Consider the following 135,662-nt stretch of genomic DNA (forward strand, 5'->3'; position numbering starts at 1 on the left):
CTTTAAGCCCAGTCAACCGATGAAACTATAAAAGATAGTGATAAATTTCTGTTTTAAGTCACTAAATGTTGGGATGGTTTGTTAACTGAGCAACAGATAGCTGAAACAGGGAGGAATGAGTGCTCTTACTGTATGCAGAGATAATAAGCTCCACTTACATAGAAGGTTTCCAAGGAAAATTCCAATCATTGCTTTTCCTCTTATATTTTGTATGATGGATCTTTCCCTTGGCTTTATGTCCTCCCTGACAATGTTTTTTTTAATTAAGTGAAACAATTTTCTGTTCATTTTGCATACATCTGTTCTAAAGATGGAAAATTTTTATGACGTTCTATAACAGAATTATTGGCAGAGGGTTAACTGTATGATTAAATAGAACCTACCACAGTTTAAGAAGATGGCATCCATGGTCAAGAGGCCACCGTTATATCATGTACAGTGATTTCAGTGGTAAATTCCACTGTAAACCCACTAACAGTGCAGTGGTTCCCACTGAACTGGAACATTGTCCACTTTCTCCGTCTAAAGCATCTGCCCTGAGTTTGGTTTCTTTTTCCCCTTCCATTTTGACATAAAGCATCACCTTAGGCTGATTCAATGTTCTCTCCTGAGATGAGATTTTTATTTCAGGCATTGATCCTTCAATATTTTAGTCTTTATCTCATTCATTAGAAGTCCAAAATGGGTCTTAAGTCTGAAATTATGGTGTTGGCAGGACTTCCTTCTGGAGGCTCCAGGGAAGAATCCATTTCCTTGCCTTTTCCAGCTTCTAGGGGCTGTCTGCTTTTCTTGGCTCATAGTCCCTTCCTTCATCTTCAAAGACCATCACTCCAGGCTCTACTGCTATCATCGCACCTCTTTTCCTGACTTTAACTCTACTCCCCCCGCTCCTAAGGACCTTTGTGATTACATTGGGCCCATCTGGATGATCCAGGATAATCTTCCCTTTTCAAGATCCTTAACCCAGTCACCTCTGAAAAGGTTCTGATGACTAGTACATGAGCTTCTTTGGGGTTATTATTCAGCATATCACAGATACCCCAGTTAGACTAGGAGTCAGTCATTTAGGCAGATGCATGTGGATACTTAGGAGTGAGCAGGTGAAGAGAGGAGAGGGTGTTCCAGTCCGAGTCTTGTAGGTAGGAAGATCTGCAGGTGAAGAAACCATGGCTTCTTTAGAAGAATGAAGTGTTGAATGTGGTTAAATGGTAGATGCATGAGTCAGATCATAAAGGGTTTTTTTAAACCATATTAAACAATTTGAATTTTAAGGAACAAAGGGAAAACATTGAAAGATCCTAAGCTTGGGAGTAACAATGATCCAATTTGTGTTTTGGAGGAAATCTGATGTAGGAGAACAAGATGGAAGCAGGAAATTGACACAGAAGAGCCCAAGTGGTATCACCTAATCCACAATATGTCTGAAACCAAAATTCATTATTGCCTATCAAAACCAGCACAGCTACCCAACTTCCCTATCATTGGCAATGTCACCTGTATTCTTTTAAGGTCAAATTCTTAAAATTATTTTTGGCTTCTCTCTCTTCCTTCTAACCACACTCAGCCGCCAAACCTTATTGTTTCTTGAAATGTTTTAAAGATATAAAGAATATATGATTACATGGATGTGTCTAAAAATAATAAACAATATGGGGGGTGCCTGGGTGGCTCAATTAAGCATCTGACTTCAGCTCAAGTCATGATCTCAGGGTCCTGGGATCAAGCCCTGCATTGGGCTCCAAGCTTAACTGGAAGTTTGCTTGTCCCTCTGTCACTCCCCCAACTTGTGCTCACCTGTGCTCTCTCTCAAATAAAATGTTAAAGAAAGAAAGAAAGAGAGAAAGAAAAGAAAATAATAAATGATATGGAAATAAATTTCATTTCTTCTGTAACCCCCTAAGCTTTCATTGTTACAGGCAACATGATTAACAGATCAGTATGTATTATTCTATGCCTTTTCCTTTGCATTTGTGTATATTATAAATATCCATATATTGATGGCATTGTGTTAGACACACACACATTTGAAAGTATAAGTATATCCCTTTTTTCAACTAGCAATGTAGTTTAGATATCCCCGTGTTGGTACATATTTTTAAATACCTCACTTTAATATAGAACCTTGGTATTGCTGTAACATGAGGCAATTTCAGAATTTTCACTGGATAATTATGCTACCATGAATATCAATACATAATCTTCACATATACACACAGGTATTTTTCTATCAGATGGATTCTTAAAAGTTGTCAAAAATGCACATCTTAATTTTTAAAACTTCACTGAGGTATGATTAATGCACAAAAAGCTGTACATATTTAATGTATACAACTTAATGAGTTCGGAGATATGCATACAGCCATTCAATTATCACCACAATCAATGCCATAAGCATATTCATCACTTCTGAATGTTTCCTCCCATCCTATGTATGTACACACTTATGGATGGATGGATGGATGGATGGATGGATGGTTGGTTGGTTGGTTGGTAAGGGCACTTAGAAATTTTTTAAGTACAAAAACACAGTGTTCTTAACTAGAATCATGATGCTGTACAGTCGAACTCTGGGAATTACTCATCTAGCATAACTGAAACCTGGTACCCTTTGACCAATTTTCAAAGATTCAACTCATCCTCTAAAAAGGGTGATGAGAATTCTAAAGGCTCTGAGATTTTGCCTTCCTTTCAGGCTAATGAGTATGGGCCTGACATGGTTTTACAGATGATAGTTAAAAACCTGCTACTCTTGGGTCAGATGCAATGGACTTTTATTCAGAACACAGGAAGTCTCAGGGGGTTTCATGTTGGCATTGCTTGCTCTTGTCCTCGAGTGCTCGGGTGAAAATAGTCCACGTAGTGCACTTGTGTAATAGCTGAGGAGCCCTGAACTTAGGGAACCTCAATTTTTTTTTTTTTTTTTACAATGAGCTTCCAGGAAGTCTGCCCTCTGCCCTGGAGAGAGACTTGCTTTGTTCAACAAATCATAAGCAAATCTGTTCCTTAATCCACACGCAGACACCGTGTCTTTCAAGGCTGGTCACTAAACAAAGGTCCTTGGAAGAATTGTCCAGAACAGAAGGCCAGCTAGTGGCTCTGCTCACAAGACATGGTGGATATGGAGAAGACCCACAGAAAATGATCTCACCTAGGGATTGAACTTATCTCTCCTTCTGCCAGTGGGACATAAGCTTACCTATTTCTGCACACCCTCATTAAACACTGGATGGTACAGATTTTTATATTTTACATTTTTATAATTGAATGGGAAAGCTAAAATGTTTTCTCCTTGCAATTTGCCTTCATATAACTAGTGAGCTAAGTGAGCATCTTTTCATGTTTGTGTGATTTATTTGTGAATTGCTAATACTGTAGGATGCTTGTTATTTGCCCCTTATTTTTATTATTTTCTTGTATTTATCTTATTGTGTTTTCTAGATATTAATATTTTTCCTGGTTTATATTAAGGCATCACTTGGTTCTTTTACGTGTGGTGGTTTCCTTCATATAGTTATTTGAAATTTGTATGTGATCCATTCTGTGATGCTTTGGGGGGACATTATAGAATTTTATAGTCTTAGTAGTTAAAAAACATTTAGGGGAGCTACCAAATGAGATTTAAGTATATCTTCTGATTTTTCTTTTGAATTTTTCTCTCTTCAATTTATTTAGATTTTTTCCTAACCATTTTTTAAAGATTTTATTTATTTATTTATTTATTTGAGAGAGAGACAGAGAGAGAGAGCAGGGGAAGGGACAGCGGTTAGAGGGAAAGGAAGGGGGAATGAATCCCAAGCAGACTTGTTGCTGAGTGCAGGGCCCAATGTGGGGCTCTAAATCACAACCCTCATGACCTGAGCTGAAATCAAGAGTCAGATTCTTAACTGACTGAGCCAGCCAAGTGCCCCACCTAACCAGTTTTTTTTTAAGAACATAGTTGTAGTCCTATAAAAGAAATAGGAAGATGTTTTCAATTTAGAAATAACAAAGTAGGGGCACCTAGGTGGCTCAGTGGGTTAAGCCTCTGCCTTCGGCTCAGGTCATGATCTCAGGGTCCTGGGATCAAGTCCCGCATGAGGCTCTCTGCTCAGCAGGAAGCCTGCTTCCTCCTCTTTCTCTGCCTGCCTCTCTGCCTACTTGTGATCTCGCTCTGTCAAATAAATAAATAAAATCTTAACAAAAAGAGAAATACCAAAATACAAGATGCCAAGATAAGAACTGAATAATGTTAGATATCTTTTTTCCAAAGTGAGTGTTCCATGAAACTTCACAGTTAACAATAGAACATCGGACACCCTGAGAAGTTCCATAGGAGAAAAAATATTTAATTTGATTTAACTGTACATATATGAAATTTTGTTGGACTAAAGAACTTTTTAAAAATTCTATAAAATATCTGGGGCGCCTGGGTGGCTCAGTGGGTTAGAGCCTCTGCCTTCGGCTCAGGTCATGATTCCAGGGTCCTGGGATCAAGTCCCGCATCGGGCTCTCTGCTCAGCAGGGAGCCTACTTCCTCCTCTCTCTCTCTCTCTCTCTCTCTGCCTGCCTCTTTGCCTACTTGTGATCTCTGTCAAATAATAAAAAAAAATTCTATAAAATATCTCATGACATCTTGTGGGAGGCTGTTGGTCGATGGAGGGACTGAGAGGCAGTCTTATTAATCATTAGAAGCAGGGTCCCTGAAGCCAAACTGCGCTGAGTTACTTACTACTCGGGCATGTGAATTAACTTCTCTAGGCCTCAGCTTTCTCATCTATAAAATGGGGGTACTAGAACTTATTTAGTGAGGGAGTTCTAAGGGTTAGTTGAGTTATTTAAGTGTTAGTCATTACTGTGAAACATTCCACTCTTGGAGCATTGCTGTAAAGCTACTAATATTGATAATTGGCCTCCCAATTAATGTTCAGAGAATCAATACCATTGTGAAATTAAAAAAAAAATTCAGGGGCGCCCGGGTGGCTCAATTGGTTAAGCGTCTGCCTTCGGCTCAGGTCATGATCCCAGAGTCCTGGGATTGAGCCCCACATGAGGCTCCCAGCTCAGTGGTGAGCCTGCTTCTCTCTCTGACACCCCACCACCCCGCTCATGTTCTCTCACTTGCTTGCTCACTTTCTGTCTCAAATAAATAATAAAATCTTTTAAAAAAAATTCAACTACCGCACTGCCATTGAATGTGCCACACGGTTGTCCATGTAGGAAGAAATTGCACTACTGAAAATAAATGCGTGTCATTCCATACCACCGGCCCTTGAGTCTTTCGTCGTGAAAAGAACTATTTATTTCACTCCCCACGGCATCTTTATCTCTGTGGTCGGTCTCAGTCTTTGACAGACACGTGGATTCTTGCCAGCTCATCCATTTGAAAGGCACTCCCAGGTGCATTTTGCATGTGCTGTTTCACGTGTATCCTGAGCATCTCTAAGTGTGCCAGAAATCTCCCACACTGTTGTGTTGTCACACAGTGACAAACAAGAAGCTGATTTTATTTTTTATTAATTTCATCCTAAGAGCCCTTCCAGAAATAGTTCACTTTTAGAGCTGCATTTTAAGTACTCCTTGATAGGCTGTGTTCAACTCTTTCCTTTGACTAAAATATCAATCTGTATTATATTTCAGTGTGTGCTGCTCAAAAACATATGCTTTTTAAAAAGTTATGCCTTTTGGTGATGCTGTGAGAATTTTTTGAAGATTTTGTTTTTTAGAGAGAGAGTGGGGGAGGGGGAGGGGTCAAGGGAGAGGGAGAGGATCTCAAGCAGGCTCTGCACTGAGCACAGAGCCCAATGCAGGGCCTGATCCCAATACCCTGAGATCATGACCTGTGCCAAAATCGGGAGTCAGATGCTTAATGACTGAGCACAGAGGCGCCCCGAGAATTTTTTGTTCTTGTGTCTTTTCTGGTGCTCAGTAGTTAATGATCTGTCCAAAGCTGCCTTTGCTGAAAGGCAGAAGAATGACTTAGAAACTTTTTTGTCATCTTTTTAAATAGTTTAGCTCAGTTTGGCAAGGCTACTGGCCAGAGAGGGGGAAATTCACATCTGAAATGTTCAAGGAAAGATATCTGTTTAAGTGAAAGGATTGAAAAATAAAATAAAAGTGGATTTCTTCTGATCAGACTAGCATTTTACCAGGCATGTTTAACTAAAATAATAATAATAAGGAGAAGAAGAAGAAGAATCCGGTATTAAAAGGCACTGGTGATTGTTTCACTCTTTTTTCTTACCTGATGAAAGTGTGTAGGGGGCAAAGGATTCTCCAGAAGGATCTTTGAACTAGCTGAAAAGAGGCATTTAACAATTATAGAGATTTAGGTGAATTCATCCCAGCCCAGATGCTGTCCTCCAAAGGCTCAGAAATTTCCTTTTGTTGGTGTACAGAGAACGGATTAGACATAGGTTCAAATGCAACCAAACACAGAGTGTTCCATTAGCAGGGCCCAGGCATCCACTCCCCAGAAAGAGAGAGCTCTGTGGCAAGCTAATTTACAATCAGAGGTGTCCAGGAGGAAGTGAAATTCAATGAAGAGGAAATGGAAATGGTTATATGATTTGCGTGATTAATGTCATGAAATTTGCTAGACGGAGGCCCCATCACTCAACATGGACCATGCGCGACAGGGAATAAATGGGTTACCTTCATTTTGAGGCCCAAGTGCTTTCCTTTTGGTCAGCGCCTGGATGGACATCATGGGCATCTAGCTCCTTAGATCTCCTTTGTCTGTGCTCAGGCTCACCGTCTCTTCTTCCTCACCCCATCTTTCTCCGGAAGGACTATTATCAGTTAGATTCCCTGCTACTAAATTAAAATCACAATTCAGTCCTACCTCCTGGAGGAAACACCCTCATTTTCTAGATAAAGTTTTGGCTCCTTCTAATCTCCTTGGCCACTCGTGTATAAATCCATTCTGTTCAGTCTTGGTACAGATAAGCAAAAATCTGTTAGGGCTAGTTTTGTTAATGAAACTCTCCCAGGGCCATTTCCTTTCCTTTATATCCTTGTATGATTTCCCATCTTCTCTGTCACTTTCAGAGGCTACCTTGCGGTGTTACTGCCCTCCCTCCTTTTATTCTCCAGCGATTTGCATTTACGATCCATGGCAAGGATAGCCATAAGCTTCGACTCAAACATTTGGTGGCTCCTATCCCCTTGAATAACTTCTAATTACAATTCTACAGAATATTCACACAGGGCATTCAAAATCTGACATTTCAAATATAAAATACATTCTAGGGGTGCCTGGGTGGCTCAGTGGGTTAAAGCCTCTGCCTTCAGCTCAGGTCATGATCTCAGGGTCCTGGGATTGAGCCCCACATCGGGCTCTCTGCTCAGCGGGGAGCCTGCTCCCCTCCCACTCCCTGTCCCCTGCCTGCCTCTCTACTTGTGATGTCTGTCTGTCAAATAAATAAATAAAATCTTTTAAAAAATGCATTCTAAGTGAACCTGTCTGTAATGGTAGCATTTTCATCCATGAGTTACCAAGTGACTTTTCCATTTCAGTGAGACCAGATGAACAATGAAAGGGGTGGAAAAACCAGTTGTGTTCTTCATCTGAGGAGACCACAGTTGCCGATGATGTGAAAACCAAACCATTAACCTTTCTGAAGACTCCCTTTTCTCTAACCTTGTTGCTTCCTATTCATGTCAACTTGGGACTCTCTGATCTCTGCTGCTTCTAGGATTTTGAAGATGGAGGAAAGGCCTGGAGTCCATCTGGAAAGTCTGTACTGACCAGGGCGGTTTTCTCAGAGGGGGCTAGCTCTTGACCTATCAGAAGAATTTCAGTTCTGAGTTATTTCAGCCAAGTTATGGTTTGGTGTACAACGTATAGAACAAACACCTAGGGACTTTGGAAAGTTAGGCTTTGGACAAGACCCTGTCCTTTCTGATCTCCTGAGATTTTGATGTCAGCCTAGCCTTGTGGTGACTGGGAGGCCCCAAAGCAGCCTTTGGGTATCTAGTTATGCTTGGAAACCTGGCTATAATCAAGCAAACCAAGTGTAACTTGCACGTAGACTCTAATTCATAGACCTGGGAGGGCGAATGAGGGACACTGTCAGGGGAGGAGGCCATAGGCCTAGAATCTTCATTCTTATGGGGATGTACAGTGAGACTCGATCTACCAAGCTAGTAAAAGAATGTGCTCAAGAGTTAGGGTGAAGGACAAGGCCCAGTGAGCTTCTTATGTTGGTAAGGGGAAGTTTTGGAACAGCTATTTTGTGGTATGGAATAGATACCTTGAATAATTCACATATATGTACATCATGAGATATAAATAGTTATCCTGACAGTAAAACATTATCCAATATGGTTGAAGTTCCTGCGTTCTCTTTGATTGTACCTCCGAATTCCCCTTGAAATCCCTTGTATCGATACTACAAATGTATATATTCCTAAATTAGACATAATGTTGTTACAGTTTTTTTTCTTTCACATATATGCTGTCATTCTGCATGAAGTCTTCTGTAACTTGATTTTTTTTTTCATTCATTGCTATGGTTGTACGAAACATTCCAATGGATACATGTAGCACTGATTCATATTTGTTTTGCCAGCAGTGCTTTTCATGCAGTCATCCCAGCTGTGGGGAGGAAGGGAAGCAATAGGGGGGAGGCAGTTAAGGAACAGTCCAGACTGTGCACTTGGTGTCCCACAGTGGTGACTCAGTTCACCCATGGGTCAGCTGTAAGGGTGGTAGCAGGACCTAGCTAGTAAAGGAAGCTAATTATAAGGGAGAAAAGCTGAATTTGCACAGAGAACCTGGAATCAACTAAATATAAATAATATTTCATGGTAATAAGCCATAAAATCAAATAATAATTTATTAAATAAATTACTTAATAATTGCCTGCTTATGATTAACATTTTTTTGAGTCAAGTATATCACTATTTCAAACAGTAGACACTGTGTACGCTCTTCAGGAAATGGCCTGATTAATTTTCCTACCTAGTTTTTCTCTGCTTTCTCTGTCTTCCCTGGGTTTTCTGGATTCTGCCTCAGTAGATATGATTCCTGCTCTGTGCCATTCTGAAGGATTGGCTTTCGTCACCATCGGTGAAACTTAGCTGCCCCCTGACCCGACACCGCAGCAAAGGCTTTGGTGATCTTTCTCGGTTAGAACAATAAAGACTTTCTTGGAATGTAATCCCAGTGGTGTCTCTTTTCTGTGTAGCCCAGAAGAATACCTGATTACCATCCAGAACTGTGGATATCAATTTTCCTGGAAGATTCAACCACCGCTATTCAGAGCTGCTGTTGGAATACCATGTCTAAGAACTCGGAGTTTATCAATCTGTCATTTCTGTTAGATCATGAGAAGGAAATGATCCTGGGAGTCTTAAAGAGAGATGAATACTTGAAAAAAGTGGAAGACAAGAGAATAAGGTAATATTATTTTTTAAAATTTTTTCTGCTTTTCTTGACTACTGTCTCTTTGAAGCAGGTTAGATCAGAAATTGGGCAACTGTGACCATGCTGGAGACAAATGTTGGTCAGGGACATTATGGGTCCCCAGCAGTAGCCCACATATCAGAGAATGTCTTTGATATTTTATCATTAGCTAGATGGGAGGGTGGAATCGAGCAGAGGATATGGTGCTGATGGGAATGCTGTTTGTTAATAATACCCTAAGCGGTAGTGAAGTGGAAGTCCTGCCTGTGTTTGAATACCAGCTCTGAGATATATTGTGTGACCTTGTCCGAGTGACTCAGTTTCTCCATGCCTTAGTTCTCTCATCCCTAAAACAGGGATAATAAAATTGCCCACCTCATAGTGTTGTTGCGAGGATTAAGGGAGACAATACACATGCAGTGCCTGGTACGTAAGTTCACAATTATTTATTTATAATGCCTTTCTCGGGTCAGTCTTTCTGAGAATTCCTTCCCACCATGGCTGAGAGCAGAAGGGGATCTGGAGAGAGGAAAACTCTCATTTTACCCCATGCATGACCTGAATTTTTTAAAAAAATAAGTCTCTGTGTGAGTAATGTTGAGTAGAATGGGCCCAGTTGAGTTTCCCATCCGTTGTAGGCAAGGTTGATATTTAGCTGGATCCCCGGGCATGACCTCACCTGTGTTTCAGCCCGCAGCCATTCTGATTGGTTGCACCAACTCTTCCTAACGGTCCCAGCATTGTTCTGATTGGTCGTCACACCCATTGGGATGGGTTGCTGCTTGTGCTGGGTTGCTTGTTAAGTATATTTGGCTATTCCATCTCACCCCTGACTAGAGGAGCAGAAAACATAGAGTTCCCTTCTCAGCGACTACCCACAGTGCAGCAGGTAGCTTCTGTGTCTTTCGTGTTTCCCAGAACTGTGATCATTCTGACCACAACGCTGTGAAACTGGAAGTCAACCACAAGGAAAATTCTTGAAAGACCACAAAAAGCCTAAGTTTATTGGATTTCATTTTTTATTGAGGAGAAAACTTGTCATATGGTTATCTTCTTATGTTGCAAAGATATTCAGTGTGCCTAAAGGAACTAGGATCCTAGAATTGGAAATACATTGAAATATTCTCAATTGATGCTTACTTCATAGTTAAGAACCCAGAATTTTTATTTCCATCCTTCATAAGAATTCAAGCAATCTTAAAGGAATAAAGGCTTGGATGAAAATTATTGCAGTTTTTCTATGCCTGGAATTCAGGTTAAGGCAGTTAATGATTTTTAAAGATTTCAGAAATGATGTTTTTTTGGCAGTTGTATTCCAGTCACGAAAAGTGACTAAATTTTCTAATGTGCTGCAAAAAGTTATATTGTTTATGGGAGGTGAGGTACTAGCTGGTAACTGATGACATGCCCGGGGGAATTAAAAATCACTCTACTCAGGAGAACACAATTTAATAGCCGCGGCCTCAGAAACGCCGCAGTACAATGAATAGGAATTTCTTCAGAATGTTTGCTTCTATCATTCCCAAAAACTTTCCCTAATAATCTGTTATACTCTTTTTCCCCTTTTCTGTTTCTTCCCTTGTCCTTTTCCCTTATTCTCCGTAAAGAAATTTAGCGGACTTTGTAACATACAGCAGAGCTATTGCGAATGAAGCTGTTGATTTCCTGGTTCTTCAAACTTATTTGAGGAAAGCAAAAGAAAGGCTCTGATAGACCTAAGTGATACCTTTATAGAAAATAGATTTTTTAAAGCTGCTGTATCTTCTTCTCATCTTTAATAAAAATAGTGGCTAATATTTTATTGAGGTTTTTTTTTTCCCTGCACCAATTGTATTAAATATATTGTCTCTTTTTCTTCTCAGCTATCAACATATGAGCCCAGGCCAGATGACTTGGGTTCTGTCACTCTTAACAGTTTTGTATATTGAGAAGTCACACCGAAGTGAGTGGCGTGGTGTTTTGGGTACATGCTGTTGAATCACAAGCCATGTTTGTTGATTCACATCTCAGTGAAGTCTTTGTGTCAGTTTAGATAGGTTGTTTCCATGGATAAATCTAGTTCCCTCATTTGACAAAACAGAAATGATAGCATTAGGCACCTCATAAGATTGTTGTAGGGATTAAATAAGCTAATATTATCAAGGGCTTAGAAGAATGCTGGCATACAGCAAGTACTTAATAATTGCTGGCTAGAATCATGGCCCCTATTGTTGGTATGTGTTGTAGTGAACACTAGCAGTGCTCTACTGAGCTCCACTCAGGTCTCTTGTGGGTCTGTGCTCTCATCTCCCAGTTTCCACATGTTTACTGCTAAGGATGGTGTCTAGTACCTTCTTTAGAGGACTACCCTTGGGGTCTAGCGTTGGCTGTAGGGCTAGAGAGCCACAAGTACCAGGCAAACTTGAGTTTCTGTCCCTGCTGGGCAGCCCCAAGCCAATGGCTGACAGCCTTTGCCGAGGAGCTTCTGCCTCACAGTTTCCGGTGGAATCATGCTGAGATGGGACTTCCCCTAAAGACCACACCCTCACTTAGCCCCTTCCCCGTTTTCCCTCCTGCCTCCGCCCTTCCCTTCTGTGTTCCTCCTAAGGGTACTCCATAAGTCGCTTGCCCACAAATCTCCATCCCAGAGTTAGCTTTTGGAAAAGCCAACGAAGAAGTTTGCCAGACCAAACAGGGTCTGTTTAATTACTGAACTTAATTACTGTGGTGGTGATTGTTTTTACCGTGTTATAGAAGTGTAGGTCGATATTTTGTCAGTGTCCAGAGGACGTGCAATTAATTATGAATAAGAAACTGAAGGAATGGTTTTCACAGAAGAGCTAACGCTTGAGCTTGGCCTTGAAATGTGAAAAAGATTTGACATTGGCAATTACCTGTCAGCTGTGTTTTAGCTGTTTACCATGAACCACAAAACTGCCTTCAGATTCTGCTAATGAGTTTCAGAAGGAAATGGAAGACCAATAAAAGTTTTAAGAATTAGGATGAGGGCGCCTGGGTGGCTCAGTGGGTGAAAGCCGCTGCCTTCGGCTCAGGTCATGATCCCAGCGTCCTGGGATCGAGCCCCGCATGGGGCTCTCTGCTCAGCAGGGAGCCTGCTTCCTCCCTTCTCTCTCTCTGCCTGCCTCTCTGCCTACTTGTGATCTGTCTGTCAAATAAATAAATAAAATCTTAAAAAAAAAAGAATTAGGATGATTACAGAGAAGTAAGTGATACAGAAAGTAAGTCAACAAGACTTTGGAAAGCAGTGAATTTATTGTTTCTTTGTGTGTTTATTCATTGCAGTAGGTTATTCTTAAAATAGAAACATAGAGGAATGTCAAAATTGTGTTGAATCAGTGCTTTAGGCCCGATGCCCGACTGTGCACTACAGCCCACATAGCCCCAAAGTGTGGCATTAATTAAAATGAGATTGGTCTCTGGGTGTTCCTGAAGGTGCTCTGCACCCAGAAGGCCTATGGCAAACCTGATAATTACCTCCAGGCATGAACTGTAGTCTGGAAAGAGGTGTCTACCTACTAACAGAGCATTTTAGGTTCACCCAAAAGGCTCCAATATATTTATTTTCCTTCAGACCAAGCAGGAAGAAATGGTAGGAGATATCTAGACACAGGTTTCAACTATTACGGAGTAAGAGTATTTTAAATGTTCTCTGTGAAGAAGAAATCACTTTGCTTTAATGATGGCTTTCATGCAGTGAAAAAAGAGGAAGGAAGTGATGCCAATAAAATTGAGCTACCAACAGTGAATGCAAATGGAAAAAAATAGAGTTTGGAAGCACAGAAAGATCTTTGTTGATCATTTTGTACCTTAGATTTTTCTAACTTTGGAAGAGCTCACCCTAACCTAAAAGAAGACATGGTTCATTGTATCTCCTCTTAAAAAAAAATCTTACTAACAAAATATTACTCTGCTTGATCTTCCCCGCCTAAAAACAAACGCTGTTAAATGTCTACTTTGTGGTATTGGCCTGTCTAAGAAATCTTCAGTTTATAATTTTAGCAGTTCATTTGGGCTTTACTCTTACTGAGAAGATGTCATTTCCATTTGGCCACAGTACATGAAAACATATCTGGACTTAATGTTCTCTTTGGCACCTACTCTTGGGCTTGTCTCAGTAATGAACTCTGCTGGTCTCCTGACAGCATACATTTCTCTTTTCTTCCTCCCTACACAAATTTCAATTTTCTTCACCTCCAGCGGTGGATTTTTTTTTAAAGATTCTATTTATTTATTTGACAGAGATCACAAGCAAGCAGAGAGGCAGACAGAGAGAGAGGAACGGAAGCAGGCTCCCCGTTGAGCAGAGAGCCCGACGTGGGGCTCGATCCCAGGATCCCAGGATCATGACCTGAGCCGAAGGCAGAGGCTTTAACCCACTGAGCCACCCAGGCGCCCCCAGCAGTGGATTTTTAAAAATTAATTAATCATCCCTTGACTAATTGTCCTCTAGTAACCATCATTGGTTTAGAGGTAGACATGAGGCCAACGATGACCCACTCAAACATATAGCCCAGGTTTCTGGAAGCTTCTCTTTCCCACTGTACATATTCAGTGAAACATGTTACCGCAGTTGCTGTTGAGGATGAAAGCCAGCACAATGATGAAGCTGAGCCAAAAGAATGGCAGAGAATTGTTGCCAACTTCCTCATGTCCTAGAACCTGCCATACCGCTTGGCTTCTTCTATAAGCACTATACTATATTTCCATGTTACTTATAGCGATGTCAGTCTGATTTTCTGTTACATGCAGCCCAAGGCATCCTATAATCTGTGATTCAGAAGTAATCAACATTTGCTGAGAACTTTCTGTAGGCCAAATGTGTATTTGTTATTGGGGTAATAAAGGTGAGCAGAGGGGCGCCTGGGTGGCTCACTTGGCTAAGGGTCTGCCTTCTGATCTCAGGGTACTGGATGGGTACACGAACCCAGCTAAGGATGTGCCCATGGTTACAGCCACCCCTTCTGAAAGCCCAGCCCAGCAGGTGTAGCTGTCCCCAGCCACTGCCTGAGCCCAAAGCACCTGCTGTTCCTGGGAGCTGAGGTCAACATGGCCTGTGAGGACTCTTCTCCAGTGCCCACCCTCTCCGAGGCTCTGCTGTCTCTCCATTCCTGTCTCTGCGGGGTTGGGCCTCCCAGCTTCACAGAGCATCCCCTAGTTACACATACACACACATGCGTGCACGTACACACTGGCATGGAAACAGGCCTGCCCTTGGTGCCTTGGAAACATCCCCCGCCGTTGCCTGCTTCTCTCTCTCTCCCTGTCCCCCGCTCTTGCACGTGCTCTCTCTCTCTCTTTCTCTCTCCAATAAAAAAATGAAATATTGAAGAAAAATAAAGGTGAGCAGAGACACAATATTAATGTTCGTTGGACCCAGAAACCTAAAGAAGTTCACAGTCTTGAATCAGGCTTTTTCCATGGTATAGACCAGAAGTCAGTAAAATTTTTCTGTAATGGACCAGATAGTAAATACCTTAGGCGCTACTGGGTATATGTTCTATGTGATGATTACTTCAGTCTGCATTTGTAGTCTGAAAGCAGCAATAAACAACGTGTAAACAAATGGGTATGGGCCATGAAACTATATTTACTAAAACAGGTGGTGGGCTGGATTTGGCTCAATGGCATAATTTGTTCACCTTTCGTGTTGAAAACACCGCCTTGTAGATTCCAGCCTTGTGGATAGCATATACACCTGAACGCCCGATAAGGCACCTTCGTTGAGCAACCGGACATTTCTAGTCTAAGAGATAAGATGGAGTTGGACTGGGACCCATCGGCTATCAGAGATGGAACTCTGGCTTCTGTCTGTGAGGTTAGTTGGTCTCACAGGGTCCTGCCATCTATGGGAGGTAGTTATGCCTTACTCAGTCTGTCATGGCTCATGCTGGAACAGCGTAAATGCATTTCATTGCCTCTCTAGAAGAACCGTACAGTGCACCTGGAGGTGGCGAAAATACCAAGAACTAGCAGAAGGTTCTGCAGAATTGTTAGGGACAGTTCACACATTCATTTTCCAGACGAGATAAGAATGATTAATATCCCATTTTACAGATGGATAAACTGAAGTACCAAGTTAAATAACTCATCCCAGTTTGCACAGCTAGTAAGTGGCCCTGCTCTGGTGTGTAGCCCCACCAGCTGGTTGCAGAGCTCACATGCCCCTCTTAGGTCAATTTTAACTTCTGGGGAGGATGTATCTGACCCTTCAGGAGGTCAGGAAAAAAGGGAATGGTAAACTCTTCACTGCCAGCCTCACACCAGAGAAGGGATTACTCATTCTCAAGTGATCCTCATTTAATTCCTGTGTCATCTGTATGATTCTGACAGCTGTAGCAACTGAAACTTCCTAAATAATTTGCCAAGCTGGTAAACATCAACAGTGTGAGTCTCCCGTTCCACGTTGATTCTCTTTCCTCTATGGCGTGACGTTTACGCCGTCAGGACACCTCTTCTGACCCTGTTAGAAGTCCCCCCATAGCCTTCCTCTCGGAGAAATGGCACAAAACAGAAAACCTTCCTTCAACCTGGTGTTTACGGATAGTTCTGACCTATAAGCTGGGTAACATTATCCAGAGTTGCTCTGACATTTACTGAAGCATCGCTTTTACACAGTGAAAACTGACGGGAGTTTCTCATGCTGTTCTAGTCTTTAAGCTGACTGAAATCCAAGTGCAAGTGTATTATGTTTTGTTCCGCACAGCTGGCTCTGCTGAGACCACGAAGCAAGCCAGAGCTTAGTGTCATCAGGAGACCCCCCGATCCCAGCCCGGAAACTGCCATTCACGTTATGGCTTTGTTTTTATGTGGTTGATTCCACCATTTTAGAACAGAATAGGGAAGGAAAGAGAAGGGAGAAACGGAAGGGCAAAGCGTATTCAAATTGGCTATTTGGAGTCCTGCGGATAAGCTAAATATTCAGTTCAAATGGATTTGAAGTGATTTCAAGAGTTACACATTCAGCCTGGAAGTTAGAGTGACCAGTAAGTACCAAGCAATAATATCCCCTTAATACTCTACAAATGTTTGATCTGTGGGGCTGTTTGTTTTTCCGAATCTTATCACTACCAGTAAGAACAAAATTAGTTTGACCTTCTGAAAAGTCTAAAGGCTCACTGTCTCCCTAAAACACCAGGAGAACTATTGGAGTGGACTTCTGGTTTGGTAAACATTTTGTTTCAATCCTAATGGGATTGCCACAAAGCTTCTTAGTGGATTAACAGAAACTCCCAGCATGAACGTACTGGCTCCCTAATAAAACCCAAACTCTTTTCGAGTCACAGAGAAATGAAAAAAGAAAACCCAGCTCTGCTTTAAATGAATTTAAAACCTTGGAGATTTTCTTACTGGAGAACTTAAGAATTTCCGTATATACACCTATATAGGGAAACAAACTTAGATTTTGGTTCTACAGCTCTTTCCTCTAAGTAGTTCTTACTTGAGGGCTCACCCTGGGAAAGGGCCACACATATCTCATATTTGGGGACATGCCCAACATTGGATTATCCAAATAAATAAACATACTTGCCAGACCATATTGTTTTTTTGTTTGAAATAATAGGGTCACCGTAGTCATAAGTCAAGTTGTCACTTATGTAGAATGTGTGTATTCTCTCTGTCGTCTTTGACTCCTCTCCAAATTCCCCTTTCAAGTACCCTTTTCCCTTCCTTGCCTGCTGCTCTAGCCAGGATTGGCATAGAGGACATGCCTCCCAGGCAAGCACGGGTTAATTGACACTCACCTCCAAGAACTACCATTCTTTTTTACTGGAAGTTGAAGAAATCAAGATCCATAAAGCCCATGTTGTTCTTGAGGGAGGATGTTGGGGCCGGGAGGGCGAGTGAGAGCACTTGCCCTCCAAAGGTAGTCAGTTCAGCAGGCAAGTTCTACTTAAGCAAACACCTACTATATTCTTGGGAAAATTGGCGTTTGATTTCTAAGGAAATAAGACAAGTGAAAACTTCACTAACAAAAATATCACCTCTGACATTTTAGATTTTAGGCACATGACCATTTTATATCAATAGTTTATATGAATGTTTATATATTAATAGGAATTAGGGTTTAATTGATTTAAATCTGTAATAGTAGGCTGATAGGCATTGACTAATTTTTCTTTTTTTTTTTGAGATTTATTTATTTATGGGGAGCCTGGGTGTCTCAGTCAGTTGAGTGCTTGCCTTCAGCTCAGGTCTTGATCTCAGGGTCCTGGGATCGAGTCCGACGTTGGGCTACCTACTCAGTGGGGAGCCTGCTTCTCCTTTCCCTCTCCCTGTCACTCCCCTGCTTGTACTCACCTGCGCTCGCTCGCTCTCTCTCTCTCTCTCTCTCTTTCTCTGCGTCAAACAAATAAATAAATAAATAATCTTTAAAAGAAAAGAAAAAAGATTTATTTATTTATTTTAGAGAGTACTTGAGAAGGGGGGAAGGGCAGAGGGAGAGAGAGAAGCAAACTCTCTGCTGAGCGCACGGAGCCCATCGCAGGGCTCAATCCCAGGACCCTGAGATCAGGACCTGAGCCGAAATTGAGTCAGTCCCTTCACCGATTGAGCTACCTAGGCAGCCCACATTTACTAATTTTTCCAATCATTATTTCACTGCAGAGAAATTAAGCATAATTCATAAACATTCCATGTAAATGTCTAAAATTAATGAAACTTCTCTATAGTACAGGATTTTTCAAAAGTGTTTAAACTCACTAGGATCTGTAAAGAGCATCAATGTCTACAATATATTTTATATCATAAATATTCAATTCAATTAAATATTTAATATTTTCTTGTACATTTTCATTATAGAAGTGATTATCTTCATTATAGAAAATAAGCAAATACATGTAATTTAAACTTTAAAAACTCACTCTCTTCCCAGAGCCAATTTCTAGTTGTTGAATTTCTTTTCTGTCACATGACTGTACTTAGCTGCAAGGGAGCTTGGATATGTCACTGGGAAATGTATTCTGGGTGACCATGTGCGCAACTCACATTTCGGGTTATTATTGGTATAAAAGAGTAGAAGGAATATTGGGAAACAACCAGCAATCTGAAAAAAATGGGTATAATTAAGAACTGTTAATTAGATTAGTTTATTGCTTAACACAGATCTCATCTTCCTTTTCATGGAACCTAAAAGCAATTGTCAGAGGTGAATTTCAGTGAAGCAACCATCATGATATCTCTTACTGCAATTAAATGTAATAAAGTCAGCTTTGGTTTAAAAAAAAAAGAAAAAAATAACACATAAAGAAAACAATATTTGTATTCATCCTCGGTGAATTTTGAAGAAATGGTGGCTTGACATCGCTTATTCTATGTACTGCTACTGATAACCAGGAAAATTGTTGGAAGTGGTTTGTCTGTAATCACCTCTAGTTATGAAAATATGAGTTCCCATAAGTACCACCTAAAGAGGTAAAATGGGAAAAATTAAGTACTGACAATTGCCTTTGCTGAGCATGTAAGTCCTTCCTTGCTGCATTTAAAATAATTTAGTTTACCCAAATTCAATTTATAGATATTTTAGAATAAATGTCAATTCTGTGTTCGTAAAAATTAAAACTAGCGTGTGCCCATACTCAGTAGCAGAAGCAGTTTTCAAGAATTTTTCAAGGGCACCATGTTCTCTTTAAGTTATCTTTCTTTGGGAGTGCCTGGGTGGCTCAGTGGGTTAAAGCCTCTGCTTTCAGCTCAGGTCATGATCCCAGGGTCGTAGGATCAAGCCCCACATCGGGCTCTCTGCTCAGTGGGGAGCCTGCTTCCTCCTCTCTCTCTCTGCCTGCCTCTCTGCCTACTTGTGATCTCTGTCTGTCAAATAAATAAATTTTTTTTAATTAAATTTTTTATTTATTTTCAGCGTAACAGTATTCATTGTTTTTTCACCACACCCAGTGCTCCATGCAATCTGTGCCCTCCCTAATACCCACCACCTGGTTCCCCCACCCTCCCACCCCCGCCCCTTCAAAACCCTCATAAATTTTTAAAAAAGTTATCTTTCTTTGCGTATGAATGCCCAATTTCCTCCCATCAAGATAATCCTCGCAATGTTAGAGCAGTAATGCTGAAAAGCCCTGTAATTTGTCCGTGTTTTTTTCTTTTTTGCTATGCCGATTCTGTCTTTACCCCTTCTTTTTCTGTATGATTTACCACATTGATAACAGAACTTCCTGCTCTTTTTGATGCCCAAGAAAGGTATCCTTTGGGTTTCAGATGAACAAAACACATCTTTGTTCCTCATGGGGCCAGGAAATTGAGATAATCATTATTAATAGTTATTCCAAGGTGTTCTCAGACTTGCTCATTAAATATGAGATCCGTTTCTGCTCTGATTTTCAGACTACAGTTAATAAACGGTTGATTGTCTGTTTACATGGCTTTGTGAGATCTCCTGGTGTATTCCTGTGAGCTGAGTGTTTTATTACCAGGAAGTGCTTGGCATCATCTGCAGACATGAAGGTTCCACAACGCCCTCAATCATTGCGACAATTTTCTAAACTCATTAAATTGGCACAATTCCCAAGATTTCTTTGTCTAGACAAGTGCTGTTTCAATCCTGTTCATTACGTTCTCTGAAGCAGCTTTCTATCTAGACTGAACTTGTCCCCATTTCTCAGATGATCTTGATTCTTTTTAATGGTCCTTGATTTGAAAGCTAATCAAAAGCTAGATAAAGTTTATGAGGACCAGAGGGGTGTTTGTTGAAGAACAGCCCCGCTGGGGAATGTTTGACTTTGTGATAAGAGGCTCCTTGGACAGATGGCTTTTGGTGGGAGAAGTCAGACAGAAGCAACCCTTCATGTTTACCGAGGTTTAACTCTGAGTGTGCTTTTTAGCACACTTTGCACAACTAGGAAAGAAATAGCAGTTGTTACATGCACTGTCCTTTCTGAGCAAAAATATGTTAACAGAATAAGAATCAAGAGGAATCTGGGGGAAGAGTATAAATCTTGAAATCTAAAATAGCGGACCTGAATCCTGATGGTGACACTTACATACCCTGCGGCCCACCGCAAGTTTCCTACCTGAGATTCCATTTTCTTATTTCTGAAATGGAAATCATAACATCTTTCTCATAGGATGCTGCCAGTGCTTAATGACATGATGTTAAAACAGAGTGTCTATGGTTATCTTGGCTGTGTTTTGCTGTTTAGGTTTTAAAAATAGGTTCTGCACACAGAAGTGACAATCAAAATGAAAAAAATGTTTTTTGTTTTTTTTTATATCAGAGTACAGAAAGGAGATCTGATCACCCCCGGATTTTCCTTAAGTTATTATGAGCTTGCCCCAGTCCAGCACTGATAGCATTGCCTCTGGATGCAAATGGAAGACGGAAATGCTAGGAGCTCTGTAGCCCTTGGCATCAGGCTGCTATGATGTTATTTTGCCTATTTTACGTATATTACATATATTACTTCAGTAATTTTTGTCTCACGGTTTCTGGTTTGACAATATTTTTCATCAGTCACTGTGGTTTTGCTCTCTTAAAGGGATATCAGACTCTAGTTCTAGAGAAGGAGTAGCGTGCAGGCCTTGCAGCAGAAGCTGAAGCAGAACCCAATAGCAACATTTTTGTAAGTGGACAGTACTGAGAAGAGCTAATATTTACTGAGTTATTATTATATTTGTTGGAAAATAGTTTTGGCAGTGGGTGACAGAGACATGTTATCATAACAGCTTAAGTAAGATGGAAATATATTACTCTTTCTAGGAAAGCCTGGGTTGTTTGGTAGCTTTGTGATACTGTTCTAGTGACTCCATTATAAAACGGGTCTAGGCACCTTGTCTTTTTTTGTTGTTTCACTGCCTTGATGGCTTAGCTCATAAACCAAGATGGCTCACTCCTCTGTTCTCATCCCAGCCTCTGGGAGGGAAGAGGGGTTCAAGGGAAAGGGATAGCCCTTTCCCATAGGGTCCTGACCTAGAGATTACCTATATCATTTCTGATCACATGCTATCCACTAATATTTAGTCTCATGACAAAACTGAACTGCAAGGGATACTGGGAAATGTAGTCTTCATTCTGAGTGGGCACAAGTGTAGCTAGACATGCCACTAATATAAAAGAGGAGAACAGGGGCGCCTGGGTGGCTCAGTGGGTTAAAGCCTCTGTCTTCGGCTCAGGTCATGATCCCAGGATCCTGTGATCAAGCCCCGCATTGGGCTCTCTGTTTAGCAGGGAGCCTGCTTCCCCTCTCTCTCTGCCTGCCTCTCTGCCTACTTGTGATCTCTGTCTGTCAAATAAATAAATAAATAAAATCTTTAAAAAAAGAAGAAGAGAACAGCTATGGAGAGACACCTACCAGAATTGCCTAAAGTGCTAAGCCCATGTCAAGCTGGGCTTAGCACTTTACGTTCACAACATTATCTTCCTTAATGCACACAACAACCTTACAAGATTGCAGCTATTATGATTCTTTTCTACAGGAGTATTTTGAGACACTGAGAGGCTAAGTAATTTTCTTAAAGTCTCAAATAAAAAGCAGCAAGGCCAGGATTTGAACCCAGGCAGTCTGCCTTCAGAGCCCTATGCTCTGGGCCATGATACAGTTCGTACTTGTTTGTTACCTCTCTTGGGCCTTGATGTGCTCTGCTAGATGAGATGGGGGATTGTTGAAGGCATCAAGGAATCAAAGACGCTTTATGAATTGTTATTTATAACTTCCTCTTCCCGGCAGCTAATTGCTTCCATTCCAAAATTCCTATCTTCTTTGGTGCAAAATAATGTGCAGTACAATTGAGTCTAGACAGGGTAACAAAAGAAAAAGAATGCCACGCAAATGTGACAGGAATTATAATGAAAGCAATTCCCGATTTGAGAGGAGTATGTCTATGCAATGATAAAGCAGGCAGTCTTTGTAATGCATTGGACAGTTTTGATGATGGGATGGAAAAAAAATGAATTCAGTGTGTCACCAGAATATAGCAGTGAAAAGACTGTATCATTTGACTACAGCTGACATAGTTCATCTCTTCAGTCTTTAAGATTTCAGTTATGTATGGGTCATCAATTTGCATGTTAATATCAGCACATCTGTGTAGCAACAAGGAAATCTAAGGAATAAACCAATGTTTCAAAACACAAGAGCATCCTGAGTTCATCTCACATAAAGAACTGGTGTTAGCTGGTATTAAATGTCTTCAACTTTTGTGTGTGTGTGTTATGTTAGTCACCATATAGTACATCATTAGTTTTTGCTGTAGTGTTCCATGATTCATTGTGTATAACACCCAGTGCTCCATGCAGTATGTGCCCTCCTTAATACCCATCACCAGGCTCTTATTTTTATTTTTCATCAGTTTTTAACAGTTGATTTGGGGCCGTATTTACCTATACTACCCTTTTCCACCCATCTCCCATACTCTTTGCTTCTCTCCAGACAAGAACAAATAGAGTAATTGGTTAGATTGTTGATATCGGCAAGAATCACAATGGTTTTTCTTTCTGAACAACGGTGTAGGAATGAAGTTAAGGAAGATAGAGGAAGTTCTGGAAGTCCTTAACGAGTAACTGAGAACATTCTGTAGTTTTCTCAGGCTTGGGTTTCTTTTTCAGAGTGTGTCTGATCTCAGTTTTAGCCAATTTTAATTTGACTTTATTCTCAACAGACCCAACATTGTACATTTTTCTCTTCTGACATCTCCTTTTAATAATGACGGCTTCATATTGTAAAACCTTTGTAATTTACAGAACACCCTACCACACTTTATTGCCTCTGACTCCTATAAACACCCTTGGAGGAAGATATAAAAGGAAACATTATCTTTATTTTGAGTTTTCCTTCCTTCCCTTCACTCTTTATTGCTTTATCCCCCCTTCTTCCTTCCCTCCCTCTTCCTCTTCCTTCTGATGCTTGCTAACATCTGCTTCTGCTTTCTTTTATTCATTCAACCAAATGATATCTGTTAAGTTCTGGGCCCTAGGTTACGTGCTATAACGTCGTGCATAGCTAAACACACCCGATACAGGCTTTCCCTCACAGAGATCACAGAGGAATTGGCAAGACAAACACTAAACCAGCAAAAGCAGCCAAATAAATGTACAATGAAAAATTACAGTAAGGGAAAAAAATTATAGTAAGTGCCATAAGGGAAAAAAAACATGGTTCTGTGAGTGAGAGTAAGATGGGTGTCTGCTGTAGGTTTGGTGGTCAGAGAAAGCCTCTCTGGGGAAGCAGCAGTAAAACTAAAACAAAAGGATATATGGAAGTTAGATGCAGAACCAGCCAGATGCAGAACGAGGCTGGACTTACCCATGAGGGAGTGCTCAGTGATGCTACAGGAACAGCCTCAAACTCTTTGCGGCTTAAAACCACGAAGGTTTGGAGTGTCTGGGTGGCTCAGTGGGTTAAGTTTCTGCCTTCAGCTCAAGTCATGATCTCAGGGTCCTGGGATCGAGCCCCGCATCGGGCTCTCTGCTCAGCGGGGAGCCTGCTTCCCCCTCTCTCTCTGCCTGCCTCTCTGCCTACTTGTGATCTCTCTCTATTTCTGTCAAATAAATAAATCTTAAAAAAGAAAAGAAAACATTGAAAAAAAAACCCATGGAGGTTTATTTCTCATTTGTGCTCCCTGTCCATAACAAAATAGCTGAGGACTCTCTTTCACAGCCTCCTCAGACCAGGACTCACGCGGACAGAGAAGACACTATTTGGGACTTTGCCATCTTCCATGAAAAGTAGACGGGATGTGGTAAAGCAAGCACTCGCTCTTAAACATTTTACCTGGAATCCCATCCCACATTTCAGGGTCCAGTGCTAGTCACAGGACCACGTTTAATGTCCAGAGGGCAGGGTTGTGCCATCTTCCTCCTTCCCGTCTCCCAGCCTCCCTTGCAGCTAGCGGTGTCTGATCAGCGGAACCTGAGGAGAAGTCTGATGGGGTGGGGGGAATGCCATGTCAATTTTCATGCTCCTGTTAAGAGACAGGTATCGCTGACACAGCTTGCCCCTTCCTCCAGTCTTAAACACGGATGCTGTCTGGGAGCTGGCTGGCCATTTTGCATAAGAATGATAAGCCACAACTTGAAGATAGGGGACCTTCAGGATGAAAGGATCCTGAGTCCCTTAGTGACCTGATTTGTAGCTGAACTAATGCAAGAACTACCTGATTCTGGGTATCTTGTTATGGGACCCAAAAAATGAAGCTGATTTTTAAGCTTGTTGCTTGGAACCAGAAGCATTTCTAGCCTGTGTGGGTGCGGGAGATGAACAGATATCATGCTTGAAGCCCAGAGAGTCACCTTCCTCAGATACGTTTCTCAGACTGGGTCGGCCAAGGCAGGAACCAAGTCCAAGTAAGGCCTACCCTGCTTTGTTAGTAAGCAGAGGGTTAGTAAAGCAGAAGGAAAAGACATCTCCCATCCTATTCCTCTCTCCAGGTTCCCTATGTTCCCTTTCTCCTTGATACCAATTCTCCACTTGCATACTTTCTTTCCTAGTTCCCGTTGCCCTCCCTTTAACCTTTTTCCCCTTGAGTGTCTGAAAATGGCTATGTCCATTTCATGCACATCATCCTAGGCACGATTAAACTAGGTCAGTTTCTAAGAGCGATCCGAAAAAGCGGGCCATTTAGTATATTGCCAGCCTCTGGGATTCTTCCCATCCTCTCCCACAGTCTCAGAGATGGCTCCCAGAATATGTGTGACAATTAGCACCAATTGCCTTAACAGTGTCCCAACTAGTGTGTTGGGACCTTGAAATTCTTGTTTCGTTGTGGCCTGATTTACATGGGGCCCCAGGTCTTTTCAGACGCAAGAACTGAACTAGGTGAAACCTGATTGCTGAATAGTCTTGTCAGTAGAGCACAGAGAGAGATGCAATGAAAATGTTTCACTTTGGGGGATGCCTGGGTGCCTCAGTTGGTTAAGCCTCTGCCTGTGTTTCAAGTCATGATCACAGGGTCCTGGGATCGAGCCCTGTGTGAACCTCCCTGTTCAATGGTTGGGGGGGGTCTAGTTCTCCCTCTTCTCCCTCTGCCCCCCCCCAAATTGTGTGTGCGCTCTCTCTCTCTCTCTCAAATAAATAAATAAAATCTTAAGAAAATGTTTCAGTGTATGGCCATAATTTCTCCAAGTGATCTCACCCAGTCTAAGGACCTGCTAGGTGATTCGGATACCTGTTCCTGGAATTGTTTTCCAAAAGAGAATTTGGCTCTGGAGTGTCCTGGAATACCCTGTTTTCTCCACTTACTACCCTTTAGCCCAGCAGCTTATTCAAGTAGGACTGCTATTCATGAGTGGTATCTTTTTTTTTTTTTAACAAAGATTTTATTTATTTACTTGACAGAGATCACAAGTAGGCAGAGAGGCAGGAAGGGAAGCAGGCTCCCCGCCGAGCAGAGAGCCCAATGCGGGGCTTTATCCCGGGACCCTGGGATCACGACCTGAGCCAAAGGCAGAGGCTTTAACCCACTGAGCCACCCAGGTGCCCCTCACGAGTGCTATCTTTGTTCCACCCATTTTAATTACCTGGTTTCTTTGACAACGGTTGCATGCATTGTTGTAGATTTCAAATAAGCAGTGTTTTATATCTCTTTTGCCCCGAGGTGTTCAAACATCTGTTGTCATTCTCCAGATAATACAATTGTGGTTTTCAAATGAGAACTCATTCTGTTATTTGAAAGCCTGTAGCTTCTACAGGTTTTCAAAAGTAAATTGTGTGGAGCTTTTCTTACTTTCAATTTCATAAGCCAGTCGTTCATGAATAAAAGGACATAAAGGCACTTTGTAAGCTCTAAACCAGGAATGAGGAAAACTTGTTGTGGGTTCTTGCTTGTGTTCTGGTGGGTAAGAACGAGTTCTTAAGAGCAATCTGTATCTGCTTGTTTTAACCCATGAATCATCTTCCGTGGTTTGTCCCCTTCTTGACTAACATGAGGATAATGGGAATTTCTTAGCAAATACCTGTTTTGACTCATTCTTGTCTCCGAATGCCAGAAGGCCTGACATACAATATACACTCAGAAAATGGTCATTGGATGAATGGAGGAGACAGTTAAAGGTTTTAGAAACCTTTGCATTTAGAAATCTCTCATAAGGCTAGGAATGAAGAGACCTAGTTTCTGGTTTTATGTATACTGCTCACAGTCTTGAACGTGAATGACATTAATACTTCACAAGTTATTTTGAAGACCCCAAAGAGGTAGTAAATAGTTTATAACATTTAAGGACCTTATAGTCTAGCACGGAGTTGGGTCATAAACAGTATATTCAAGAAACTAAAGTCATCATTCCTGCTTTTGGGGACATGCTCGTCTAGTCTGATATAACGAAGTGCAGTATCACAAATGTAAAAGGAAATGGTAGGAGATGTGTGAACTGATTCTGGGATGTTTGTTTTTTCAGGAACATAGAAATGTTGTGTTCAAGAGGAGACTGAAGGGGCACCTGGGTGACCCAGCTGATTAAGTCTCTTGAGTCTTGGTTTTGGCTCAGGTTATGATCTTTCAGAGTCATAAGATCGAGCCCCGCTTCAGGCTCTGCATTCAGCAAGGAGTCTGCTGGAGATTGTCTCTCTCTCCCTCTCTCTGCCCCACCCCCTGCTCATGTGCACGATCTCTCTCTCCCAAATAAACCTTTAAAAAAAAAAAAAAAGAAGGGACTGGAGACGGATAGCATAAAGGAACAACATGTCTCTGAAACTTTAAAGTGGAGACGAACCTATCTTTTAGAGCACTGTCTTCCATATTTGGCAGTATATTAGAATAAATAGTACCACTTTAAAAAAAATGCCATCAGAGTCTGGCAGAGAGAAGGGTGAGACTCGAGAATCACTATTTTTAAAATCTTCCCAGGTGATTCCAGAGTATACCCAAATCTGAGCTCAAATGTTCCAAAGTTTTGCTTCTCAAACTCTGATCACCTGGAGATTTTGTTTGAGGTGGGGCTTGAGATTCTGCATTCCCAATAAATTCCTCAATTGTGCTGTTGCCTCCCTTTAAATAGCTCAATTCTCATGTGTGTATCTAAACAAATTACATGTCAGGTAGTAAAAGAAGGGACATGGAACTAGCATTCACTTCGTAATTGCAGGGCACCATGCTGGTATCTTTATATCTATCATCTTGTTGAATCTTTTTTTTTAATTAAATTTTATTTTTTTCAGTGTTTCAAGATTCATTGTTTATGCACCACACACCCTGTTGAATCTTCAAAACAATTATGTAAGAACCTTATTACCCCCATTTTAAGAAATCAGGAGACCAAGGCGTAGTGGGTGAATTGTTGCCTCCAGCTACACAGCTAATTCATGACGGAACCTAGACCAAACCTAGACATATCTGACAGCAAAACCCAGAAATCGGTGGGAGTTGTTAGAAAGCCTCAGATGTGAAAGCACAGGTATTGAGTTCCGAAATGGTGGGACCTGTCCTTGTAGAAAACTCTCTGTTGGATCACTAAAGAGAAGTTATCAGTGTTGCCAAATTTGATTTCAGACTCTTGCATCCTGTCTGTTGTGCGAGCTGCCAGGTCAGTGGTGTTCTAGTGTTATGGTGTTGAAAGTCTCCTGGAGACGTTCGCATAGAATGGCAATAAGTACTAAGAGCAAAATCGTAGCACTAGTGGAGGATGTCAAAATTCAAATGCAAGACACAAGCACTATGTTTTTCAACTACTGGTATCAAAGGATTGTTGATTTAAGAGAGAGAAGCTGTGTTTTCTGAAAGTGTCTGGCTCTGACTACTTAATTCTTTCAAGTCTTCTTCCAAATGAAAATACCCCTTCAATGAAGAGAGCTCCACTCCTGTCTATTTGTTTGTTTGTTTTTAAGTGATTTTTTCCCCTTCTCTCACCTACTAGGAGGCTGAAAAATGAACTCTTAGAAGCAAAACGTAGAAGTGGGAAGACTCAGCAACAGACCAGCAGAGTCTGCGTTCACTGCCAGAGAAACCTGGGCTTAATATTTGACCGAGGAGATCCGTGCCAGGCCTGCTCCCTGAGAGTGTGCAGCGAGTGTCGGGTCTCGGGCCTCGATGGCAGCTGGAAGTGCACTGTCTGTGCCAAAGTCGCGTGAGTTTCTTGCCTGTGTGTGGAACGCCAGATTTGAGGGTTGAAGGGTTTGGTGTGGGGAGAGAAAGAAGGAAAAGAGTGTTTAAAATTCAGGGGTAGAGAGTAGAATTAAAATCTAGCCCCACCCAGGGTTAGCAATGCCTTCGTGGAATTCTGGGGGAGTGGGGGTGAGCGTGAGCGTGCGTGAGCACACACGAGCGAAATAGAGACAGGGAATGGTATTTTTAATTTTAAAAATGTTTAGTTTTAAAATTGGAAGCTTCACAGAATGAGGTCTCTTCGTACATTTGGAAACCAGCCACAAGCTTTCTTCACTTCTAGCCCCACATGACTCCGCATGTCTTCTCGGAGCCACAGGCAACTCCCCAAGGCCATCCTTAGATGTCTGGGGTCACTAGCAAGATGAGTAGGAAATAACCAGCCTGCTCTCCCTAGCAGCTGGGGGGCAAAGCTTTTTCTGCCTCTATTGAAATGATCATCTGGTTTCTGTCCTTTCTCTTATCTATGTGATATATCATGTTGATTGATTTGTGAATATTGAACCACCCTTGCATCCCGGGAATTAATCCCAGTTGATTATGGTGAGTGATTTCTTTAATAAATTTTTGGATTCAGCTTGCTAGTATTTTGTGGAGGATTTTGGCATCTATGCTCATCGGATATATTGGCCTGTAGTGTTCTCTCTCTCTCTTTTAGTATCTTTATCTTGTTTTGGTATCAGGGTTAAGCTGGCCTCATAGGATGAATTTGGAAGGTTTCCTTCTTCTACTATTTTTGTAGTACTTTGAGAAGACTAGGTATTCACTCTCCGTAATCATCTGTGAAGGCATCTGGTCCTGGACTCTTGCTTATTGGGAGTCTTTCGATTATTCATTCAATTACAATTGCTGATAATCTGTTAAAATATTTTATTTCTTCCTGATTTAGTTTTGGGAAGTTGCATGTTTCTATGAATTTATCCATTTCTTCAAGGTTGTCCAGTTTGTTGGCATTTAATTTTTCATAATATTCTCTTATAATCTTTTTGTATTTCTGTCATGTTGGTTGTTATTGCTCTGTCATTTCTGACTTTATTTGACCTCTCTCTCTCTCTCTCACCCTTTCTCGATGATTCTGGCTAGAGGTGTTTCATATTTATTGATCCTTTCAAATAACCAGCTCCTGGTTTCATTGATCTGTTCCATTGGTTTTTTTTGTTGTTGTTTTTTTTTTGTTTTTTTTTAGTTCCTATTTCATTTATTTCTACTCTAATCTTTGTTATTTCCTTCCTTCTGCTGGTTTGGGGTTTTATTTGTTCTTTTCTAGCTCCTTTAGTTGTAAGGTTAGGTTGTTCATTGGAGAGTTTTCTTGCTTCATGAGGTAGGCCTTTATTGCTATAAACTTCCCTCATCAAACAGCTTTTCCTGCTTTCCAAAGGTTTTGGACCATTGTGTTTTCATTTTCATTTGTCTCCATGTACTTTTTATTTCCTCTTTGATTTCTTGACTGACCCATTCGTGGTTTAGTAGCTTGTCATTTAACTCCATGTATTTGTGGTCTGTCCAGGTTTTTTCTTGTGGTTGATTTCTGGTTGCATATTGTGGTCAGTAAAGATATATGGTATGACTTCAGGCTTTTTGAATTTGTTTTGACTTGTTCTGTGGCCTAATATGTAGTCTGTTCTGGAGAATGTTCCATGTGCACATGAAAAGAGTATGTATTCTGATTTAGAATGGAATTTCTGAATATGTATGTTAAATCTATCTGTCCAATGTGTCATTCAAAGCCACTGTTTCATTGTTGATTTTCTGTTTGGATAATCTGTCCATTGATGTGAGTAGAGTGTTAAAGTTCCCTACTATTATTGTGTTACTACTGATTAGTTCCTAAAGAAACTAATTTTGTTATTAACTGTTTTATGTATCTTGGGTGATGCCATGGTGGGAGCATAAATATTTACAATTGTTACATCTTATTGGATTGTCCTCCTTATTATTATATAGTGTTCTTTGTCTCTTATAACAGTCTTTGTTGTAAAGTCTCTTTTGTCTGATGAAAGTATTGCTACCTTGGCATTTTTTCCACAATCTTTTGTGTGATAAATGCTTTCCTGTCCCTTCACTTTCAATATGCCTGTGTCTTTAGGTCTGAAATCTGTCTCTTGTATGCAGCATATAGATGGGTCTTCCTTTTTTATCAGTTCTGTCCCTCTATATCTTTTGATTGGAGTGTTTAGTCCACTTACATTCGAAGTAATTGTTGATAGGTATGTACTTCTTGCCATTTTGTTATCTGTTTTGTGGTTGTTTTTGTCATTCTTCGTTCCTTTTTTTTTCCTCTATACTCTCACGGTTTGCTGGTTTTCTTTAGTGATGTACTTGGATTCCTTTCTCCTTACTTTTTGCATATGTATTACTGATGTTTGATTTGTGGTTACCATGAGGTTTGTATAGAACATCTTATGCATATAGCCATCTATATTAAGTTGATGGCCACTCAAGGTTGAACCTGTTCTTTGCCCCCCCCCAACAATGTTTTAGGTATGTATTGTCATACTTAACATTCTATTATTTTGTGATTCCCTTGACTGATTTTTATAGATATGCTTAATCTTACTGCTTTTATGCTTCCTACTTTTCTTACTCCTGCTTATGGTCTTTCTTTTCCATTTGGGGTCCCCTTTAACATTTCTTGTAGGGCTGGTTTAGTAGCCAGGAATTCCTTTAATTTTTGTTTGTCTCGGAAACTCTTTATCTCTCCTATTCCAAATGATACAGCCTGGCTGGTTAGAGTGTTGTTGGCTACAGGTTTTTTTTCCTTCCAGCACTTGGACTATATCATGTCACTCCGTTCTGGCCTACAATGTTGCTGTTAAAATGTCAGCTGACAGCCTTATGGGATTTCCCTTTTATGTAACAGTTTTCTTTTCTCATGCTGCTTTTAAAATTCTCTCTCTATCACTACTTTGTGCCATTTTAACTACTACATGTCTTGGGTTGATTTTGTTGTGGATTCTCTGTGCCCCCTGGATCTGGATTTTTGTTTTGTTCCCCAGATTCAGGAAGTTTTCAGCCTCATTTCCTCAAATAAATTTTCTGCCCCGTTTTCTGTCTCTTCTCCTTCTGGGATCTCTAGAATGTGAATGTTATTATGCTTAATGGTGTCATTGAGTTCCCTAAGTCTGTTTTTCCTTTTTTATTATTATTTTTCTCTGTCCTGTTCAGCTTGATTGCTTTCTACTACTCTGTCCTCCAGGTCACTGATCCATTCTTCTGCTTCCTCTAGTTTACTGTTCCCTGTAGTGTATTTTCAACTTCACTTATTGAATTCTTCATCTCTGATTTGTTCTTTTTTTAATGTTTTCTATCTGTTTGTTAAGAATCTCACTATGGTCCTCCACTCTTCTCAAATCCAGTGACTGTCTTTATGACCATTACTTTAAATTCTCTATCAGGTGTATTACTTATCTCCATTTCATTAAGCTCTCTTGCTGTGATTTTGCCCTGTTCTTTCATTTAGGACCATCCTCTGTCTTCTCATTTTGTCTAACTCTTTGTGTCTGTTTCTGTGTTAGGAAATTCGGCTACATCTCCTCTCTCTCTCTCTCTCTTTCTCTCTCTCTCCTCTTTTTTTAAGTAGGCTCCGGGCCCGACATGGGGCTTGAACTCATAACCCCAAAGATCAAGAGTCACATGATCTAAGAACTGAGGCCCCTTTACCTCCTGCTCTTGAAAATAATAGCCTTGCAAAGAAGAAATATTCTAGTGCCCTACAGTGTAACGTTCCGTGTTCACCAGAACCTGGTTCTTCACAGGTGTCTCCTGTGTGTGTGGTGTGCACCCTACGATTGTGACTGAGCTGTTTTTGCCTTCAGTCAAGTTGTTTGCAATGGTGCTCTCTGCCTGTGGGCAGGGTGTGGTCCCTGTGGTGTCAGTTGACCAGTCTGGGGACCCCCCTGGACTTGAGTTGGGTCAGACCAGACATTTGCAAAAAGTGTAGTAGCCCTGAACAGCAGGGCACCTTCCCTGTGTTGTCTCCCTTGCTTTTGTTGGCAGGCAAGCTCTATAGTCAGACGAGGTGTCTGCCCCCAGCCCACTTTGGGGGCTGCCGTGGGACTGGGGTGTGTGGTTATCTCCCCCTCTCCATGGGGCAGGAGTCACTTTGGAGTGGTGCTGGTCCCTGTTGGGGCTGCTTGCACACTGCCAGTCTTACAGAACCACTTTGGATAGGGCCTGGTTAAAGAGCTTATTGGAGGGGGCAGGTTCACAGGAGGATGCAAGGGCATGGCACGCTGTTAGCCAGTTGACTCTCCCAAGTGTCTGGGTGTCTAGGTTGGGTGGGGGGTGATGGAGAAGGAAATGGTGCCTGCCAGCTCTTTTGTTCTTGGAGAAGTCTCCCAGTGATCTGTACCTCTCTAGCACACGCTCTGAGATTAACCAGCTCATCGCCCTTCCCTATAGCCCCAGGCATTTTTCAGACTGCTACTTCTGTGCTTTATCTCAGTGGGGCTCTTTGTTGTGCTATCTCCTTAAGGATGGGGATTCAGGGTCCTTTTGCCCTCCTGGCTGTTCTGGAACCAAGGCCTCTGTGTCTTAAAGTCCCAGGAGTTAAGCCCCACTGATTCTAAGACCTCACAAAATTAGGTCCCTCTGGTTTTCAAAGCCAAATGTTATGGGAATTCATCTTCCTGGTGCAGGTTCTCCATGCCTGGGATGCCAGGGGTGGGGATCTCCTCTGTTCCTCTCCCCTTTCCATGCCTGCAGTATCCCTCTCTCCCAGGGACAGTCCTATAGGTCCATTTAGCTCCCAACTGCATCTCTGCCCTTCTTTCTCTCTTTGATATGTCCTCTTACCTACATTTATCTGTGGAGAGTCTGTCCTGCCAGGCTTTGGGTCATTCTCTTGGTTACATTCACTGATGTGGGTGTAATCTAGTTTTATCTGTGGGATGAGGTGAGCTTAGGGTCCTCCTACTCCACCATCTTCCCCAGAAGTCCAAAATCTGTATTCATTTTCTAAGCGGAATTTAATCATCTGCAAGTTAGGATGCAAAAAGTAATTTGTATGTCTTCTCTTCCCATGAAATCAAATTATTTCCTTTGGCTATTTCTCCATCTACCTGTTTGGAAAAACTACCAATAATGCACTTTGCTTTCTGGTTAAAAGTAGCATGATATATCTGTGAGTCAAGTAAGTAATGTACAAATTGCTGTTTTCAATCTTGGACACTTCTTAGCTTGCCTGAGTGGGTTGTAATAGCTTTCTGCTATTATAAAGATTCTTGTACTTGTCTCTTGGTCCACACGCATATGCATTTCTGTTGGATATGGACGTGGGACTAAAATGGCTGTGTCATAGAATATGTATGTGTTCAGTTTCACTAGATGATGCCAGATGGCTTTCCAAAGTGGTTGTGTCATGTTACCATCTCGCTAGCAATGCACCAGAGTGGTGGTTATTTATATTTTTACTTTTTGGTTTTTTGTTTTTATAATTTCGTTGGGTGTGTAGTAGATTTACATTTCATTACTCATGCAAATATTGTCAGATATTTGTTGACCATTTAAACATCTCTTTTTGTGACGTGCTAGTTCAAGTCTCTTGCTTATGTTTCTATTGTCTGTCTTTTACTAACTCAGTGGAAGAACCTCTTTATATATTCTGCATACAAACGGTGTTGGTTCTTTCTGTTACAGATATGTTTTCTGACTTGTCTTTTCATTCCCTTCATGGTGCTATTTGATGAACAGAAATCTCTAATTCTTAGTAACTTAATTTGTTTATCTTTTCCTATTTGATTAGTGTGGGGGGGGTTCTGTATCCTGTCAAAGAAATCTTCCCCTAACTCCCAAGTCCTGAAAATATTCTCCTATGTGATCTTCTGTATTGTTACTGGGTTAACGTTTACCTTTAGACCTACAGTCTACCTGGAACTGATTTTTGTGTATGCTATGAGCTAGGGATTTATTTTTCTGTTTGAATATATATATGCACATGACTCAGGACCATTAATTAAAACGACCATCACTTTTTCACTGATCCACAGTGTCACTTTCATAAACCAACTATTATTTATGCCTGCTCTAAAAGGTGTCTAACATTGTGCCAGTGCCACAGTATTTTGATTATTGTAGTTTTATATAAAAATTTTATATCCAGTAGACTTGCAACCTGTTCTTTTTGTTCAGGTTGTCCTGGCTGTTATGGGCCCCTGGTATTTTCATATAAATTTTAAGAATCAGCCTAACAATTTCCACAAAATAAACCCTACTGCTATTTCTTATAGGGAATGTATTATATCAATAGATACTTTTGGTGAGTATTGACATCTTTCAAAACTTAGTCTCTCAGTATGGAAACACTATGGCCTTCCATTTATTTGCTTTTAATTTCTTTCAATAATATTTTATAGTCTTGTGGTACAAGTCTAATACATTATTAAATTTATTCCGAGTATTTGGCTTTTATGTTATTACAAATATAATCTTTCTTAAATTTTATTTTCTAATTGTTGGTGTGTGGAAATGCAATCGATTTGGGTAGTCTGACCCTGTCTTTAGAAATGTTGTTGAATTTACTTCTAATTCGTAACCGTTTTTGTGGAGCCTTACAGATTTTATTTATATACCATCCTGTCATCTGTGAAGAATGACAGTTTTATTTCTTGTTGTGTAACATTTGTATCTTTTTGCCATATTGCATATTTGTTTTTAATTTTATTGCTTTCTGCCTTCTTTATTTCCTTCTTTTTACTTTCTTTGGGTTTATTATAGTTTTCATTAATTTCTTGTGTCATGGATATTTAATTTAAAAATTGTGAGTGTAATTGATACGTTTAAGAAAAGTCATTCTAAGCATGGCCAATCTATAAGAGAAGGTTATCTGAGAACACTGTCATTCAGCTTTTCCCTATGGTATTTGATGAATTTTAGGTGAATAAATATTATATCCTCATGTCTCCATAAGGAATCCTCTCTATGACTTTTGCTCTGGACTGAGATTTGGATCCCAGATTCTTCTCCAGTAACTCTAACACTGTGATGACTCAAACTTTTCCAGTTTCTACATTCCCTGATATTTGAACGGATATAGTGTCATCCTTTTGGTATATCCAGGTTCCATATGTTATATCTCATTCTGCTTTTTCTTCCATTAATGATGTTTAGATGTTTGATTTTGTAGCCTTTGTATTCTCTAATATATGCATTTAAGGACATATATTTTCCTGTTGTTACTGCTTTAGCTAAATCCCCTCCATTTTTATATCAATCATTTTTCAGACATTTATTTCATTCTGTTGTCTAATTTCCATCTTTTTCTTTAACTATGAGTTCTTTATAATTGTCTTTTGCTTCCAGTTCTGTGGGATTTTTCTGTATCTCTTTTTGATATTGATTGCTAGCTTAATTCCATTGTGGTCAAGGAACATACTTTATGTGATTTCAATCTTTGAAATTTGGCCCAGTGAATGGTCAGTTTTGTTCAGTGTTTCTTATACCATTGAAAAAAGAATTCTGCAGTTGTTTATTTGAATAACCTAGATATGTTTATTAATGATGTTTGTTAATTGCATTGTCCGAATATCACATATCCTTACTGATCGTTTTTTCTCTGTATTCTATCTGATATTGAGAGAGGCATATACTAAACTCTCTCAATAATGACTGTGGGTTTTCTATTTGATCCTTTTAGTTCTGATAATATTTTCTTTATATATGTTGAAATGATAGTCTTGAGTGCTTAAATATTTTGGATTGTGATATTTTATGGGTGTGCAGAAACCTTTTTCATTATGAAAACTCCATCCTGATGCTTAGTTCTGATTTTTTCCTTAAAGTTTACTTTGTTTGTTGTTATGGCAGCGGCAGCGTTGTGTGTGTGTGTGTGTGTGTGTGTGTGTGTGTGTGTTTCTTTCAGTGTGTGTTTGGTAAATCCTCTTTTATTCTTTTATTTTTGACCATTCTCTTTCCTTATATTTAAGGTGTATCTCTTATAAGTAGCGTGTAATTGTGCATGTATGTGTTAAATCCTGTCCAACAATTGTTGTCATTAAGATATTTATTCCATTTGTACTAACAAAATTACTCATATATTTTACTTAAAATGTGTCACCTACATACTCACTCTCTGTCCCATCTGTTCCATTCTTTTTTATATTTATTTGCCTTCATTTCAGTTGTCTGTATATTTTTCTGTTTCTCTTCTCTACTATTTAAAAAAATTTTTTATCACTTATGTAATGATTACTCTAGAAATTACAACATATACTCTTGACTTATTAAAATCTAATATAAATTAGTACCTTTGGCACTTCTGACACAATACCAGAATCTTAAAATCCTTTAACTCCCTTTACTCCCCTTCTAGTGCTATAGTACATTTTATTTTATTTTTAAGATTTTATTTATTTATTTGACAGACAGAGATCACAAGTAGGCAGAGAGGCAGGCAGAGAGAGAGAGGAGGAAGCAGGCACCCCTCTGAGCAGAGAGCCCGATGTGGGGCTCGATCCCAGGACCCTGGGATCATGACCTGAGCTGAAGGCAGAGGCCCCAACCCACTGAGCCACCCAGGCGCCCCTATAGTACATTTTAAATATCTGTTTATATCTGTACACATGTACATACGTATGTATTTATACTTAAAGATATTTGCACACATACATACTTTCTCTTAGTCCATTCAGACAGCTGTAACAGAATAACATAGACTGGGTGGCTTATAAACAACAGAAATTTATTTCACACAGTCTTTGAGACTGGGAAGACCAAGATCAAGGTTCTGGCAGGTATGTTGTCTTCTGAGGGCCTGCTTCCCGGTTCATAGATAGCTGTGTTCTCATCCTCACATTGCGAAAGGGGCAAGGGAGCTCCCTGTGGTTTCTTTATAAGGGGAGCAGTCACCTGCCAAAGGCTCCACCCTCAAATACCATCACATTAGGATTATGTTTCAACATGAATCATGAGGGGGACACAGACATTCAGACTGATGTATGACTAACGTATAACCTATACTAATGTAATAATACATAATGTAGACTAACAATAATATCCCACAAGATATTATTTTTTTATAGTCAGTATAGTCTGTATAGTCACTTAGATTTCCATTCCGTTATTACTGCATTTCTGTGTTTCCTTCTGGTTAAAGGGTACCCTTCAGTATTTCTTTTAGTGGAGTTCTCCTAGTGATAAATATTCTCAGTTTTTGTTTTTCTTCACAATGCTTTATTTTACTCTTAATTTTCAAGCATGTTTTTGCTTGTTATTGAATTCTAGGTTAGAAGTTATTAAGTTTCACTCATTTGAAGACATTATTCCATTGGCTTTTGGTTTCCAATGTTTCTGTTAAGAAATCCAATGTCAGGGGCTCCTGGGTGGCTCAGTGGGTGAAAGCTTCTGCCTTCGGCTCAGGTCATGATCCCAGGGTCCTGGGATCGAGGTCAACATTGGGCTCTCTGCTCAGCGGGGAGCCTGCTTTCCCCTCTCTCTCTACCTGCCTCTCTGCCTACTTGTGATATCTCTCTCTCTCTCTCTCTCTGTCAAATAAATAAATAATCTTAAAAAAAAAAAAAAGAAATCCGATGTCACTATGCTGTTGCTTTTTTGAAAGTACTGTTGACCCTTGAACAATGTGGGTTAGGGACACTGACCCCCACCCCACATAGTCAAAAATCCATGTATAACTTTTGACTCCCTGAAAACTTAATAGACTTTGTTGACCAGAAGCCTTACCAATAACATGAACAGTTCATTAGCATATACTGTGTATGTTACCGGTATTATATACTGTATTTTGACAATAAAGTGAACTAGAAAAAAAGCTTTATTAAGAAAATCATCGGCAAGAGAAAATACATTTATAGTACTGTATTGTATTTATCAATACTGTAAATTTTCATCATCTGTTTATAGGATGAACCATCTGTCAGTCCCTATACCAGTATTGTCCTCTATGATATAAAATACTGTAGATGTTAGGGGCATATGGGTGGCTCAGTTGGTTAAGCAGCTGACTCTTGATTTCAGCTCGGGTCATGATCTCAGGGTCCTGGGATCAGGCCCTGCATCTGTCCTCACACTCAGCAGGGAGTCTGCTTGAGGATTCTCGCTCTCCCTCTCCCTATGCCTCTCCCTCTGCTCACATGTGCTCTCTCTCTAAAATAAATAAATCGTTAAAAAATACGTTAGACGTTATATATCTTATTAACATTAGACCTCAAAAGATAGTGTGAAAAAGAAATTCACATTTATTTATAGGTATGATGACTCATGCATTGATAATGAGGAAGAAGCAATATGATTGCTTTTTTCTTTTCTTTTTTTAAAGAGAGAGACGAGCTGAGAAAGACTCTTTTTTTTTTAAGATTTTTTATTTATTTATTTGACAGACAGAGATCGCAAGTAGGCAGAGAGGCAGGCAGAGAGAGAGAGAGAGAGGAGGAAGCAGGCTCCCCGCAGAGCAGAGAGCTGGATGCGGGACTCGATCCCAGGACCCTGGGATCATGACCTGAGCTGAAGGCAGAGGCTTTAACCCACTGAGCCACCCAGGCGCCCCAATATGATTGCTTTTTGGTGGCCTAATGTAATTGATACTCTTGCTTTGTGGTAGCCTAGCCTATACATGAATGCATGAATTGTTATACAATTTTTATGGTGTATGGTATTAGAGTCATATTAATAATATAGTTTGGGGAACATTGTTACTTTTTTAAAACCACTTACCTGTAATGATAGGTTGATATACAGTTTCTCCAACTAGGAGAGAGAAGCTTAATGTAAGGTAATATAATAGTAAGAAAACTAATACGTTATTAATCGCATATTAATGACCATTCACCTATAGGCATAACCACTTCCCTACGTGTCTTGCACTCCGTGTTCTACATGGTAAATACTTAGGCAGTGATGATGATGACACAAAAACATATCATACGTTTCTTGTACAGGTAGTAGATTTTCACACAAAGACACACATATGGAACAGATAAGTTTAACTGTATGAACATACAAGTTTATTAACTGTATGGCACAATGATATTAACTATTTGTTAAGTGGAAGTGGATCATCATGAAGGTCTTTATCCTTGTCCTCTTCATGTTGAGTGGGCTGAGGAGGAGGAGGAAGGGGGCGTTGGTCTTGCTGTCTCAGGAGTGGCAGAGGTGGAGGAGGTGGAAGGGAAGGAAGGAGAGGCGGTCACACTCAGTGTAACATTACAGAAATACGTCATAATTTCTGACCTTTTGCTTTTTCATTTCCCTAAAAACATTTCTATATGGCACCAGTCCTTCTTCCACCATTTGCTTTAGCTTCAGTGCCCATGTCATAGAAGGGTCCATGTTGTCAAAGAAGCCAAAAGCCATATTGAAGGATCGAGACTTTTCTGCCCAGTTGTCTAATGTCAGTTTGTTTTCTGGTACCACCTCCTCTATGTCTTCTTATTCATCATCTGGACTGGTTCAGAAATACTCCTCTCCATGAAGTCATCTTCTAATTCCTGTGGTGTGGTATCTTTTAGCTCTTGAACTTCTCCAAGGTTCATACCTTGAAACCCTTTACCCCCCTCCCTTTTTTGCCATAGCCATAGTCTCTTTCATGATTCCCTTGATTGGCTCTGTCTAAATCCTGGGAAGTCAGGCACAACATCTGGATACAGTTTTCTCCTGCAGAAATTTATTGTTTTGGGCTCGATGGTTTTCATGGCTTCTCCTCTAACAGTGATGGCATCTTCAGTGGTGTAGTTCTCCTGTGCTTTCATGTTTTCTCTATCAGGTTTCTCTTCCATAATGTTGACAGTCCATTCCATAGAGTACAATGTATAAATGAGTCTTAAATGTCCTTATGACCCTCTGATCTAGAGGCTGAAGTAGAGACATTGTGTTCAGGGACAAATGGACCACTTCAGTGCCCTTGGTGTTGAACTCATGGGATTCTGGGTAGCCAGGGGCATTGTCCAATATAAAAAGAAATAAAAAAGGCAGTCCCTTACTGGCAGGTTATTTCCTGACTTCAGGGACAAAGCATGGATGAAACCAGTTTAGAAGTAGGGTTCTCATTGTTCAGAACTTCTTCTTCTACAACCAAAACACTAGCAGCTAATGTTTATCTTTTCCCTCCAAGGTTCTGGGGTTGCTTTATAGATAAGGGCAGTCCTGTTCATAAACCCAACTGCACTTTCATAAAACAGTACAGTCAGCCTATTTCTTCCTGCCTTAAATCCTACTGCTTGTTTCTCTTCATTAGTAACAAATGTCCTTCGTGGCATATTTTTTCTTGCAAAATAGGGCACTTTCACCTGCATTAAAAACCTGCTCTAGCAAATATTCTTTCTCCTGAGTGAGTTTGTAAGTAACATCTGGGAACTCATCTGCTGCTGCTTAGTTGACCAAAGCTGATTCTCTTGTTATCTTGACCTTTTTTTTTTTTTTTTTTTTTTTTTAAGGCAAACCTCTTTCTGAAATTATCAAGCCATCCTTTGTGGGCATTAAATTCTCCATCTTTAGTTCATTCACCTTCCTTTTGCTTTAGGTTGTCATATAAGGATTTCATTTTTTCCCCAAATGATTAGAATCTATAGGCTATGCCTTTCTTCTAGCAATCTTGCGCCTACATAAAATCTGCATTTTCATTATGAGCTAGGTATTTTGCAAAAAGCGCCAAGGTTTTTGCACCTGCTGGTTCTAACTGCAGCAAGGGCTTCTTGAGTTTCTTTTCCTTTTTTTTTAATGGTCCTTCCGCTGGATTCATATATCTTGAACTACTGGCTAAGCACAGCTGCAGACCTCAATCTCGGTGCCTATCAAGCAATTCATCCTTTCCTTATGATGCCATGACTTTTCTCTGCTTCTTGGGAGCACTTGCAGCATCACTAGCGGTACTTGGTATGGGTCCAGTGATGTCGTTGGAAGTTTGAGGTATTGCACTAAAACGACAAATAGGAAAACCATGAGTGATCACTTTTTCTTGGAATATGCGGTTTACTGTAGAGATAACCGTTCATGTGGTGATGACTAGTGTCACATGGCATCTTAAGTGGGCACTTGCAACACTGGAGCTCACCACGGTAGCAACAGGAGGGGATTATAAAATTACTACATCAGTACAGTTTATACTACAGGTAATTTCATGCAATCGTGCTTTAATCCTGCATATTTACATTTGCTTACATTTTTCTCAACTGCAAAGAGTACCCTGTATCATCTGTAAGTCTTTGCATAAATTCTGATAAACTGTTGATAATATATTTGTATGTATTTTATGATATTAAATGATAAGACAGACTAGTGTCTGCATATATTTTATGCATTCATGACATACCTAAGTTTTTCTTGATTTTTTAAAAATATTTCTAGGCTGTGCAGTTCATCTGTGAGTTTTTTCAAATTGTCACTAAACTCCAAAAATTTTACCAGTATTTTGGAAAAAATCTACACGTAAGTGAACCCATGCTGTTTAAAGTTGAGTTGTCCAAGAATCAATTGTAACAGTAGTTTCCATTGTCTCCTTTTAATATCTTCCTCTTTTCTGTTGGATTTACACAGTTTCTATAACACATCTAGCCTATGTCTGCTTTTCATTATATTTGTCCATTTTGAGGTATCTAGAATGTCTTAAGTCTGTATCTACTAATATCTTTTGTTATATTTGAATATTGCTCACATAATATTTCTTCACATATTGCTCTTTCCCCTCTCTCTCCTCCAGATACTCCAGATATGTATCTTAGTTTTATTCAATAGCTTTCACGTATCTCTTATACTTATTTTTTTTTTTTAGGATTTTTTTTTAAAGACTTTATTTATTTGACAGAGATCACAAGTAGGCAGGCAGAGAGAGAGGAGGAAGCAGGCTCCCTGCTGAGCAGAGAGCCCGATGCGGGACTCGATTCCAGGACCCTGGGATCATGACCTGAGCCGAAAGCAGAGGCTTTAACCCACTGAGCCACCCAGGTTCCCTCTTATACTTCTTTCCACATTTTATCCCTTTATATCTCTGAATTTATTTTGTATATTTTTTCTGATCTTTCAATTCACTAATCTTATGCTTGACTATGTCTAATTTGCTGCTAAGCACGTTTCTTTAATTCATAAATTCAGTTGTGTTTTTCAGTTTTAGATTTTTCTTTTTTTAAATTTTTAAATTAATTTTTGTTTTTTTTCAGTTTTATATTTTTCATTTTGCTTTTGTTATGTTTCTGACTCTCTGCTGACTTTCATCCTTTTCCTGTTATTTCTTGGAAAAATTATTTAAAAGTCTATGAATGATCATTCTATTATCTGAGTCCCTTATGGGACTGAGCTTCTGTTTGTTTATTTTTCTTGGTTTTGGTCATATCTTGTTTTCTCATAAACCTGATAATTTTTTTTCTCTTTTTTTTTTTTAATTTAGTTTCTTCTTAGACTATGGTATCCCGATTTTTTTCTTTTTGAAGATTTTATTTATTTATTTGACACAGAGAGAGATCACAAGTAGACAGAGAGACAGGCAGAGGGAGAGAGGAAGCAGGCTCCCATCTGAGCAGAGAGCCTGATGCGGGGCTCGATCCCAGGACCCTGAGATCATGACCTGAGCTGAAAGCAGTGGCTTAACCCACTGAACCACCCAGGTGCCCCAAACCTGATAACTTTTGACTGATGGACAAAGTATTTGAAAAATTATAAAATTAGTGAGACTCTCTGTAACAATATGTATCAATTGAGAGTGTGTATTTTACTTCCAGGAGGGGAAGAAAACAGGACCACTGAATATTCAAGATTATATTAATCAAATCAGAGATTGAGCTGATTTCAGAATTGGAACTTCTTTCTCTGTGAGAGCTGATCTGGTTTTGGATCCCATTTACTCCTAAGGAATAGTCCTTCAAGGTCTCAAAGTATACCGATTATGTAAGAGAGGCAATTGATTTTAGATTTTATAAATAGTGGAAATTAGAAAACTAAGAGGTTAGGATGTGTATAAGGAGTTAATAGAGCTGGGATGAGTATCAAAGTTTATTTCTTCACCTAGCTCTTTTTCCATAAAATGCTGTCAAGGTGGGGTTTACTATTTCAGGGCAATGAAGGAGAAAATGGAATTTTAATAAATGACTGACTTTCCAGTTGCAGAGTCTGAAGACTTATAAGGAATTTCTCAATAACTATTTTTCTAATCTTATACAGTATTTTTATTTGATTCCTAGTATTAAATCATTTCTATTTCTTATTCCATTACTGTTCTTCCTCCAACCCTGGACCCTCATTTGCTCAGACAATAGTAACTAGAGACTGTGAGTCATGAGCCCTTCAATCAATCAGGAGTTGCCTCAAGCTTCTATATGGGAAGAGGAACTTTGTTTTTAACCTCTGAATGCCACTTGTAATCACTGAAGCATGCTTCTCAGTGTAAGACCCTGGGGTCTGGTGTATTCACACATTGGTAATTGAAAGTTTTACCATCAGCTGGTCTGCTAGACAGCATAGATGGTAATTGCAGGTCTGATTGACATAAACTTTCCTCTAAATCTTGTCAGATCAACATTCGGTAATAAGAGAGAAGTTTTAAATGTGTTAAGTCAATGGAATTTGGAAGTTGTTTGTTATGGAAGCTACTCTACCCAAACTAATACACCCCTTCCTGTGTTTTTTTTTTTTACCTTACTGCGTGTATGCTATGTATTTTACTTATTAGTCCTGTTGATTACCTTTCTTCACCCATTAGAATATAAGCTTTATAACCATGAGGGCAGGGGTTTTTATCAACAATGTTCACTGATGTAGTTCTAGTACCTAAAAGAAGGCCTGTAGTGAGTACTCAGTGTACATAGTGACTGTTAATGATGGATGGATAAGCAAAGGAATGGATACACGGGTGAGTGAATGAGTGAGTGAGTGAGTAGATGGCAGGTTTCCACTTAAAGCATTTCAGGTTTAAGCAATTTTGGAATAAATGTGGTTTTCTCTTCTGTCAGCAACTTGGGATTGAAAAAAATACAAAAAAATCCATGAGCTATACCAAGTACGTTTATCCTCAGAACAGAGTAAATTCTCAGCTGTCACAGAAAGTTATAATACCAGTTGTTGTCAAAAGTGTGTAAGAATAAATAATAACAAATTGAAAGTGCTGTGTCTTCCTTGGTAGATATAGAACTTCTGAATCACTGTACTGCGTTTATTGATGAAACAATAACTTAACAAACCCATCCATCCACCTGTCCAGTTGATCCATCCATGCATCAACCCATCCATTCTTCTCTTCTATAATATTTATTGATAACCTATTGATATAGAAGGAGATGCAGATACAAAGATGAATAAAATATGGACCACCCTGAATGGTTTCGCAGTCAGAGAAGGAAGATGATTTCATTACAGTATTGTCTTCTCAGTAGCATAAATGCTGTTTTTATGCTTTCAAATGTCTAGAGGCAGAAACAAAGCTTTTAATTAATTCTTATGCTTCTGCAACAACAACTTACATCCTTCTGTGACAGCTGGAAATTTACATGATGAGTGTCTAATTTGACTTCTCCAAGTCCCTCCTTATTTTTAAAGCTGAAAATAGACCATTGCTGCTCTACTATCCCTACTCCTAGTCTGTGTGATCTCTGAGACTTCAACTATTTGTCAGGATTAGAAGTATCTCATTTGCTGTCTATGGAGTGGTTTTCAAAAAGGAAGCATGGATGATATTTTCTTGGCAGTGAACACCCTTTGTTTGTTGTGAGGGAATGCTCCAACAGCCACTGGGTTGTCTCCATGCTTAATAGACCATAAAATTGAAACTCTCGCTCTGACCTCTAAGAGATGAGATTAGTCAGAAAGTGACTCATTCTCTAATCAGTTGGAAGCACAACCTTTATTGTCATTTACCTTGGATTGGGTCAAAGTAAAGAGATTTTTATTGCTGGACCGCTGCAACAATTTATAGCAAGGACTCGTGGGTGGGGGGAGGCTACCTGTTACAAAGGGCTGAGCAGCCCTTGACATTTTCTACAATCACTTCTCATTTTAACAAGTTGGTTGCTATAGGTCTAGTCTCAGATTTAACTCTAGGAACAGAATGAAAGGGACCCTGACACAGCCAGTTCATTCATTTTGCTCTCTGAGTGAGAACTACAAAATTCCACATATTTATACTAGTGGAGGCGGTTGCCATCCAACACAAAAACAGTCATAATGGTCATTTTTCCTCATCAGTATTCCAGTTGAACTCAGACAACATGATGGAACCAAAAAGTGAATTACCTTTATGGTACTGATGACTTGATCTTTTGTTCATGCCATGTTATGACATTTCATGCCATTGCATATTCTTGTGAGAGTCTTTCTCTTTTTAAAGAAGGAGGAAACTGATTTTGTTTTCAACGAATTAGTAATAATTACTGAAGTAGATGAAATATCACCTAAAGAGCTAAAATATGAGTCTCCATCAGTAAACTTGAAAGAAGATAGTACAGAGAGCGCAAAAGGGAATGTATAGCCCTTTGTTATGAGAAAGAGACATTCATCCCCTGACATCTGGAAACTGGCCTGATGTTTTACATGCAGGCTTTGCTGTTAGTAGGAGATGAGCTGACACTCACCAAAAGGCCATGGTGTTTGTCTATTGGACATCATCTCAGAGCACGGGTATCCCACAGGATTATACTGCAACCATGATGAAATGAAACAAAGTAAAGACAATATATAGTCTTGTCCAAGAACAGACAAAAACAAGATGACTGTTCAAGGCACAAAAAGCGAAACATCCCCCCCTTTGCCGACTAATGTGATGACCTGCTGCTTCCTTACCAGTTGTAGCTTCAGCCTTGTTCTCATTTGCCTCCTTCTACAGGAAACTTAAGACCCTGGTTGTAGCATTGTTCCCACTTCCTGACATCACCTAATCTAGACCAAATCCCTGCTCCCTTGAACTCTCTCCAAATCTCCAAAATTACCTAACAAAAACCCAAATCCTATATTAACCTCTTTCAAATGCCCTCTTCCTGAGCTGTCCCGTGGTTCATGGCCTGTCTTGTCCTTCATTGTGATGAAAAATATCTCAACTCGTTCAGCCGTAAGTGGGTTCCTGGTGATCTTTGGTTTGATGGGCATTGACAGTTACCACATAGTGATTTCAAGATCACCCTTACTTTGTCAAATTTCCGTAATCTAGCTGCAAGGAAGACATTCACATCAGAGTGATCCCACACTGACCCAGAGAATTTTGGAGTGGTAAGAAGCTGTTTTGAGTGCCTTGACATGCTATTTTTCAATATATAATTTCAATATATAATTATATATATGAGCACTCCCCAGTTTTTAGAATGCTTTGTTGACTATGGAATGGTCTCTAAACACCTACATAGACTAGGGGCTTTCTTTTAATGTGAAAGTATCCTATATAGCAAGACACTCTGTAATGTGAATGTACAGTTTAAACAATAATAAAAGGAGTGTCTGTGGGGCGCCTGGGTAGCTCAGTGGGTTGGGCCTCTGCCTTCAGCTCAGGTCATGGTCTCAGGGTCCTGGGATCGAGCCCCGCATTGGGCTCTCTGCTCAACTGGGAGCCTGCTCCCCCCCCCCCCCGCCCCCGCCGCCTGCCTCTCTGCCTACTTGTGATCTCTTTCTCTCTTTCTAAATAAATAAAATCTTTTTTAAAAAAGCATTCTAAATAAATAAATAAATAAAAGGAGTGTCTGTATATTCATCACCCAGTTTAAGAATGAGACCATTCTCATTTTGCATTTTTCATTCCCTTGCTTTACTTTATGGTTTTGCTGCACTTGGATATGTCCTTAAATAATGTTTTATAATCTTTCATTTTTGAGTGCTACAGAAATGCAAACACTACTGTATGTATTCTTTGTGACATTTTCATCTCACCATTCTTTTTGAAATCTATCCATGTTTCTGTGAATACCATTACATGCATCTTTATTTTCACTATTGTATCATCATGTAAGGTGTCTATTGTTGATGGGCATTTATACTGTTTCACTTTATAATGTTATAAAAATGCTCCCAGAATATTTTTTTCCAATTTAATTTTTTAAATTTTATTTTCATCATGATTAAGTGTACTCTTTAATCCCCATCCCCTAAATCCCCCATCACCCTACCTACCTCCCTTCTGGTAACCATCAGTTTGTTCTCTTTAGTTAACAGTCCTTCTTGGTTTCTCTCTCTCTCTCTCTCTCTCTCTTTCTCTCTTTCCCTTTGTTTGTTGTTTCCTAAGTTCCACATATGAATGAGATCATATGGTATTTGTCTTTCACTGACTTATTTCACTTAGAATTATACTCCCTAGCTCTACTTATGTTGTTACAAATGGAAAGATTTCACACTTGTGACTAAATGACATTCCATGTGTGTGCGCACTACATCTCTATCCATTCATCTGTTGTTGGACACTTGGGTTGCTTCCATAGTTTGGCTTTTGTAAAGCTGCAATAAACATAGGGGTGCGTGTATGCCTTTGAATTTGTGTTTTTGTGTTTTGGGGATAAATATCCAGTACTGTGATTCATGGATCATGAGTAGTTCTATTTTAATTTTTTTGAGAAACCTCCATACTGTTTTCCATAGTGGCTGCAGCAATTTGCATTCCCACCACGAGTGCAAGAGCGTTCCCTTTTCTCCACATCCTTGCCAACACCTGTTGTCTCTTGTGTTTTGGTTTTAGCTCTTCTGACAGGTGGAAGTGAGGTGATATCTCATTATAGTTTTGATTTGCATTTCCCTGGTGATAAGTGATATTGAGCATCTTTTTATCTGTTTGTTGGCCATCTGTATGTCTTTTTGGAAAAATGTCTGTTCATGCCTTCTGCCCATTTTTTAATTGAATTATTTGCTTTTGGGGGGTTGAGTTGTATCAGCTCTTTATATATTTGGATACTAACCCTTTATCAGATATGTCATCTGCAGATTTTGTCTCCCATTCATTAGGTTGCCTCTTAGTTTTGTTAATTGTTTCTCTCAATGTGCAGAAGATTTTTGTTTTGATGTAGTCGCAATACTTTATTTTTGCTTTTATGTCTCTTGCCTCAGGAGGCATACCGAGAAATATGTTGCTGTGGCCATTGTCACAGATATTATGGCCTGTGCTCTTTTCAAGGATTTTCCTGGTTTCAGGTCTCACATTTAGGTCTTTCATCCATTTTGAGTTTATGTTAGTGTATGCGGCAGGAAAATTGTCCAGGAAAATTGTCCAGCTTCATTCTTTTGCAAATGGCTGTCTGGTTTTCCCAACACTATTGAAGAGATTGAAGTCTTTTGGGGCACCTGAGTGGCTCATTTGGTTAAGCATCCTACTCTTGATTTTGGCTCCAATTGTGATCTCAAGGTCACGGGATGGAGCTCAGCTTCCAGCTCCATGCTCAGCAGGGAGTCTGACTGGATTCTCTCTCTTCCTCTCCCTCTGTCCCTCCCCCACACTCTCTCAAATAAATAAATCTTTATAAAAGAGACTTTTTCCCATTGTATATTCATTCTTCCTTTGTTGAAGATTAATTGACTGTATAACTGTGGGTTTATTTCTCGGTTTTCTATTCTATTCCATTGACCTATATGTCGATTTTTTTATGCCAGTTCTATACCATTTTTAAATTACTACCACTGTGTAATATAACTTAAAATCTGGAATTGCGATACCTCCAATTTTGTTTTCCTTTTTCAAGATTGCTTTGGCTATTTGAGGCCTTTTGTGGTTCCATACAAATTTTAGGATTGTTTGTTCTAGTTCTGTGAAAAAATCCTGTTGGTGTTTTAATAGAAATTGCATTAAATCTGTAGATTGCTTTGGGTAGTATAGACATTTTAACAATATTTGTTTTTCCAAGCCATGAGATTGAATGGCTTTCCATATCTTTGCGTCATCTTGAATTTTTTCATGGGTGTTTTATAGTTTTCAGAATACAGGTCTTTTACCTTTTTGGTTGAGTTTATTCTGAGCTATTTTATTGATTTTTTTGGTCCAATTATAAATGGGTTTGTTTCATTAATTTCACTTTTTCCTGCTTCATTATTACTGTATAGGAATGCAACAGATTTCTGTACATTGATTTTATATCCTGTGACTTTACTGAATTCATTTATCATTTCTGGAAGTTTTCTGGTGGAGTCTTTATGGTTTTCTATATGTAATATCATTTGCACATAGTGAGAGTTTTAGTCTTCCTCACCAATTTGGATGCCTTTAATTTCTTTATGTTGTCTAATTGCTGTGGCTAGGACTTGCAGTCCTATATTGAATGAAAATGGTAAGAGCGGACATCCTTGTCTTCTTCCTGACCTTAGGGGGAAGCCCTCAGTTTTTCCTCACTGAGTATGATGTTGGTTGTGGGTTTTTATATGTGTCCTTTATTATGTTGGGATATGTGTCCTCTAGACCTACTTTTTTTTTTTTTTAGGAATTTATTTATTTATTTATTTTTGAAGATTCTATTTATTTATTTGATAGAGAGCAGGAGATCACAAGTAGGCAGAGAGGCAGGCGGCAGGGGGGAGTTGGGGGAAGCAGGCTCCCTGTTGAGCAGAAAGCCTGATGCAGGTCTCGATCCCAGGACCCTGAGATCATGACCTGAGCCAAAGGCAGAGGCTTAACCCTCTAAGCCACCCAGGCGCCCCTATTTATTTTTTATTATTATGTTATGTTAATCACCTAGTTTGTCCAGGGTTTTTATCATGAATGGATGTTGTACTTTGCCAAATGCTTTTTCTGCATCTTTTGAAATGATCATATGGTTTTTTCATCTTTTATCTTATGAAGTAATATATCACATTGATTGTTTTGTGAATATGGAACCACCCTTGAATCCCAGGAATAAATCCCACGTAATTATGGTATATGACTTCTTTAGTGTATTGTTGGATTTGATTTGCTAATACTTTGTTTTGATTTTTGCATTTATATTCGTGACAATTATTGGCCTATAGTTCTCTTTTTTTGGTGGTGTCTTTATCTGGTTTTGGCATCAGTGTGATAGTGGACTCATTAAATGAATTTGGAAGTTTTCCTTCCTTTTGTGTTTTTCGTAGAATTTGGTCCAGGACTTTTGTTTGTAGTGAGTTTTTGTTTTGTTTTGGTTTGGTTTTGATTACTGATTCTATTCTATTGCTGGTGATTGTTTTGTTCAAATTTTGTATTTCTTCCTGCTACAGCTTGGTAGGTTATATGTTTCTGAAAGTTTATCTGTTTCTTCTAGGTTGTTCAATTTGTTGGCATATAGGTTTTCATAATATTCTCTTAAAATTGCTTGTATTTCTGTGGTGTTGGTTGTTATTTCTCCTCTCTCATTAGTAATTTTGTTTACTTGGGTTCTCTCTCTCTTTTTTTTAAATGAATCTTCTTAGAGATTTATCAGTTTTGTTGATCTTTTCAAAGAACCAGCTCTTGGTTTCATTGATCTGTTTTATTGGTTTTAGTTTCTCTATCCTTTATTTCTGCTCTAATCTTTATTATTTCCTTCCTCTTGCTGGGTTTGGGTTTTGTTTGTTCTTGCTATGACATTCTTGTACATATGTCCTGACAAAGACATACAAGAGTTTCCCTAAGGTGGGGTTTTTAAAACTATAGGTCATGACCCGTTGTCCCGTTGATGGGTTGTGACCAGGACTAAAAAGAAAATAGAACAGAAAATGTCAGTATACGTATAGTTATATGTGTGTGTAAATATAATAACAAATGTGTTTGTATATATGTATATATGTTTGTATATATGTGTACGATGTGTATGTATTTATTTTCTGGACTGTTCTGGAATATATTTTCTGATATAAAACATATCTTTTACTATGACCTATGCCAAAAATGTTTGAGAAGACTTCTCTAAGGAGTCCACCTAGGAATGAACTTGTAGGACAAATGATATGGGCATTTTTCAGCTTTACAAAATAATTTAAAATTGTTTTCATAACGATTGTAGCAGTTTAAACTCCACCAGCATTATATAAAAACTTTGTTTTATTTCACAATCTGACCAACTCTTGGATTCACAAAAATTTTAAATTTTTGCCAAACTGAGAGAGATAAGTGGATATCTTACTGTGATTTTAATCTGAAATTTTCTGATGACTAACGAGGTTGACCACCTTTTCATAGGTTTATTGGCCTTTTTAGTCTCCTTTTTTGTGATACGACTATTTATAACCATTGCCCAATCTTCTGTTTGACTGTTAGTCTTTACTAATTGGGAGGTTTCTTAATGACTTTCTTCACTTCTAGAAATGCTTTTGTCTTTGTCTATTTTGTCTGCCATTAACACAACTGTATCAAGTTTTTAAAATTAGCATTTACATGGTATATCTTATTCTACTTCTTGACTTTCAACATTTCTGTGTCCATATGCTTACAGTGAGACTCTTCTATATAGCATATATGCTATTTTAAATTATGTAAATATTTTCTATACATGTATGCTATATACATAATACACGTATATGCATATACATGCTATACATAATGTATATGCATATACATGCTATACATATATGCCATATGTAATTTTTAATGTTTAATCTGATAATATTTTTTCTTAAACTGTAGTTAAGTTTACTTATATTCATAGTAATTAGTGTAATATGTACATTTGTTTCTATTGTGGTCACTATAATATTTGTTTTTATGTATTATCTGTAGATTTTATTTACTTTTATTCATACTTCTTACAGATTAAAATATATTTTTCTCATTCCATTTTATATTTTCTACTAGTACAGATATTATATATGATTTTTTGTTTTCAGTGGTTACTCTAGAAATCACAACATTCATATTTAATTTTATGAATCAGTAGTATTATTTTTCTTCTAATTAAGAAAAGGAATTTGATATTCTTAAACTTTGAATATCTTCTCCCTGGCTTATATATCCTTTTTAAAAAATTATTATTTTTTTTTCAGTGTTCCAAAATTCATTGTTTATGCACCACACCCAGTGCTCCATGCAATATGTGCCCTCCATAATACCCACCACCAGGCTCACCCAACCTCCCACTCCCCTCCCCTCCCCTCCAAAACCCTCCGTTTGTTTCTCAGAGTCCACAATCTCTCATGCTTCGTCTCCCCCTCCAATTTACCCCAATTCACTTTTCCTTTCCTTCTCCTAATGTCCTCCATGTTATTCCTCCAGAGAATCTTCTGTGGGTCATTATAAATAAGTAGCTGGGATGCACAGTCACATGAAGAAAGTTAAGGGCCAAATGCATGGAGAAAAACTTTCAGAAAGTGGTTGATTTTCTGTTTCTAGAATTGCTGCTCTTCTCTTAGATCTCCTGTTGGATTTGTAGGTGTTCGGAATGGTTTGATAACTATCTAACTGAACTCCTACGACCTGATGTCATCTCACCTGCTACTCCTCCGCCATCTTGACTCCCACCCCCTGGCTTATATATACTTTTTGTTTTGTTTTAGACATATCTATTTGTAGACTTTCATTTTGTTAGTTATTGTTTAGACATATCTTATTTTTTAATTCAATAATTAGATATTTTAATTTTGTATATATATCACTGTTTAGATTTATCCACGTGTTTTACTAATTTCATTTGTCACCATTTCTTTTTTTTTTAATTCTTTTATTGTGTTATGTTAGTCACCATACAGTACATCATTAGTTTTTGATGCAGTGTTCCAAGATTCATTGTTTATGTACAACACCCTGTGCTCCATGAAATACGTGCCCTCCTTAATACCCACCACCAGGTTCACCCATCCCTGGACCCCCCCTCCCCTCCAAAACCCTCAGTTTGTTTGTCAGAGTCCACAGTCTCTCATGATTTGTCTTGTTCCCCCCTCTTCACTTTTCCTTCCTTCTCCTAATGTCCTCCATGTTATTCCTTATGTTCCACAAATAAGTGAAACCATGTGATAATTGACTTTTTCTGCTTGATTTAATTTCACTCAGCATAATCTCCTCCAGTACCGTCCATGTTGATGCAAAAGTTGGGTATTCATCTTTTCTGATGGCTGAGTAATATTCCATTGTATATATGGACCATATCTTTATTCATTCATCTGTCAAAGGGCATCTCAGCTTTTTCCACAGTTTGGCTATTGTGAACGTTCTTGCCATGTCACCATTTCTTTTTATATCTGAGATCTCTTTTACCTCTTCTTGAAGTACAGTCTTTTAGATCTTCCTTTAGTGAAACTCTGATGACAGTAAATCATTTCAGTTTTTAATTTGCTGAAATTTTTTTTTATTTTATCCTCATTCCTGAATAGTAGTTTTCTGTATACACAATTTTAGGTTGGTAGTTATTTCCTCTCAGTACTTTGAAGATATCATTGACTGGATAGATTCCGTCTTTCATTATTACGATTGAAAGTCAACTATCATTCTAATTGTCATTTCTTTGTATGTAATTTGGGAGATTTTTTTCCTCTCTACCTATCTGTAAGATGTTCTCTTTTTCTGGAGTGTTCTGCTGTTTTACCATAACGTATCTAGGGATTTGTTTTTCAAATTTTGTGTTTGGAAAAAAAGAAAAAAATATAGACTATCTTCTACATAAGGCCAGGGTCCTTGTTTGTCTTATTTACATCTTTACTCCTAGCTTAATGGAAGGCCTCGTACATAGTAGGAATGCAACAAATATTTGATATGTAATGAGTAAATTTGCAAAAAAATTCTTATTAGTTTCCTTATGAATAACAGGAAGGAAACGTCTTTCCTATTTCAGCATATCTAATAAACATGTCTTATCTCAGATCTCTCCGGTAGCTCATGGAAGATAACCAGGAAATGAAGGTTTTAGTTATTTTCTTTTTTTTCTTAAGGGCAAGATTACATATTTTCCCTCTATAAATCTAAAGAGAACTTGACTTACATTTAAATAAGCTTCCAAGTGAAAGTTTGAAGTCCAAGGAGTTTGACCTTGAAAAAAAGTAGGGCCTAGAAAACTCTGAATATTAAATAATCATTAATGACAAATAATGAGTGTAACTCACTTAGTTTCAGTCAAACTCATTCTTCAGAATATGTTCTAAGGGAAACACCAAATATATTCCAAGCCTTGTATTTTGAAATATTAGGATGATGTGACAGAGAGGGATATAAATTTCACAGTAGGTATCATGTTTATTTTCTTTCCTCTTTCACCCCCCTTTATATCCTCTCACTCTATCCCTAGGGTCCATGTGTGGATGTGTGTATGCACACCTATGTGTAATCATAGCCCATCATATGAAATGCTATGTATTATTCCTTCACTTCTCTATGTTTTCATCTTTGTTTAAAGCCTTGTAGCTGGCACCTATGTGTTCTTTTCTGGCAGTTTAGCCAAATGTAAAGAGTATGAGCTTTCAGTATAAATCCTGTTTCTGTCATAATACCTTTATACCTTTGGCAAGTTATTAAACCCTTGTCAGCTTTGGTTTTCTCATCTGAAAGAGAGAATAATAATAACTACTTCATGGCTTAGAGTAAGGATTCGAGATCTGTATTAAGCACCTAGCACATTCCTTGGTACATGGTATACACTCCCTCCGTATCGGTTCCCCATTCTTCCAGCAAGACTCCCATCTATCTCCAGGATCAGAGAACGTGGCAAAGGCACAATCCTAAGAGCTTGTTCTGATGTTTTCCAGAGCTCTGAAATGACAAATGACTCAAGTGCCCATCTGAGTTGAGCAAATACAAGGATTATAGTTATTGTTTTTACAAGGATAACAAGAGGTAATGACTAACAATTCTGGGAAGATCTTATTTGTGTTAGGTGTTGGCAGCAGCTCTAGGCATATATTGTAAAGACGATATGGAGGACCATTTCCTGGGACATGTAGACAGGTGGTGACCCACTTTTCACTGTCACATATGAAACTGCTGTTGGTGTGCTATCCAGCTCACCCCATATCCCAGAAAGATTAACAAAACAAAACAAACAAAAACCAGAAGTGTGATTTTGGTATGCCACTATTGGGTCGTTTTCAATCGCTCATTTATATTACTTCCCTTGTTTTTTTCTTTGTGTGTAAACTCTGTCCTTTTGCAGAGGTTGGCAAATTTTTAAAAACTAAAATTTCAGAGAGTAAATATTGTAGAGTTTGAAGGCCATGCAGTCTGTGCTAAAAATACTCAACCTTGCTTTTATAGTAGAAAAACAGCCAGAGATAATACATAAACAAATGAGCATGGCTATATTCCAATAAAACTTGACTTACAGATCCTGAATTTTGAATAGAATTCATATAATTTTCATATGTCATGAAATACTGTTCTTTTGATATTTTTTCCCCAACCACTAAAAAAATGTAAAAACCACTCCTAGCTCCCAGACCATACAAAACATGTAGTGGGGATGAATTTTGTCCACACACCATTGTTTGCCAACCTCTGCCCTATTGGTCTCCTGAATTCTCTGTATTTATTTTATCACAACCTGGGCACGTCATTTCCTGGGTTGACTATTAGAACAAATATATTTCTACGTTTGAGTATTGTTTTCCTTTTTCTGGCCATCATAACAAATTTAGCAGTTTCAAACAGTGCTAATAGATTATTGCCTGGTTCTGTAGCTCAGAAACCTGGGTTGGCTGGGTCTGTTTCTGTAGTCAGGGTTCACAAGGCTGAGATCAAGGTGTTGGCAGGCTGAGATCCTGTTGGAACGCTTTGCAGAGATTTGACTTCCAAGCTCTCTTTGTAGACAGAATCTGATTACTGATGGCCATAGGAATGAGGCTCCTGTGTCCTTGTTTGTTGTTAGCTAAGAGTCAGCTTTAGCTCTAAAATCCTTTCTCTCTGGTCCTTACCTGTTGATGTCAATATCTCAGAACCTATTAGTGTGTTGGATCTTTCTCATATTTGGAATCTGACTTCCTGTTCCATAGCTTTGAAGTCTCACAGATCTGACTTCCTCCTGTTCATCCTGATTTTAAGGGCTTTAGGATTACTTTGGGTCCACCTAGATCATCTAGGACAATCTTTCTATTTTAAGGTCGGCTGATTCATAAATTTAATTCCACTAACGATGTGTGATCAGCAGTACCAAGCATTTGGGGGAGTAATGAAGGGACAGGAACCTTGAAGAGACATGTTTTAGAATTCAGAGTAGCATGATTACCACCTCTGTTTCCAACGTAAGTAATGATACATGTCTGTGGAGCACTAGAGATGTATCCAGAAATAATTTATCCCATCCAAGCATTTTGTGTTGGTAGATTAGATCCTCTCAGATTTGATATATTCCATAAATATACTGGAGGTAGTTTGTAGCTAATCCAGTAGCCCTTGCTTCTTAACAGATGATCTAGCCGCTTGGGAATAAATCTGAAATATACATGCTATGGTCTTTCCTTTCAGTGAATAATTTGCTCCAAGGGTAACATTTTCACTAGCCCCCCCCAACTAGTGGAACTGTATTTCATATATAATTTATTTTTTTCTTAGATTTTATTTATTTGACAAGAGAGCGAGACAGAGATCACAAGTAGGCAGAGAGGCAGGCAGAGAGAGAGGGGGAAGCTGGCTCCCCACTGAGCAGAGAGCCCAATGCAGGGCTTGATCCCAGGACCCTGAGATCATGACCTGAGCTGAAAGCAGAGGCTTAACCCACTGAGCCACCCAGGTGCCCCTCATATATAATTTAATTTTGTCTTTTATAATTGCTGGTAGGGAACATATTGACATATTTTCCTGTGGTGGTTTTTTAAAATTTAGGATCCAATTATTAATTTCTAAGTCCATTTAGTTACTGAATCATATGCATATGATTCTTAGGGCTAGAAACCTCTAGTTGATTCTCAGCTGCTTTCTTCAGCCACCATGTCGGACTTGTCACCAATCTTTTTTTTTTTTTTAAGAGTTTTTATTTATTTGATGGAGAGAGAGAGAGAGAGAGAGAGATCACAAGCAGGCAGAGAAGCAGGCAGAGAGAGAGGAGGAAGCAGGCTCCCCGCTGAGCAGAGAGCCTGATGTGGGGTTTGATCCTGGGACCCTGTGATCATGACCTGAGCCGAAGGCAGAGGCTTAACCCACTGAGCCACCCAGGCACCCCATGACTTGTCACCAATCTTGCTGATTCTCAGTGGCCCAAGAATCTGTATCTTTCTTTTCACCCCTTGCTCCCATCCCTGATATACATCTTCATCATTTCCTATTCTATCTGTTGCAATAACATCCTAATTGGCCTGTGTCTGGTTTCTCCTTTGTCCATATAATGACCCAGAGATGAAATCATCCAGCCTGAGCTTTCGAAAAACTGAGAGTTCATTCCAACTCCTTAACATGACATTCAGAGATTTCCATTATATGACCCAATCCTACCTTTCAACCTCATTCCCATTACAGTCCTCGGGAGGAAGTGTTCAGGTGGTGGCAGTTGAACACTGCTGTACCAACACTTCTACAAACCATGTTCAGAGAATGGTAAATAGGACTTTGCAACTGGGGTAAAGGGTTTGTGTAGTCATTGCAGGCAGGGCTTCTAAAAATGGACATGGTTGTTCAAAGATCCTTCCTTTCCACCTTCAACATTCAGTTGATTATGAAATCCAAGCAGGCCCTTCTACTTCCTATATTTTTAATTGATCTCATTTCTGTAAGTCTTGCCATTGCCCCAGCATGGGTCTTACCTCTCTTCTGGACGACTGCCCTGGCCAAACCTGTCTCTTTGTTCCCTTTGCTCTTTACTCTAAGCCAGTCATCAAATTACATCAGGGTATCGTTCTAAAGCAGAGTCTAATTTTAGTCCCTTTGTAATTCAAAACCTTCATTCTTTCCCCATGGTTTCCACTGAAGAGTATTTGCCCACGAATATAGTGTTAACAATTTGAGCCCTAGACCAGGCTGATTGGGATGGGATCCTGGCTCTATTACTTACTTACCAGCTATGTGATATGAGACATGTCATTTTATTGCTCTAAGTGTCAATTTCCTCATCTATAAAATGAGGAGAATAATGTTTACATGGGGTTGTTATGTGGATAAAAACATATGAAGTATGAAGAGCTATTAGCAAGTAACTGGTATATGGTATATATTCAAGTAATAGTAGCCATTATAATGACCGTGAAATACTCAAGACATTCAGATAGACTTTGTAAATGACTGGCTAGTTTTTACTCAGTTAGGGATTTTTGAGAATTAATGATTTGGCTAAATAACTCAGTTTCAGTTGTCTCCCCTTTTCCCTTGAGCAGACAGCTAAGGATTATAACTGGTGAATGGTTTTTTGAAGAAAAGGCAAAGCGGTTCAAGCAAGTCAACCTTCTGGGCACTGATGTAGTCCGACAGTCCATCTTAAGAAGAAGTCCAGGTAATTAAAGCAATTATTTGGTTTCGAAACTGTCTTACTCTTCATTTTGGTGGGCTCCACAGTTTCCCTATATATGTTGCAAATGGACATAGTTGAATTTCCTGAATCCCTTAGGTCATTTCAAAACTCAGTAGCATGAAATATAAATCTGCAATTCATACAAGGGAAGAGGAAGTCAGTAGAAAATAAAATCCACAGTGATTTTCCATATATCTGACACACTGTGATTTTCAAAGGAGGCATTTATCTTCATCATAGATAGTTCTTTCCTTGAATGCATTTCCAGTATTTTCCTAGACATTTAAGAAAGTAACATAAAACAGATGAACTAAATGATTCACATTGTGAAAGCAATCCTTGATTTTTTCAACATGATGTATTTCCATAAAATAGCTTTTACATGTTCCTTTTACTAATCCAGTGGTTGTCAATCAAGAGATGGTACTGTGCACCATGCCCTCCTCCCTCAAGCCAGGGGAGCATTTAGAAATGAAAGGGGCTGTTTCTGGTTGTTACAATGCCTGGGGTGGAATGAATACCCTTTAGCTCCTAGGGTGTCTCATTTTTCTTATCCAGAGACAAATGCCCTTGTTTTTAAGTCCAGAAGGTAGAGCTGGGAGACTTGGGACTGATTCCACTGTCACTTTTAGATGTGGCCCTAGCAAGGAAGGGCTTTCCCACATGGGTAAGATCAATTCTGATGCCACAGGAGGACAGGTTGGAGTAGAGCTAGAGTGAAGCAGTTAGCTCTGGCTGCTTTCCCCACCCAAACCTCAGCACCTTTCAGAATGTAGACTCCCTCAAGCCGTGAGGTGTAGACAAGCAGCTCACCCTCACAGGAAATCTGGTTTATGTGCTCAGAAATCAGGTATTGTTTCTATAATCCCGTCTCTAGGGATTTTGATTTCTCATGAACCCAGCCTCCTCTACCCTAAAAATATCTGTAGAGGGGGTGATACATCCTTCCTCCATCGTAGTCATCCCTAGAAAGCTTACCTCAGCAAACCTCCCACAGATGAGTCCTGATCGCCGTCTTCGTCTAACTCTAGAGCACTCAGCAGATTAGAAATAACTGTGTGACTAGGAGACAGGATGGCAATGTCATCGCCAATTATTATAGACTTCTTCGTCCCATGCTAACGTAGGAAAGTGAATGAAGAATAGAAAATTGCTCTCATTTCTGGCCATTTTGTATGGAAATTTGTCTTCTGATTGTTTTTAACGAGGAACCGAAGAAACACAAAGTCAAGAGCAATCCCGCCAGGACCCAGAAAAGGCAGACACTTCACCTTCTTCCGGGCAGAAGGCCAGTCGTGATGGACCCAGGAAAAAAGGGTAAGACACACCTTTTCCAAAGGAATAGTTGATCTTTATTCCAGAAACCTCTGAAAGAAAGACTCCATGGTTTTTTCAAGTTGGATATCATTTCAGTGACACAGAGAAGGTCATCATACCCAACCAAGACGACGTTCTCCTGTCATTCCCCTCAGGAAATGCAGTCTTACTTACTTTTGGTCTTAGATAATTAAATTTCCCTTTGGACCTGAACCTGTAAAAGTTTTTATTTCATTGAACATATCTGATCCTGCCCAGAATGGTCCTCATTACTTTGAGGTAGAAGCTTTCCTATCAGGACCAGTCTTGTCTATAAAGACATGACAACTGGTTTGGTTATAGAATGTCGCCACCCAACCCCCAACCTGAGTGCTGATACAGGAAATATCCAAATGAAAGACTGATTAATTGGGCTTAAAACATAGTGTCCCCTGTTTAAAATTGGGCTTCCTTAAGGAAGAAATCCCATTTGGCTACCTCGTTAATTCAGAAAAGATATGTTTCAAGTACCAGAAATGAGAACGGGAGGCACATAGAGGAGCACGATTCAGAGAGGCACTAGGAAACTAGGGGTATTGGGGCTTCCTCAGGGGAGGAAAGAGGCCCCCAAAAATGCAGGTGGAAAGGACCAAAAGGCCAACTTCTGCCTCCCAGCTCTGCATTTTGCTGGTCTTTTTTTCCTCAGGCAACTGTTGGTCTGTTTCGTGGCTTAGGTAGTGAGAGTTCTAATACCTGCTGAGTCACTGCATGATTCTTTCTAGGTAGCAGTGTTTTGTTCTCTCAGCGGGAAGCAGTGTGAGAGACTACTAATATCTGAGCCTTTCTCTGGCTCCAGAGAAAGTCTGGTTTGGTTTGGTTTTTGTTCTTTGAATCACGAACTCTGAGTGGGAACGAAACTTAAATGTCCTGTAGCTCAGACACTTGTGACTAACCATGTCTTCATTAATTAGCGGAGATGAATGTGAGAGAGAGCCTGGAGTGACCAACCGTACATCCCACCCCACGGATGGGTCCTTCCTCCCAGGTTGAATCCATTCATCGCCCTTCAGCGTTTGCACAAGGCCTTGTGCCTGCATATCCATCCTTACCTGGTAGTCTGACACCACGCCCTCCCTCCTCTTAGAAAAACCGAGAGTTCATTCCAACTCCTTAACATGACATTCAGAGATTTCCATTATATGACCCAATCCTACCTTTCAACCTCATTCCCATTACAGCCGTCCCGGGACGTACTAAACTGTGAGTTCCCTCAGCACTGGACCTGTGGCTTTTTTCTTTCTTTTTTTCTTGCTTTTCATGCTACAATTTCTGTCATGGAAATTCCAGCCTAGCTCATCAAAAACAATCAACAGCTTGATTGAACAAGCCACGCAGAGCACACAAGTGCTTGCAGGAGCCGTAATTTGCAGATGCTAGCCCAGGCTTCGCTGAATAGGTCACAGAGTGATGAACTTGGAGCCGGGAGACAACACAAAGTAACCCACCAGCACAATGAAGTGTAGGCGCTCTGAATTTAAAACAGTCACAGCACCGGACCTTGCCCTGGGGGAGCTCAGAACTGAGATCTGATAGAACTGTCTTCAATAACTGTAACAGCTAGTTGGGTAGAAAAGGTTCACGCCTGGAAAGTTAATCTGTATAGAGGGAGTTCGGGAAAGTGTAAGATGACAGTATGAGCTACCTGAAAGCCTTTCTAAATGGAAATGAGGTGTTAATTCCCTACAAGAGAGATCATAAGGCAATAAATAATTAAGTAAATCTTAAAGAAGAAGCTTAGCTAATCAGTGGCGGGAGGTCACAGAGGCCATTGGGAATGACATCAAATTGTAAGTGTGACTAGATGAGGACCTGGAAAGATGGGCAGGGATCCAGGATAGCCGAACGTGGGGAAGAGTGATTCCACTTGCAACAAACAGCTTAAGTGGAAGAATGGATGTGGGTCACGTGTAAGGGGGTTCTCAGAGCAGCCCAGACTGATGGTAGATTAAGTGTCATTTTCACCAAAATATGTAATTTTCCCATTAGATTGAAGCTTCTGACACTTTGACAAGACGCTCTTGATATATCTTTGAAACAGAGGCATCTTGGCAGCTTTTCTTAAGATTGTCCCCCTACCTTTGGAGTACACTTTTTTCCCCCTAAAAAACTAGAATATAAGGTAAAAGAACTGGCTCTTCCCAATGCTGTCACAACAAGAAGATAGCTTTGGCTCTTTATTAAAGTATATTTGAAAACCCCTAGGTTTGGGGCATTCAGTAGCTTGGATCATGACTCAAATCTCAGTTCCTGAAAAGCTATTTTTGTTCAAGTTCTAAATAATTTAGTAAAATGGCAACAGAGTCAGATCTCATCGTACATGAGACACTCCATTGTTCAAACTTCACTCCCACGGGGAGAAATGTCACGAAAGACAGAAAGATGGTTTCCACCACCTGGGTTTAGTCATTCATTCCGCAAGAATTGATTGGGTTCTCGTGGGTGCCAGGCATCACTCTCAGCTCAGGGAGCTGTCAGGAAACCAGCAGGGCAGAGCTGCTGTTCTCGCGGAGCTATAAGCTAATCTGTGGCCACCTCAGTTTGTCCCAGAGAATCATTTTAGCTCCCCTCTCTGAGCAAGGGGAGTCCAGGCTCCCTGTCCTTAGCATCCCTGAACATAGGCTCAACCCAGGCCATGTTTCTCCATTGACAGCAACAGTGGGGAGTTCGAAAGCTGGTGGTCTTTTCCCTTGCAGGGACGGAAGCCTGGTCTACCTGCAAGTGGTATGGCCTTGGGACAATGTGATAACTTCCTCTACCCTCACCCTTGACAGTGTACTTGCAGAGGCACTGGGGACTCCCCAGGACCTCTCAGCCCAAAGGCCTTTTTATTGAAGAATTATTTACTGTTAAAAATATTAGAAATGGTATTTTTTTTAAGAAATGGTATTCTTGAAAGGATATCCTAAAATGCCTTTTCTCTTATGTTACTTTTTAAGTATAGACCTATTTATGTAATTTCAGATTTCTTCTGAGCAAGTTCAGATCAGCAACCAGGGGAGAGATCATGACTCCAAAAACGGAAAGTGGGCGGAGCTACAGCTTGGACCTAGACAGCCAGAACTTTCGGAGTTTAAAGTCAGTCCCTGGTTCGGACAGGTAAGTCACATACAGATTAGGCAGTGGTAGAGCCTGAGAAGAAAATTAATGTATTTCCATTCAAATGGTGCTTCTAGGTACCTATAAAGTATTACATCTTGGAGAACTCCCAACGTAATATGAAAAGACAGGAGGATATTTTTTTAATTGAAATGGAAAGCACTTACCCTTCTGGAATTACAGTTCTCAGAATCTTCTGTGTTACCTGTAAGGATGAGACTTGATGTTTTGGCCCTTAAAGCTGCGGTTTGAATGGAGATAAACAGGAAAAATAAATTCTGCTCCTTGAGTTCGTGATCTTTCTGTTTAAGTTTCTGAAAAAGAAACCTCTGAGGGATATATATATATATTCCTTGCAGCTTTTAAAAAATTGATAAAATTTCATCAGTTGAACTGCTCCAGAGAATTTCCATAAATTCCACTTCTTTCTAGTTCCACCTTTTCTAACTCATTAACAATGGGGCCAGTGGAGAATCTCCTATGCACAGAGTTTTCACCTTGTCAAGAAAAGGAAAATGAAAGGGTAGCCAAGAGCATAGTCATCTCATATCCGGCTGGATTTTCTTTATCCTCTTGGGGCATAAGCCAAGGCTTATTCTCGTGATGAATACATTATCAGAGACCATGAGGAGAAAAAACGGCTATCCTCATGTTTCACTGGTTTGTCCAAATGTTAACTACCTTTATTTTTCTTGGAGCTGCAGTAATTCTGCAAAGCCAGGGAGTGAAGCCTTCTTGGGTTACACAAGCAGAATTGAATTCTCCCTTTTAATTCATTTGAGAATATGGAACACCAAATCCCCATAGAGAGGACCCTCTTTTTACTATTCATTTTCACCCCCCATGGTTACTCTCCATACCTGCTGCTTTTTTCTCTATAGCATTGTTTCAAAGTAGTGCCCTTTATGTAAAACCACACAGAAAAAAAATAAGTAGGAGATAAATCCTTTATCATCCACTATCAGAAGATTGTCACGATATTCAGTATTTTTTAAATTTTCAAGAATATAGATATACTTCTTCGATGATAAAAAAAAAAATTCAAACCCTGGTTGCTTTTGTCTTTGAAATAGTTTCCTTTGACTGACCTTGGGGTAGCCTCATGCCAATTTTCACAGAATCTTTCTATAAAATTCTCATTTTTGTTTTCGGTTGTTGTTGAACTCCTGAGTCTCAGACACGCTCCAAATTATTTAGAGATGATAAGCAACTAGGTTAGTGTTGCTATTTTTGCCCAGCCTCTTGGGGACTCCATGGATGAGCCATATTGGTAACGAATTCAGGCTACCATTTCCGAAGGACAATATCTATAAAAAGAGGAAAGATAGGATTCCTGTTAAAAAAAAAAAAAAAGCAACTTGTAAAAAAATCTCCTGACCCAACCAACAGGTTATTCCATTTTAAATTAATTAGCCTTCAGGTTACTCAACAAGAATAAGGGGCATGCTCTCTAGTATCACAGTGCTTTTGTTGTTCTTCCAGAATCTACCTGCCTGGGTTTATTTCTTGGGTGTTATCCACGGCTGGGTGTAAGTAATCATTAAGTTATAAAGCCATATGGACGTGTTCCTGGTGCACTGACCCAGGATTTTCTTGTTCTTGTTGTAAACTGAAAGGAGGCGAAATAGATTGATCTTTAAACCTGAAATGGTTTCTAGAAGGTCAGAATGTAGTAGTCAGGGATGGTTTGGCTTCAGCATGTCAAGAACAATGTTTTCCCATTAAGAAAGAGAAAAAAAAAAAAGCTGTTTGGGAGATCAGTAGAGCAAAATGTTCTTTTCCTAGAACGTGCATTTATCAAAGTGATGACTCATTAGTGGACTGCCACAGTGAGATGAGCTACATCATCCCAAAATTATTCCTTAGAAAGTTGAGCAGGAAGTAGCCCATCTTTTCTCAACTCTCATCACCAAAAGATGTTAGCTCCTTTTTGTTTGCTTGAAGCTGCAGTAATTCTGCAAAGGCAAATAGTAAAACTGGCAGACTTTCTTTTCTTCTTAAGTTTTGCAAGCAAAACTGCCTTCTCCCCGGTAACTCATTTTCGAAGACGGAACAGCAAATTTCTCTAAAGAGAGTCTAAGAGCCCAGTCTCTTTGGTCTCGTACCTGACCCAGTTTAGCAATGAATTCCCCTTTCCCCTCCATAATGCCTACTTTTTCGTGGTTCATTGCTCTTTTTCTGGAGCAGCTGGTCTTGGGCATTCTTGTTTGAAACTCCTATCTTACAAGAGTGGAAACGATGTTTTACCAGATGCCTGGTTGACTTTCTTTTCAGTAGTTGGAAAGCAGGGGAAAGTATGAACGGGTTAGGCAAGGCCCAGCAGCCTCCCAGAAGGGCATGACAAATGGTTCTTCCCTTGTTGCTAGGGACTTGACAGATGAGGCATAGGAGACTTTTGAAAACATAAAAAGAATATGCATTAAGCTATAGTTGTTAAACAGAATGCTCTTCAGGGCAGGGATACCTAATCCGTTTTACATTGTGATGAGTTGTTAATGTGGTCTGATTTATAAGATATCTGCCTGAAGTCATGCTTACCCAGAACCATACCCTCAGACAAGGATTTGTAAGTGAGTGGTTTATTAATGAAATGATTCCAGGAGAAACCAGTACAGGAGGAATGGAAGCAGAATAAAGAAAGGAAAGAACCCAAGCAATGTGCCATCTCAGATGATACCTGAATGTGAAAACTCAGCTTGATCCTACAAGGGATTCTGGATCCTAAATTGTGTCTCTGAGTTTTTCTATTTCGAGGAGCTGGACCATTGCACTCCTATACCAATTAGCCATTGACTGCAGATTCTTGTCGAGAGGGTTTCCAGATTTAGTGAATAAATGTACAGGATGGATGCCCAGGTAAACCTGAATTTCAGATAAACAACTTTTTAAAAAAGTGACATCCGGAGAGCCTGGGTGGCTCGGTCGGTTCAGTGGCTGCCTTCAGCTCAGGTCACAATTGCAGGGTCCCGGGGTCGAGCCCCGCATCAGGCTCCCTGCTCTGCGGGGAGCCTGCTTCTCCCTCTCCCTCTGCCTGCTGCTCCCCCTGTTAGTGCTAGCTCTCTCTGTGTCAAATAAAATCTTTTCAAAATAAGTAATTAAATAAATAAGTTAACTCCCATGAAATACTACTTTCATTTATATACTCTATAAATATTAGTATATTTTTATACTAAAAAGTATTCATTGTTTATCTGAAATTAAAATTTAACTGAAAGTTCTGTATTTTATTTGATAACTCCAACCATGGGGGTCAGAGGAGACACACTCCAAAGCATATCTAGGCCCCTGTGCTAAAGGGCAAATCTTTGAAGTCCATAGGTGCAAGTCATTTGCAGAAAAGCACTCAGAGCTGGTACAAGTGATCTGAGTGGATCTGGGTAGGACATCAACAATGTCCCCTAAAAGAACAAAGGAAAAATGGAACTTCGAAGTTAAAATTCACTCTGTTCAGTAAAAAATAAATGGGGGGTGATGCTTTGTTTCTTAGCAACATTTCTGTCCTCACACTGGAGAATGTGGCAAGCATAGCAGATTCACAAGGGTGTTTAACCTGGGTTGTGACCATATCAGTGGGAGCAACATGAGATCTGGAGTTGCCAAACATGTCTTCAGCTAGAAACTTCTACTTTTTTCTCACAGTCATCCCTTTTTGCTCATCCTTTGCTCACCATACACACCCACCTTGATTTGGGCTCCCCCAGAACAGACCCTGAAATAAGAATCCAAGAGCAAGTCATTTCTTTACGATACGGTCTTGGAAACCCAGGAGGATTGGGGAAGTTATCCAGGGAAGGAAAGGAAGCCAAAAAGACAGTGTCATTAAGTCAGTTACCATTGTGGGTAATTGTAGGAAACAGTGTATAACCCCAGAATTATCCAGTCAAGAGATTGGGAAGCTGGTCCCTATTCACTGGTTGAGGACTATTTCGAGGGCACTAACTCTCTGGCACTTGGGACTTGTTCTGTGTATAGGCACCCCATGCTCTCGTGATCCAAGAAAGTCTTCGGGCACAGACTTATGGGTATTCCCAGTAAACAGGATTCTATAGGTAGAGGTGAGGGCTAAGGGGAAATGACTGGGGGCACTGCTCTCTGCTACACCATCCCTCCAAACCACCCCCCCGTCCCTCCTCCAAAGGTGCAGTAGGTCAGACCACCAGTTGCTCCATCCCTGATTTGTGTTTACCTTATATACACGTGACTTTCCTTTTTATAATGACAGTAATGTGAGGAGTTACAGAGACTTGGTGGTTCAGCCAGACGCCTGATATTATACTTTGGTTGGATCACAGTTGGGTTCTTCACGTGCCTCATTGTTGTGACCAAACAACTGTAGGCCCAAAGACACCTCCTTGCTGTCTGATCTCTTTCTCCAGTCGTTTCCCAAAGAGTCATTGCCCTAACGTGTTCTGTTTCAATGAACTAAATTTAACACAATTCTCTCCTCCAGTATAATAATTTTTTTTCACTCGGGTGTATTATGTGTTACATACTTTCTCAGGGTCGCTAAGATACAATAATGGCCTTTCTTCTTGACTGAGGAGTAGAGGTATATGACTTGCTCACCTGTAAATTGTATTTATACAGATAAAATTCAATACATAATTCTGTCCATATTATTGACCTTGTACTGTATTCCAAATGGTGATTAAGTGTGGAAGAGTTTAGACAATGATCCTATCCAACCCCTTCACGAACTTCACAAACTTTGTCAGGGAAGATTGGGACAACCAAATAATTTCAAGACAATATTGTATCATGTTAAAAAGATGTTCCGTGTGCTATGGGAAAACCAGAAGGAGGCACTTACCCTTACAGAAGATTCAGGGAAGCGTCAAGGAGATGACCTCTAAGCAGTTTTAAGGGATGAGGGGGACTTGGCCACGTGACCAAAGATAAGAATGAAACAGAGGAACAGAGTACGAGGAGGGGGAGGGACAGAGGGAGAGCGAGAGAGAGAGAAAGAAAGAGAAGGACAAGCAGACTCCCCACTGAGCGTGGAGCCCAATGTGGGGCTCGATCCCGGGACCCAAAGTCATGACCTGAGCTGAAGTCAGATGCTTGACAGACTGAGCCACCCAGGCACCCCTTGGGTATGGGGATTTTTAAAAGCTTCCCCAGTGTTTCTGATATGAAGCCAAGGATAAGGACCACCCATCTCCCGCAAGACTGTTGACAAAGATGAAGCATTTGGGGATCACCAAAGACTGGAAAGTTGAACTACGTTCACCTTTTTTCTCTTTTCTTTCTCATGTTTAACATCTCTTTCCCATGTAGTGGGATCACCTCACTTTCTCACTGCCACCTCCCTTGCTTTGCGTACATATCCGTTTCAGATCTGATTAACAAAAAAACATTAGGAGCTTGCATAAACCACAGAAAGAAGGCCATGCAGTCTCTGTGTCATGCTATGCACTAGCCAGTGAGTGGTAGTATCTCTCAGATTAATGCTGCTTTTGGTTGATCTTCCTTAGGGGAGTACTCGTTTAACCATGCAGGCACAGACTCAACATTGTCCGTCCCCTCTGGGAAGGTTGCGTCCTGGGAAATGCTTTTCAGACTACAACTCCTCGGAGACAGTTACATAATCCACAAAGGCAACTCATTAAATTATAGTCTCTCTCCCCTATCCTTAGAAAGATAGATAGATCTAGGGGCACCTGGGTGGCTCAGTCTGTTAAGGGTCTGACTTTGGTTCAGGATATGATCTCAGGGTCTTGGGATCCAGCCCTGCATCAGGCTCCCTGCTCAGCAGGAAGTCTGCTTCTCCTCCCTCTGCCACTCCCCATTCTCATTCTCTCCCACTCTCTTAAACAAACAACTAACTGACTAACTAACTAACTAAATAAATAAATAAAATAGATACATCTAGAAAGCCATTATCAAGATTTGGGGCCTGCATGATATTAGAGATAATAAGTTGGAAGGCTTTTATAGTATATTTCATAAGCTAAAGTAAATGAGACTTCTTCCTCCTCTAGGAAATATGTCTTTCAAGTAGCCTGGAATGTCCAAGCTCCCTAGGCATTGTCCTATCCCCACGCTTTGGGCTCTATTAGAACAGGAAAAATATACCTCTTTCTTGCCAGTTTCCCTTTAAGCAAATTTTAGCTTGAAGTTTTGTTGATGCTGATTTGTAATACTTCTGATTTAAGTATCAATAACATGATATCTGAATCAGAATAGCTCTTTCAGGGATGCCTGGGTGGCTCAGTTGGTTAAGCGTCTGCCTTCAACTCAAGTCATGATCCTGGGGTCCTGGGATCAAGTCCTACATCAGGCTCCCTGCTCAGTGGGGAGCCTGCTTCTCCCTCTGCCTGCTGCTCCCCCTGCTTGTGCTCTCTCTCTCTCTCTTGCAAATAAATACAAATCTAAAAAAAAAATAGCTCTTTCATTTTTTTAAGTACAGCTGACACACAGGATCACATTAGTTTTAGGTGTACAACGGTGATTCAACCACTCTATATGTTATGCTGTGCTCCCTGGAATGGTAGCTGCCATCTGTCACCACACAACACTGTTACAATACCATTGACTGTATTCCCTATGCTGCACGTTCTATTCTTGTGACTTCTTCACCCTATGCCTGGAAGACTTTATCTCCCACTCTCTACTCATTTTGCCCATCCCCCTCCCCTCCAACCACCAGTTTGTTTTCTGTATTTATAGGTCTGATTCTACTTTTTGTTTGTTTATTCTTTTGGTTTTTTAGGTTCCCCATATGACTGAAATCATACGGTATTTTTCTTTTTCTGACTGACTTATTTCACTGAACATTCTACCCTCTAGGTCCATCTCTGTTGTCACAAATGACAAGATTGCATTCTTTCTTATGGCTGTGTAATATTCCACTGTATACATACCATATCTTCTTTATCCATTCATCTATCTGTGGTCACTTGGGTTGCTTCCATATCTTGGCTATTGTAAATAATGCTGCTCTAGACATAGGGATGCATGTATTCCTCTGAATTAGTGTTTTTGTAGTCTTTGGGCAAATACCCAGTAGTGGAATTACTGGATCATATGATATTTCAACTTTTAATTTTTTGAGGGACCTCCAGACTGTTTTCCACAGTTGGCTGCACCAATTTACATTTCACCAATAGTGCACGAGGGTTCCCTATTCTCCACCTCCTCACCAACTCCTGTTATTTCTTGTCTTTTTGATTCTAGCAGTTCTGACAGGTGTGAGGTGAGATCTCATTGTGGTTTTGATTTGCATTTTCCTGATGATGCATGATGGTGAGCATCTTCTCATGTGTCTGTTGGCCATCTGTATGGCCTTCTTTGGGAAGATGTCTATTCAGATCCTCTGCCCAAAAAATCTCTCTTTCTTAACTGAACTTTAAACTTCTTGAATTTAAACTTTATCTTCTTCCTATTTAAGTGGCAAAGATTTATGTATTTCATGTCATATTTTTATATAACATCTGAAAGAGTTGGCATCCAAATATTTATGATATTCTGCCTCATTAGACTAAATCTTTTTTAGTCTAACAAACTGAGACAATCAGCTGAGAGGAAAATATTTTTGAGATGCTCACAGTAAATGTCAGGGACAAATGTGATATTATATGTCATTTTTGAGATAATGATTCTGGCAACAATTTTCAGTAGCTGACTTATAAGAATTTTTTTCTTATTACAGGAAAGCCTTTTGAATGTCATCGCCACAATTAATCAACATATGCTTGAGCTTCTACATAAGTAGGACTTTTGGTTCCAGCAAAGCTATTCCATGATGGGGACTTTTTCAAAACCACCTGGCTCAAGGAGTACCTTTAGGACAGGCACAAACAGATACATCTACAAGAGTCTCTTTGGGTCGTAACTTCTTGGCTCATTTCTGCAAAATTCATGTGTATTCTTCCCCCCCCACCACCACCACCCAAGGAGATTTTACCTAAAAGAGTAGAGAGAGAGATTTTTGTGGTAACATTGTTCTGAGAGTAGAGAACCTACTGTCACAGCACAGCATTCCTGGATAGGTCTCTACAACCTTTCTAAGTAGGACTTCTGAGACGAGCAAAATCACTTGGATGGTGAACTGTTGTCAAGTGTGGAAGCGTAGCCCCTGAGGGAGAAATTTACCAAGGAACTTATAATTTCAAATTATAGCAGTTTATTTAATCACAAAACTTCATATTCTCTTGTCATCAGAATCAAGACATAGTCCTAGACCCCTCCTGAGCAATCTATAATTAATTCAGAGTGCTATCTCTAGATGAAGTCAGAGACCATTTCTATGTGGTATCAGAAGAATGCTACCCGGGGTGCCTGGGTGGGTCAGTCAGTTAAGCATCTGCCCTCAGCTCAGGTCATGATCCCAGAGTCCCGGGATTGAGTCCCACATTTGGGCTCCCTGCTCAGCAGGGAGTCTGCTTCTCCCTCTAACCCTCCCCACCCCATGCTTTCTCTCTCTCACTCTCTGTCTCTCAAATAAATTAAAAAAAAAAAAAAGAAGAATGTTACCCAGAGAAATTTTTAGTTCTCTTAATCAGATTCCAAGAAACTACCTCCCAGCTCTCTGATCCTAGGAATATTTTCTGCATGATATAGCTCTGTCTGTCAATGTAGAACCTGCTTGGTTGCATCAATTTGATTTGGGGGAAATAATGAGTAAGCAGTGTGAATGACTGGAATGAGCACAGGCTATGGGTAGACAGGCAGGTCTCAGTTCTTATCCTGACTTTCCTATGTACTACCTATGTGAGAGTGTGGTAATCGTAGTGGTGGTGTGTGTTGTGTGTGGACACAGACACGTGTGTGCATATCTGGAACAACTGTTTCACCTCTCCAAGACTTAGTTTTCTCATCTTTAAAAGAAGACTATTGGTATCTTTTTTTTTTTTTTTCTAAACAGGGATGTTGGGGAATGGAGAGTGTCAAACACCTAGAAAATACTCAGTAAATGTAGCTTCTATTTACTTACATAGTGATGGAGGGTGGTGGTAGGTAGTTGTATCAGTCAGGGCATATTTGATTTGATTTTAGTGGCTTCTCTGGTGCACAGTCTTGGAAAACTTATGAGCTGTAGTTGATAGCTGCAGCGGTCGATGCCAGTTCTTTCTCCTGCCAGATTTGTCTTCCAGTAATGTCCCATGCACAGTCAGACATTCTTTAAAAAAAAATGCCTTTCTCTCTTCTTTAGCATATCTTTTCTTTAGCATATCTTTTCAGTAAGATCTAATCACTGTTAACTATCACTGTGAGGCTTTAAACAGTAAAATGTTTATTGTTATAGATGCACTTATAACTTATTAAGTAGTAAATAAAAGAGGAAATTCGCAAAGGCTTCTATTTTGCCACTTAGTGTATTTTGTGCTCACTGAGGATAAACAATAAAATAGAACAGATACTTCTCTTAAACTCTAATTTGTCAAAACTTACACTTACTTATGAAACTCCTGTGTAATGAGAAAATTGTGTTCACCTCAAGGGCAGGAACTATCTTTTTTATTAATCATTATTGAGTTGAATTGAATCAGTTTTAGCAAACAAAGTGAGTCAAGCCCATTTACCAAATGTCATTATTTTTATACCACGTTTATTAAATCTGTGCCGTGAGTCAGACACTGAAATAACACAGAGAAATACAACATAATTTCCACTTTTTGATTAAATATGTACCGAGTGCCTCCTTTGCACCAAGGCGTTATGAAGGTGGTGGAGATACCATGGTAAATATGAACTCTGTCCCCAGGGAGTTTAGGTTGAAAGAAGAACCAAGGCACACATATGTGTATCTCTTGGGGAGCCAAATAAGACATTCTGTAGTCAAGGACTACACAGTTGGGTCAAGACTGTAAGTCAACAAGAAATGAGCAGAGCAGAGCTTGACAAGGCTTGTAAATGTCAGGAAAACGCTGATGGGGGAGGCTGGACTTCAGCCGGGCCTTGAAGGATGGAGAAGATTTGTATAAACAGGGAGTGGCAAATAGAGCATATCAGGTGGAGAGAGTGTCAGCAAAAGCATTAGAGGTAGAAGCAGAAGCAGGAGCCACGAGTGTGGTGGGTTGAGAGGAGGGCGAGGAGGCTGTCCAGGAGCTGGGAGAATGCTGGTGAGCAGTGAGAAATAAAGCTGGAATGGTAAGGCGAAGCTCACTTACAAAAACCCTAGAGTCAGACAGATGGGCTTGAATCTAGGGAGTCTTTGAGGAAGAAAGGGAAATGGTAGCTGCTGACCATGTTAAATCCAGAATATTCTTTCTCATTTAGGGGAAGCACGGGTTCATCCGATCTTAATGACCAGGAAGCTGGCCCCTCAACCCCGAAAAGCAGCCGGAGCAGTGGTGTGACCCCCATCACTCAGAGGTCACCAGCCCCAAGCGCACACAGTGTGGCTTCAGTCAGCGTTAGAGTAAGTACCAAATGCAAAAGGACCCCCAGCTTCTGAGACCTGACCGCGCCATCATGGCCTGGTTGGGTTTGGGTTCTCTGTATCTCGAAGCATGCTGTTTATGCTGCTTAACGGTAGAAACTTCTTTATCAAGACCGAGCCTCTTACATCCTTTGCTCCTGGCGGGAAGCCAGAAGTGTGAAGCAAAGGGAAGGAGCAGGCTCAAAGGTAGTGGTTATATGGTTTAAACAAAACCCGACTAATGTTTAGAAGTCTCCACTTTTGATCCTCCATGTTATCTGTCAAGATATTCGTAAGTTGCCTGCACGAAACATTTTCCACACTGATTTAAATCAGGAAAAGTAGACTCTTGAAAATTTTTTAATCATCTTCCTTTCTAGAACACTGCTAAAATTCGGGACCAACACATAATGAAGACATAAATTGCATTATGCATAAAATATATATGGAATGTGGAAGTTGTTCTTTTGAATGACTGAGCATCTAGATTTTTTTTTTGATTAAGCAGCAAACTCCATAAATATAGCTGATGTGTATATTTACAAAATCTTAGTCCTAGTCAGGCAAAGGTGGTGGGAAGTGAAAGAATCAGCCATGCGGGAGTCTGTAGCAAGGTGCCCCTTCGGGCAGGAGCAGCACTGATATTTAGCAGGTACACATACGGGGAAGGCTGTTCTGGTTACTTATGGCCGGCCTCCATCTGGAATGGTCGATGCACTTGTTCACCCAGCAGCTAAAATATTTTTTAATCCCCTGGAGGAGCAGCCAGTGCTAAGACTCTGAAGTGGGAACATGCCTGGTATGTTCAAGGAAGAACAAGAAGGCCAGTGTAGCTGTTGCAAGTGAATAAAGGGAGGGGTCCTAGCAAATAAGCTCAGGGATGTAAGATGGCCAGACTATTGTAGGCAATTTGACATTTAGTTGGGATAAGATGAGGCCAGTTGGAGGGTTTGAGCAGATGTGGTTTTTCTTTTTTGTAATTTTTTTTTTGTTTTTCTGTCTGGATTAATTTTCTTTTTAACTCCAGTATAGTTAACATACGATGTTATAGTAGTTTCAGGTGTACGATCGAGTGACTCAACAATTCCATACATCACCCAGTGCTCATCATAATAAGTGCCCTCCTTAATCCAAAATATATAAAGAACTTATACAACTCAACACCCCGAAAACAAGAAATCCAATTAAAAAACGGGCAGAGGATGTGGCTTCTCTTTACATGGGATCTGGGGGCTGTGCTGAGAAGCATTTGTGGAGCAACAAATGGAGAAGCCAGGAGGCCAGTTAGGATGCCATTGTGTTACTGCAGGGGAGAAACTAGACTTCGGAACGAGGAGATCGAAGGGGAGGTTGTGAATCCTGAGCCCTGTTGGTGGGAACACAGACTTGTATAACCATTGTGGAAAACATTATGGAGGTTTCTTAAAAAAAAAAAATTGAAAGTATAATTACCATATGATCCAGTAATTCCACTACTGGGTATTTACCCAAAGAAAACCAAAACACTAATTCAAGAAGATATCTGCAGCCCTGTGTATATTGTATCATTATTTACAATAACGAGGATATGGAAGTGACCCCAGTGTCCCCTGATAGATGAATGGATAAAGAAGATGTGGTGTAGATACACACACACACACACACACACACACACACTCAGTGGAATATTTCTCAGCCATAAAAAAGAATGAGAACATAACATTTGTGACAACGCAGATGGACTTCCAGGGTATTATGCTAAGGGAAGTAAATCAGACAGAGAAAGACAAATGCCATTTAGCTCATATATAGACTCTAAAACTCAGAATAAATGAACGAACTGGGACATAACCAGAGACAGACTCCTGTATATTAGAGAACAGACTCGTGGTGGCCAGAGGAGAGGGAAATGAGGGGATTGGTGAAAGAGGTGAAGGGGATTAAGAAGTACAAACTTCCATTTATAAAATAAATAAGTCCCGGGGACGCCTGGGTGGCTCAGTGGGTTAAGCCTCTGCCTTCGGCTCGGGTCATGATCCCAGGGTCCTGGGATCGAGCTCCGCCTCAGGATCTCTGCTCGACGGGGAGCCTGCTTCCTCCTCTCTCTCTGCCTGCTTCTCTGCCTACTTGTGATCTCTGTCAAATAAATAAATAAAATCTTTAAAAAAAATTAACTTATAAAATAAATAAGTCCCAGAGAGGAAAAGGAGAAGATAGGGAATAAAGTCAATAATACTATAAAAGCATTGTATGGTGACAAATGGTGACTATACTTACTGTGGTGAGCGCTGCAAAACGAATACAGTTGTCGAATCACTGTGTTATCTACCTGATACTACTATTATATGTGAACAATGCTTCAATAACAATAGTAGCTAAATACTGAATATAAAAACTATTTATCTAAAGTATCAACTCTTCCTAGAATGTGACTTCAGAAAAATAATCATGAACTTAAAAAAAAAAAAAAGAGGCTAGGAACTGTCAGATTCTGTAATATTTTTAAGGAAATGCCAGAAGGCATTTAGACAGACTGAAGAATAATAGAACATTTCTTTCAATATTTAAAGTCTGAATTGTACTTGCTGATAAGGTAAAAAGCATATTTAAAATTTCATAAATTTTTATATGAAGCTCGGTGAGTGGTACTGTTCAATAGCCAGAAAAGTGCGTGGATATTTGATGATTACCCTTACTTCCTGGCAACCTAACAAGGAATGATATTCAAAATATTTAGTAACTGGTGTGGCACTGAGCAATCAGCACAGACTCCGGCCCAAGGCAGGGGCAGTATCCTCGGGACCCAACTATGCCATGCATTCACCTGGATTGTGGGTCATGGTCTTCCATTAAGTGGGGGTAGAGGAGGTAAGGGTTGGTTGAGGAAATAGGGTGTTGAAAGTGGGGATAAACATAGGAACAAGAAGAATACTAAGCTTGAACATTACTCTGGGGATGTGAAGCTAGCCAGAGTCCCATATATGGGTCCTATAAGATTGGAGGTACTTATATCATCTTTCTTGCTAACCCTGTAGTAGAACACTCACAATTTTGAATGACTTCTGTGTTAATTAACAAACCTCTTGGTATAGATTTTACAGAGCAATTATTGATGGTAAGATTCAGGGTTCTCTGGACTCATGATGAGGATCCTCCCCAATGTCCACTAACCCTCCCTAAAGAGGAATACAACACCACTATGGTTGTACTGAAGTATATTCATATGGGAGGCTTTTAAACTAAATTACAGTCATCATAATGTTGACTTTTTTTTTTTTTTCATTTTTACTTTGTGAGAAGCGACATGGTTTCGAAAGTTCCATGGATTTGGCTGCCACTGAAAGCCCATATGAGGACCTCACAAAGAGTCATCGCAGAAATGTTTCTGGTACACCTTCCATAGCGGTGTCTGAGATCTCCCTCTCCTCAGGTGGGTATTTACAGCATGATTACTCTTCTTTTTTTTTTTTAAAGTGACCAAATCATTTGAAATTAACTGCCTTGTGTGACATTCCGTGAATGTTCCATGCTTTAGAAAATCACCATCTGTTCCTTGACTCATCATGGTAGGCCCATTCCATAAGAAAAGCTTAAATCTAGACCCAGGTGATGCCCTGAGCCTCTTGTATTCATGCAAAATCCATTGATTAAGTGTGCACGCTTGTCAGGCATCACTGCCAAGTTTCAGAGCTGTACCAAATGTCAGTACAGGAATGTAGGACATAGAATTGGTTCGTTTGATGGAAAGATAAAGGTGCTTTCCCAGAATTCAAGGAAATGATCATTCATTTGACATGGTAGACATAAATGCCTTATGTCTAGACAGATGAATTATCCTGTGGTTTAAATAAAGAGTTATTTGCAAGCAGCAGTAAGGTATCAATAACAATGTTTTCCATTTTTATGGTACATTCCAGTACAATATATCCTTCCACTTCATCACAGCAACCCTGGGAAGCAGGTATTAATTGTTTTGTAATTTTATTACCTATGAATAAGAAAATTCTTTAGAGAAATATGCCATAGTTATAAAGCTTATGTCCCCTGTGTAGAATTATAAGCATGACAAAATCCTCAACAGGAGAAAGTTAACTGTTATACCTAATGATGATATTTGCATAAAGCCTGAGGCTGGATTCTGTGTGCTGAGTTGGGGAGCCTTTCCTTGTCAGGAAGCTCCCAAAGCGTTTTCTAAATATATGTGGCTATTGTTGCATTTTGATCAGGACGACAAGATTGGTTCTCCCGTTAAGAGAAAAATTTTAAACAAGCATAGAAGCCAACCTCATAGATCATTTTGCTCCTACTTTGGGTCAACAGCTCCTGTGTATGTAGTACATACTCTGTGTCAGGCACTGCCCTAAGTCCTTCTGCATTATTTAATTTACCATTTCAAACTCAAGCACGTGATTGCTCTCTTTAGTCTTTCTCATTATGAGCAACTCTATCTATTTCAGCAGGACTTTGATGTAGAACTGTTCTGTGTAAGTAAACTGTGTCTTAATAAGTTGCCCACAGCATTACTGAGTTGTGCATCATTTTTTAAATCATATTTTTAAAAGCAAAGTATTCACCTTGCACCAGTTAGAATGGCCAAAATTAACAGGACTGGAAACAACAAGTGTCGGAGGGGAGGTGGAGAAAGGGGAACCCTCTTACACTGTTGGTGGGAATGCAAGTTGGTGCAGCCACTTTGGAAAACAGTGTGGAGATTCCTCAAAAAATTAGTAATAGAGCTACCCTATGACCCAGCAATTGCACTACTGGGTATTTACCCCAAAGATACAGATGTAGTGAAAAGAAGGGCCATCTGTACCCCAATGTTCAAATATTTTTTTTTAAAAAAACAAAGTACATTAGTGTAAACAGCATGAGTTACTGACTCTGACTGTTGCTTTCATGACACTCTATGCCCTGTGCCTAGAAAGAATGGGAAAAAAGATAAAACATTTGCAATGAGAATGGAAGTCTTCTAACAAAATTAGCTGGATTCCTATCTCTCCTTCTCTTTTCCTTCCTCCAGACCGGAGTCGATCTGAGTTAGATCTGAGTGGGTCATTTCCAGAAGACTTAGAGAATACTGTAAACATAAGAAGCAAGTCCGTCCCTGGGGCTTTAGACAAAGACTTGGTAAGTTGGATGTGGAAGAAAGTCATGATCATGAGGAAAGGACAGTCTTGTTCCAAACCTTTCCAATTTTAGGGAACAATAAAGTGAAGATATATGATAATCTGTTCCTATTAGTATTCACATTCAGTACATTAAAAACAGCTAAAGAATGATTTAGAAAAATTAACTGGTAATCAGGTTAATGAGTGAAGGTTTTCAGTAAAGAAAAAAAAAATACCTATTGGGAATTTCAGTTCCTGGATTAACATCATTTCATCTAAACCTGGAAAGTAAAGGATCCCAACATTTCCTAAACCAAATTTAGGAAATTTACTAGACTCAGCTGACTATATAGCTTGTATGAACATTTCTACATCTGAAGTTACCCCTAATAAACTATCCCCTTAACTGAAACTAAATTATGTGAAAATTAATGTTTATGTGAACTCATTTATGAAAGGTGAAGGTTAAGTTAGATTATTCTTAAAGTTCCTTCCAGTTCTAATATCTTGATTCTGATTTCTCTAATTGCTATAATGCAATTAGAATTCCTTGGAAGAAAGATATAGCACAAATGTTAAATGACATTAATGTAATTTTCCAAAGCAAGACAGGAAACTTAGCTTTAAAACTCAGTGTTATTTACTAGAGTAAAGAAACCTGGAAAGTATTTTTTTAAATCCACCACAGAAAGCAGGGGTGGGGAGGCTATAAGATCAAATGGCTTCAAAGCTTACTTCTGTTCAACCTTTAAAGAACAGCTAATTCCGATGTTATTAAACTATTTCTGATCCTAGAGAACTCAATAACTGACATTAAAAATGCATTAAAGGGAATCAACAGCTAGTTAGAATATGCAGAAGAGCAAATCAATAATCTGGAAGACAAGGTAATGGAAAGCAACTAAGCTGAACAGCAAAAAGAAAAAAGATTAATACAAAATGAGAATAAATCGCTTATGGGAAGTCAACACTATCAATAAGCGTAATAACATTTACATTATTGGGATCCCAAAAGAAAAAGAGAAAGAGGGGCGCCTGGGTGGCTCAGTGGGTTAAAGCCTCTGCCTTTGGCTCAGGACATGATCCCAGGGTCCTGGGATTGATCCCCACATTGGGCTCCCTGCTCAGCAAGGAGCCTGCTTCCCCCCCTCTCTCTCTGCCTGCCTCTCTGCCTACTTCTGATCTCCGTCTGTCAAATAAATAAATAAAATCTTAAAAAAAAAGAGAGAGAAAAGGGGGCAGGAAACGTTTTCAAAGAAATAATAGCTGAAAGCTTCCCCAATCTAGGCAAGGAAACATACATTCAAATCCAAAAGGCACAGAAATTCCCCATAAAATTAACCCAAGGAGGTCCATATCAAGACACATAATAATTAAAATGGCAAAGAGTAGTGATAAAGAGAGAATTTTAAAAGCAGTGAGAGAAAATTAGTTAAATACAAGGGAAACACCATGAGGCTATAACCTGAGTTTTTATCAGAAACTTTCCAAGTCAGAAGGGAGTGGCATGATATATTCAAAGTGCTGAAAGGGAAAAAAAAAAAACCTACAACGAAGAATACCCAGCAAAGCTTTTTAGAATTGAAAAGAGATAGAGTTTCCTAGATAAGCAAAGAACTTCAACACCAACACTACATCAGGAAGAAATAGAAGATTTGAATAGACCATTTAGTAATGATGAAATTGAATCAGTAATAGAAAAACTCCGAACAAACAAAAGCCCAGGACCAGATGGCTTCACAGGTGAATTCTACCAAATATTTAAAGAAAAGTCAATTCCTATTCCCAAAAAATATAAGAGGAGGAAAACTTTCAGATTCATTTGTAAGGCCAGGATTATGCTGATACCAAAACCAGATAAAGACACGATGAAGAAAAAAATTGTAGGCCAATATGTCTGCTGAAGACAGATGCAGAAATCCTCAATAAAATATTATTAAACTGAATCGAACAATACATTTAAAAAATCATCCACCACAGCATTAAGGAGGGCATGTATTACATGGAGCACTGGGTGTTATGCAAAAACAATGAATCTTGGAACACTGAAAAAATAAAATTAAAAAAATCATCCACCACGATTGATTGGGATTTATTCCAGGGATGCAAGGGTGCTTCAGTATTCACAGATCAATTAACATGACACATCACATTTACAAGAGAAAGGAAAAAATATGATCATTTCGGTAGATGCAGAAAAAGCATTTGACAAAGTACAATATCCATTCATAATAAAAATTCTAAACTAAGGGGGGGTTAGAGGGAACATATCTCAAATAAAAGCCATATATGAAAAAACTTAGAGCTAACATCAGCTTCAGAACTTTTCCTCCAAGATCAGGAAAAAGACAAAGATGTCCACTCTCACCACTTTTATTCAACATAGTACTGGAAGTCCTGGCCACAGCAATCAGATGAGAAAAAGAAATACAAGGCATCTGAATTGGTAAGGAAGAAATAAGACTTTCACTATTTGCAAATGACATGATACTGTGTATAGAAAACCCTAAAGACTCCATGAAAAAACCACTAGAACTGATGAATGAATTCAGTAAAGTCACAGGATATAAAATTAATACACAGAAATTTGTTGCATTTCTATACACTAATAATGAAGTAGCAAAAAGAGAAATTAAAAAAATGATCCCATTTGTAGTTGCACCAAAAAGAATAAAATACATAGAATAAAATACATAGAAATAAACTTAACCAAGAGGTGAAAGACCTATACTCTGAAAACTTATATAAACAGCGATAAAAGAACCTGAAGAGACATAAGCAAATGGAAAGACATTCCATGCTCATGCATTGGAAGAAAAAATATTGTTAAAATGTCCATACTACCCAAAGCAATCTACAGATTTAATGCAATCCCTATCGAAATGCCAAAAACTTTTTTCACAGAACTAGGACAAATAATCCTAAAATTTGTAAGGGACCACCAAAAGACCCCAAATAGCCAAATCAACCTTGGAGAAGAATGAAGCTGGTGATATCACAATCCCAGATTTCAAACTATACTACAAGTTGTAATAATCAAAACAATATGGTACTGGCACAAAAATATTCACAGAGATCAAGGGAACAGAATAGAGAACCTGGAAATAAACCCACACTTAAATGGTCTGTTAATCTATTGTAAAGGAGGCAAGAATATGCAGGGGGAAAAGACAGTCTTTCCAACGAATGAGGCTGGGAAAACTGGATAATAAATGCAAAAGAATGAAACTGGGCTAAATCCTTACACCATAAACAACAATAGACTCAAAACGGATGAAAGGCCTAAATGTGAGACCTGAAACCATAAAAATTCCAGCAAAAAACATAGTAATTTTTTACATCAGGCATAGAAACATTTTTCTAGATGTGTCTCCTCAGGCGAGGTAAACAAAAGCAAAATTAAACTATTGGGACTATACCAAAACAACAAGTTTTTGTCCCACAAAGAAAATCATCAATGAAAAAAAAAAGGCAACCTACTGAATGAGAGAAGATATTTGCAAATGATTTATCCATTAAGGGGTTAATATCCAAAATGTGTAAAGAATTCATGTAACTCAACACTGGGGGAAAAAAATCCAATTAAACAGTGAGCAGAGGACTTTCAAAAACATTTTTTCTGAAGAAGATGTACAGATTGCCAACAGGCACTTGAAAGGATACTCAACATCACTAAGCATCAGAGAAATGCAGATTAAAAGTCAAAAAGACAAAGAAATAACAAGTGTTGGTGGAGATGTGGAGAAAAAGAAACCCTCATACACTGTTGGTGGGAATGCAAATTGATGAAGGCTCCGTGGAAAACAGTATGACAATTCTCAAAAAATGAAAAATGGAATTGTCATATAGTCCAGTAATTCCACTACTGGTATTTAACCAAATAAAACAAGAACATTCATTGAAAACAAGAACATCATTGAAAAGATATATGCATCCCTATATTTATCACTGTATTATTTGCAAGAGCCAAGATATGGAAGCAGTCTAAGTGTCCATCCATAGATAAGGAGATAAAGAAGATGTACCTATATGCAATGGAACAGTACTCAGCCTTCAAAAAGAATGAAATCTTGCCATTTGCAACAGCATGGATGGACCTAGAGGGTATACAGCTACATGAAGTAAGTCTGAGAAAGGCAAATACCATATGATTTCATGTTAAATGAATAAACAAACCCAAATTCAAAGAAATGAATAAATAAACCCAAAGCATAATTAGACCTATAAATGCAAAGAACAAACTGGTTATTGCCAGAGTAGACCAGAGTTGGGGGGGGGGGATGGATGAAATAAAGGGGATAAGAGTATACTTAACTTGCTGAGTGCTGAGAAATACTTGGAATTGTTGAATCATTATATCATACACCTTGAACTAATATAACATTGCATGTTAATTATACTTAAGTAAAAAAGATATTGAATTAAACGGGAGCCTGGGGGCTCAGTCGGTTAAGCATCTGACTCTTGATTTTGGCTCAGGTTGTGATCTCAGGATCATGAGATTGAGCCCCACATCAAGCTCCATGCTGACCAGGGGGTCTGCTTGAGATTCTCTCTCTCATCCCCTCTGTCCCTCCCCCCCACCACTTGCATGTGTGTACGTGTTCTCTCTCTCTCTCTCAAATCTAAAAACAAAGAATATTGAATTAGCAATTTAAAATCTTCCCCTAAAGAAATGCTGAGTAATAAATTGCTTCATTGATGAAGTCTATCACATATTTGAAAAGGAAGTAATATCAATTCTTCATAAACTTGCTCAGAAAATTACTTCCCAATTCATTTTGTGAAGTCAGTATTACCCTGACACCAAAGCTAGAGAAAGACATTGCAAGAAAGGAAAACTACAGAATAATATCCATTATGAATATAGATGGAAAAACCATTTATAAAGTATTAGAAAACTAAGTCTGGTAATGAAAAAGGATTGCACGCCATAACCAAGTGGGATTTATTCTATGGATGCAATATTAATTTAGCATTTAGAAATAAATTACTGTAATAAAGCACATCAGTATAATAAAAGACAGGAACCACATCATCTCAGTAGATGCAGAAAAAGCATCTGACAAAATTCAACATCTATTTATAATAAAACCCTCGAAAAAATAGTAGTGAACTTTTTCAGTGTAATAAAGGGCCTCTACAAAATTCCTACAGCTAACATCATACATGATGGCAAAAAAAAAAAAAAAATGCTTTTCCCCCTAAGTGTAAGAACAAGGCACAAAGATTTTCACCTTCATCATTTCTGTTCAACATTTTATAGGAGATTCTAGCCAATGCAGTTAGGAAGGGGAAAAAGAAAAGAAAGGAAAAATAAAAAGGAGGAAACAGGACAAAGGAAAGAAAGGCATCTCATTAGAAAGAAAGAAGTAATAACTGCTTTATATGCAGTTCACATGATTCTATATCTGGAAAATCCTAAAGAATCTAGAAAAATATTACTAGAACTAATGAACAAGTTCACCAAGGTTGTAAGATATAAGATCAATATACAAAAATCAATTGTATTTCTGTATATCAGCAATGAACAATCTGAAATGAGATTAAGAATATAATTCCATTAAGAATAGCATGAAAGGGGCGCCTGGGTGGCTCAGTGGGTTAAAGCCTCTCTGCCTACTTGTGATCTCTGTCTATCAAATAAATAAATTAAAAAAAAAAAAAAGAATAGCATGAAAAAGTGCTCCACATCACTCGGCATCAGGGAAATGCAAATCAAACCACAATGAGATACCACCTCACACTAGTCAGAATGGCTAAAATTAACAAGTCAGGGAATGACAGATGCTGGCGAGGATGCGGAGAAAGGGGAACCCTCCTACGCTGTTGGTGGGAATGCAAGCTGGTGCAGCCACTCTGGAGAACGGCATGGAGGTTCCTCAGAAAGTTGAAAATAGAGCTACCCTATGACCCAGCAATCGCACTACTGGGTATTTACCCTAAAGATACAAATGTAGTGATCTGAAAGGTCACATGCACCCGAATGTTTATAGCAGCAATGTCCACAATAGCCAAACTATGAAAAGAACCTAGATGTCCATCAACAGATGAATGGATAAAGAAGATGTGGTATATATATACAATGGAATACTATGCAGCCATCAAAAGAAATGAAATCTTGCCATTTGCGATGACGTGGATGGAACTAGAGGGTATTATGTTTAGCGAAATAAGTCAATCGGAGAAAGACAATTGTCATATGATCTCCCTAATATGAGGAAGTTGAGAGGCAACGTGGGGGGCTTAGGGGGTTGGAAAGGAAAAAATGAAACAACGTGGGATCGGGAGGGAGACAAACCATAAGAGACTCTTAATTTCACAAAACAGACCGAGGGTTGCCGGGGAGGGGAGGTAAGGAGAGGGTGGTTGGGTTATGGACATTAGGGAAAGTATGTGCTATGGTGAGTGCTGTGAAGTGTCAACCTGGCGATTCACAGACCTGTGCCCCTGGGGCTAATAATACATTATATGTTAATAAAAAAATTAAAAAAATTAAAAAAAGAATAGCATGAAAAAGAACAAAATACTTAGGAATAAAATTGTCAAAAAACTGTAGGACAGTTGTATTGAAATTTAGAAAAATATTGCTGAGCTAAATTAAAGAAGATCTAAATAAATAGACATTGTATGCACATGGATTAGAAGATTCAATATTCTCTCCCAGTGAATCTATAAACTCAACACAAACCCTGTTAAAATCTAAGTAGGCTATCTTGTGGAAATAGAAATGCTGACTCTAAAATTTACACAGAAATGTAGAATGTCCAGAATAAGAAAATAAGTTTCAAAGAGCAAAGTTGGAAGATTTTCTCTAGTAGATTTCAAAACGTTGTATACAGCTATAGTAATCAGTACAGTGCAGTATTGGCATAAACATAGACAATCAAAAGAATATAATTGAGAGTCTGGAAATAAGCCCTTATATATGTAGTCAGTTGATTTTTGGCAATTCAGTGAGGGAAGGATCTTTTCATCAGATCATGATAGGACAATTGGATATCCATATGCCATAAAAAAAAAACCCAAAACACACACCATGAATAAAAACTAACTCAAAATGGATTATATCCCTAAATGTAAGAACTAAAACTAAAATTTCTAAAATGAAGCCTAGGAGAAAATCTTTAAGACTTCATGTTAGGCGAGGAATTCTTAGATATGACATCAAACATAAGATGCATGATACATTCAAGAAAAAGATAAATTTTATCTTAGTTAAAATTTTTGTATCTAAAAAGACATTGTTATAAAAATGAAAAGCCATAGACTTGAGAAAATATTTGCAAATCATGTATTTGTAAAAGGACTTGTATCTAGAATATCTAAAGAACCCCTACAATCAACATAAAGAGACAAATAATTCTATTAGAAAATAGGTAAAAGATTTGAATAGATATTTTGCCAAAGGAGATTTATAAATATTCAATAACTATGTGAAAAGATGTTATTAATTATTAAAGAAATGAAATATTAAAACTACAATGAGATACCACTTAACATCTACTAGAATGGCTATCAGCTAAAAGGCAGAAACATTGGCAAAGATGTACAGAAACTGAAGCCCTTCTACACTGCTGTTTAGGAAGGTAAAATGTACAGACACTCAGGAATAAAAGCTTGGCAGTGGTTTTTTTTTTCTTTTTTAAGATTTTTTTTTTTTTATTTGACAGAGATCACAAGCAGGCAGAGAGGCAGGCAGAGAGAAGGGGAAACAGGCTCCCTGCTGAGCAGATAGCCCGATGCGGGACTCCATCCCAGGACCCTGAGATCATGACCTGAGCTGAAGGCAGAGGCTTAATCCACTGAGCCACCCAGGAGCCCCTGGAAGTGTCTTTAAAAGCAAAATATATAGTTACCATACAACCCAGCATTTCCATTCCAGAGTGTCTAAGAGAAGGGAAAAGCTATGTCCCCACGAAGATGTGCACACAAGTATTCATAGATATATATATCCTAATGGCCAAAGAGTGGAAATAATCCAGATATCCATCAGCTGGTGAATAAATAAATTACACATTGTATTCCATACAATGAAATAATATTCTGTAATAAAAAGGAGTGAAGTAGTGATTCACACTACGAGATGGATGGGCCTAAAAACCCAATGCTAAATGAAAGAAGCCAGACACAAAACGACACATATCGTATGATTCCATTTATATGAAATATCTAGAAAAGGCAAATCTGTGGAGAAAGCAAAGCAGATTAATGGCTTCTAAGGGAGTGGGCATTGATTAGAAACAGGCACGAGGAAACATATTGGGCTGATAAATATATATTGTTTTCATTTTATTTTATTTTTTTAAATTTTTTATTTCTTTTCAGTGTAATTTTTTAAAAACTGCATTATGTTGATGTTTGCACAACTGTAAATTTGCTAAAAAACAGTGGGGTATACACTTAGATTTGGCAAATATTATGGTTTTTAAATTATACCTCAGTAAAGCTGTGGGAAATAATTAAACAGCACAGAGAGTAGCTGACAAAACTTTGGCAATATATCGATCATTGTAAGTTGGGTGATCAGTTACAAGGGTTCATTATACTGTTTCTCTATTTTTGTGGATGTTTGAAAGTTTTCATATCTTTTTAAAAAATAAATATGAGAAGTAATAGTTTAAGTGCTATCAACTGGGCAGTAGCATAACCAGAAAAAGCAAAAGATAAAAATATAGAAAAGGGACCATAAAAAAAAATTGGGATTTATGCCTCGTATTAAAGAAAAATCTGTTTCAATTGGAAAGTGCCAAATATGAGATATAAGTAATAACTTACATATAGGTACATTATAGTGAAATCAAGAATATCAATTATAAAAGAAAATCCTAAAAAAAAATCTTCTAGAGAAATCCTATTACATGAACAAGGATCAAATTAATATCAGAGTTTTCAACTGCAACAGTGGGTACAAGATGAAAAGGCTCAAAGTGAAATAGGTTTAAATGAAATACTCAGGAGAAAGAAATCCCAGGAAATGTTACAAGGGATATAAAAAGTAAAGGTGATTAAATAAGCTAGTAAAGTTGCTCTCTTAATAACTATAAAGCTAAGACCAAAGAAGTGAGAGAAAATGTATACATAATAACTCAGACTTTAAATTCTGTTAAAAATCATACTCAGCATGTTCTCTGACCTCGACAATTATGATGGTACTAATGACAGAAACTTAAGTTATTCCACAAATCTGCCAAGTGAAAACACACTGCTAAATAATTACTGGGTTAAAGAAGAAGAAATCTTAATGAGCGTATAAAAACAATCCGAACTATATGAAAATAACAATACTACCAATAAAAAGTAAAGAATGCAACAGAAGTCTCACTTGGGCCAAAAGAAGGGGTGAAATTATTTACTATGAATTTAACTTGTAGTTAGGAGAAGAATTACTAAACTCAAAATAAAGATATGCTGAATGGGAAGAAATCAGAGAGGGAGACAAACCATGAGAGACTCTGGACTCTGAGAAACAAACTGAGGGTTACAGAAGGAAGGGAGCTGGGGGGATAGGGTAACTGGGTGATGGGTATTAAGGAGGGCACGTGTGCTGATGAGCACAGGGTGTTACACACAACTAATGAATCATTGAATGCTACATCAAAAACTAATGATGTACTCTATGTTGGGTAATTGAACATAATTTTTTTAAATTAAATAGGAATGAAAAAATAAAGATATAATTAAGAATAAGAATTTGAAAAAATTAACTACAAAACAAAGATAAAGTACAAAACAACAAAACAAAAGTTGGTTCTTTGAAAAAAAACACTAACAAGGTAAATAATCTCTGGAAAGGCTACCAAGGAAAAAAATACAGAAGCCAAAAACAATTAATACTATGGATGAAAAAGTAAATGTAACTACAGATAAAACAGATATAATATCAACAATGATATACCAAGAATTTTGAAGACCTAGATGAAATGAATAAATTTCTATAAAAATATCATTTCCCCAAATTTGAAATTTCTAGATAGGAGAAATAAAATTGAAATAGTTAGAAATCTTCTCATAAAGAAAAACAAGAGAGACCTAGATGACTTTATTGGCAAGCTCTATGACACCTTCTTTTTTTTTTAATTTTTAAAAATATTTTATTTATTTATTTAACAGGGAGAGAGAGATCACAAGCAGGCAGAGCAGCAGGCAGAGAGAGAGGGGGAAGCAGGCTCCCCGCTGAGCAGAGAGCCCGATTCGGGGCTCGATCCTAAGATCCTGAGATCATGACCTGAGCTGAAGACAGAGGCCCAACCCACTGAACCACCCAGGTGCCCCTCTATGACCCTTTCAAGGAAATTGTAATTCTAAATATTACACAAACTTTTGTATTGTGATAAAATATATGTGTAACATACAATTCACTATTTTACCTATTTTTAGGTTTGTAGTTATGTGGCATAAAGTACACTCAGGTTGGATGGATAGTAAAAGAAACCTCAGGATAGGGTGATTTCTAGATATTTGGATAGGATTTTTTAGGTATTTAAAAAGAAAGCAGCTTTTGAAGTGAAACTTCTTTCTAGGAAAGAAATAAACCAAACCACTGATTTTCTCCTCCTTCCTTAGGACTCCTTGGAAGAGACTGAGCAAGGTGTTCATGGCTTAGCATCCTCCCGGTTTTCTGCCAACACCCACAGTCTAGCAAGTGGCCTGTCAACCGTAAGCACTTCTCTAGCTTGTGACTGGAAGCTTCTTTCCCTTGCTGGTTTTCTGTATTTTTCCCAAAGGAGAGGGGAATGTTCTTGAGAATATGTGTGACAGTGAGTTAAAAGATACTATAATCTCCTGCTTGCCCTTTGCCCACAGAGTACTTTTTGGTCTAATTTTGCGTGAGCTTTTCCGTCTCTCTTCTTCCATGGTCCTCACCCAGTTTTTAAAACCTCTTCACTCCCTAATTCAGGCTCTCATCAGCTCAAGCCCATAAACTGTCACAGTTCTCTGATGATGCCTTTCTTTCCCTGCCACCATTCTGTCCGTTTCGAACCACCCACCATGCTGTTGTCCGTCATTTTCCCAAAATACGTAACTAGTCAGCTTTCTCTCCTACTCAGTCACTGTCCATAGCTTCTCACTCACTGCCTGTAGAATAATGTCCCTTTTTATTTTCATGTTCAAGGCTTTGCTTGAGAGGCTGTCTTTACGGGCCCCTGTGTCTGCACACGCGTCTGTGTGTATGTGTCTGTAAATCTTTTTCTTTGGTCCTCTGATTTCTGTCCATTGCTCTAATGCCCTTTTCTCTTTTGACCTTTGGGTGACTGTCTTAAAGAATTCTCAACCAGGCTGTGACAGGAAGTGGACCTACCTAAGTGTCCCTGATGCTGACTCAGACACTGTGAGTTTTCAGTCTTTCCTTTTCCTTCTTTTCAACCATGCTTTGCAAATTTCATGGTATGCGAAATCTGACTAGGTGGGCAGGTTTTCCAGCATTTATCTTTTTCTGACTTGTGAACAGTTACCCAGAGTTTCTCTTTAAAGGGTAAACAACGTTATCGGAATCCAAGTATCTCAAGGAAAGAAAAATTCGTTAAACGTTAGAATCCGAGTGCCAGTCAAAGGACATAGGGTTCCACATGCTTTACCACTAATGAGATACCTTTAGAAGAAATATCTCTATATTTTTTTATTTTTTTAAAGATTTTATTTATTTATTTGACAGTAGGCAGAGAGGCAGGCAGAGAGAAGGGGAAGCAGGCTCCCTGCTGAGCAGAGAGCCCGATGCGGGGCTCGATCCCAGGACCCTGAGATCATGGCCTGAACCGGAAGCAGAGGCTTTAACCCACTGAGCCACCCAGGCGCCCCAGAAATATCTCTATTTTAAATCACAACATTGTCTTGGTTAAGAGCATAAAGTTTGGTTAATAGGAAAATTGCCTTAGCTGCCTTAATTTCCCCAAGCTTCAGCATTTATGCCTTCTTAAATTTCCTATCTTTAGGCGCCCGCGGCTCACTGAGGACTGCTTTGAAGATGTGGCTACTGAGAGACGTGGTGTTGGCACAGTTGAGTGATAGGAGGCGGGGCGAGTCATGCTGGGGAGGTGTTCAGACTAAAAATCTGGAGCTCTTGCTCTGTGTCTTGGCACTGCCAACAATTTCTCTGAGCCAGTGTTTCCTCCGATGTAACACGAGGGGGTGGAGGCTTACTCATGAAGCCCTTGGAAGTCAAAGAATAGTCCCGGGACCAGCAGCCTTGCCTCACTTGGGGCAGAGACGAACACTTCGTGGGTTCACAGAGCCCCTAGTGATTCTTCCATCCAGCTCCTGAGCCAAAAGTAACACCTGATGAATCCATTTAGTTAAGTAGCTAGTGGTAGGTGAAATATAGCAAAATGCCGTGGTTCAGGAGCAAATTCTTAAGGCATCTTGGGTGCAAAAAGGGCGGTTTTATTAAAGCACAGGGTTGGAGCCCGTGGGCAGAAAGAGAGACACTAGGGTCATGAGGACTGACTGATTATACACTTTCAAGTTGGGAGGGGGTCGGGGACAGCGTAAGTCTCTAAGGAATTTGGAAACAAGGTTTCCAGGACCTTGAGGGGCTGCTGTTGAAGATAAGGTCATTTACTACTGTCTAGTAAAACCCGAGGCATGAGACCCTTTGGATATACACCAGGGGGCCATACGTTTGGAGGATGATTGCTAACCGGTATCTTGGAGGCTGGTAGAGCTAAAGGAAGTTTCCAAGGGGATTTGTATCTATTAAAGAAGACTTATGGGATCCTGGAGGTCAGGCTAATGTCAAGTTAAGCTTGCCTTTTGGCTCTAGCAAAAGTATTAACATTGAGATATTTTGAGCTCCTGGAGGAAGGTCACCCTGTCTATCTGAAGTATTTGCCAATGGGCTGCAAGGGAAATTTAATTCGTTTCTATATTTCTTTTGCCTTTGTTCTCCATACCAGTCAGACCAAAAAAACTTTATAATCACTGGTATCCTAACAACTTAGTAGACATGCAAAACAATAATACGCATACATTGAAAGAAAAATAGCTTTATTCCATTCTTAAATAGCCCTTAATCCTTCTACTGGGATGTGGGTATCTGTTGGGCACTTAACAACTGGTCAAATCTTGGCATCTGACTGGACAGCACCACTTTTATTTCCTGTTCCGTGTTGATTTTTATCCAGTACTTACTTATTTTTCACAGCAGCTGTAAAAAACTCAGCTTCACACAGATAGGACTTAACTAAAAAAGAATAAATTGTGATTTAATGTTGACACCATGAACTACTGCTGAGAGTTTGCATTGTGTCTGATTGATGTCACTGCGTTTCTCTTGAAATTTTAAAATGCCCCCGTGGTCCCCCTGGGAAGCTGCTATGGTGTTCTGGGACGCCTCAGTACACCTTTTGCAAATTGTGCACCTAAGAGTGAGAGAGGAAGACTCTCAGACCCCACCCGAGACTGACTGCATCAGAATCTTAATCATTTTAAGAAGATCCCCGGGTGATTTATGTGCAATTAAAGTTTGAAAAGCACCGCTCAAAGCCACCTGTTGTTATGAAAATTCTGTTTTGTTTTAGGAATGGGAAAGACAAATGAGATCACTCACTGGCTCCCATTATAATTTCTAAGTAATTATGAAATTCTTGGTTTACTCTTGCCCTTGACTTAAGCTTAGAAGAGATACTGGCCACGTTGCCAGCATCCTGTTCTTTGATCAGTCTCTAAGCAAGGAGAGAAATGTCCTGACTTTCATTACACATAACAAAGTGGGAAGTCTAGGCTCTCTTTGTACTTACTCTAGTCCTTCCCAGTGGATCACCGACAGGGCTTTTGAAACTGCTAGGTCACTCATGAAAGCCTTCCATGTGGTCTCTTGTGACAGTCATGTTGCTAAGATACATTTTGGGTCCTAAAGGGTAATTTTGTTACATTTAATTTAAGCTGTGTCTCTTGTCACTAGTGTCTAATCAGAAATTATATTCATTCTGGTAGATCTGGACTTTTTTATTACATTTTATTTTTTTTGGTCGCTGTGCTGGTTGTTTTGTGTTCTCTTTTGTGGGTGGTAATTTTACAGAGGTTTGCAAAGCCCTAGTCTTCGACCTACCTCTGTAACCCAAACAGTTGCCCAGGGATTTCACGGCAGCCCAGGGCCTATGATGCTCTGGCATGCCCTTGGTAAAGCCGCAGTTATGGCTTCCCAGAAACTGCTGGAAGGCTCTTTGCGGACATCAGAGAAAGAAACTTGTGGCTCCTGCTAGTACGAAATATATGAGCTTCTCTTTGTCCAGATGGATGCATTCTAGACCTTGAAGTAGATTGACCTTGAGTCATCCAGTGAGAGAAACAAAAGCTACAGGGATGGGAAGAGGATGCAGGATTGAGGAAATGCCCCCAATGACCCTGTATTCATTAGAAGTGAATAAACAAAGGCTATCCACTTGCCCAGAAAGGCAATGCTTCCCCTATCAGCAAGCTTCCTGCCTGCCTTTAGAATTCTTCTTAAGTCTTCTTGTCCCTTGTCAGGCTTGGATTTTATACAACACCAGAAAATCAAGCAAAACAAGTGATTTTTTTTTCTTCACTCACCCTAGATTTTGCTGCTCATTATAAAGAACAAGAATTATAATTGAATACAGGGGGTGGTTTCTGTGTAGAGCTAATTAGAATAACACTGGACACCTCTTTTCATCTTGTTTATTCCAGACCAGCCTTAACAGCATGATGAGTGTTTACAGTGAAACAGGAGACTATGGCAACGTGAAGGTCAGTGGTGAAATCCTTCTCCACATCAGCTACTGCTACAAAACTGGCGGGCTCTACATTTTTGTCAAGAATTGCAGAAATCTGGCCATAGGAGATGAAAAGAAACAGAGGACAGATGCGTAAGCACGCAGCGTATTCCTTGGACTGTTTCAATCACTGCTCTCTTTGTCAGTGTGTGTGGTTTTGTCTTAGCGTTCTTCTTGATTCAGAACCTTCTCAGAAGGTCGATTGTCCTTTTCCTCCTGTGTGACCCTTCTAAATACTCTCTAAGTGTATGTATAATGGTTGTGTCCGTGATTATCTGATTTTTCCAAAGCTACGAGTCAACATGACTCAGGACTATTTGTAGTTTACCCAGAGGCCACTCTGAGGTAGAGGCTGGCTGACACGTCGTCATACCCCAGGATCACTGAGTATCCTGTTCTGTGAGACCCTCCAGAGAAAATCACCAAGCTGTTAGCCCAATTGAATGACTTGAAAGGACAGTTTGAGGCTCTCAGGTTTCCAGATATCAGCAGGGAGGCTGATATGGACCGTAGGTACATTGGAAGGGAGCTACATGAAAGATGTGTCAGGGGCTCCCAAGGTCATTGCCAGTCTTGATTTACTAGGAAGACTCACAGCCACAAAGATATAAGGCATGTGTGGCGAAGTTCTGAAGAATCCAGGCTTCAACTTCTAAGCATCCTCCCCCACTGGAGTCACACAGGATGTGCTTAGTTCCTCCAGCAACAAGTCGTAGCAGAACCCGTGCAATGCTGTTCACCAGGGAAGCTCATTCAGAGCCTCACCTGGTCACATACCAAAATTCCAGTCTCCGTGAAGGAAAGCAGGTGTTCTGCCTCAGCCATATTGTTTTTATAAATAGTTTAGTCCCAGTGAGCCACTTACATCTGTTCTGGGAGTGATGAGAATCCTCCTGAAATCCAAGTTTCCAGATGCCGGCCAATGGCTAATGTTATACGTTAGGCATTTCCAAGGACCTCAGTCTGAGGCCGGTTGGGTTATCCTTTTCCTCTGTAACAGGTGACCTAGGTCCAATAAGCAGCTCAGAGAAGCTGTTTCCAAGTGTCTAAAGATAGACAAATGGGAGTGGGGCACATGACTGCCTCAGTCGGTGGAGGGTAGGGCTCTTGATCTCAAGGTTTTGAGTTCGAGCCCCCACGTTGGGTGTAGAGATTACTTAAAATGTTTTAAAAATTAAAAAAAAAAGACAAAGGAGTAGAGATTCTGAGTATAGAATGGTCCCCCTCCTTCCTTAGCTAAATATCCAAGGGCTTCAGGACCAATATAATCATTCAGAGTAGCATGGAAGGAGGTCATTTAAAGCCCTGATCAATGTGCTTCAGGACTCTGGCACATCTTGTGCATTTCTGAGTCCGCCTTGGTGCCCCTGCTCCAGGAGGCTCCTGGGATAGCTCAATACAAGGTGTCGGGTAGGATAGCTATTGTGACATTGGGTTGTTATTTCCTATTTGTTCTTTTTCACTGTTTTCCTTCATTCATCCATTTCCACATTTCCATTGATTCCACTCATCAGAAGTCCTGACATCAGAATGGAGAGGACTATAACATTACAGTATTGGGGGAGACCATTGATCCTATGAGCAGATGACATCTGTTGAGTGATATAACGTGTCAGCTCCTGTATGTGTCAACCAATTTAATCCTTGCAAGGCCGTAAGTTAGATACTCTTACTATCCCAGTTTTACAGAAGAGGAAACAGGCACAGAGAAGTTAAGGAATTTCTTGAGTTTACCAAAACCAGTGAGGCACGGAGCAATTCAGGCCTAGTTGGCTGGACTTCAGAGCCCACACTCTTCATCACTATACATTAACAGCTTCTCTCTTCTTGGAAGCCTGGAGTTATATTTTAAGGTATCCTGCCATGTAGACTACATTCTCTTTGGTTCTCTCATGTCTGATGGCCTGTTCCCTTCACCCCTTTTATTCACCCAAGTCCCTTACTGTTCCTTGCAAAGTAGAGGTCTCCCAATAATTACTTTCACATTTTATCATCTACAGTTATGTCAAGTCGTACCTTCTTCCTGACAAGTCCAGAAACAATAAGCGCAAGACCAAGATCAGAACAGGCACCAATCCAGAATTCAATGAGACACTAAAGGTATGTACAGGCTCTCTCATATTCACTCAAGTGACACCATTCATACCCTCATTGGTTTAAAATTGACTATGGGCGATTTGCATGTTCAGGTTTAAATATCTTTTAGAAAAGTAGAATTTGAATAAATCTGTGTCCTCCTCTTGGCTTTTCTAACAGGTCTTGGAAGAGAAGAACTGTAAGCCACCTTTACTCTGTTTATTTCTCTGCTGCTGCTTAAGGGACACCTGATAGAAAGATGATCCGGTGAAATTGCATCTGAGCTGATGCATTTTTTTAAAGATTTTTTTTTATTTACTTGAGAGAGAGACAGTGAGAGAGAGCATGAGAGAGGAGAAGGTCAGAGGGAGAAGCAGACTCCCCATGGAGCTGAGAGCCTGTTGTGGGACTCGATTCCGGGACTCCGGGATCATGACCTGAGCCAAAGGCATTCACTTAACTAACTGAGCCACCCAGGCGCCCCTGAGCTGATGCATCTTGTCAAAAAATATGTTTCACCCTTGGGAAAGAGGTTTTTTCCTAGTTCCCCTTAAAAGGAGTTTGTCACAGTTTTGACACTAACTTAGCAAGTCACTTTGTACACACTCCTCGATGTGCTCCCACAGCATGAGTCTGTGCTATTTCTTGTCAGATTTCAGAGTTGGGCTAAATTTAGGCCCGTGGCTAATGAACAGTGGAGATGCACAGTTGCATTTGAGGAACCTCAGAGAAAGTGGCCCTGGTAGGACACGACCCAGGCCCCATTCCTGGAGACATTACTTCCCCCATGGTCTTCTGTGTAATGACCCCTTCTCCCACCCTGGACCAATCTAGCGTGGTAAGAAGGATCCAGGGAGACTAGAATGTAGAAGTTATTGCCAGTCGCAGGGAAATGTACGGGCCTTGTACCCAGAGGGAGGGAGTCAGAATCCACCATAGCAGGAAGTTGGTGAGTGGGGGCATCCATCAGTGGGGTCGTGTTTGGAAGCAGGAGCCAATATGAAGACAGATCAAAATGAGAATGAATGGATATGGGCAGGGGGTGAATCTGGTGGCTCTAACAAGGTAGCAAAGATAAGCCTAGCAGAACAGATAGAGTGATGTGGCAAATTCCAGAAGCCGGGAGCCAAAGCCAATCACGCCAGGAACAGCAAGGATGGGTATAGAAGCAAATCCGAGATCAAGAAACAGTCTGCATGGGGCGCCTGGGTGACTCAGTGTTAAGCCTCTGCCTTCAGCTCAGGTCATGATCTCAGGGTCCTGGGATCAAGCCCCGCATCGGGCTCTCTGCTCAGCAGGGAGCCTGCTTCCTCCCCACCCCTCTCTGCCTACTTGTGATCTCTCTCTCTGTCAAATAAATAAAAAAAAAAAAAGAAAAGAAAAGAAACAGTCTGCAGTGTGTCTCCAGTGGTAGTGATTGGCCACCTGTTGCCTGTTGTGAGGGTCAAGGGTGTATAGGCATGTGGCTGTGGATCACGTTCTGCTGAAAAGGAGAAGCTACCCCAGCAACATTGTCTTTCTGCTCCATCTCTGTATCGGGTCTCTTCCCTCCCGCACTTACGCGAGACTTGATAAAGTTTGGTGTTTTCAAGTTCCTCCCTGACAGTACTTTTCTGGATTTGGGGGTTCTCGTCATGATTGGACAAAGACAGAGAAGTTGGAGAGTTGATATAGCAAACACTAAGCTTACAAAGTAGATCTTAAAAAACGATTCACGTCACCAAAAAATAAAAAAAAATAAAAAAAAATCCTGAGGGTTGCTGGGGGGAGGGGGGTCAGGAGAGGGTGGTGGGGTTATGGACATTGGGGAGGGTATATGCTATGGTGAGTGCTGTGAAGTGTGTAAACCTGGCGATTCACAGACCTGTACCCCTGGGGCTAATAATACTTATATGTTAATTTAAAAAAAAAAAACGATTCACAGATGAAAACCAGGTAGAACTGGAAAGGGGACAATCATCGTTACCTAACACTTTTTATATACTATTTGAAGTTTATTGACTTTTTCTTAAATAAGTGGCTGATACATCTTTCAGTTGAAGGTCTAACACAAAATAAGTGTATGGCCTAGAACCCCAGCTGTAGCACCAACAAGGAGAAATATGGTAGCTTTTTGTGTTTGTTTTGTTTGTATTACTAGCGCGTATGACCAGAAAAATGGTGAAAGTAAATTTCAGCCTGTCGTAGAACTGGGCAGAGCCATCCACGTGGAGTGTGATGTTGTGACTCTCGTTTGCAGTACACCATCAGCCACACCCAGCTGGAGACGAGAACTCTGCAGCTCTCGGTCTGGCATCATGATCGATTCGGACGTAACAGCTTCCTCGGGGAGGTGGAGATTCCTTTTGACTCATGGAACTTTGAAAATCCAAGTGATGAGTGGTTTGTGCTTCAGCCCAAGGTAGGAAATGCCTGGAGATTAATCAAACAGTTAGACAACGGGACAAGATAGGAACAAAATTGATGTCATTGGCCCAGAGAATCTGAAGACTTCTCATTTTCAAGCAGTAATCTGAACAGATGAGTGCAGCTAATTTTGGAATAATATAAGACATGTAAATCCTTCCCTTGAAATTCATTCTTTAATATAGACCATGCAAGTCACATCATCATATATAATATTAATTTGACTTACTAAAAATGTATTCATCATTTGGAGGTCTCCATAGATTTAAAAAAGTAGGAATACATTATATGATCCTATCAGAAGGAGAAAGCATTCAATTTCACCGAGGTAAAAACAAATCCATAGAGCCAAAGAGTCTTAGAACATTCTCTTTATTCCCCATTCTCCACAATTCAAACATAAGCAGGAGTGGTCTTGCCTTGGCTCAGGAAGCAACCAGTAGCTAAAGTATCTGGTTTCCTATATTCTGACTTTTGAGATTCATAACCCAGGTTTAAGTTATAGTCAGAAAAACAGTCTTGAAGCTGGTTCTAGAAATTAAATGCAACAGAGCGTGTTCTGAACTAGAGCAACAGTACCTTGGATTCGCCCTATGCAACCAGAGTCTCTGTACATTTATAGTAATTTTTTAAGTCAAAAGTGGGATGAAAAAAGGTTATATTGATGTATCCAAAGATTGTTCTTTTTATTTTTTTTAAGATTTCATTTATTTATTTGACAGAGATCACAAGTAGGCAGAGGCAGGTGGGGGGAGGGGAGCAGGTTCCCAGCTGAGCAGAGAGCCCGATGGGGGACTCGATCCCAGGACCCTGGGATCATGATCTGAGCTGAAGGCAGAGGCTTTAACCCACTGAGCCTCGCAGGCGCCCATGAAGATTATTCTTTATATACAGAGAGGCAGAAGGAACATGATGGTAAGGATAGTAGACTCAAATCAGACTTTCTGGGTTCAGTCCTGGCTTCATGACTATATGTGTGACATTGGACAAATTAACTCCCCAGGCTTTGGTGTTCTCATTTGTGAGGTAATAATTAAACATATCTTACTGGGATGTTGTGAAGCTTTGAGAAGCACTCTGTGATGCCTGCAGTACCATGTCAGGTACATTTTAAGCTCTCAGTAAAGGCTAGGTAGTGTTTCTGTTACATCACGGTCCTTGTATCACGATTGACAGAAACCCTGGCTCATACCACTCAAAAAATACAAGGAAATTATTGGCCAGTGATTATCAAACGTGGTTTTACCCAGATAACTCACTTCATATCTAGGCCTTGGATTCTCTTGGTGTGTGTGTCTCTCTCTCTTTTTAAAGATTTCATTTATTTATTTGACAGACAGAGATCACAAGTAGGCAGAGAGGCAGAGAGAGAGGAAGGAAAGCAGGCTCCCTGCTGAGCAGAGAGCCCGATGCGGGGCTCTATCCCAGGACCCTGAGATCATGACCTGAGCCGAAGGCAGAGGCTTTAACCCACTGAGCCACCCAGGTGCCCCTTGGTCTCTCTTCTCTGTGTTGGCTTCATTTTGAGACTCCGTGCAGTTGGTCTCCCTCACTAGCTCCAGTATGATTCTCTTGGACATTACAATATGCGCGAGCCCCTCCTCCTTACACTACACAGTCGGAGAAAGGAAAAATGTCCTCCTCTTCCAGCAGTCCACTCAGCGCCCTGGGCCTGGTTCTCCTCACTCTGATGACATCATTTGCCCACCCTGAGCTAACTGCCGTGGCCGGCCAGGGAGGTGAGATGTACTGGCTGACTTAAGACAATCAGAACATACCCCTGTCCTGAAGATAGTATTTCCCCAAAGGGAATCCAGGTATAGTAGTTCTAAAACAATGGTGAGTGGAAGCTGGACAGCAACACATGCATCGATCATCATCAGTAACGCAGTGTCCATGACAAACATCGTGAGGTGTAAGTATCATCGTTTCCACTGTATCTGAGATCGAGGCTCAGAAGCTGAACACAATTTTCTGGTAGACTTCTAGAACTACGGACCTCAAGCTTGGTGTAATCCTGGGAAATCTTTGGGAAGAATAATTGGGCTATGGGTAAAATTAATAATAAAATATAATAAAAGTCCTTAAACATAAAATAACTGCAGGCCTCTGACTAACATAAATATGATAGGAAGCACAAAAGTCACAAGAAATAAGTCCACAATAGTGTAATATTCCCTTGACGTTAACTGTGGGAAATAATCAGTCATTAAACACGGAGTCTCTTGGGATGGAATGAAAAGCCTTACCACGAAGGATAGCACTTAATCTGACTTCAGCAGTCTCCTGGCACTTGCTTCCTTTTGTGTATAATAGATGGGCACCACAGACTCATAGTTAGAAAATGTCCAAGACATTATATGAAGCATGATGTAGATGAAGAACAAGTAACGTTCATTTTAGTACCTGGAAATAACTGATCTGTCATAAACGTAACATTAAAGCACATAGGGACTCTTTGGAAAACAGCTTGGAATGTTCCCAGTCAGTTTCCTGGAAATGGTGGAAGGACTTGCCCTGGGATGTTATCTGAGCTCTCCCAGGTGCATCCTCTGTGCTTAGGGACCAGGCACTTTCCGGGTAATCACCTTCACATTGCCCCTGAGTGATTTCACTTTCTGTCATAAGGGATAGCTCTCAGGCTGCTCAAGGTAGAAAAGTTCTGATTGCGTGTAACGTCTGGAACTCCTTGGTCCTCTGCCAGATCCCCTTGAATTCCTTTAACCGTGACTGTTAGGAGTTTGGCCTCCAACAGCCTTCACCTGAGACTGTTTAGAAGACTGTTCCAGACTACTGTAGCTTTTTCCATGAGCAGGGAGTCCAAAGCTCCTAGGAGCTTACGTACCACCTCTCACAAGGCAGTCCTTTGCCAATAACTCATACCTTGGGGAGTCTGAAAGCCCGGTTCCCTTACTGAGAGTGGTGGGGGGTAAGGGAGTGGTGCCCCAAGGCATTACTTACACTCTACAGCTTTCCCACCAGATCAGGCTACCCCCTTGCCTGGCCTCCTCCCCTTCCCTGACCTTCGTCCTTGTCACCCCTTCCCTGATCTATCCTGGGAACAATTCTTAATAAGGCAGTGCATAAGAATCCTCACCTCACAGTGAGCTTCTGGGGAACCCCTTAGAGGTTTGTGTCTTTTTTTTTTTTTAAGAATCAACATAGTCTTTTTTTTTTTTTGATCCTTATGTTATCATTTAAACTTTATTTTAGTCACTTTTTTTTTTATTTTCAGCATAACAGTATTCATTGTTTTTTCACCACACCCAGTGCTCCATGCAATCTGTGCCCTCCCTAATACCCACCACCTGGTTCTTTTTTTTAAGATTTTATTTATTTGACAGAGAGATCACAAGTAGGCAGAGAGGCAGGCTGGGGGTGGGGAAGCAGGCTCCCTGCTGAGCAGAGAGCCCTATGCGGGGCTCAATCCCAGAACCCTGAGATCATGACCTGGGCTGAAGGCAGAAGCTTAACCCACTGAGCCCCCCAGGCACCCCTAGGTTTGTGTCTTTAATCCCTGTCGTCTTTCTCTTCCAAGAAAAAGATGACACATAGATGAACACATGAGGTCTCTGACACATGGGGGACGTGTATGTGTGTCTCTGACACAAACAGAGTTAAGCCTGCAGAGTCAGCCTTGTTTGGACACCACGCCTTCCAGAAATGGGAAATGGGGAAGACAGATGCAACATACTCCGTAGGCTGCCTTCTCTTCATTGGTGGCTCATCCTCAGGCTGGGCTGGGCTCTGGGTGCTGGGGTATCAGCCGACTCTGGGAAGCGTTGCTTCGTTTTCAGTCTCCTGTCTCAGCCCCTTCAAGGCAGTAGTCACTTCAGCAGCTCTGGCTAGAGTATGAGCAGCCTTGGATACTCGATGTTTCCTTGTAGATTATCCAGCGGGAGAGGTGAAGTGTAAGCTACAGGGAGCAGTTTCCTTAGTGACAGAGGACCAGAATCAATAGTCCTTCGGTGTTCGGAAATACTGACATCCCTTAGCAGTGGGAATACTGGAAAGACACAGTGCCTTATTTCTTACTGACTCTGCGTTAGCGAATGTCCTTTGACCCTGCCTTTGGTTTGGGTAGGTCTTATGGGCCTAAGCCAGTGAGGAGGCTGGGGTACACAGAGGAAGATCTCAGGCTGTTAAGCGTCCCGTAAAGTAGTTTCACAGTATGACTTCCATTTTACTGTGTGACATGAGACTGTTTATTAGCTGTAACTCATTATATCTCTGAAAGGCATATTAGGTAGTTAGACGAGAAGGGTTTGTCAGTATGAATTGCCTTTCATGACTTCCCAGAAGGTGCTATTATAAAAACAAGGAGCTTTGAAAATCAACAGCGAGCTCGAATGTTTTCCAAGGAAATCTGTGTTCTGCCTTCAGGCAGAGAGTCGATGCAAGTTTCTGTGAAATTATTCTTGAGCCAAAAGGCTCTCTGTAACTGGCGGCTTGGGCAGACTCTTGTCCGTAATTTATTACCCCCACCTTAGTAGACCTGAAAATGTACTGGGAACTCTGCTTCCAACTCTGATGTAATGTGGATTGCTCTTTTGAAAAGGCAGAAGATAATGGGGGTTCCCTGGTGATGCCATACTCCCTGCTCAGTCAGATACCCTCACTGGTTCCCTACTGCTTTTGCATATGGTTTGAATAAATCTTGACCCATCATCCTGGCACTTCAGTGCTCCTTGATATGGCCCTGCCTTGTGTAACAGGGGAGGAGGTCAGTGCTCTACCAGGATCCCCAATGTCATTCGTACGTGGCTCCCCATGGCTTTTGCTCACACCAGCAAGCACCTGCCAGTCTTCGTAGGAGAGGAGCCCTCAGGGTGCTGATGTGGGCTTGGTCTGTGGGCATGAAGAGCCAGAAGAGCCTGGGTATTTAAGTTTTCTGAGGAGTGGAGGGCAGAGCCCTTGTTCAGTAACTGAACAAGGAGTGTCATCGACACTTCCATTCTCTTGTCTCTGGTTGAGACAGCGCTCAGAGATGTGATCTGCCTTGTCTGCAAAGCTCCCTTGCGGAACTGAGAAAAAGCTACTCATCATAAACCTTTGCCTGATATCACAACCTTCTTAAGCCTCCTTGACTTTGTGGTCCCACTTCCCCACTCCCCGTCCTAATAAAACACACTAAGATAAATTTGTGTCTTAGGGTCTTCTGGGCAACCCAGAGTAGAACCCCGTTTTGTCTTCCTTGCTACCACCTCCCTTCACACAAACCTCTGATCAATTAAACCTGACTTCCTGCCAGCTTTTAAACACATTTTACACAGTCCCAACTGTATTTTGATATTAGTGTTTTCTTAACCCAGACTGACCTTCTTCCCATCCTTTCTTTATCAGTCATCCTATCTCCCATTGGGATAAAGGTCACCCCTTTATCCCAATCTAGGTGATTCTCTCTCTTCCCACAGTAGTTTCTTTGTACCTGTATTGGAACAACTGTCATCCTTTGTCAGAACTGACCTTACAATAGTAGGGCAGTTCATAAATCCACAGAAATCATGCTTACACAAACATACACCCCGAGTGCATTTCTTAATCATTTATTTTAACTTAAGCCAAATATGCATTGGTTTTCAAGTCTTTGAATATAGGGATAATTCATTTTGCTTGAGGATAGTTTCGGTGATTAGAATTCCATCCTATCTTCCTGGCTTAAATTCTGATCCTAGTGCATTCTAATCAGTAGTTTCTAGTTTGAGCTTTTCTAAAGTACAGCAGGAACTTGAGAGTGCTTTCAAAGTAAACCAAACATAAAAGCTTTCTAAATATTCATGATTGTTTTTTAATCTTTTACAGCTTTGAGCCCAAATGTAATCCAATAGCAAATTTATTTTCAAATACTTAGTTCTTTGAAAGTATTCAGCTTAATGTTTATAGTAGTAGCTGTCTTTTTGCATTCTTTAGTTTACTGATATTAAATTATATAATTAGAACCGCAAACATGCCCTGCATAGAGAACCTGGGAGATGAACGCAGCTGGCTTTTGGTGAGCATAGAGTTCAACTGACAGGAGTAGGCATGCATGGTCTCTTCACTGGGAATAGAGAACATTAATCTGATGAGTCAGTTAAATAAGGGCAGATTTATAGAGCCTCTATTGAATATATGTCTCCTGGATAGATTGAAAGCTCAGTAGGGTCTGTGTCTTATATGCCCCTGCAACACTTAGCAAAATGCCTTCAAAACATTACTACAAGAAGGCATCCCGTATGTGATGATAGGATTGAATGAGTTTAATTGAATTGAATTCTACCTTTTTCGGAGCAAAAGGTGGTTGAATGATGTAAAATAGTGGTATGTCAGGAGATGAGACATTGCCTTGGAATTTCCTTGCAAGAATATCAAAACTATCCCAAGATATTAGCTGTGCACAGGCTGTAGGATGACTCCCTCCCTTGAATTTCTTTTGTATGTGATTATAATGCTACAAGTCTTCATCTTTACTCTTTTCTACTCTTACAAGATTTCAAGACTGTATTTATAGAAAATCACCAGTATATTTTAACTAATTTAAGCTAAAGACCAATGGAACATTAATAAATCTCAGTATTGGATGTTCTAACCTCTACTACTATGCACACACCTGCACACATCACTTTTTCCTACCAACATATTTTCCCATCCAAAGCTCTCAACTAAAAGCAAATAGAGCCTCCATTGGTTAATTTTTATAAAGAAAACTACTCTAAACCTTAGTGGCTTAAAACAACAATTTCTTATTGCTCATGATTCTGTGGGGTGACTAGGCTCAGCTAGGTAGTTCTCATCGAAGGTCTCTCTTTTGGCTGCAGCTAGATGGTAGACTGAGGCTGAAGTCGTATGAAGGCTTGACCGGGCTGATTGTTCAAGTTGGCCATCTTACACTTTCTGTTAGCTGCCAACTGGGAATTCAGCTAGGACTGCCAACCAGAGCACTTACAAGGGGCTTCTTTCTGTGGCTTGGGCCTCAACACCATGGGTTCTCAGTGGGATCATCCCAAGAATGTTCATTCTAAGAGAGGAAGTAGAATTGTTAATCTCAGGCTTGGGGCCCAGAAACTGGCACATTGTCACTGGTGCCATGGTCTCCTGGTCAAACCAATCACAAGGTCCACTCAGATCCAAAGAGAAAAGATAAACACCAATGAGCTGTAGCTCATTGGCTATAGCACTGAAAAAGTAATGACCTTTTTACTTTGCTATAACGTCCATTATAACTTTCCATTTGTGACATTCACATAAAGTAAAATGTACTGAAACTGTCAAAACAACAAGAAACATCCTTTTTACAAGGCATGTGACTTAATTAGATTAAAAATTAGATGGATAGTCTGTTTCACTGTCTAATCTCATGTTTGCCCCTAGCAAGAAGGTCGAATAAAATACTTCAAATGATTTTCCCACCTTTACTGATTAAGTTTTATCACCAACCAAGAGGAAAGTCAGGTAAGGATTCCTTTGCCTGGTAATGGTTTCCATCATCTTTGCTGAGGCTTGAACAGCCTCTTGCTTCTCTATTTGAGTTTGGGGGTTTCCGAATTCTTTTGGTCTACCCTCTCGGAAGACAGTAGTTTCCAGCCCTTGACTTAGCACCCAGGAGCCAGATTCCTGAAGGAAAGGCCAAAGAAATCATACTACTTTTCTTACCCCTTTTTAAAAAAGTCAGTTGAGGGGCACCTGGGTGGCTCAGTGGTTTAAAGCCTCTGCCTTCGGCTCAGGTCATGATCCCGGGGTCCTGGGATCGAGCCCTGCATCGGGCCGTCTGCTCAGCAGGGAGCCTGCTTCCCCCTCTCTCTCTGCCTGCCTTTCTGCCTACTTGTGATCTCTCTCTCTCTGTCAAATAAATAAATAAAATCTTTTAAAAAAATTAAAAAAATAAAAATAAATTTAAAAAGTCAGTTGAGTTGACTCAATGGCAACTAGGAGACTTACAGAACAAAGGCTCTGGGTATGTGTTCACATTGAATTTCTGAACTGAAACTTTTGATTTTGAGATGATTACAGAGTCACACTCAATTGTAAGAAGTAATACAGAGAGATCTCATGTACCCTTTACCTAGTTTTCTCCAATGGTAGCATCTCGCAAAGCTATTGAGCAATGCCACACCTGGAGTGATGACATTGATACCACACACCCATCTTCTTCAGACTTCCTCACTTCTCATTTGGGGGTGTGTGTGTGTGTGTGTGTGTCTGTGTGTGTGTGTTCTATGCAATTTTATCACATCTGTACCTTTATCTATCACTATAGCCAAGATACAGAACAGTTCCATCATCACAAAGATCTCTTGTGATCTTTTATAGCTACACCCACCTCCCTCCTGACACCCCTCCCTACCTCCAGAGACCACTAATCTGTTCTCCATATCTATTATTTTGTCACTTCAAGACTGTCATTTAAATGAAATTGTATGGTACGTAGCCTTTTGAGCTGGATTTTTCACTCAGTGTAATTCAGTAGAGGTTCGTCAAATTGTCTTGTGTATTGTCTGTTCATTCCTCTTCACTGCTGAGCAGTAGTCCATGGTATGGCTGTACCACACCTTGTTGCACCAGCCACCTCTCCTCTTGAAGGTCATCTAGTCCATTTCCAGTTCGGGGCTAGTCTGTAGAAAATGATATGAATATTTGTGTACAGCTTTTTATGTGTACATAATCCTTCATTTCTCTGGGATAAATGCCCAAAAGTGCAGTTGCTGAGTTGTGTGGTATCTGTATGTTTAGTCTTATAAGAAACTGCCCTACCATTTTCCAGAGTGGCTACACCATTTTACATTCTCACCAACAATGTTTGAGTGAACCAGTTTTTCCACACTGAATTTTTTTTAAGGAGGCTCCATGCCCAGTGTGGAGTTCAGTTGGGACTTGAACTCATGACGCTGAGATCAAGAGTCAGATGCTTAACCAACTGAGCCACCCAGGTGGACTTCCACATCAAATTTTAATCATGTGAATTACAGTATAGCTTTTAATAATTGGTGGCTGGGCAGCCCAATGCGAATCACACATTCCTAGCTATTTCCCCGTCTTTGTCACTTAGGAAAGGTTTGAGACATCAAGAGCAGACAGGGAGACGTATCTTCTGGAGCTGTTCTCCGTGGCATCTTTATTTGTGCCTCATACCCCGAACTCTATGTTCAGTGATGGGTTCTGGTCCTCGTTGCACCGCAGGCAGTCTGCAGCCACTGATGACCACACGTGTGTCATATATCTCCTCTCAAATTCCTTTTACTTTAATGTTAAACGTTACACATAAATACCTTTTGTACAAAGAATATGAAGTTTTCTGGCCTCTCTCTTTTCTTACCTAAGGCATATCTTCAACCAGTAAGTGCTAACAGTTGACTAGGAATGGACTGTCGTATTTAAACCAACAAGCAAATATGACAAGGCCATTCAAACATGGGCTACAAAATAATAAACCAAACATTCTCACTTTTTCTCTTCGCCTGTCTCCCTTTGGCCAGGTGGAATTCGCTGCAGACATAGGCCTTCACTATAAAGGAGAGCTAACAGTTGTTTTACGTTACATCCCCTCAGAGGAGAACCTGATGATTCCTCTAGACCAAGTTCAAGGTAGAGTAAAAATCAATGACTTTGACCACGGGCATTCTGTGTCTAAACGTATGGTAACAGGGATCAGGAATTTGGCATTACACAGATGAAAATGTAAAGGGTTGGGTGTCACTGTCTTGGAAGAGAGCTGAGAAGTATATCCTACAAATGGGAGAGGGGGCAGGATCTTTACAAGTAAAGGACAAAGTTTATACTAGAAACCAGGCTTACTGGTGGCATTTGTTTCCTGGAAATCCCAGAGATCTAGGATCTTCCCCAGGATGGAGAGGGGAGGTGGGGAGGAGTACAGTCTACGAAGAGGAGAGGTGTAAAAAGCTGCTGTATAGATTTCCAACAGTCACAGTTACTCAGGGAGTCTTGAGGAAGAAGTTGACCTAGAACACAGGATGTAAAGGAAAAATCCAGATGGAGTCAACTTTTAAGTCCTTTTGGCCTTCTGCCGTCAACTGATCCAGGCAGCCTTCTCTAGCCTTCCATTCACTGTCACCCTCTTCAGGGTGACCCTGTGCAAGTAATTCACTGCCTCTTCATCTCCGTTTCCTCACTTCATAGGGATAGTGCAAGGATTAAATAGGTTCATTCATGGAACGTGCCTAAAGCAGTACGGAATAAAGGTGGTGGCGGTGGTTATTACTCGCGTTGAGCCATTTCCTCAGAATAAAAATGTGACATGGGGAGTGTTGTCTCTCAATCAAAAACATAGTTGTGCCTGGGCCATGTATAGCCTTTAGAGCTGGCCTTTGCACAGTTCTAAATTTATAAGACTAAAACACCCAAGAAGGAAGTTACGGAATTTTCACTTTTGGAGTCTTTGCACTTCTGTGTGGCTTTCTCTGTAGCTGTTCTCACTGAGAGCAAGAATATGGCTCAGGCAGCTCTCAGATTCATTTCCATTTTGTTCTTCTATACCCTGGAAAAAGGTACTCCTTGTTGGGAAGTATTTACAGTTTTACATTTATTTGTTCATTTTTTTTTTTTTTGCAACAAACACAAATGAAAGACCTATCCAGAAGGAATCTGGTGGGGTAGAAACATTTGAATAAATCATGGCAAAATACAATAATGTAAAGACCCAGTTCAGTCAGCAAATGAAATAAATCTTGGCAGGTTTTCTTTGTGAATTTTGAAACGGAACCCATGATTTCTTCTCTCTCTTCCCTTCTCTCCCTTCCCCCTCCTTCTCCCTTCCTTTCTTCCTCCCTCCTTCTCTCTCTCTCTCTCTCTCTCTTTGATGGCCGATGCAGGAAAGAAGACCTTCAAAAGGGGAAAGAAGAAGGAGTCACCGGTAATCTTTGGAGGAATATTGGAAGTGTTCATCAAAGAGGCAAAGAATTTGACAGCGGTGAAGTCAGGAGGCACTTCTGATAGCTTTGTGAAGGGGTAATTTTGTTTGAACTCATCTTAGAAGATACTTAATGGGAAATGAGAAGTTCTGTGACCCATGAGACAGGGGTGGCTGTGAGACTTCTGTGTTCATCTTACTCTAAATGGACAAGGAGAAAGCTACCCTTAAATGCTGGCTTTTAGATCTGAAACAACACGAGGTGAGGGGGCTGCTAATTCTAGTTTCCCCCTTGCTTCCAGCATATCTCAGGATATCCCATCATTCTCACCCTCAATATTGGCAGATTTTCCTGTGAGATTCATTTCTCAAAGGAGGAGAAAATGTGATTTTCTCTGTGTAATATATTTATATTGTGGTTTGTTATCATTTGGTACTGGCAATAAACAACAACAAGAATATTGGATCCTTCATATTTTGCTCTCTTAGGGGAAATTGTAAAAAGTAGAAATTTCAGAGCACCCTCCCCGGAGATAGTGACTGTAGAGTGTTCTGGGGACAGCATATTTCTTTTTTCCAGTTGTTTTTTTTTTCTTGTGCTTGACTTCTAGTTTCATAGCATCATGGTCAGAATAAATGCATGGTATGATCTCAGTCTTCTCAAGTTTATCAAGGCCTATTTTGTAGCCTAACATGTGATGTATTCTGGACAGTGTTCCATACGTGCTTGAAAAGAATGTATATTCTGTTGTGGAATGGAACGTTCTGTGTACATCTGTCATGTCTTGTCTAATGTGTCATTCAAGGACACATTTTCCTTATTCATTTTCTGCCAGGATGCCTATCCATTGATATAAGTAGGGTGTTAAAGGTCCCTGCTATTGTATTACCATTAATTTCTCTCCTTTTGTCCATTAGTATTTGTTTTTGGTATTTAGGTGTCCCAATATTGTATGCATAGATAGTTACAATTGTTATACCCTCTTGTTGGATTGATCCTTTTATCATTATGTACTGCCCTTCTTTGTCTCTTGTTACAGTCTGTTTAATTAATTTTTTAATTTTAATTCAGTTAGCTAACTTCTAGTACATCATTACTTTCAGATGTAGCATTCAGTGATGTGTCAGTTGCATATAACACACAGTGCCCATCATAGGGATACCCTCCTTAATGCCCATCATCCAATTACAGTCTGTTTTAAACTCAGTTTGGTCTGATAGAAATATTGTTTTTCCAGCTGCTTTTTTTTTTTTTTTGCTTCCATTTGCATAGTAAGATTTTTTTCATCCCTTCGCTTTTAGTCATGTATATATCTTCAGGCCTGACTTGAGTCTCTTATAGGCAGCATATAGATGGATCTTGTGGGGTTTTTTTGGTCCATCCCGCCATCCTCTATCTTTTGGTTGGAGCATTTAGACCGTTTATATTTAAAGTAATTATTGCCATGATGTGGTTGGAACTAGAGGGTATTATGCTAAGTGAAATAAGTCAAGCAGAGAAGGATAATTATATGATTATTTAAGAATTTAAGAAACAAAACAGAGGCTCATAGGAGAAGGGAAGGAAAAATAAAATAAGATGAAATCAGAGAGAGAGGCAAACCATAAGAGACTCTTAACTATAGAAAACAAACAGAGTCCCTGGAGGGGCGGTGGGTGGGGGGATGGGGTTACTGGGTGCTGGGCATTAAGGAGGACATGTGATGGAATGAGCACTGGGTGTTGTATTCAACTGATGAACCACTGAACTCTACCACTGAAACTAATAATATACTATATGTTAATTGAGTTTAATAAAATTTTTAAAATAAGGTAATTATTAATAAGTAGACACATACTGCCATCTGTTCATTGTTTTCTGGTTGTTTTTGTAGTTCTTCTCTGTTCCTTTGGTTTTCTCTTGCTCTCTTTCTTTGTGGTTGATGAGTTTCTGTAGTGTTATGTTTGGATTTCTTTTTCTTTATTTTTTTGTCTATTTAGTACAGGTTTTGGGCATGAGGTTAATTCTTTGAGTCAATGACATTATTGTTCCTCTCATCAATCCTTCTTAAAAAACTGTAATCGACTCTGTAAGAAAATGAGTCAAACCTTTACCCTCACACATTCTAATTTTGATAAAGCCAGTAGTAAGGTGAAGCAGATATCTGGGGCTTTCCTGCTGGTGAATGTGTGGGCCTGAGTCCCAGTTCATCTGTCCTTCATTTTTTCTCACAATAGTTTTAAGCACAAAAGAAATGCTTTATTTGGATCCTGCGATTGCGATTTGCCTCACCAGCCCCACCATCCTGTTCAGGCCTCTTCCTGCCCACTGCCTAATGGGATGAGGGAATGGCTCCTTACCTATGGCCTCACTGTGGCCTTGCAGGGGTGACTTAACATCTTTTGAAATAGTTTTCACTATATCATGTTGAACATTTACAAAACAGAGATAATAAAGGATGATATCTTTATTCTATAATGAAAAAAAGGCCAGTGACTTTCTAGTAAATTCTCTCTCTAATTACACTTAAATATTGAGCTGATCTTAAAGGAACCTCAGGGTTTTTTTCTAAGAGTGCATTAGAAAGGGAGCACCTGGGTGGTTCAGTCAGTTGAACATCTGGCTCTTTGTTTTGATTCAGCTACTGGTCTTGGGATCCTGGGATTAAGCCCTGCTTAGGGCTCTATGCTCAGTGGGGATTCTGCTTGAGATTCTCTCCCTCCCTTTCCTTCTGCCCCTCCCCAACATGCTCACTCTCTCTCACTCTCAAAATAAATAAATCATTAAAAAGGAAAGAGAGCATCAGAAAGCAAAGTTTCTTTCTCTTGCATGTATACAAAGACAAAGGGTAAACCATCTGGGGCAGGTATGAAAGCATCATGATAATTAGGGACTCTTGTTTCTTCTATCTTGGTGTGGTATCCACCTCATGGCCAAGATCGCTGCTGGAGTATCAGCTATCCCATCTAAATTCCAGCTGTCAAGACAATTCTCAGAAATTTCATGCAGAACCACTTTCTATATCCTTTGGGCAGGATCTTAGTACATTGGCTATACTGACTGCAAGGGAGGCTGGGAATGTAGTCTTTATTCTGGGCAATCTTGTGCCTAACTTAAAAAAAGAGTCTTTTTAAAGAGTAAGGAGAGAAGGAATATCGAGGGATAAGCAGTCTCTTCTTGGTACATGAAATGAAATCTTAAGTGTTGCAGGGTGTCTTCTTTATTGTAAGTACCTACTACAGGAGATATTTTCATTTCGAGAAGAGGGAAGGACCAAAATAGGATTAGAAAGGAGAGTACAGGCATTTTGCTATTGTCTTACTTAAAATAAACAATAAAACCTTCCACTTAAATCTAGATGTAAGCATATAAGTACCTTGAAGAAAAAAATGAAATATACACACACAGGCACCAAGAACTACGGGGAATGGAAATAACTACTCAAGGAAGCCATTTTCTGTTTCCCCCGATGGCTTGATTGCATTTTCTCTTGCAGCTACCTGCTCCCAGATGACAGCAAAGCTACCAAGCACAAAACTCTGGTGGTAAAGAAGAGTGTTAACCCTCAGTGGAATCATACTTTCATGTTCAGTGGCCTGAACCCCCAGGATATAAAGAATGTTTGCCTAGAACTTACTGTCTGGGACAAGGAGGCCTTTTCCAGCAACATCTTTCTGGGAGGAGTTCGTTTGAATTCCGGAACTGGTGAGGGACTTGGGGACCCTGAGATAGTGTGTGACTAGTGGTTCCTGCGGGTTAGTATGTAGGAGATGTACACGTAGCTTCAATGTTTATATTCAGTCCTTTTATAAAATATCACTTACACTTTAGTCTAAGTGAATGTCAACTACTTTTGTGGGTGTTGTTTCAGGTTTTTCTCAGGGGAGGATCACCGAGACAGCACAGGCTTCTGATAGGGGAGAGAACGATTTCCAAGACCGACTTTACTTCATCCTCTTCTCAGATGACTCACTGGTTGAATTGAAAGGAAACCCATTTTTCTCCCTAAAAAATAACACCTAATGTTGTTCAAACAGATTGTGGAAACATGCTGCTGATGTCACAAGACACGGCCACAACTGGGCAGATTGGAGGGAAATGATTGGGGCAGAGCACAGGTAGCCCCCAAGACCCTCATTATCCCATAACTTACGTCAGACACAGAGGGTCGATGTGCACTGTGGTCAGTACTGTTAAGAACAACCCCACCTGTGTGGTGCTGTGCGTAGTTATAGATTAAGGAGAGCCAAAAATATCTATACCACTAAACCGAAAACTCCCCAGGTTGGAGAAGCGGCCTTGTTAAAAAAGGAGAGCCCCAGAGCCCACTTCATCCTGTTCTTCTGTCCTGTTACCTCAGTCCCAATGAGCCAGCTCTCTGAGAGACTACCAAAGCAGGGGAAGAAATGAGCCATGAGGGCCATCCTGCTTTGTTTCTCATTATCTTGGCAGAAGAGAGTAGTGCCAACTGCAAAGGGAGTCTGTCGTTCTAACACTACTCACTAGATAGGGTAAGTGAAAACAAGCCAGTGAAGGACTCTGCTCAATAAGGTCCCCTCAGAAGTTGATAGGTGTCTTCCAGAAGATCCAAACATTTCATCTGTGAAGGGTAATGCTCCCTTGTCCCTTCCTCTCAGGTGTGAGCCATGGGAAGAGTGTGGATTGGATGGACTCTCAAGGGGAAGAGCAACGCCTGTGGCAGAAGATGGCGGACAATCCTGGGACTCGCGTCGAGGGTGTGCTCATGCTCCGGTCCAGCATGGGGAAGTGTAGGCTCTGAAGGTACCAGTCTCCAAAGTGAGGCCCCCAGGCACTGTCTGGCTGCTATTTGATCCCAGTATTGGTCTTGCGACCTGGGATTCTGCTTCCCTGACATTTTTCACCTGAGGGTATTGGGACACGTGAGTAGAGATGTCCGCGTTATGAACATTTAGGGTCTCGCCGAGTGTCTCAAAGAGCATGTACCTCTGTGTGTCCAGGGACCAGAGCCTTTTTGATTGGATGGTAAAAAGTGTGCCACACTGTCCTGTCAACGGCAAATTGTGCAATGATTCATAGACTTTATACCATAAGGGAAATGGTACAAGCTTCTTTGAAACTACGGTTGAAATTTGGAATCCTTAAACTTTTTCTATTACTGAGTTATTTTACATTTCCTAAAATGGTTTGAGGGTTAAAGGGGCCACTCATAATGTAGATCACTTGAAGAGTAAGAAGGAATACTGACTACGCTTTCCTCACCCTGGGAATTCCCATAATCCCTAAAAGGCATTGTGGGGATGGTTGCTTAGACAAGGAGATGGCCCTGTTGTAGCAAACTTGTGGATTAACCAGGTAAGTTTTCAAGATGAGCGGACAGGTTTTTCTATGGTGATTATATAATCTATAATCTAAATCAGTCCACTTTTGAGAGTGAAAAGAACTAGATCTTTCTATCCGAACAACAGATGTAAACCAGGATCGACCAGGGAAAATGGAGATGTAGTGTCATTCTAATTATGACTTAGGAATTAGAGAGCTCCATTGTAAATATCGATTTTGTAAAATATTCTAAGCCACTGACTTCAAGGGAATAAGAACTAATGTACATTTTGAGCCCCAGCATGTGTCATATCTACTGATATCCCACTGGTCAAAGGAAGTCATATGGCCAAGCCTAAAATCAGGAGGCAGGGAAATCTACTCTGTTCATGGTGAAGCCATGGCAAGCACAAGGATCCAGGAAGGGAAGAAGAATGAGTAGTTCACTAGTTCAATCTACTTTACCTTCTGATTAGCTGGAATTCCAGGTGCGTCAGCCACCAAAGTTAGAGGCAAAGATAGTTAAAGTTGAAAGGTACTTCAGACCTCGTTCCTCATTTTGCATATTCCAAATCTGAAGCCCCTAGAGAGCTGAAAGGACTTGCCCAAGATCATATCGAAGCCATGACGGTATCGACTTAAATCCAGGGTGTGACTTGTCAGCAGTGTTCTTTCTACTGTAGCCCTTGGCATAATCTTACACTTCTCAGGGTGGATGGGAGGGCAGAGATGAAGGAAGGTGGAGCGGAGTTGGGTTATTTCAGTATGAAGTACCTGCCTCACTCTTCTTCTGGAGTCCTAGTTTAGCCCCTCAGTTCATTTTTTCACTTGAATTCATATAAAATCTTCGAAAAGGTAGAAACGGAATTTTAGTGATATGAAGCTAGAATCATCTTCAGGCTTATTCAAGCTAATTTTTCCATATTCTGAATTTCTTCTTGAATTTTAAAAACTAAAATAAGAATATATTTAGCATTATTCTTGGGAATAAGCAGTCTGTTTTCAATATCATTCAAAAATAGGCTAATTCTCAAAAATTGAACTTATTGGTCAGTCGTAGCTTCGTACATAGGGAACATTTTTTTTTTTTAACTCAACACCCATATCCCTGTGCTGCTCTTCTTAAAAACAGAAAGCTAAAACTGTAAGATCATCACTACTTCCTATATTAGAAAAATTAATTGTCTTCAGACTTGATCTGACTCATTCTGTCTGCAGTGACATTTTTAGGGCACATGAGAGGGTGATGTTGGTGAAGTCTGGAGACCTTTCCAGTGTAAACAAACTAAAGTATATTTATTCACTAATCATAGAAGTGGCAAAATAATAAATTCCAAAATGTATAGCTTGGACTCTAGATGAGCATAACTCTATGAGTTCAGACCTTTGCCACTTTTAAAGCAATTCACTATATTATGTTTTCATAAAATCCAATATCTAACTGGGTATTTCCATAATGCAAAAACCCAAGTATGCAGAAGTCCATCAGAAACCTGCAGTGGTGTTCTCAGAAAGAAAAGGTGAATTGACCTTCAGGTCACTCTGTTTTACTAAGTGTTGTGTCCAAGTACAAATATTTTTAAATATAGGTAATATATGTGAATGGCACAAAAGTTAAATAGTTCAAAACTGTGAAAAGTTAAGTCTGCCTTCTTTATCTTCCCTAGCAGAAATGATTGATAGCCTCATTCTTTCTTATGGCTATATTAGGTGTTACATTATAGGGATATGGCACATTTATTTAACCCCACCTATCAAATGCCACATTAAATATGGTTAACTTCGCTACCTGCATTTGGTGGCTTTTCTGAGCAACCTTTCAAACATCAACGCTTTCACTTTCAAAATGAGGCATATGTATTATACAGCCATTCCACTTTTGGGTGTTTGTCCTCTAGAGATGGATACAGATGTGAGAAATGAGTACGTACGGAAGTATTTATTGCAAAAGATAGGAAACGATCCAACAGCCCATCAGTAGAGGTCTTCTATAATGTCATATATGCCTACTTTCTCTGTTTCATTAGTCTCCCTCTCCTTCTCTGCTGAAGATCGTTCAGTGATAAACTCTGGATTCTCTACAGCTTGTTCTTTCCTTCTCCTCACTTCAAACACCCTCTTGGGCATTAGCATGTACCATGCCTCCGTGGGTTTCTGTGCTTATAATTTCACACTCGCATCTCCAACCCATACCATTCCTCTCAGCCCCAGACCCAGATCCAGCTGCCCACATGACCTAGCCACCAGGACAGCTCGTGTTTTCAACAGAGTCAAGACTGAACTCTTCATTTGAGCCATCCTCTTGTACCCATTTCTATCTACTTCAGTACATCCTGTCTCTCTACCTCATACCCTCCTCTACCCAGTCACCATAAGTAATATAGTTTCAGCCCAAGACAGCTCACCCCACCCTGTGTTAGCACAGATAGAGGCACAGAGGGTGCTCTCCAGGCCAGCTCTCCATATCACCTTCTCAGAAGAGATTGTGGCCTTGCCTGGAGTGTCCTCCTCCTTATTTGGAGATCTCGGCCCTCAATTTTCCCTCAGATGAATCAGACAAGTTGTAAAGGGCCGTGGGCAAGCTTTAAAGCCTGACTTTATCCATTCAGTTTATCAACAGCACTTGCAGGACACATGGAAGATTATCTACCATCACACGGTCACTGGAACTGGAATCATTGGGATTTAGATTTTCCAGGTCACAAAAATGCCAAAAGTGAAGCTATCTCATGGGACTTCATATTCCTGGCCTCTTTTTTCCTTAATAAACTTATATGAATTTATGACCAATGATCATTAAGTACTTAACTAACTAATGGATGAATTAAACCTACCTGATTCACAGTAATAGGGGTCTCGTCATTGCCTGCTACCCTAAGGTTTCCATTTGCTGGGGGAGGAGAAAGTTATGGATGAAATAAGGGCAAATCCCACTTTTAGAAACAGAGGAGATTGAAATATCAAGTCACCCCAGAAATATCTCAGAGTAAAAGCCTATGGCATTTGGGACTGTGATCAGTGTTTATTTTTTGTTCTGTATAGATATTTCACATCACACTGAGCATTGCCCTTAGGAGTTGGCAGAATGGCTTCCAATGGCTTCCAAAGCCATGGAAATTGGGCCACATCAAGGATTCCAAAGGATTGTCTGAGTCATCTGGAGTGTGAATTTAATACACTGATTCCAGAGCATTGTCCCAAGCCTACTGAATAAAATCTCCAAGATTTTAGCAAGCTTCTTGGGTGATTCTAATACAAATGGATCACAGTTTGAGAAACACTGCATTAGAGGACAAAATAACTCGACTGTATTCTTTGGGCTAACTCTATGTCATGATGGGGGGATTGGATTTGGTTAACCTGGACGTTGCTCATTGCAAGGCAACCATGGTGAGGTGAAAGGAGCCTAACCTCGGACTTAGAAGATGTTTGCTCAGGTCTTGACTACTTACCAACTGTGTGACCTCGGTCAAGTTAATTCTCCAATCTAGTCCTTGATCTATTTGCCTGTAAAGTAGGAATAATTGGGATAACTTGGAGTTACCGAAGACATGAAATAAAGTAATATATGTAAATACGCTTTGTAAATTTTAACGCACTGGCCAGGGAGCAGGTCATTGGTGAGCCAGGTATAACACTCTGTGGTTCATAATCTCTTAGGCCCTTCTTTTCCTAAATGTTTCGTTAGGGCTTAATCATTCCATGTACAGTGAAGTGATTTTGGTGTACAGCAGAGATAAAAGAAAGAAAAAAAATCCTTATTTTGTGCTATGTGACCCATTGTGGGTGATAGTAATTTATTTATTTTAGGCTGGAATTTCCTGCTTCATCTGACAAGATAATAAATATTTCAAAATGTGTTTTATTTGATGGACAGAAAAACTGTGGCCCATTTTTTAATAAGTTGTGGAATCTGCAAGCAAACCATGTTGTCGCACCTTTCCTTAACACCCTCTTCCATTGGGAAGACCAACTCTTTCTGTGGCCTTCATGCCAGGGAGATCAAACCTGCCTTCCTCCCAGGGATGTTGTTGAGAATCATGCTTTTTATTTGCAGAAGGAAATGTACCATTCTGTTGAAACAAATTCCACAGAAATACAAGCCACTGTTGTCATTATGAGGAAAGCATAGTGTTTCAAAGATTCGCAGTCGTACCTCATTTACCTCACGAGAATTCATCAAGCTATTCTGGTAGAGAGTTCCTTTCCTACTTGGATAAGGGATGTGGAATATATAGTTAGTATTGCCTGTAAATGACACAACACTCACATAGGTTAGTAGATCTTCTCTTTCTCTTTAGTAGTTCAGCACAAGAGGAGACTTAGCTCTGCTTTCCTTTTTTCCTTGGTTGAGGCAAAAATCAATACAACAAGCAAATAAAATATTATTATAGTTAAAGCAGAAGTTTAAATCATTGGCATTTGTGAGGCAGAAAATGTCTCCTTCTAGAAAGGCAGGGAATTAGATGTGTGTTTGAATCTAAATATTTTGTTTCATCCCTTTATGGTTTGATCTGCTTACTTCAGGGAAGGAATCTCATGGCTCCTTCCATGCGTTTTTTTCTGCTTAACCAAAGATTCCTTTTGTCTTAAGAAAGTTGAAACTTGTTTGTGCCAATCCATGAGAAGGGATGAGGCCCAATAATACAACTTTTTAAATCTCTCTCATTTGGAAACGAGGAAGGGAGGGAGCCATTCTGTTACAAAGCAGTTTATGTCCATCATTTATGGTTCTTTTTTTATCATTTCCCCATATTCTTTATTCATAAATGGACATTTTTGAAGAGAGATCATTGGCTTTCAGTGGATGTGAAGAAATAGATGTCTAGGCTCTCTTGAATCTTCGTGCTTTTGACCTGCCTCATCACCACCAATTAGTCTGTCCTCCTTAATTCCTAAAGCTCTTACATTGTCCCTCTGACTGACGGAGTGGTCTACCAGAATCACGGGAGATGCCCGGAAGCCTTTTTTTTTCCCCCCACATGGATTAATGGAAATATTAATTGTTAATTTTCAGCTTTTTCCTTTCACTTCCAAACCCAGCTCCCTAAGAGTCATAGGTTTGCAAAGCATCTGAATCCACAAAACCAGTTTGCAGGGTTGGATGGGGACTGTCTCGGCTACTTTCCAGGGTGATAAGGGGCATGAAACATCCCTGAAAAGGTAATGAGGTATTGAACTTCTCTCAGGAAGAGTACAGTATTATGGTATTTCAGTAGGTAAGTGAGGAGGGAACCCCATGCCTGAAGAGCAATTCATGGTTGATAAATTCCAAGAAAGGTCTCTCTAGAGGCAAGGTTTTTGTTTTGTTGAGTAGGGAATACAGTGTGGGCCAGACATGCATTGCTAAGGATGTAGGGAAAGGAGAGGGGAGTTACCTCCATTGGGGGTTTCCATTGTACCCCTTCCACCAGGCAGGTGTTCCTCAAAATAAATGCTATACAAATATTTAAACAACCCCTTAGAGGGGCACCATATCATCAGGGCAGGAATGGGCCCAACTGAATGCACTAGATCCCCATCCCTACATTGAGTGTCGTTGTCACAAGCAGGTTAGGGATTTTGTTGTTGTTGTTGTTGCTTTTTGGGGCCTGAAGATGAGTCTAGGAGTTTAGTGAGCTGGAGAAGGAAGATTAACACTTTCAGTACCCCGAGAACAGCTAAAGATCATTGGGTCACTGTGACACTGGAGCGGAGGCTCTCCTTGTGAAGAAATAAGAGGGGTAACTTTCCAAACAGCCAAAGACTGGGTCCTCTACTTGTGAGTCTGCTCATTCTGTTTTGTCCCTGGCCCCACCTGCTTTAGCTGTCCATTTACTCTCTTCAAATCCTGCTCGGATAGGAAGTTGATCTCTTGGTTTGCTTTTAAATCAGTAAAATTTTATTGATTGTTGCAGTATTAGATCTATAGAAAAAGTGAGCAGAAAGTACAGAGAGTTCCTGTATCCCACTGCCCCCTACCCTGCAAGTTCCTCCTCTAACGAACCTTGTGGTGTGGCACGTTTATTGCAATTGATGCATCAGTATTGGTACATCATTATTAATTAACGTCCATAGTTTATATTAGGGTTCATTCTTGGCGTTTTACGGTTCTGTGGGTTTTGACAATTGCAAAATGTCATGTATCTACAATTACATCATCGTGCAGAATAGTTTCGGTGTCCTAGACATCCCCTGTGCGCCAACCTGTGGCAACCACTGATCTTTCCACCATCTGTAGTGTCTTGGCTTTTTCTCAGTATGTCATAGAGCAGAAATCCTACAGTATGTGGCCTTTTCTGACCTGCTTGTTTCACTTACTGATGCATTTAAGGTTTCTCTGTGGCCCGTTGTGGCTTGATTGTCCATTTGTTTTTATTTCTTTTTTTTTTTAATCGTAGCAAGAGCACTTAATGTGAGATTGCCCTCTCTTAACATGTTTTTAGGTGCACAATGCAGTATCTTTGTTTTCAAGTAAAGAGGAAAGGATGGAAAACTCTAGGAAATAATAATGTGTTTTAAAATCCCTTGGAGATGACGGGCAGGCTGTATGCATTGTGCTAGTTTTCTTGGTTCTATTTTTGGCTCCAAACAATTGTTCCTATCCGCTTGTCTTGCTGGGTTCAGTGCAAAATTGATAACAATACTTAAATGTGTAACATGCCTACTTTTAAGCTTCTGTATGGAACATGTACCCCAAACCAAAGCTTTGTGCCACCCTGTCCTTGCTTCAAAGTGTAATGTCTTTTCCATTAAATTCATTTTCCTAATATCTCTAATGTGTTCTATTGCAAGTTACTCCTGAGTTCTTGAAGATGGCTTGGAGACCCTTGAGGACTCATTGTATGTCACCTGTTCCTCCTGTTTTTATACTTATTTGTCTTCAGAGAAAAACACATTTGCTGAACTGACACACAGATTGAGTGAGTGGGTTTTGTTTCTAAGGCGAGGGTGATGTTGAACACAGCTCTTCCTTTTTTTTAAGATTTTATTTATTTATTTGTCAGAGAGAGAGAGCACGCACAAGCAGGCAGAGTGACAGGCAGAGGCAGAGAGAGAAGCAGGCTCCCTGCAGAGCAAGGAGCCCTATCTGGGACTCGATCCTGAGCCCTGGGATCATGGCCTGAGTTGAAGGCAGTGGCTTAACCAACTGAGCCACCCAGGTGTCCCTGAACACAACTGTTCTTGGTGCTCAGCTATGAATCCGACCATCATTGTGGGTCTGGCTTACTTATCTTCCTGTAAATCTGAATCCTGACTCAACAGCTCCCTTTGCACTCCCTGGAATAAATGATAGGCAGTGACAAGGCAAGGGTTCCCAGGTGACGTTCGTTGAGCCCCTATTATTATGTATTGGGTGCTTTTCCAAACTGCTTTGTGCTTTGCTCCTTTGCCCTCTGGTTTTCAGCTGAGTTTGGCCAACTGGAGCCAATAGTGGTAGATTAGAGGACAAGAGGAGAGAAAGTTCAGGACATTTATTCCCCATACTCCTTCCCTGCAGGGCTGAAGGCTGTTAGAGGCTGTGTTCCTCTGCCCCAGCTCCTCTTGGGTGGTCTGTCCTAAAACTATACCTACAACTATCTCTGGGTTCCACTGATTCCCCCCTCCCCTTACCCTTCAAGCTTAGGGTAGTAAATATCCTTTGATGCTGCAAGTTTTGAAGTGCTACAGGACCCCTCACTGACTTCCTTTACCACACCCACACCATTATAATCTGTTTCATTATGTCCTCTTTCCCATGTGAGTCTGCTGTTTCCCAGCAGGACTTTGACTAAAAAGGATGTCACTGATGATAAGACATTCCCCGCTTCAGAGACCTTAATATGTGGGGGGGAAAATGTGCATCTTAGAATCAATGAACTCTGCTAGTTGTGATATATTCCTGGTGAATGAATGAATCATTGAATGATTAGCATTCATAGTGCAGCTCAACTCAAAGACAGATGCGGTATAGTGGTATGACAGATGGTGTGTTCAGAATAAACCTCAAATATCAGAGTCAACACTTATTCTTCCTACGTACTGACATGCTTTTTCTCAGTCTTGAGATGGATAGTCAACAAGAAGGTCATGGCCTAGTCCAGGATTCCTAGTTGTTACAACCTGGGCTAAAACATTAAAATACTGCATAGTCATTCCATTTCCCATGAAAGGGGATAGCTCTAAAGCAAATGCTACCAATGTGGGTAGAAATTTGCTTTTTGTGAAGCGGTACTGTTGTTGTTTGTGACTTGCCATGAACTGAGTTCAGAGCTCTCTGCAAGGAGAGAGTGGTCCCCAAGTCTGGAACCCCTCAGATTTCTCAGTTAGCTCACATCCACTGCTCCGTGTAACAACCGGCATATATTCTGCTCAACTCTATTTTTAATAGCCTTATTTACAATGGTAAGACCTTACTTAGGCGAGGCTGCCTGTCTAGAATTTATCAGTCCTTTAGTGAAACTACTGATTGGAACTGCATAGGCTGTCTTATTACAGAAATCTAGCAATGACTGAGTCTCGTCAGTCACGTATAAGAGCTACTGTGCCTTTGGAAAAGTCTGCTGTGTTTCCTTTTCCTGATTTGTAATTGTCCCCGTAGAGACAAAGGAAAAAGTGGCTCACCTCTGGTTCTCCTCTAGAACAATGATACTCAGAGCACTGGTCCGTAATAAGGAGCTTACCTCTGAATTTAAAATCAACATGCTGCCTCTGTTGAGAAGGTTTTGCTGTCAAAAAATATCAGCCAAACTAGGGGCGTCTGGGTGGCTCAGTGGGTTAAAGCCTCTGCCTTCGGCTCAGGTCATGATCCCAGGGTCCTGGGATCGAGCCCTGCATCGGGCTCTCTGCTCAGCAGGGAGCCTGCTTCCCTTCCTCTCTCTCTCTCTCTCTGCCCACCTCTCTGCCTACTTGTGATCTCTACCTGTCAAATAAATAAATAAAATCCTTAAAAAAAAATCAGCCAAACCAAATAATGCGTTTATCGATACTGCGGATTTATGTGGGGAAATTACGTAGGGAACTGGCAGTTCCCTACCTATTTGTGAAACAGTAGCAAATGGTCCAGGAATCGGCAGCCAGTAAGAGAACTACACTTTGAGAAGCAACACTTTAGGCCCTGGAACTCAGTCCCTTCCCAGAACCATCTTCTAAAATGGCTGCCACTTGTTGAGAAATGAAAGCATTTCTTCTCGTTCCAATATTCCAAGAAAAAGCGTTGGTGGTATAGTGGTGAGCATAGCTGCCTTCCAATATTCCAAGAAAGGGGTGGCTCCTCTCTCCAAGACTTTAAATCCATCCTTGGTCTCAGAGGGCATCAGAAACCCACCTACTAGCCTGCCCAAGAGTCAAACAGAATTCCATGAAACACAGACACATTGCATTTTGGTTCTATTTGAAGTCAGCTTGTCAGTCTCAGAACAGCTTCCTAAGTACAGCGTTGTCCTGCTGGAAAACTTATTCCTTCTGATGGGGGGACAGACAGATGAGACAAAAAAATCCATATTCTGTGCACAGAGATCAAATTTCACCCAAGCTCTGACACAGCCGTAGAACAAACAGGAAAATAAATCCTTCCGCGGAACATCTTCAGAACAGAAACCATAGTAATAGACAAGCATCTTGACTCTGCACCTTCACCACTAAGATTGATTCTGATTAATGATGCAAGATACCTTGGCATCATTCCTATGCTTTGATTCCTAAGGAGAAACAAGTGCTATATTTTAAATGAGTTAAGTGTAATTCTCACTTTGCAATGCATACTGTAACCATTGGCCATAGCAGAGAAGCAGCGACTTTGGTAAGTGTTTCTTTTCTTTTCTTTTTTTAAAGATTTTACTTATTTATTTATTTGTCAGAGAGAGAGAGAGAACACACAAGCAGGCAGAGAGGCAGGCAGAGGCAGAGAGAGAAGAAGGCTCCCTGCAGAGCAAGGAGCCCAATGCAGGACTTGATCCCAGTACCCTGGGATCATGGCCTGAGCCAAAGGCAGCGGCTTAACCGATTGAGCCACCCAGGCATCCCTGGTAAATGTTTCTAAGGCTGATTATACCAGCATACTTCTCAGTGGTTCTCGTCCCTGGCTGTGAGAATCCCCTTGGAAACTCTGAAAATCCCCCCAGGCCCTGCCGGTACCCAGGCAAATTACAGGCACCCAGGCATCAGTATTTTTTAAACTCCCCAGATAATACTAGCGTGTGCCCAGGGTCAAGAAGGACTGACAAAGAGTATTGAGAGAACTAGTAGGCCAACAAGGGTGTGGTGTCTGCAGGTCCTGCAAAAAAAAAAAAAAAAAAATGCCCCTCGCCTCGCCTTAGGGCACTAAACTAAGAAGAACCCTCCAGCGTTTCTTCTGTTACATTGAGTCTCAAATTTGTGCGGTTAAAAAGCCAGTAAAGCTGGAAGGAAAGGAAATATCTGTGACCTTGTTGTGAAGATTAAATGCAATACTGTGTGTGCAGTATTACAGTTTGGATTCTTGATGGGCTGAAAGATTCCACTCATCCCTGCTTTTAATTTCTGATTAATTTAGGGCAGGATATAGAATTTATTGAAAGACATCGGCAGAAAACAGGAACAGAGGCAACAAATTCGAAGGGGCTTTCCTTTGTCTATAAAGCACGCAGCTACCAGGAACACGGTCCATGAGTCCTGTCAGAGTTGAGAAAAGAGCCAGATTTTTGGTACCCTTCCACTCCTTTCTACACAAGCTCCTGTCGCCAGTCCTGGATTCTGTCACATTCCAGAAACATCAGTGCACTTCTGTTTAGGGAAGTAGTTCACAGTATGTGGTCTTCAGACCCCTGGGTGTCCGAAAAGCTTTTCAGGGGGTCAGCAAGGTCAAAGCGATTTTCCTTAACTTGATTTTTTTTCACCGTGTTGGCATTTGCACCAACAGTCCGAAAGCAATGGTGAGTAAAACTGGAGCTACTTTAGCATAAATCAAGGTAGTGAGTTTCTTTGCCTTTATGCATGCATTGTAAATACATAAAATGCCACTTGGATTGAAGAAAATCCTTCATGAAGCAGTGAAAATTATTAACATTATTAAATCTTGACCTTTAAATGCATGTTTTTAATTTTTTTGTACATGGCAGAGTACAAGGGTTGTCACAAGGAAAAGCCTTTGTGCCTTTGAGCTGCAAATTGAACTGGCTGCATTTTTCACCATTTCATTATTTTAAAGAACGAATGACAAATGAACCATCGTCACTCAGTCTTGAGGACTGGGTGGACAGTTTCTCACAAATGAACAATGTATGCCCGTCGTTTCAAGCAAAACAACTGAGTATTTATTGACAATTATAAAATTTGAGCTTTGAAGTAAAAATTTGAATTTTGAGAACCTTGTATACACCTTTTTGAGTATGACAGCTTCCCAACACTGAGAGAATTTTCTGAAAAGATCGATGGTGATGTGAATTTTCTTGATACTGTTGAACAAATTTTCTCGACCTTTGGAAGGTTTGCCTGACTCAGTGAACCAATATTTTCTAAACAACCAATGTACAAGGTAGAAAATCATGCATGGGTAAAAGATCCATTCAAAGTGCAAGATAGACCAATGGACTCTAATGCAATAGAATATAAAAATTTTTCTATAATGACATTAATCTTGAAGGAACGACTACTTGCTGTGTTTTGGTGAAAAGTCAAAGAAAAACATCCAGTTATATAAATAAGCTATTAAAATACTTCTCTCTTGTCCAAATATATATTTCTGTGAAGCCAGATTTTCTTTATGTGCTTTGATCAAAACGATATATTGGTATTACAACAGACTGAATAGAAAAGCATATATGAGAATCTAGCTGTCTGCTTTCATGGCAAACTTTGAAAACACTAGTAATAATGTAAAGTGTCAGACATCTCACTTTTTTTGAGAAGCATATTTCATTTTCTAAAAAACATAAACTAACTCTATAACTAAACTATGTAATTATGTAACTATAACTGAAAAATATAAAATAACTATTTTAACATGAGGTTATTTTTTCTAAATGAATTAAATACAGATTTTTAAAAATTTCTGTTTTAGCCTCCTATTAACTTATACTTGACCTATAATACCAAGAATGCTATAATTTTTATACCCATATTATTTTAAGGTATAATTGACATTGTTTCAAGTGTACAACACGATTTAATACTTGTATATATTGTAAAATGATCACCATAATATGTCTATTTAACATCTGTTACTATATATAGTTAGAAAAATCTTTTTCTTGTGATGAGAACTTGTAAGGTTTACTCTTTTAGCAATTCTCAGATACAGTATTAACTGTAATTGCCATAGTATACAGTAATCCCAATGACTTATTTTATATCTAGAAGTTTCTATCGTTTGATCCCTTTCACCCATCTCACCCATCTCCAACCCCTCACCCCCAACAACCACCAATAAATCTTTTGTAATTTTGAGGTTGGTTTTTTGGTTTGCTTCTTTGCCATTTTAGATTATAAATATAAGTGACACCATATGAGATTTATCTTTCTCTGATTTATTTCACTTAGGATAATGGCCTCAAGATCCATCCATGTTGCTGTTGTAAATGATAAGATCATATTTTTTACAGCTGAATAATATTCTTCACACACACATACATTTTCCTTATTCATCTATCAATGGACATTTAGCTTGTTTCCATATCTTGACTGTTGTAAATAATGTTGCAGTGAATGTAGAGGGGCTTATATCTTCTTGAGATACTGATTTTGTTTTCTTTGGGTAAGTATCCAGAAGTGGGAATGCCAGATCACGTGGTAATTCTATTTTTAATTTTCTGAGGAACCTCCATACTGTTTTCCACAGTGGCTGCCCCAGTTCACATTCCCACCAACAATGCTTGAGGTTTCCTTTTTCTCTACATTCTTGTCAACACTTTTGTTTCTTGTCTTTCTGATTCTAACTATTCTGACGGTTGTGAGGTGAGATCGCATTGCGATTTGGATTTGGATTTCCCTGATGATGAGTGATGCTGAGCATCTTCTCACATACCTGTTGGCCATCTGTATATCTTCTTTGGGAAAATTTCTATTCAGATCTTCCACTCTTTTTAATTTAAATTCAATTAGCCAACATATAGTATGTCATTAGTTTTTGGGTTTTGGCTTTAGATTTGTATGAGTTCTTTATATATTTTGGATACTAACCCCTTTTTTAGCTATGTGATTTGCAAATGTCTTCTATTTAGTAGGTTCCCTTTTTATTTTAAAAATGATTTCCTTTGCTGTGTAAAAAGCTCTTAGTGTGATGTGGTCCCTCTTGTTTATTTCTTGCTTTTGTTGCTATTGCTTTTGGAATCAGATCCAAGGAATCCTCTCCAAGACTAAAGTCAAGGAGCTTACTGCCTATGTTTTCTTCTAGGAGTTTTATGGTTTTAGGTCTTACATTCAAATCTTTAATCCATTTTGAGTTAATTTTTATGTATGGCATAAAATTATGGTCCAGACTCAGTCTCTTGCATGTGGCTGTCCAGTTTTCCAAACACCATTTATTAAAGAGATTATCTTTTCTCCATTGTATATTCTTGACTTCCTTATCATAAATGGATTGACCATATATGTGTGGGTTTATTTATGGATTGTCTATTCAGTTCCATTGATCTATGTTTATGCTAATACCATACTGTTTTGATTATTATAACTATAATATAGTTTGAAATCAGGGAGCATGGTGCCTCCAGCTTTGTTCCTCTTTCTCAAGACTGATTTGATTATTTGGGGTTTTTTTGTGGTTCTACACAAATTTTAGGATTGTTTCTTCTATTTCTATGAAAAATGCCATTGGAATTTAGGGAAGGGTTACATTGAATTTGTAGATTGCTTTGGGTTGTATGTGCATTTTAACAATATTAATTCTTCCAATCTATGAGTATGGAATTTTTTCCCATTTATTTGTGTCATCTTCAATTCCTTTCATCATTGTCTTACAGTTTTCAGTGAACAGGTCTTTCACCTCCTTTGTTAAATTTATTCCTAAGTATTATTTTTAAAAGGTATTTTATTCTCTTTGATGCAATTATAAATGAGATTTTTTTCCTTATTAGTTTGTATTTATAACACAGTAAGTATTGGTAGATATCACCCACATAAACAAAAGTGCGTTGGAGTCTTCCCAAGATTTGAGAACTGCTAACTTAAGGGAATGCTTACCATATAGGTTGACCTCATTTTCATTCTTGCAGACAGTTAAATTACCAGCTTATCTTCCTGAACTTGTGGAAATTTGCTTTTAGGATTTGTTGAGCAGGTCTGTTTTGGTTTATCTTAGTCCAGAGGCTTAGTCTTTACTTCTGGGTTTTCCATCGAAGCCTCAGCTGTTCGGCGAACCCCTTTAACATGACTTGATCTCAGGCACGGACCTGCTGCTAAGCTGTCTGTTGAGCTCTTTTACCTTCAACTGTTCCTTTCCCACCTGGACTCTTTGGAAGTTCACTGTGCACATGTACAACTCGGGGGTCAGTTAAAGATTTGAGAAAAATTTATCTGCAGATTCAGAGCCTCCTTCACTGTGGCTTTCTCTTCTTTCCCATGTTTCTCAGTTTCCAGTCTCTATAGCCACCCTGCCTCTGTCCTCTGAATTTTCAGCCAAGACTATGGCTTTCTGCTTGAGTTCCATGTCCGGTTCATCAAGCAAATGGAAAGCGCCTCAGAGGCTTCAGAAGCTAAATACGGAGATCATTCGGTGTGTTTCCATTCTTTCAGGGTCATATCTTTTCCAGTTTTTGCCTGCTTTTGACTGAGTTCCAGTGAATTCAAACCACCTTTTTTTTCTGGTTTTCCAGAGTTATAATTATCAGCAGGACAGTTAGTATGATGTGAGCTCTTCTGCTGCTAAATGATGTGGAACTCCTGTCTCCTCCCATCTTTGAACCAAGATCAGCAAGGCCATGTCTTCATCTGTAGGAAGATAACAGAGTCCATAGCAGGTCCTTGAAAATATGTTCTCCTCTACCTATGCGGTGTTCTAGAAACTCTTTCTTCCTCCACAATCCACACAGTGAGTCTAATTTAACATCCTCTTTCCTGGATGGTTCTGATGTTGGGCTAAGGGCCATCATCAGACACTCATTTTCTCATAGTCTTCTCCTTTGGTCTTAGCAGCTGGAGATTTGTCCAACATCTTGCTCTCACACCTGCACTTTGTGATCAATTCTCATCATTACGTATGCCATTTTGAAACATACTTTGTGGTTTTTGACCATTTTACATCATTGTAGGCTTGCGGCTCTAGTTGACATTAATCATGATCATATTTTTGGTGTTCAAATTGTTGGCATTTGGGCTTTAACCTACATCCCTATCAAGGTAGACGTTTTCCAATAACCCATGATGCTTCCTTTGTGCTCCTTTCCAGTCAGTTTATTTCCTGACAGATGAAATCGCTGTTGTACTAGTTTCTGTCACTATAGACAAGTTTTGCTTGTTAAAAAATTTCATGTGAAGGGAATTGTATAATATGTATACTCATTTGAGTCTGGCTTTTTTCCCTCAGGATGATAATTTTATATCATATCAGTACAGCATAGATCAGTAGTTTGTATATTTTTGTTTTGGGTAGTATGGCATCATGCCAGGTTAAACATTCTCCTGGGCAATTTCCAGCAGAGTTGATGAATAAAGCTGCAATTGTGTATCTACATTTTCTTGTCTCTTGAATACACACCTAGGAGTGGAATTGTTAGGTTTTAATGAACTTATATGTTTAACTTTATAAGAAACTATCAGTTTTCCAAGATGGTTTCAGCATTTCACACTCCTACCAGCAGTGTAGGAGAGTTCCAGTCATTCTGTATCCTGCCAACACTTTCACTATTAGTCCTCCCCCCGCTACAAGGAGACTTTATTCATACGGGTTCTTTTTTCCCCCAGATATCAAACAGTTTTAGTTTCATGGTGTAATTTTTTTTTAACTTTTAATTTGAAATAATTTCAAACTTAGAGAAAAGTTGCATTAAGAGTTAAGAATTCCCAGGGCAACTGGGTGGCTCAGTCAGTTAAGCATCTAACTTTTAATAACTTTTAATTTCAGCTCAGGTCATGATCTTGGGGTTGTGAGATCGAGACCCACATTGGGCTCCATGCTGGGCATGGAGCCTGCTTAAGATTCCTTCTTCCTCTCCCTCTGCCCATTCCCCCCCACTCATGCTCAATTGTTCTCTCTTTCTAAAAAAAAAAAAAAAAGGAGTAAAGATTTCTTGAATACTTGTTACCCAGATTCACTAATAACAATTTGCTACATTTGGGGTTTTTAAAAATTTTTATTTGAGTATATTGGTCTTCTTTTTTTTTTTTTTTTTTTTTTTTTTTTTTAAATTTTATTTATTTATTTGACACAGAAAGATCACAAGTAGGCAGAGAGGCAGGCAGAGAGAGAGGAGGAAGCAGGCTCCCTGCTGAGCAGAGAGCCCGATGTGGGGCTTGATCCCAGGACCCTGAGATCATGACCTGAGCCGAAGGCAGAGGCTTTAACCCACTGAGCCACCCAGGCGCCCCTATATTGGTCTTCTTAATTGTAACCACTCAAGGGGTATTTTCTGTGGTTTTCACTTTTCATTTCCCTGATGACTTCTTGTGCTTACTGGCTTTTCACATGTCTTCTTCATGAACTGTCCGATGAAATCTTCTGCTCATTTTTTTTTGTTGTTGTTTGTATTTTTTAATTGATTTTGAGGGATTCCTTCTTTATCTTAACTTTTAAGAAATATTACCTCAGTTACCTCTGAAAGTATTCTTATGTTGTGACAACAGCAAGCTGTCTCAGGCTCCCTTTTGACTTTTCGTGCCCCACACATGGAACTAACAACTCTCTAGGAAATCCTATTACCTGGGATCATGAATCATGATCATCATTCATGATGATTCCTGCGTAAACTCTTCTAGACTCCAAGACAGGAAGAGACAAGTCCAGCACCTACCATGAGCTCAGTTCTAGCCACATTTGAGGGCTGGACCTGGCTCTTCCTGCCTTGGAGTGTAAGACAGGTTACATAGTGATCACCATGAGGGTCAGTCCTGGCACCAAAATAGGGGTACTCTGCAAATGGGGACTTCAGAACCTGCCAGCTTTATCCACGCCTCTTATATAATCCTTTAATTATAAGCATGAGACATCTTGCCAATCTTCTAACTAGTCTTTTGTTGACATCTCATTCTCATACTGCTCTGAGTCAATCCCAGATCTTTCTGTGATGCCTTCTGGACCACCGCTCCTCCACACAGATATTTCATAGGAAAATAACCTTCCTGTATCTTTGGTATCTTTTCAAGACAATCCTAAGTAAATCCTTTTACTTAGAAAGTAAATGACTTTCCCTTGTATCATTTTTCATAGCTTAAAAGTGTTCTTTTCTCCATACTCCAGTATCTCTTATTTGAAAGGTAGTATTGATATCCTCCTCATTGCCCACTTCTCTTCTTTTATTTTTACTTAAATTCAATTAGCCGACATATAGTGCATCATTAGTTTCTGCTGTTGTGTTCAATAATTGATCAGTTGCATATAATACCCAGTGCTCATCACATCTCATGCTCTCCTTAATGCCCATCACCCAAATACCCTATCATCCAACCCACCTCCCCTTTAGCAACCCTCAGTTTGTGTCCTATAGTTAAGAGTCTCTCATGGTTTTTCTCTTTGTCTGATGACTTCCCATTCAGTTTTCCCTCCCTTCCCCTATGATCCTCTGTGCTATTATATTCCACATATGAGTAAAACCATATGATAACTGTCTTCCTATGATTGACTTATTTTGCTCAACATAATAACCTCCAGTTGCATACACATCAATGTAAACAGTACGTATTCGTTCTTTCTGATGGCTGAGTAATATTCCATTGTGTATACACACAAACACACAACACCATATCTTCTTTATCCATTCATCTGTCAGTGGACATCTCAGCTCTTTCTACAGTTTGGCTATTGTGGATATTGTTGCTATAAACATTGGGGTGCAGGTGTCCCTTCGGATCACTACATTTGTATCTTTGGGGTAAATACCCAGTAGTGCAATTGCTGTGTCATAGGGTAGCTCTATTTTCAACTTCTTAAGGAATTTCTTTAACCATTTCCAGCTTGCATCCCCACTAACAGTGTAAGAGGGTTCCAATTTCTCTGCATCTTTGCCAACATTTGTGGTTTCCTGACTCGTTAATCTTAGCCATTCTGACTGGTGTGAGGAGGTCTCTCATTGTGGTTTTGATTTGTATCCCTGATGCCAAGTGATATGGAGCATTTTTTCATGTGTCTGTTTGTATGTCTTCTTTGGAGGAATATCTGCTCATGTCTTCTGCCCATTTCTTGACTGGATTATTTGTTTTTTGGGTATGGAGTTTGAAAAGTTCTTTATAAGAAATGGATTTATTAAGGTTGGCACATATACAAGCTGAATATTTTACAGCCATATAGCAATTTTGCTTTTAACTACGGTAAGGGACAGAATTTTCTAGTGATCAAGCATTCAGGTTTTAGAGTAAGAGAAACTAGGATTCAAGTCCTGGTTTGCCATTTATAACTGGGACCCGCAGCAAGTTATGTAAGATCTGGAGATCATTTCCCCATCTGTAAAATGACAAAAGTTGTCTAAAATGAAATAATGTATGTATATGTATATGTAAAATATTTAGCTCAGAATTTGTGTTTCCAGAACAAAGGCTCGTATTAATATCATTAAATGACATGGAATATGCTATGAGGAAAAGTGGGACTCAAAACTCCAGCCCAGTGCCCATTTTGTGAAAGAAAAAGTGTGAATATATGCATTTTTGAAACACTGGAAGGAAATAAAACAAATTGGTGAAGTTGAAAAAAAAAAGTTCTTTATAGATCTTGGATACTAGTCCTTTATCTGATGTGTCATTTGCAAATATCTTCTATCATTCTGTAGGTTGCCTTTTGGTTTTGTTGACTGTTTCCTTTGCTGTTCAGAAGGTTTTTATCTTGATGAAGTTCCAATAGTTCATTTTTGCTTTTGTTTCCCTTGCCTTTGCAGAAGTGTCTAGCAAGAAGTTGGTGCATCCGAGGTTGAAGAGATTACTGCCTGTGTTACCCTCTAGTATTTTGATGGATTCCTTTCTCACATTGAGGTCTTTCATCCATTTTGAGTTTATTTTTGTGCATGGTGAAAGAAAATGGTCCACTACCATTATCCTACATGTGGCTGTCCAGTTTTCCCAACACCATTTATTGAAGAGACTGTCCTCTTTCCATTGCATACTCTGTCCTGCTTTGTTGAAGATTAGTTGACCACAGAGTTGAGGGTCCATTTCTGGGTTCTCTGTTCTGTTCTGATTGATGTGTCTGTTTTTGTGCCAGTACCATACTGTTTTGATGATTACACCACTGTAACATAGCTTGAAGTCTGGCATTGTGACATCACCAGCTTTGGTTTTCTTTTTCAACGTTCCTCTGGCTATTCAGGGTCTTCTCTGGTTCCATACAAATTTTAGGATTATTTGTTCCAGCTCTGTAAAGAATGTCGATGGTATTTTTATAGGCATTGCACTGAATGTGCAGATTGCTCTGGGTACACAGACATTTTAACAATATTTATTCTTCCAATCCACGATCATGGAAGATTTTTCCATGTCTTTGTGTCTTTCTCAATTTCTTTCATAAATGTTCTATAGTTTTTAGAGTACAGATTCCTTACCTCTTTGGTTAAGTTTATTCCTAAGTATCTTATGGCTTTTGGTGCAATTATAAATGGGACCAATTCCTTAATTTCCCTTTCTTCAGTCTCATTATTAAGTATAGAAGTACCATTGATGGGACGCCTGGTTGGCTTAGTCAGTTAAGCCTCTGCCTTTGGCTCAGGTCATGATCCCAGGGTCCTGGGATCAAGTCCCGCATCCAGCTCCTTGCTCGGTGGGGAGCCTGCTTCTCTCTCACACTCTGCCTGCTTGTGCTCTCTGTCTCTCTCTCTCTCTGACAAATAAATAAATAAAATCTTAAAAAACAAAGTGCCACTGATTTCTGTGCATTGATTTTATATCCTGTCACATTCCTGAATTCCTGTATGAGTTCTATCAATTTTGGAGTGGAGGCTTCTGTGTTTTCCACATAAAATAACATGTCATCTGTGAAGAGTGAGAGTTTGACTTCTTCTTTGCCAATTCGAATGCCTTTGTTGTTGTTGTTGTTGTCTGATTGCCGAGGGTAGGAATTCTAGTACTATGTCAAACAAGTGGTGAGAGTGGGTGTCCCTGCCATGTTCATGACCTTAGGGGAAATTTCTGTTTTCCTCAATGAGAATGATACTCATTGTGGGCTTTACCTAGATGGCTTTTATGATTTTGGTGAATGTTCCCTCTATCTCCACAGTGTGGAGAGTTTCAACCCAGAAAGGATGCTGTATTTTGTTAAATGCTTTTTCTGCATCAATTGAGAGGATCATATGGTTCTTATCCTTTCATTTATTAACGTCATGTATCACGTTGATTGATTCGTGGATGGTGAACCACCCTTGCAGCCCAGGAAGAAATCCCACTTGGTCATGGTGAATAATCCTTTTTTTTTTAAGATTTTATTTATTTATTTGACAGACAGAGATCACAAGTAGGCAGAGAGGCAGGCAGAGAGAGAGGAGGAAGCAGGCTCCCCACTGAGCAGAGAGCCCGATGTGGGGCTCGATCATGACCTGAGCTGAAGGCAGAGGCTTTAACCCACTGAGCCACCCAGGTGCCCCGAATAATCCTTTTAATGTACTGTTGGATCCTACTGGCTACTATCTTGGTGAGAATTCTGGCATTCATGTTTGTCAAGGATACTGGTAATTCTCTTTTTTGATGTGGTCTTTGTCTGATTTGCAGCCCTCTATGACCAGTAAACTTGATGAGAGCCAGTTAGTTGTTTGTGCTGGTCTTCTAGGAGAGGGGCTTGCTGTGCTGATTCTCTGGTGCACTTGGCCCTAGTGGAAATGGGCCTCAGGTGCACAGAGGCAGGGCTTGGTGTAAGTGGCTCGGGACTCCACTAGGTGGCACTGTTTTGCTCCCAGAAGGCTTTCAGTCCTGATTTGGGGTGGGGTGGGGGTATCAATATGGCGGTGCCCTACTCTCTAGCCCTGGAACTGAAAGTCCTGTCCCCCATCCTTTAGTGAGCCCTCACAGAAAAGCAGTCACTCTTGCCTCCCAAGTTTTGGTCAGAACTCTGTTCACCCAGCTTGTGACCCAGCATTTTTATCTCAAGCACACAACTGTTTTAAAACTCTAAATTTTATGGACTCTTGTGTGCTCTTCCCCTCGGAAGAGGGAAGGAGTCTTGCTACACTTCTGCATTTTCCTGGGCCCCCACGAGGAGAGTGGTCCCCAGACCATGCAGCTGTTCAGTTTATGACAACACAGAGCAGAAAGCTGGTGCCTGGACTCGCTGTTTTCAGCCAGCTTCCCCACTCTGATGCCTGGAAACTCTGCTGCTCTCAGGCATCCCTGTTCTTCTTGTGACCCCCCCTGGGGATCCTGAGACCGGGCTGTCCCACCTAGGATTCTGCCCTGCTTTTCCACCGGAACACCTCTAAGCCAGGCACATCCCCCACTGTAGCAGACTTCTAGAAGTTCCCATTGTGCACTCCTCTGTCTACAATACTTTACGTTGCCTTCTTAAGCTGGCTCCCTCTCTCTGCCGTATCTTCAGCTATATCACACGAGATTTAATCTCCTTATCTCCAACCTTCAAATGGTGGTCACTTTTCTATTTGTAGACTTGCAGCATTTGCTTTCTCATATCTCTGATTTCTCAGGTGTTCAGAATGATTTGATAACTATCTAGTTGTATTCAAGGGAAGAGACCAATGTAGGGTTCCCCTACCCCTCCACCATCTTAACGCCTCACTCCTTTGTTTCTTCTTGGTTCATGTTCTGG

The 135,662-nt window shown here is 40.0% G+C and overlaps 1 protein-coding gene across 1 annotated transcript; it reads left to right on the forward strand.

Moving 5' to 3' along the window:
• Positions 1–9,173: 9,173 nt before the first annotated feature.
• On the forward strand, positions 9,174–113,315 carry SYTL5 (synaptotagmin like 5; the record flags this gene model as incomplete). The annotated part of the gene is made up of 17 exons (XM_080795696.1): positions 9,174–9,379; positions 28,176–28,385; positions 58,460–58,575; positions 59,802–59,910; positions 62,911–63,045; positions 73,267–73,408; positions 76,688–76,817; positions 78,411–78,517; positions 89,065–89,157; positions 89,765–89,830; positions 93,145–93,323; positions 95,231–95,330; positions 97,546–97,707; positions 107,165–107,273; positions 108,506–108,653; positions 112,032–112,240; positions 113,173–113,315. The coding sequence occupies exons 1-17, from the start codon at positions 9,261–9,263 to the stop codon at positions 113,313–113,315; spliced, it is 2,277 nt and encodes a 758-aa protein (XP_080651822.1). The 5' UTR covers positions 9,174–9,260.
• Positions 113,316–135,662: the final 22,347 nt, after the last annotated feature.

The sequence above is a fragment of the Martes martes genome (assembly GCF_963455335.1).
Source record: "Martes martes genome assembly, chromosome: X".
NCBI classification, from domain to species: domain Eukaryota; kingdom Metazoa; phylum Chordata; class Mammalia; order Carnivora; family Mustelidae; genus Martes; species Martes martes.